The sequence below is a fragment of the Miniopterus natalensis genome, chromosome 5 (genome assembly GCF_054644295.1).
Source record: "Miniopterus natalensis isolate mMinNat1 chromosome 5, mMinNat1.hap1, whole genome shotgun sequence".
Classification (NCBI taxonomy): domain Eukaryota; kingdom Metazoa; phylum Chordata; class Mammalia; order Chiroptera; family Miniopteridae; genus Miniopterus; species Miniopterus natalensis.
Window position 1 is genome coordinate 50,595,999 of NC_142085.1, and position 144,179 is coordinate 50,740,177.

At 38.9% G+C, this 144,179-nt stretch overlaps 1 protein-coding gene across 2 annotated transcripts; it reads right to left on the reverse strand.

The window, feature by feature from the left end:
- Positions 1 to 18,711: 18,711 nt before the first annotated feature.
- FBXL4 (F-box and leucine rich repeat protein 4) lies at positions 18,712 to 78,273 on the reverse strand. Of its 2 annotated transcripts, none has more exons than XM_087817525.1 (9): positions 78,208 to 78,273; positions 64,300 to 64,407; positions 63,068 to 63,617; positions 53,997 to 54,342; positions 45,354 to 45,598; positions 38,346 to 38,559; positions 28,633 to 28,704; positions 25,034 to 25,346; positions 18,712 to 23,117 (listed from the first exon to the last, which is right to left on the reverse strand). In XM_087817525.1, the coding sequence occupies exons 3-9, from the start codon at positions 63,577 to 63,579 to the stop codon at positions 22,954 to 22,956; spliced, it is 1,866 nt and encodes a 621-aa protein (XP_087673651.1). In that variant the 5' UTR covers positions 63,580 to 63,617; positions 64,300 to 64,407; positions 78,208 to 78,273; the 3' UTR covers positions 18,712 to 22,953. The 2 variants fall into 2 exon arrangements, with proteins under 2 accessions (XP_087673651.1, XP_087673650.1); XM_087817524.1 differs by having other exon boundaries at positions 53,997 to 54,345.
- Between the last annotated feature and the right edge of the window lie 65,906 nt (positions 78,274 to 144,179).

Genomic DNA, 144,179 nt, shown 5'->3' on the forward strand with positions numbered 1-144,179 from the left:
ATCCCCTTTAAATATATGCAGGTATCCCTGTATCTTCTTTCCAGGTTAGTTTTACATTATCCAATTTTACTTTTTTGGAAAATATCAATAGAACTAGGTGGACTTTAATCTTTACCCACATGTCCTCACATAATTTGGGATCTACAGAAAAACAAGGCTTAGTTAAGGAAATTATTCTTTTTAGTAATTTACAAATATCTTTCAAAGAACAACTCTGATGATATGCAATATGTGTGTTTACCAAGTGATAGAGGTAGGTCCTATATATTATTCCTGATAGGTTTACAGAAAAAGATGGGTTTTGCAATGGTTTATACAATAATATCTATTTCTCATCAGGCAAGCAAACAGCCTCTAAAACAAGAAAAGAACGTTTGGAGCACTCAAGACTGGGGTGCCAATAACAGATTGTTTCAGATAGTCGTGGATGAACATTACACTTACCCAAATCAGTTTTAAGGTTAGTGAGAAATCCAAGCAGCATTGGATTAGTTTACAAGTTTGCTGTTGTACTTCAAGTCCTCCTTGGAACATTGGTTTTAGTATAAATGTCCATTTTGAAAGGTAGTTTCTGGGCTTATTACATCTGATCATCTTTTCTAACTCCTAGTCAATATTACACAGGTCCCAAACAGATTCAGCCAAATGATCTTATCAATAGTCTGAAAACGAAGTGACAGAAAGAAGAAGTGTTTTGTGACCGCAGACATGCTGATGGGTAAAATGTTTAAGCTGGGTATAGATTTGAGTTCTGGGTCAATATCTTCCTCCATTGCAGGGAGAAAACAAGCAGCATCTGCCCTCTGCAGGGCATTTTAGTGGACCTTGAGAAGGCATTTTTTTGTTCTTAGCCACGGGGGCTACTGACTGGAAACCATCACGTGTTAAACAGATGGGCCATGGTTTTGACCCATGCTTGCCATTCAGATTCTAAAGCTATTCAGGCGGTTTCGATGCTGTTTGGGGGAATGTATTACATGCTAAGGTGAAAAACTCCATCACTGCCACTGGGAGAAATTTGTGGGGCAGTCACCCCTAAAATGTTGGCTAGACACAATGACAAACCCTTTCTTTTCCCTAAAGACAATAATGCAGAAGACAGCCATCCTGAAAGAGCTCCTGTGTTTCCTCAAAATATGCCACTTTCTAAATTTATGGTGTAAGATGAGGGAGAAAGGATCATGTGGGAGAGTTATGTGAAGGTCAGATGGAGAGAATGGCCACAAATAATATTATGCTTGGCACTTCTAAACATTCTCGGTTCCCACGAAGTCACCTCCTTTATATTTCAGATGCAGCAACAAAAGCACTCCTCTCCTTGCCCTCCTGCTCCTGCCAGTGGGAGCCACACACTGGTTGGCAAATTTTTCTGGTGAAATGGCTTTAACAAAGGCACTCGTCTTTCTACTTATTTCTCCAAAAAGAACTAATAAAGAGATGCAGCAGCAACAATGGGGGGAAATGGCATGTGAGTGAGCTGGTACCTGCACACGTAGGTCCCTACGTGGCACTCCTTTGCCTTTCATTTGCCTCACTATGGGAGCAGCTCGCGAGTGCTGGGCTGCTGGGGGAGAGAAATTATCTTTTTATCATCGGCCTCTCTGTGATTTGTCTTTGTTGGCTTTTCAATCAGTGTATAGGACTCTGTTCTAGAGTCTATTGAATCCCTAGACAAGTTAAAGAGCGAAGCGAAGGATGGAGCTTGTACCAAAAAAGATGGAAGGGCGGTGAAGTGAGGGTCAAAGGTAAAAGTGTTTCTTTGCATCTGCTTGTATATTTCAGTGAGGCAAAAGGGACAGTGTCCATTTAAAATCAAAGAAAGGGATGCATCTTTAAAAACTAGGGATAAATCTTGACAATAACAAGAAATGAGGTGTACAGCTACATTTTATACATTTTCTCTATTCAGTAAAGTTTACTTTTTTCAGTGATACATAATCTATTAACAGGGGGCAGTTGGTGGTAGGAGAGAACCAGGGCTCCTGGCTCCTAGTCCCACCACTCCCTATTCAGGATGGGTAATAGTTCAAAGTGGCAGGGGCTTGCCACTCAGCTAGCAAAACACGGAGTAAACTTGCCCACCTTCGTAGAACTTGGGCCAGAGTTATTTCAATACCCCCTTATCTAGATGTGGGTACAGGAGTGCCAGAAAATGGCTTCTTAATTTTGTTTAAGGCTTTGCTTAGTTACGGAGATAAAGAAACAATCAGAATATTTCCACATGGTTCTTGTATTTGGTGGGAAGCTAGGAAATTTGTTTCTTTTTTGTTTTTTAAGAAAAAAAGTTAATTAACTTTATCATGTAGTACTTTGCCTTTACCTTAATAACAACTCTGCTTGGCTTAGCTGTTAGAGGTTTTAGAAACAATATCATACCCCATCAAAACAACCCTGGCTTCTCTTATTGTTCCTACAATTCTGGTTGTTGATAACATTAAGATGTATTTCTTTTTTTAAAAAAAATGTCTGAAATGTTATTTAATACACCAGTAAAAGTGCATCTATATCTTAAAGTTTATTCCTTCCACGTCTTTCTGAGTTTTTATAGCTCTTTGTCTGGGATTTGGAGGGTGGGGGGACTTCCATATGCGGTTCCTGCGTGATGAGCTTGGGCTCTGGAGGGGTCTGTAGCTGCGGCAAACAGCTCTCTGCTCTCAGAATGGGGAGCTGTCATCTAGCAAAAAGAAGGAAATAAATGCCCCACAAAGATTCACTTGTCACTGACTTTAGAAAGACAGGGGGACATTAGGACCCCATCTCAGCAATATGGAGGGGATTTTGATTGTTATAAATTGTGTACGATTAACTCTCGGTGTGCAGAACGGCAGTGATAGAAACCTCGCTGTGGAGTAAATCTGAATCTGCACCCTTTTTTATTTGGGGCATATATTTTCCCTCCCACTAACATTTCCTCTGGGCTTGTTTAAAAAGAGGAAAAAAAAAAAAGCCACAGGGTGAGTTTGGCAGGAGCCTAGGCAAAGGGAAAAGTTTCTTGCGGTTTGTAACAAATTAGCCACTGCAAATGCCTGGGCTGTAAGGTTCAGGCAAATCCTTGTAGAAAGTGTTGGGAGTCCTTTCCCTCCTGCTATTAAGAAATCTCATTCCTTAATAAATCTCTATTTTTTATGTTCCACGGCACATGACTTTGAAGAGAATGGTTGAGCATTAATAACTTTTTGTTTGTTTGCTCCCCTAACAAAACAGTGCTTCAAAGTTGTTGCAGCCCCTCGCCCTGCGGGGGAGTGTGCTGCGGGCTGGGAGAGGAGCCCCCCCAGACGCGCCCCCCTGGGGGAGGCCCTGGCGGCTCCAGGGAAGGCCCAGGCCGCCCAGGCTGCCGGCGCGGGAGGGGAGAGACTCGGAGGAGCCGCGCTCCCAGGGTTCCAGCCCGGGCCTCGGCTCTGGGACGCCGAGCAGCCCCTGAGTGTTTGCCAAGAACCGGTTTCTCGGACGCCCAAACTCTTAGGGGGAAGCTGGACAGCCCCAAGGTCTTGGGCCAGTCGGTCCCTTCCCCTCTCCAGGGAGACCCTGGAGGTGGCGGGAGGGCTGGGTGGCTGGTGCAATTGCCCAACTGAGAGTGAGAGGCGACGTGGTGATTTGGAGGAGGGTAGATACCACGGGTGTGGCCAGGCCCCTGGGGAAGCCGGTTATAGTCGTGGTGAGGCGGTGGGGCCTCGCTGGAGCCCACCGTGGGACGCAACGGTGACTGAGAGTCGAGGGTCCAGGGGCGGCGGAATCTCCTAGCTTTCTGTCTGCGTGGCTTTTCCGTTTGACTGCAAAGTTGGGGCCTGGACATTGCTTTCTGCATAAGAGAGGCACCCGTGGGAGAAGGTGTCCCGGGAGGGCAGGGGAGGGGAGGCAACTGCAGGAGAACTGGGGAGGAAAAGGCTCGGCCGCCTGTGGAGTAATCTGGCCTTTTTCTGTTTGCTTGTTTGGGGGTAGCCGGGGTGAGAGGTTGCCGAGGGCCAAGGCGCGGAGGGCGGGAGCCGGCGCCGCGAGCCAGGTTCCGAAGCGCGGGCCCTTCAGCTCGCGCCCGTCGGACTTCGCGCCGCTCCTGACCTCAGCTCCCAGCCTCCCGGCGCTGAAACAGCCGGCCCAGAGACCCTCGCAGCCCATCGCTTCCTGCTGGGCCTGAAGTCGCTCTTAGGTCTACACGGGAAGAAAGTCAGTTCCCCAGGGGAGGGGACCTGGGAGCCCCTCTGGACACTGCACCCTCCCAAGTCAGTGTTGAGGGCAGCGAGCGGGGAGGGGCCGCCTCTCACCACCCGAGGGCCTGGGTTCTCCGAGGCCTGGGCACTAGCAGCACGGATGGCGCCCCCTCCCCTGGCCCCTAATCCTTCCAAGGCCCCTGGGAGGAGTCGCCTGGTGGTAGGAAATCAATTCTTAGAGCCTTCGCTGGGAGTTCTAAGGCAGCCTTTTGCCTCCGGAGGAGGTGAGGCCCGGCGGGGACGAGGGGGTCTTGGGTCCTGGGGTGTGCGGCGGGGCCACCGAGGCAGGAAGCTGGCTGGGGAGGGTGGCAGGCGGCCAGGGGTAGAGGCAGGGGTTCTGCTGGGGCGCGGGTCTGAGCTGGCGCGGGGCCCGCGTCCGCCCGGAGCGCCAGGCCTCCTGCCCGCTCCCGCCGCCCACGGCCACTCCCTGGGCCCCGCGGCCAGCCCGGGCCCGGACGCCCGCAAACAAGGATGCTTCTATTTACTCGCCTCTGCCTGTGGATTTCTAAGACATTCAGCAGGCACAATCATTAAACTAATTTGTATTTGATTGTTTGGGCGGACGGAGGGTAGTTTTATTGCGCTAAGCATTCAAGCAGGCACGCATCGCTGATTACCAGTATACATTAAATAAAGTTGTTTGTACACATTGTCTCACCACATATAGGCAGAGGCTTATTATTCTAATTACTCTAATTAGTGCATTGAAATGTTTTCTACTTGATTTGAGGAGACAGTGATTAGTTCTATTACTTCTTTTAACTCGTATTTTATGGAAAACTGTTGGTGCATGTTCAAATTACTTTATTTGCCCCCGGAATATAACGCTGACCCAAACGCAGTGAACTGCACGGCCCTTGTGGGGCCCCAACTTTGATGTGGGCCTGGGCTTGGAAGAGGCGCCTGTTACTTGCCTCCCAACTCCACGGCCCGGTCTCCCAGCTTCGGCCCCGCCGCCCCCGCCCCAGCCCGGGCCCCACGTGCGCGCCGGGCACTGGCCCGGCCGAGTCCGAGCGGACGCAGGTCCCAGCCCTGCCGGGAGGGCCTCGTCGCTGGCCAGCTGCCCCGCCAGCTTCCGGGAAAGACGCCCCTAAGCATATTTTCTGTGAACCTGTTTCTTGAGCTTTAATGTTACTATTAATTGATAAGATCAGCTCATCAAACATAGTATTTCGATAGGGAATTGTAATTAAAACCTTAATCCTGTTTGAGACTTTTTCCCTTTAAATTCCTTTTTCTTATGGAAGGGGTGCAAAGTTCACTATAAAAAGTATTATAACAGGGAGATTAATTCGTTATCTAAATAACAATCTTTGCTATTGATCCAACGTACTTTCCGCCACCTTTTGTGTTGGGGAGGCCCTTAAAAAGGAAAATATGACAAAGCAGAAGATTTGGACTGCACCCCGCAGGCTCCGATCGACTGGGCCAAGCGAGGGGGTCCTCGGCCTCCCCCCTTAACCACAACCCAGGAGGCTCCGGTGTGAGTCTTGGCCTGACCGCGGTGCCACCGGGAAGCGCCTCGCCAGGGCAGCGGGCTTGGGAGCCGGGCCTCCTCCGCGCTCCTCTCCCTTGGCAAAGGGAGATCTGCTCGGTTTCTAGGTAAATATTCCACCGGTTCTGCTTTTACTGTTAATATTTAAACTCGGATTATCCCGTCTCTAAATGCGCGTTCCTAACCTTTGCCGGTGGCTGGGATGTAATAAACCCTGGCGGGCCCGGGCTTTCAGCCTCGCGGGGTCTGGTCGGACGCCCCGTGCCCCCACCCGCCCCACCGGCCCCCGCGCCCTCGCCCTGCGCCCCGCAGTCCGCAGCGGAAAGCCGCACAGCAATGAAACCAGGGCCTCGCGGCAGCTGAGGTCTGAGCATCCAAGGCGCTGGCAGGCGGGGGGAGGCCGCCCTTCATCCCATCTGAGGAGTCCCCCGGGGCTGCAGATGGGATGGGCCACCCCGCGGCGCCCAGGAGGGGAAAGAGCTCAGCTTCCCTGAGGCCGCGGCCCCCAAAAGGGGGTGGGGGTGGGGAGGTTGGGCGAGGTAGCTTGTGGGGAGCAGATCCTCTCCAAATCTATCTCCCCTCCTCGCAGGTCCCCTTTAAAGGAGGTCACGCCCCAGTTTGAGAAGCCCAAGAATTTCTGAAGTGAAGAGGAGCGCCTGTGCTCCTTGGCCAGCCTAGTGGTCCCAGATTCTCTTCTAAGAGCTTTCCTCCACTCACACCCTCCTTTCCTTCTAACAAAGTCTCCTTCCTCCACGCACAGACTTGTTATGTAACAAAGTCTCCCAGGCGACTTTAACTGGAGAATAAAGAACACCCCAGCCCCACCCCTCCTCTCCTTTCCCTTCCCTCTTTCCTCGCCGCTCTCGGCCCCCAGCGCATCTGTTCCCCGGGACTGCTGTCCTGGCACCCAAGACGGCCGCAGGCCTAAGCCCAGTAGAACTTGGGCGCCCCACAGTGGCGTCGGCTCGGAATTACTTTTGATTTTACAGCCTAATCTGTTCAAATGTTTTCATATCCAATTCTCCGGCCCCCTCCTCTCCCTCTCTCCTCGCTCTAGGTTTTCCCCCTCAGCTCCTCCTAGACAAATACTTATGAAGGTGACTCCATGCACATGACTCATACAAAGGTTTCTAAACATCCAGGTCTAGGTGGTTCCTGAGTAGGGATCTGAAAATCTTCGACGGGAAAGACCATACATTCCATACCAGAAAAGTTCCCAAATAAAGGTTAAAAGGAAAGCATAGCTCCTCCAGTCCTTGGTTCCTACAAGTTCGAACTGTGATAGGTAAGTCTTCAGTCTCTCAGAGGAGCCCCAGCTTTTCAGGGAGCATCACAACCAGAATAGCAGGTTAGAAACAAAGTTTCAATAACAGGCAGAATCCTTCATCAGGAAAAAGGGAGCCCAGTGAGTGCTATTTTAATTCAGCCCAGGTTCCACCTGTGACTTCTTCCTGTAGAGTAGGTTTGTTCAGTTTTAGGGTTCAAAACTGAGTTTCCAGATATCACTTGAACAGAGACCTATCGTTGGAAAAACTTTCCAGAATAAGGACACCTCCCCTCCCCACCCCCCAAAAAAATCTGCCAAAAGTATCAATTCAGCATGTGGAGCTGAACTTTGCTTCCTTCAGAGCCTGGTTAATTAGCCCTGCCCCCACACTATAGGCATTCGCACCATGAATGGTTTCTCCCTCTACCTTTATCTCACCTCACATGACAAGGAGAGAGGCGAGAACAAGAACCACAGCGCCACCCTGCAGTAGTAATGCAACTGGAAATGGTTTTGCAATCAGAACACCTACATTTATTTGTATACCAGTCCTGCACTTATGTGTGAGCCCCCCGGGGTGGAGTCAGCTGACACCTCCAAATCTCAGTTTCTTCATGTGCAGAATGGGAATATACTGCTTCTTTCCTTCCAATAGGATTTAAGAAAAGTTCAAGTGAAATAATGCACATGAAAGCACATAAAGGGCAAGTCCAATGTGAAGTGCTGTTGTTGCCAACTCCAGTGGAGGCCTCTGCTGTGACTGTCCAGCAAGAAATGTTTTTAACTTAAAAATAATGATGCAGCCGTATGCCTACCAGCCTGGGGAAAGAGAAATGCTCGCAGGGCCATCTCAATCGCATTATCCAGGAAAGGCACCATGGATTCTGATTAGCTTTAAATCAGGGCTGCCACTGCACGGGATAGTTTGCATTTAGGATATTCAGGCCCTGGCTTGTAGCTAAAACTATCATTAGGGCTTCCTGCGCCTACAGTAGTAATTGCAGCGATGGCAGCGCCGCTGTGGCCAGAGGGCTAGCCCAGTACTCCTCGAACCACTCCATTCCTTCTAACATCTTACAGCCTCTGGACGTTTGTAGCGTCCCTCTCTGGGTGTCATTTACAGCAGGCTGCATTAGACCGGAAGCGAATAATGGGATCGTGCACTTAAAACCAATCACACACACATAAAGCAACAGCAGCGGCAACGCCACCACTAACCACCAGCGTCTCCTCGGGCATCCGTCCAGGCCTCCCACCTGTGGAGAGCTCCAGGGGTCTAAGAAGGCCACCTCCAGTCTCTGGGCTTGGGGATACAGTTGGGGTCCAATAGGCGCACGCGACAGCCTGGAGTGGCCCGGTGGGGCGCTGTGGCAGAAGCCGGTCCCCCCCTCTTGGGTACCCTCCGCCACTCAGGGGATCTTGTCCCACTCGGAGCGTCCTTCCAACGCCTTAAGGTCGAGTCCACCGGCCTGGGTGTCCCTGCGCCACTCCAGCGGAGGCGTGGCTCCGGCCAGTCGTTCCCTTTGCTGGAGACAAGAGGTCCCCTTGGGGCGCCTAGCCGGGGGCGGATAGGGGGTGGGGGAGACAGGTCCTGGGCGTTTTCCCGCAGTGCTGAAGCCAGCGGCCCCTGCGCGGGGGGGGGGGGGGGGCGCAGGCGACGGGGCAGCTACGCGGGAGTTCCTGCGCGGGCGCCCCGAAGGCTCCAAGGCTCGGGCGGGCCCGGGGCAGCAGAAACGCGGGCGGAGGAAGGGTTAGCCCCGGGCAGCACCAGGGCTGACGTCCCTTTTCTGGTTGGCAACCGGGCCCCTGGGGCTGTGCCAGTTTGTTTTACAAACACGCTGTCTCTCCAGGAGTTCTCCTTGGGGAAGCCAGAGGCGGTCGGAGGCTGGAGCCACCGCACCAGCGTAGGCGCAGGGCCCCAGCGTTGCGGCCCGCGGGCCCCGGCGGGACAGGGAGCCGGCCCGGCCCGGATTGCCTTGCAGCCTGCGGTCCGCTCCCCGGCGGCCCCAGCCCGCGCTGCACCTGGGCGGTTTCCCTCCGACCGCGTGGAGGCCCCAGGGGCTCCCTCCGCCCGCGGTCGGGGGAGAGGGCAGCTGGCCGGGAGCGCGGGTGAGGGAGCGGGACCGCGCCTGGACGGCCTCCGAGCTTGCCCGTCGGGCAAGAGCCAAGAACACACTCGATGCACCTTCACCTGCTTGTAGGAAAGGCCAAGCCACTAGCCAGAGGACAACAGGACTTCTGCCAAATGCGTGGAGCCCCTGAACCAGGAGGTGTGGGCACTGCTCCCCGTAACAAGGCGTTGATAATGCGGGTACATGAACCTGCACAGGCGTTTCCAAAAGGACAGGCCCACATTTAATCCATTAGGATTCCTAGTTGGGATAATCAAAGTTGGAAGGAAAAGGTAATTTAGCATTTCTTTTTTTTTTTTTTTTTTTTAAGAGAGAGTACTTTGGCAGAAAGAAGTGGAGCGGGCGCCCTGGGTGGGCGGCGCCCAGCACGCTGCCAGGCGGGACGCGCGGGTGCGGCCCGCGGGGCGGGGGCACAGCCCGCCGGGCGCGAGAGGGCAGCTAAGGCAGCCCGCGCACCGAGCGCGCCGGTAGAGGGTCTTGAAGTTTTAATTAGACTCAAACGGCAATTAAAGGCCATTGTAGTCCCGGCGTGATCCGCTGAAAATGCTGCTTCAGGACGCGCGCGGGGCAGTGCACCCGAGAGGTCGGGGGAGAGCTGGGAGGTCAGGCCGAGAGAGGGCGGGGGAGCAGTCCTGGCCCTCAGCGGGCAGGGAAGCGGGGAGACGCGCAGACGCTGGAGCTGGGCTGGCTGCAGGGCCACACAGGGGATGGGAAGGATGGTGAGCCCCTGGTTACGTTTGGACAGGGACAGAGGTGATAACAAAAAGAGGACTGTAGAAATTGTGCTGTTTCCCATGGGCCAGCTTCACTAGTTTCTCTGTTTCTCTGTTTCTCTGTTTCTCTGTTTCTCTGTTTCTCTCTCTCTCTCTCTCTCTCTCTCTCTCTCTCTCTCTCTCTCTCTCTCTCTCTCTCTCTCTCTCACACACACACACACACACACACACACACACACCCATAAAGCCATCAGGACAGCAGGTTGTCAAGCAACATTTATGTATCTATTGAACCTGCCTGTAAGGCTGACCCTGGTAAAAATCAACTCAATTTCAATTCAGGAAATTGTTATTAAGTACCCACCATGTGCTAGCCCTTTCCTCAATGGTGTTCCTTTAACAAAGACGGAGAAAATAGGAGGGGAGAGAAAAGGAACACAAATGAGGCGACCCATTTTTCATGCGAAGTCGGCACTATCCACAGTTCCCAGGAACCTTCAAGCAGGACGGGAGCCAGGCTGCTTGTCACTCCCCAAAGGAGGCCTGCTGGAGCCTTATCACTTATCTTTTCATGCATCTTCTGCCACATGTTGTTATCCACATCTTTATTTGCTTCTAAGGGACTTCAAAGGAAGTCTATTTTAAAGACGTTTAGACACATATTAAACTTTCCTTATTTAATATGTCAACTAAAACTATGAGGGGTTAGGTTTTGGGATAATATATGTGCTTATATAAATACTATTTCCCAATTAAAGTGCAAAAACCCCTCTTAAATATTTCCTAGCCTTCAAAAGATGAGAATGGTCTTTTGAGTTAGGAAAAAAGGAAGGCAATGTGAATAGAGGCCAGTAGAACACAAGTACGTCAATATTCTCTTGAATATGGTGTAAAGTAACTGAGACTGCCTGCTTAAAAGATGGAGCATGAACTGACTTTCGTATAATTTCTCTTTTGTACATCAGATAGTCACCTTACATTGGTTTTAATTTCCACTTCCCATTTTAAATCAAGCTAACCAGGGGACTTTGGGGTTTTTGTTTTTGTTTGTTTGTTTTAAAGCTTCCTAAGTAGTATTCAGAAAAGAACTTTTCACCGGAAAATGTTTGTTAGAAATTAATATTTTGGGGATCCTGGGGGAAAATGAGAAACTATTTTCTGCAATATTTGTCAGAATAAGATTTAACCCTAATTAGTTAAGGGAATTAAAGTTTTCTGGATTCCTTTTGCAAGCATTTTTCTTTTCACATGTAGACGTACTACCACCAGCCCACCCCACGCCCTGCCATATTTTACAAAATGTACCACATAAAAATCCTTTTAGGTGCAACTAAGTGGACTGCAGAGGCTACTGGCTCTGACTTAGAAGATGTATGTGAATAGTGGAGGAGCTGCCGGATGCTACCTATCTCTGTGCTTGTCATTATCGTAATTAATTTGGAAAGAAGAGAAAAAGGTATTATGAAATGGTCCTGCACGGGGGCCGAATTATCAGAATTATCTGTATAGTTAGACAACATTTTAGAAACTAATGAAAAATTATTTATGAGAGAGTCTCAGGTACCATAGATTATAATGGTATCTTAATCAGATAATAAATATGAAGTATAAAATTCTCTTTATAATTTGGCAATATTTCATCTAAAGGAAAATATAACAAATACCTGCTTTCCTACACCATTTGAGAAATAAAACATTGCAATATGTTATTCGCGTCTCCATTATGGCTCCTGAATGGCTTCTCTCTCCCCTACCACAGGTAAGCACCATCGAATGCAAAGGACAGGTGTCTTGGATACACTGCAACACTTTTCAGAATTATACGATGCAACCTATAGGTTCCGAGGCCTGTATGGCTCTTCTAAACCAGTTATGTTTTCAAAAACTGAAGCTCTGTAGAGGAGAGTAAAAGGAAGAATAGATAGTAATTATAACATTTATGTTTTGCTTTTTTCAATATGAGCAAACCTGTATAATTATCAGCTTAGTTGTGTATATAAGCCAAAGAAAATAGCCTGGCATACGTGTATATGTATAAATAACTGTGTGTCCTATTACCTGCCATTTCAGAAATATTCACTTACGATGAAAAGCATTTCTTTTTCATTGCTAGTACTTTAAGAAGTATTAAATGGTTCAGGAAGGATTCTACTGTATGCATCAAGAGGATACAGAAATAAAAGGCATACTAGTTTTACCCTCCAATAATAAATAAAAACAACAGTGAGGTAGATTGTTTCCAAAGATGGTCACGATAGCCCCTGTTCTGCGATGAGATTTTGTTACTCATGGAGTGGTAGAGTTACTCCCCCTCCCCCACCAGTTCTATACAGGGGTGGGCAAAAGGAGGTTAATAATAATAAATAATACAACAATTCAAGAATAGACTCTGTTTTGTGTACTCACAACTGTAAACCTACTTATGCTCATCCCTGTATAAGCTGGGTTGGTCCTCACTTTGATCAAGAAAATGCAGCCGTAGAAATGACTACATGGCTTTCAAGGCTAAACTTGAAGAGACCTTGAAACTCTATTTTTGCACTAATGGAATCCCTGAGGGAAAGAGAGAGACGTGCCACAACCAACAACCTAGCTGAACCTCCGCCCAGCCAGCCAGCTCGCTGAACGCAGCCAGGTGTGAGCTCCGGCAGGAACAGCGGTGCCCAAACAATCCACAGAAGCACGGGACAGAGAAATCACTGTTGTTTTAAGCCATGCATTTTGAAGTTGTTACAATGCAATAAATAACTGGGGGAAAAAGAATAATATGAAATAGTTTTTGCTATAGGTCTGGCATATTTGCACTGTAAGGTGAAATCGTAAGAAACTGCTCACAAAAGGAAGTCTTACTAGTTCTGCATCGTAATAAAATTTAGTATTTAAATAAAGGTTCTTGGGGTGCCATTCCTGCCCAACTCACAGTCCTCCGAGGTATGTCAAATGTCAATGAGGTACTTTACACTAAATGAAAAATTTCACACGGTCAATCCAAATGACACTGTACTTGTTGCTAAGTGTGTGGGGAACCCTGAGCTACTCTGATATCAGTATAATTTACAATTGTCACAGTTTATAATCCAAGTATACAAATACATACCAATTTCCAACACAACAGAAGCGTATGAATATTATGTGTAAGCCAACTCAATTAGAATTCTTAGGTGGAGAATTCAAAGCTGGAAAGGGTACATAAGAAAGTGCTCCGGCAGTGCTGAATAAAGCGGGAAGGTGTGCTCTGGCAGGAGGACGAGGGACGGGGCCCCTGACAGCAGACACTGGAAAGGACAAGGGGACCTGCCCTTTGTAGGAAGTGGGTGAGAAAATGACTTGCTTGTAAGAATATTTTTAAAAATAGTTATGTATGACTAGGGCTCCTTCATTTGCAAGTAACTGAAACTAAATCTAACAGGCTTCACAAACAAAAACAAAAATAGAATTCATTGGATCATGAACCATAAAACTCCTGAAATGACTTGACGCCGGGGACAAATGGCCTCATCAGGACTGAGCCAGGTCATCTTGATCTTGGTCATGTTAGGTTTGTTCTCTGTACTACAAGGTGCCCCAGCTTAAGAGTTCCACTAAGGCCCAGAATTAAGTTTTATTGCCCATCTCTTTAAACAGTCAGGGTGTGTGTGTGTGTGTGTGTGTGTACCTGCGTGTAAGGGTTGCAATGCTCTGACTGATCAGTCCTGAGTTCACATGCCAGCTTTCAAAACCAAGGAATCAGCTCCATCCAAACCATGTGTCCTGAGAGTTTGAGGGGCGTATTTCCCCAAAGAAAGTCGGGGCGGCAGTTCAAGAAAGGTTAAAAGGTGGCTTAAAAAATAAAAATAAATTTAAATAGAAAAATATGTCTACTACAATTAATGTACTTTTAATATAGTAATGCTTATATTTTACACGCCTTTAGTCTAAGAACTAAAAGTAAAGGTACTTGGAAAACCTTTTCTATCTTGACTTAGCAACTGAAAGAAATAGGTTTTATCAATATTTAAATGAGTTACAAAAGTGAAGATTGTTGGTCTCAACCTACAGTTCCCTTATATTTTATTGTAGAGGTAATAGACCTTTATAGAAAACTACTCCTAGAAGATTAAAGATTTCATCTAAAAAATGTACTTATTTGAAATTCCACAACATTCTTAATGAAAAAAATATTATCTGCATAATTACATTAAATGGCTTCTGGAATACATTACCACTAATGATGCTAATAGAGTTAGTCCAGATGCAAACTATAAAAACATCCATTATCTTTTGTCCTTGAAGGAACTTCAAAAATTGCTTTTTTTCCCCTTGTAGGAAGACTACTAATGCTATACACTAATTCTTGTATGTTGTTTTGTAAACTGTTCTACAGAGCCTCAATATCTCACAGCAGTTTCTGAAATGATTCAGAAAGTGTATCATATAATTTTGTACTTTTTTCTGTGGCCTAATTTCATATGTAATTGATTGAATCTAGTAGCCAACATATTTAAATATTTTAATTTTTCTTCTTAGCTTGTAGTCAGCCTACAGAGATTAGGTAGCATCATGAACAACGAAAACATTTTGTACTATTTTATAAGAAATAAATGAAGTTACCATTATTGGTAATATATAAAGTTGAAAATAGGTTTCATTGTACATCAGTGTTGTTGACTAATAGAATTTACAAAAATTGTCTGCAGTGATAAAGTATTTAATTGAAATATTCTGAGTCTCAGGGTCACAAAAAAGCAAAAGCCCTATAAAAGTGATGTAAAAAAACAAAGCAAATGCTTGAAAGGTGGGTAACAAGATGTTGATAGAAAAGTCTCACTTAGAGCTCAATAAATGACTAGATCTCTCCAATAACATATATGTAATACAAATTTCTGCTAGCGTTTATAAAATGTTTTTAATCCAGTTAATAACATTTCTTTATTTCCTTTATAGTAGGTTACAAGCGTTTTTGACCTTGTTGGGAAGTGTATTAGGGTTCTCCAGGGAAACAGAACCTATAGGATGTGTATGTACGCATGTATACATACAGATTTATAAAATATTATAAGGAATTGGCTCATGGGATTATGGAGGTTGGTAAATCCAAAATCTGCAAGGTAGGCTGATAGATTGAAGACCCAGAAGAGCTCAATGTTCCTTTGAGTCCAGAGGCAGTCTGATAGTACCAGGAAGAACCAATGTTTCAGACGATATCTTAACAGGGTCTGCTGGAAAATTCTCTCTGCTGGAGGGAGGCCAAGCATTTTGTTCTATTCTGGCCATCAACTGATTGGGTAAGGCCCACCTACACTGGGGGTTGGCATTCTCTTTTACTTGAAGTCCACCAATTTAAATGTTAATCTCATCCAAGCACCGAATACACCCAGAATAATGTTTGATCAAATATCTGGGCACTCTGTGGAACCAAGTTGACTCATAAAGTTAACCATCTCAAGTACACCCTTGTCAACTGGGCATCCATACACATCTCCTGAATCCCATATGCTATTAACCCCCAAATAATCTCCATTATCTCCAAATAAAATAAGAGGGTCATAATTTCACCTAAGATACAACTATTCTGCATACAACCAAAAATGCACTAACCTTTTCGAAACCCAGAAGAGGGTGCAAAAAACTCTTAGATGATGTTTACTCTTTTTTTTTTAAAGTCTTTTTTTATTGATACTTTTAGAGAGAGAGGAAGGGAGAGGAAGAGAACACCCATGTAAGAGTGAAACTTCGATCAGCTGCCTCCTGCATGCCCCCTACTGGGGATCGAGCCCTCAAAGGGGGCATGTGCCCCAACTGGGACGGTGCCCAAACCATTGAGCCACACCGGCCAGGGCTGTTTACTCTTCTTGATGTTTACTCTCCTTAGTGTGATGGAAAGTTAACAATACTTAAACACTAAATGTCACTGTATGTCATTACATTTGATTTACATGACAAGGAGATAAAAGGGGGAAGATGACTAAGATATTTGCTAAACAAACACATTCCTAACAGAATAAGGGGTCCATACCCATGAGAATCACAGCCCGGTTCTGTAACTGGTCACATGACCGTAGCTGGTGCTTGTGACTACCTTCTTCCACTGCCTCGTCCACATTCCCCCTGCCTTTAGCAAACGCCTCTGCTGGGCCCAGTTCCTACCTGGTGAGATGACCCAGATCTTCCCTCCTGACAGTCCACTGGCACAAAGGGCTTTTCTAGGCACCAGGCCAGGCAGTAAGTAACAAGCAGGGAAGTCGAGGCCAGGGAAGAGAAAATGCTCAAATAAGTGCAGTTTTAATGTGGTTTAATCTTATTGTACTAAAGAAGTTGTGAACATTGCAACAGCTACTTTTTCCCTTTAGTTTTCAAAGTGCTTTGGGCCTATTGTCTAAATAACCTCAGTTCTGATCCAGTCAGGCATGTTTTTATGGCATAAAAGCCTCTGCCAGTACACAAGTTGGTGTTAGAGGGCATGTATCAGAGGATGCTGAGGAATAAATTATCCTTTAGCTTTTTCAATCAAGAAGATTTCTAGTTTTCAGAGGAAATCTCAAATGCTATTCCTTACTCAAACACCTGCCTCATACATGTATCACAAAAGGTAAGTGCTCTGTTTCATGGGGATGTAAATCTGGTTCCTTCCACCAACACTGAATTCATAGTTGGAGTTTCATATCTCAGTTAAGTAATTAAAACTTGTTGAAATAAAATATTAACTTTAAATCACCATAATTTGAAAAAAAGTATCACACATAATTTAAAAATAGACTAGAAAAAGATGGAAAGAAAAGAGTTTGCAAAAGGCATGATAAATCTGAAAGTAATAAATTGACTTTCAAAGTAGATAAAAAATTAAAAGGAAATAAAACTGCCTTTAAAAACAGTGATATTTGGGAAAATCTCTTTATTTTCCAAAAAGTGAAATACAAAGAGTGAAGATCCTTCTAAAGTTTCTGAACCAACCTATTAAGTAGGTTTATATTCTGAAGCCTATTATTTATTATTAAACTAGGTTTATATATTTTTTTTAAAAATTAAGATATTTCCTTTCAAATTATTTTGACATACTTTGGCTACTCAGAGTAAGTTCAAATATTTGTGGTACCTGGGTTATTATTGTTTAGAATTATCTTTTCCCAACACCTTTGGCTATGACTTATCATGGCTCCCTGTATGAAGAGTGGTTTTCTTGTTGCTCAGTGGCTAGGCGTGGCCACATGACTTGCTTTGGCCGTCAGAATGTGAACAGGCCAGGTGAGGAGTATATTCGCTTAAACACCGTTAGGTCCATATCACATTGCTATCTGTTCTCTTTCATCTGCCCCTGCCACTGGAAGGGCAAAACCTAGGAAGGACCTTCTCTTTCAGCCTGGGCACTGGATGGAGCAGACCTGAACCTGACCCAGAGCCTGGAGGACAGCCACAGCCACCAACCTACAACAGCCAACATGCCCCATGAGTGAGAAATACATGTTATTGAAAGTCACTGAAATTTTGGAGGTTATTCATTGCAACCTGGTAAAAGCTAATTCATAAATGCTCTCAAATCTGGACCAAAAATCTGGTACCTGAGCCAGAGAGATACCAAAATTTAAAATCCTGAGGTCCCCAAGCCAAGAATCTTTGTTATAAAGATGTGTAAGTATCTTATCAATGTGTCTGTATAAACATTAGTGACAGAATGTTTTTAATGTGGTTTAGAGTTTGGTATACGACAGGTACGTATTTGAGTTATGGTCATTGCATTTGGAAAATAGATGTAATGAATCTACATGACAATTTTGTAATGTAAAATTGTACCAGTGTGCAGAAAGGAAATGTTACAATTTATCTGGGGATGTAATTTTGAAGTCCATGGAAATATATGGAACTGTGTTTTAAAATTAGAATCCCACAAACACACAATGCTTTATCAATTTATATGACCAATGTCAGAATTACATCAAAAATAATTTGCTTCTCATTAGGTTTTTCAAAGTTTTCCTTCTTATTATTCTTAAATGTTCTACTAATGATTATTGGCTATTTGTTTAGGGAAATCTATTTTAATTTTATTCTTTTAATGTATTCAGTGGCAAGGAAGAATTTCATATGATTCTGAAGGACAACTTGACTATAGATAACACCAACTCTAGGGGAAATCTGGCTATAGATTATTATGCCTATTTTTCAGGAATTAGAAGATCAGCGTTTAATAATTTCATCTGGTAGTGGTGAGCTAGAGCCAGTTCCTATCAACTCAAAAGAGCAAAGTGTGTGCATTTCATTCCAACTCAGCACTGGCTGACTTCACTTTGGAAGCCTGGAAACCTGAAAGCAATCGTGGTGGGAAAATTTACACGACAGTAATTGGAAGGTGCTACAAATCAGGGCTTTTACCTCTACCAGAGAGTTGGCAGTTAAACATTTCTCCATGTACTAGGCTTAAAAATTCACCTTCTTTAACATTTGGTACTTTAATATTCAAAGTATAAAAAAATAGATGGCCTAGTTTGATTTATGAGGGAGCATTTAAGGCTACAGACTTAAAGCTGAGGCTAGTGGCTTCTTGCAGAGGCTGAGGACTGAAGGCACTGAGAAATGAGGCCTGACGCCACTCCAGGAACACTGCTCTGCTCAGAGTCTAGGCACTGGTTAAGCTGATGTGCCTACAGCAGGAAATGAGACCTTGACTCTGCCAGGAGTGTTCATAGATGGGAAATCAGAAGACATTTTGAACAACAGAAGCAAAACAGTAGTCATAGTTGAATACTGTCTCTCTTCTCTGGGTAGTTACACATGCGTGACACAATGCTGACAAACTGTAAGGATACATATGATAGGTACACACATTTTAAGGTCTTTCAGTTTTTCTCATTATAAGGACTTATAAACAGTTTAGGTTTTACTGGGTAGATTTATTTTTAGGACTTTTAAACAAAATAAACAGGGCTTCAACACTATCAGTTCTTTATTTGGCATATCTATCAGCAAAAACATCTCAAGTAAGAAAAATGGCGAGCCAGTCTTTGTTTGTATTAATAATTTTCTAGCTTTTGTTGTAATCTTAGCAGCAATATCTATTCTATAGAACATATTGCAGAAATAGAATTTCCCCCTAAAAAAAGTTTAACTAAATTAAACACATATTTATTTGAGAGACTGAAATAAATATGTATATGTATATATGTGACTACACATAGAACAGGATTCACATAAAAGTATTCATTGGGAAGAAATGATTCTTGTAATAAATTACTACCTTCCTTCATTCATACACTTAAGGAAAATGAATGCTAGTAGTAAATTGTGTTACTATACCCATTTTTAAAAATTACATATTAAACAAATTTAAAATAGTCACTGATAAGAAATTAATTTAACATTTCTACTTTTAAAAATTAACACACAATTAATTTATTAGAATAGTTTATGGACTAGCACAGCATATAAATATTAAATAAAGCAACTTGAGAGTAGAATCCTATATACAGATATTAAAAATCATCAGATGGTACAGCAGTTCCTTTAGGCATTCCCAATAACTAGACATGGTTCACATTTCACAGAAAAGTAAACACAAAGTCTAAAAGTCTAATATAAGAATAAAATTTGAGTTAGAAATTATGAACCCAAAAGAGTAATCATGCTCAGAAATATTTTTTTAAATTACATCACCAAAGTACTAGTCAACTTCCTAATCTTCATCTTAATAAATTAAAAATCTTTGTTAGAAACAAATTACAATGCATACTCTTTAGCAAGTATATTAAAAGTCACTGTAGTGAATACCTTCCATAATATACCATATAATGCTTCTTAGCAGCATTTTCCAAACTATGCTCTGAGGAAGTGAAGTTTTCAAAAACCGGTGACAGGCATTCCACCAAAAGCTGGGAACCACTATGGACCTTGGCTCATCCCACAGTCAGTGGCCACTAGATATTAGCAGTTCTGAAGTGCAGCAGTAAAGAAGCCTGCCTGATGTTGCTGAGGCCATTGTATCCCATGCTTATTTCACCATAGAATTTTTTCTTGGCACATAACAGTTTTTGAAATTTGCTCTGTGGTTACTGATAAGCATTCTGTAAACCCCCACCCCCACCCCAATCTGTGCCTAGCACACAGATGCCAATACTTATTTGTTGTCAATACATATATTGGACTAAATGGATGGATGGCTGTCTCTCATCTGCTGTCATTTATTCCATTCTAGTTCACCAAAAGTCATCTGGGCATGACTAAGAACTGTGGGACAACTTAGGAGCTAATTAGCAATGAAGGAACTGGCTTCTACAAAAAGCAAATAAATAACAGTACATGATACCTCACAAGTAAAAGGAAAACACTGTATCAAACTTTGGTTTTATGTGACAAACCAAACTTTAAGTCAATAAAACCCATTTGGCGGAACTACAGAGAAAAATAGAAGTAACAGTGTGAACTCAGCTTATGGTTTCATTGCAGACTGGTGTGATTTTAGAGTTTAAAATGCACCTGAGCTGATGTCCTTTCATAGCATGAGGATGGACTGTTAGTGTTAGTGTTAGATGACGCCTCATCTTCCAGGCTTATCCCGCATTTCACAGAGGCCGCGACACAAACCTCTCTACCCGAACCTTCCATCGTATACAGCAGTGTACTGACATGGTCAGTTTTGAAAGTGAGCTAACGAGATACTCAAGCTTATCTTATTACCCTAAAGTACAGAATAATACAAACAATAAAACCATTAGATACCAAACAGCATTTTTATACAAATAAAATTTAAAACATCTCAGTTGTCTGTTTAGCTTCTCATTTGTAACAGAAAGAACTACCTACTCAATTTACTGATCATAGGACTGGTTTGCTTTTAAATTTTTCTTTAAAAATTGTATAGCTAAGACTTCACTAATTTACTAAATACATTGATAATCATCTTCCTCTTAAAATGTTATAATTACCTTTTTCCTTCCTTTTTTAAAAATGTTTTTATTAATTTTAGAGAGAGAGGAAGGGAAAGGGAGAGTGAGAAGAAGAGAGAGAGAAAGAGAGACAGACATCGATGTGAGAGAAACAAGGGGAGGGCCGGGAATCGAACCGCTGACCCTTCAGTACCTGGAAGGATGTTCAACCAACTGAACCACACTGGCCAGGGCACCTTTTTCCTTCCAAACTAGTAACAGTATTCACATGTATTAAAATTTAAGCCAGTAATTCATTTATAGGCAAAAACCTTAAGCATTATTTCCACTGTGCCAAAAGAAAAATCTTGGCCTCTAGCTGTATTTATAAAAAATATATAATAAATCATTATCTCTGATTAAAGTAATTTATCTCTTTTACCTTTTGACTTCTAGCTATTGCAGCCAATCATCACCCCGTTTGTTTATTGACATTAATGTACTGCTAGAGAACTAGGCTCTACGAATAAAATGAGAGAGGCTAAACAGTGTTTTGGCAACAGCTAATATTCTGTTAAGGGTCACTGACGAAATTTTCATAGTGGTTAAAAAAAAGCGCTCTCCTGAAGTACCAATATTAAATGTGCTAAACTGGGGGCAACTGGATGCAACACTGATAAATGTGTGATAAATGGCTTTTAAAATTAAAATTACCCTATCGATAATAGCAACCTTTTAATACCTTAAAGTAAAAAATGAAAAGCCAAACATTCATTATGTAATTTTTATTGACTCCTGGTCACTATTATTACACTTGCAAATATGAGTTTTTGGTCTTAATTCCTAGAAAACCCAAAAAAGTAAAAATACTTCCACAAAGAAATCAGTTTTCTTTCTTACATATTGGTTCAAAGCTAATCAATACAAAGAAAGGGAAAAATGTTAACTGTCTAAATGTTTTCTGCTACAGATTGTATATTTTTTTAGGGTCTTATTTCAAGCAATTTAAATGGAAAGGATACAATAATTATGCTCACAGAGTCGGGGACATGTCTTTATTACTAGCCACTGGGAAGATGATTTATCTTACCAAAATGCTAAGATAAATAATTATAAAAAAAATTAAGTCAGTTGACAATGCTAATAACAATGGGTCACTTGGCTTCAAATTTTAATGGATAGTTTGTATGTTCTCTCTTGTTAAGGAAACCCTGGTTGGTGCATTGTTGGTGGGAATGTAAATTGGTTCAGCCATTATGAAAAACATTATGGAGGTTCCTCAAAAAATTAAAACTAAAAATACCATATGATCCAGCAATCCCACTTCTGGGTATACATATATAAAAATTTTTTAAATCAGGACCTCAAAGAGATATCTGCACTCCCACATTCATTTCAGTATTATTTACAATAGCCAAGATCTGTAAATAACCTAAATGTCTGTCAACAGATGAGTGGATCAAGAAAATGTATGTGGGGTGTGGCTGTGTGGAGCTAAACAGTGTTTATATGTGAAACATATGTAATTTTGATGGCAACTAATATTGTTTGAATTATGAAGTAACACAGAACGGCTTCATATGCTTCCTGTGCTACCAACAGGCTAAGACAATAAGCGAGATCTCCATTCTCACATAAACTTGCAACAGATGTTCTGAGCTCTGAGCTCAAACTATAGGTCTAAAGGATTTTTTGGACCCTGATACAAATATAAAGGAAATTTCCATTTTCCAAAATCCATTCAGTTGTGTAGTCAAGGAGCCTCCATCTAACCTTCAGTTGGAAGTGATTAGGCTGTAATGTAATACATGCTAAAAGGAAATGATCGAGAGAAGAAGGGATCTACTGGAATTCTTTCTATCACTGCCTTCCAGTGATAAACATGCCCAGTGAGAATCATATTGTCATGGATCAACATATGCACATGGTGATGCCTATCTGTACTTCAGAATAGTTCATATATATATTTTTTAAATATATCTTTATTGATTTCAGAGAGAGGAAGGGAGAGGGAGAGAGAGAGATAGAAACATCAATGATAGAGTCATTGATCGGCTGCAGCCCACAACCCGGGTGTGTGCCCTGACCGGGAATCGAACCCCGATCGCCTGGATCCTAGGTCAATGCTCAACCGTTGAGCCACGCCTGGCTGGGCAGAATAGTTCATATTTTTCTTTAAAATCTACAAATGTTTTAATGGGTTAAGACATTCCCACCATTATAAAAACCACACAAAACAAGAAACAAAACCATTCCTAAAATACAACCCTACAAAAGCACATTAATTTTATTATAGAATATATATAAAGTCACTGAGTAAAGCTCTTTTTTATGAACACTTTTGGAAAGCTCCCATTGAACTCTAGCACGGCTCTATTATCTATCTGAGAGCAGAAGGACACATCAAGTAAGGAGAGATCTTTGCATGATTCCAGGAGTTTTCTTAAGGATGCTGGACTTACCATTCTTGTTCCTGTTCAAAAAAACAAAACCACATAAAACACTTTAAATATAATATTTATATAATGTTCTGATAGAGTCCTTTTATTATGGCTTAAAATACACTTAAATTGCCTTTTAAAAATTAAAAACATTTCTTAGAACATTGCATATGGGAACAATCCTGAAAACAAATGCAAACTGAATTTTCCCAGCCCATTTGACATCGAATGTCAATACTCTACCCTCTCTCTTCACCCCTACATCCTGTCCCTTCAGTCAGCTTCTCCAGACTTTCCTGTTCCTATCACCCCAGTTTAAAAGTGTTTGAATCTCTTTCTCCTCAATCCATGGGTCAAATCGGTCAGCGATGCTTACGCTGATTCAACCTCCAGTTCCACGCCGTGCAGTTACTGAGCAACTTCCCTGTAGAAACTTGTTTCAAGCACTAGAGATGCAAGGAACTCAGTGACCAGAGTTGAAAGCTATTAGCTACAACACAACTTGATAAGTTTTACTGTAAGTGGTGAGTATAAAATGGCAGTACTGGAAGGCAGGTCATGGGTGATGAGTACTATTTAGTCCATTTTAAATCTGAAGTGATTATGGGATGTTCAGATGGAAGCTAAATTATCACTAGGCTCTAAGATGTCATCTGTTAGAACAATACCTTTCTTGCTTAACTATAGCTTTACGGTGGGGACGGGGTTCACAACTGTATAACATAATATATCTACTGGGATAGGGATTGAAGTTTCTGAAATGTTAATCTATGCTTTTTCTCTGAGAACTCCTTTCTACTGCCCTCCCTGATATGGGCTGCGGAAGCTGTAACTATACTGCCACAACTCCCTGAACTAGGAAAGTTAAGAAAAACGTAACCTAGATGAAGGATCTGGCCCAAAGTGTGCATATAATAGGCAAGAATTTCTGCCTGGAAGTAGCTTGAATAAATAACATGGAACTATGTAAGAAACATCTATGAATGTATCATAAACCTGAGCTGTGAAGAGATTTTAACTAAAACCACAAAAACAGGTGTTGAAAATCTCCAGGTTTTCCTTTTGTTGAATGTTTAATAAAGAGGAAAAAATATAATTAAACTTCATGGACTGATCTCTTAGTACAGATTACCAGATAACACAGTGCCAGCCCTATGTGGGACAACTGTGGCACTGCTAGTACTTCTGTCTAAAGGAAGTAAGAAGTAACAAAAACTCACAGGGTTCGCGGCTAAGAAATTGAAATAAGGACACAAAAAATCCCAGAACTTGCACAGCTGGGCGTGGCTCAGCGGTTGAGCGTCAACCTGGGATCCAGGCGAACGGGGTTCAATTCCCGGTCAGGGCACATGCCCGGGTTGCGGGCTCGATCCCCAGTTGGGGGCGTGCAGGAGGCAGCCGATCAATGACTCTCTCATCACTGATGTTTCTCTCTCTCTCCCTCTCCTTTCCTCTCTCTGAAATGAATAAAGATATATTTTTAAAAAAAATCCCAGAGCTAAAGGATTTTCATTAGGGATAGAGGTTTTATAATATTTCTTAATCAAGAATTCAACATCAAGAAGATCACATATATATATATATATATAGATAGATATTTGAATTCATTAGACAAATGGATTAATTTCTTAAATGTCCTTAATAAAAATGGAGAATACAGCTCATATAAATTCTCACTCCTCTTGCTAGACCAAGAATTAATGGTTATTTAGAGCTTTCTGATGGGTTCAACGATAAAATTCTGTTATTGTCCTCACTCTTTTACTCAAGTACAGATATAATTCCTCTCCATATCACTTAACCTATCTTGCACTTCCTCTCAAGTCAAGCAGTCTTATCCGGACAAAATTTTTATTGTATCCAATAAGTTGTTTTTTTTCTTTGTAAAAAGTCTGACATTAGTTCTTATGTCAGGGCTTTAAAACAAATTTATATATTGTATCCTTACCTAGTATGTCCAGTTGCCGCAACCTGGTACAATTGCATGCCAGTTCTTCAATGTCTGTGTCACACACAGACCTGTTGGCTGTAAGAAAGAGTTTTTGCAAGTTTGGGAGCTGGCGTGCCAGCCTGGCGAAGCAGCCAGTGCTGCTCTGCAGAGTAGGGCACCAGCCGAGGTCCAGTTCCTCCAGAAGCGGACACCCGGCCGCCAGCTCTGCTATCCCATTCTCAGTGATGTTCTTACACCTCCACAGATCCAGGGTACGCAGCTTCTTACACTTGGCTCCTATCATGCTGGCGATCACATCATAGTCTTCAATCTGGAAATCAAATCATAACAGTCTTTCATACATTATGCTCAGAAATACGAACATTCTTAATGTTCGTTAAAACATTGTAAATCATCTCCTATTGTTTGCTTCCATGTAAAACATACCCACATTCTCATTGGTACAGATCTGCCCACTCATCTCACAGACCTGCAACTGCCTCATAAGACAGCAAGAGTAATCACTTACTTAAAAACCTATTTAACAGGACTCCAGACAGAGGACGTTAATGAATGAAATCCCAGAGCAGTCTGAAACCCTCAGTCTCTCACGAAAATTTGAGGATTCCATGTTGTTCCCGTATGCCTCGCATTTTGACCTTGATGCTGCTACTCCCTGACAAGACCTAGCTTCTTCTATTTTAAATATACTTAATCAACTTTGGTACATATATAAGAGCTCTCTTTACTAGGCTCTAAAACAGTATGTGAATATGCTGACAGTAATAATAAGGATATTGGTTTGGGTAAAATGAGGCATTTGGGGATTGCATATACAATACAAAAATAATTTAGATTACAATATGTTAATCATTCTCAGTTACAGGAGGTGCCCAATGATTTAGCTCAAGATCCCAGGATAAGCCTTTACTAACCAAGGATTAAACATTTAAGCTCATGGGCTTTACATGTTTTAATAATGTTTCTTTAAACAGGTTCTTAAATGTTAAGAGGCTCATTTGATTTTGTTATAATCGGGTATCAAAATTATCACCAGAAGTCAAAAGGAATCAAAATAGCAAACACTTCCAGATTGTTTCCTTTTGTTTCGCTGTTCAATCACATTCTCCACTACTATGGGCCAGCACCACTCCAGACACTAGGAACAACAGTGAACCGACAGACAGACTGTTCACATTTCTGGGGAAGACATACAGACAAATAAATGAGCAAAATAAATTCAGAGAGTGGCGGTGTGAAGATAATAAGACAGGGTGATGTGATGTGAGAGTAGTCAGAGTGTCAGGAGCTGAGGAGGGCCGAGGTGTTTGCCGGGAGCTCCAGGGTGAGTCCAGTGAACAGACAGAACTGAGATCAGTGTAGGCCTGGGTAGTGAGGGACAGGACAGGACAGGCTGTAAGCACAGAGAGTTATGCTGGGGCTAGGCCATTAGGCCATGACGGCGTTTCATTTCTATTTTAAGTGCTAAGAAAATCAATGGAGGGTTAGAAACAAATACGATTTATATTAAAACAAACAAAACCCCCTCTTAATTCTATCTGAAAGATGGTCTATGGTGGGTAAGAGTGGGGGAGGAAGCCCAGTGAAAAAGTCTGCACTGGCTTAGAGAAGAGAGGACAGGGGGCTGGGTTAAGTAAGTAGCAGTGGAACTGGAGAAATGGACAGATTTGGGGCTATGCTTTGAGTCAGAACCTAAAGCTGATGGACTAGATATAGTGGTGATGATTTCTGGTCTTTAGCAACTATATGGTAGAATCATGCAGAAGCCATGAGAAGCAGATTGGGAAGGATACACCTACTCACTTCAGTGAGCATACCTGAACAGCACAGAACTGTAGCTTTGATAATTAGTGCAGCCAATTTGCTTCTTTAGAAAGAAACATTTAACAACGTTCAGAAACCCATGACTCTGATCACTATTATTTTGATAGTCAAAAATAAAATAGCAAACTGTCCTTTTGGTCAATTGATAGAAAAGAAACTGAGATACACATAGTATTAAGGTATCAATTAGAAGCTGTCTCTGTTACTGTCCTGGTAAACTCTGGGCCTGCTGTGAAGTAAGAACAGAATTTCTATGACAAGCAGAAAATGTTCTGATCATGACGGTAATGGTAGTATCAGCAATATTAGCATTATTTCTGAACTTTAATGTCAAGTTCTTAATATTTCATTTCCTGACAACAAATATCAATGGTAACAATATTTTACTAGTAACCACATACTTTAATTTAAATATTGCTTATTTTTCTAAAGCAGCATTTACCATAGTGTATTACATATTAATAGATATAATATGGAAAAATGGGTTCAGTAGTCAGGTAAAATTGAAAAACACTGGTTTAAGCACAGGAAAAATATGTATTGTCACAGAAACTGCCAATCGAATGTCATAGGGCCCATCTAGAAGGGCCACTGGAGGACCCAACAGAAGCTCATGAAATGACTAAATGACTTACTAAAGTAAGAATCTGGCCAGATGAAAGGAAAATCTAATTAGTGGGCTCCCAACACTGTTTCCAGAAACCAGGATGGGCCTGAGCCCATAGTTGATGTTTAGTCAGTCCTAACCACTAGAATTTAAAACTGCAGGGACATGGAGACAAATATGGCATTATTATTGGCCTCTCCAGCCTGCATTGCCGAACCTAGGGGCATCTCTGAAGCCATTGCTGAGCTCTAAAAGATGTTCAAGTGGGATCTATTTTAGGTCAGTGATTGTCGCTGTTGAATCCAAGTCTAGGACACCCGGAGAACCTCTCTGGAATCTCACAACCATTCTGCTTATTCTGGCCTTCCTAGTAAGTGGCTGCAAAGCTGGGATGGTTGGGGAATCTCCAAAATCTACCTTGAAGAGGAATGGATTGCTCACAATTATACTGGGAGATGCATTTCCTCTGAGCGTGCACGCATGCACGTGTGCAAACACACGCACACACAACGAAGAGTTCTACAGTCCCTTGAGTGTCAGTATTATTTATAAGTCATGTAATTTAGATGAAAAAGATTAAACTCATCCCACGAGCTCTTTTAATGGTACATAAAGTCATAATTTGAAATCTGAAAGGACTTTAGAGACTATCTAGTTGAATAGTTCCTACGCTTTTGGATCTCATGGACCAGTAAAATTCAAGAAAACTTGAGTTCCAACACAGAATATCTATCTTTTTATCTTATCCAGTAAGGCCAGTAAAACAAAAAACAAACAAAATAAGCCTATTTACTATCATCAACATTTCCAGAAGTAATCTTAGGACTTAAAAATTCACTGAACTACTGGCATATGGGTATGACTGATCACTTATAAAGAAATCAGAGAGGCAGAGATCTTGTCTGAGATAACACCTGACTTGAGGCAGAACCAAACTCTTTCTACAGCACTACACTGCTCTCCTTGCTCTCACGGCTAAATAATGTCAGTGTTTCACAGACACACTCTCCAATTTAAGAAGAACATTTGCAAGTCAGGTCCAATAGTTCATCGTAAATCACAAAAGCTGTGGGTGGGTGTGGGGTGGGATGAGCTAGGACAGAATTCACCGGTGAGAAGGAAAAGGGAACGAGCAACTGAGTATAAAGAATTCTCAAATACTCACCATCATACAACTCCCCAAACTGAGGTGCTGAAGCTCTGAGCAGAAGTTTAAAATGCTGAGCAGTGCTGTTTGCTGCCACCAGGGACCACATCAGAGGCAAACGTGAAAAGTGAAAGAAAGTGAAACAAAGAGAAGAGGTCAATTAGACATTAAAGGCTGTCACTACTTCTCCGGAAACAGAGCTCAAAACCTAGGTTACAGACACCACAAATGCCACTTAATGAGTCCCCAGGTGCTCCCACCATTGATTGGCTGGGAGTCACGGTAATCATTGCTAGTCTCCACATAAGTCATCACTCTGTATATGGTTTTGCACGCCCTAAAGATACCTATATCCCCCATGACCTCTCATTTCATTTCCCAAACGTAAGCAATTTGAAAGTCTGGTTAAGACTGAACAACAAGACAAACTAAACAACCTCTCCCTCCAAAAACAAATAAACAAGTAAAAAACCCACAGTGGGCTGGTGACACTGTGAGGAACAGCGGCAGCTCTGACATTCACCGATCAGCTGCAGCCTGATGGAACTGCCAATAGAGTCACCTGAAATCAGGATTGAGCTGGTGACGTTAATGTCAAAGGATTCTCTTCGCTGACAAGGATCCCAACAACCATTGAACACCTGTCACTAGCAACATGCTGACTGAAACATATACAACGTGCACTTTCTAGTCATGTCCCTGCCATTTCGGCCCATCTATCCTGGGTAGCGCAATGAAAACCGTCTCATCACTCAAGAAACCCAAAGAAATGCTAGACTGAGACATAATCCTAGGACCTAAAATATCTCTACAGTCATAACTTCATTTACTGAAATGTCTGCCATGAAAACTTGTGGGAAACAAACAATGCAAAACATTCAAATTTATAATTTTTATTTTATAAAGAAAGAAAAAAACTACTCCAATTTCTGTGGCAAAATTTCTTTTTAAACATTTGAACTAAATCATATCTTAAAAAGATGATGCAACCAAGGTAGATGCCCGAGGCCAGAATTGAACCCCGGACCCTTCAGTTTGCAGGCTGAAGCTCTAACCACTGAGCAAACTGGCGAAGACAATGCTTAAGTTTTAACACAACTTATAACATGGACAAGGCAATCCCGTGTAGCACTCAGAATGCTGATATTAGAAGAGATACAGAAGATAAGTTAATTTTCAGATTTTCCATAATACTTAACTATTTTAACTTACTAACAGATGGGGAAATGACATGAGGTTTGCTTTTATTAAAGTACCAGATCCTTACAACAAGGTTGTTTTGTAAGTACAGAGTCCAGTATAACAAACATCCATTTTGCCTTCTTTGCGATTTATCTTTCTTGATTTGTGAATCCCTCCATCCATTCACATACTTCCTCAGAGGTGACCTTTATCATGACTTAGTGTTTAAAAACATGCCTGAAGATTATATAATTTTATTATATGTGTCCATAAATAGCATATAGTATTGTTCTCCATGGTTTTTATATAAATAGTATTTTATCATGCATATACTTCTGCATCTTCCTTAGTGAAGGATTTGTCCATGTTGATACTCACAGCTTTAGTTCACTGACTTTTTAACTGCTGTATACTATTCCATTATGCAAATATACTTCAGCATATGCTTTCATTAGATGAATATTTAGTTTGCTTACAAGTTTTTCCACAACAAAGAATGTTAGAATAAACATTCTTATAGTGCTTTCCATGAATTTATGGAAGAGCATTTTTCTAGAGCACTAGAGGTAGAATTTCAGGTGTTTATGTACATTCCAACTATTAGATTTTCCAAAATAGCACTCCTGAGTGATTGTGTTAATACCCTACTAGCTGTGTAAGAGTGTGGGGTCCCCACCTCTCTGCCAACATATAGTCTTCTCATCCTTTCTGTCATCGCCTGTCTGATGAGTATGGAATGGTATAGTTTGCATTACTGTAATTCCTAGTGAGGATGAAAATCTTTTCATGCTTATGGGCCACACATACAGTATTTCCTATTCTGTAAACTGATTAATTATATTCTTTGCTGATTTTTCCATTAGATTGTTTCTTCCTTCTTGACTTGTAGGAATTCTTTTTTTATGCTGAATACCAATCTTTGTCAGTTACATGCATTACAAATATCTCCCCTAAATATAAGACTTGTGATTTTGCTTTGTTTCTAGAATCTTCTGGGACATGAAATTTAAAATGTTAATAGTAACATCAATCTTTATGTGTGTATTCTGTTGTCTTTTCTAAAAAGTCCCTCTTTACCCAAGGAAAGATACTCTTCTATTATATATTTTTTAAATGACAACTTTAAAGTTTTGCTTTTTTGCACTTAGGTTTTATTCCAACTGAAACTGATTTTTATACAGGATACAATATCCCATTTCATGATTTTCTCCTCAGGAATAACCACCTGTCCCAGTTCAATTTACGGAAGATTCTACCTTATCCACTGATCTGTGATGCTTTCTGTCATATCAAGTTCCCTTATATGTGTGAGTCTACTGCTGGGTCATTTTGTTTCACTGGTCTATTTGCCTTTTCCTGCGCTAACACTTGTCTTAATTATTATAGTTTGTAATAAATCTATAAATCTGGTAAGGAAAATATCCTTTTTTCATTCTTCAAAACACTAACGTTTTTGGCCTTTTGCTCTTTCATATTTTAGATTCACCTTAAAGATTTTAGTTTACCGTTTAAAAAATAATACAAAGATTAGTTTTTCTTTCTTCCCCCATGATCATTATTTAATTTACTGGCACTTTATCAATTTCTGTGTCATAATTATTTATTATATCTGATACCCTCATCCTGAATTTTTTCTTCTTGTTGAAAATTATTTTTAATAGTTCTCTTAGTGAGCATCTATGAGTGGTAAAATCTTAACAACAAACATTTATTGAGTAGTTAAATTTTTTATTTACATAAATCTTTATAACACCCTATACACTCATTCAATAAATATTTATCAAATGCCTACTATGTTAGGCACTGTTTAGGCACTTGGGATATATCAGTAAACATGGCAGAAAATAACCTATAAGATAGATATCATTATTCCCATTTGTAGATAAGGAATCTGAGTCACAGAAAGTTAAATAACATATTGAACCTTTAATATCTCCTCAATCTTGAATGAAAGTTTAGCCAGGCTTAACATTTTAGGATTACATTTGTCTTCTTTCATCATTTTTAAAGTATTACTCCAATACCTATCAGCCCCTATTATTTTGATAAGAAGTCTACTGTCAGTCTAATTATCTTCCTCTGTAAATAATGTCTTTTCTCTCTAATAGTTCTTGTCCCTTTATCATTTATATTCTGCAATTTCATCACAATATGTCTACATAAAAATTTATTTTCATTCACTCAGTTTCGTATCCTGAATGAACATTTATTTGAAGACTTACATCTTTTTTCATGAACAATCAAGATTCTTAACAATTCTCTCTTCAGATATGGCTTCTCCATCATTTCTTCCTTTTTTTTTTTTCTTCTGGAACTCCTATTAAATGAATATTGGAGTCTCCCAAGTACCAGTGCCTACAGTAGTTTAAAATATATCACAAATTATTCTATATTCCTTCCCTCCAGAGGTGGAACTTAATTCCTCCCCTCTGAGTGTGGGCTGGACTTAGTGACTTACTTCTAACAAACAGAACATAGAAGTGATGGTATGTTAGGTTATTGTGAGGGTTAATACTACGTATCAACCTGACTAGGCCATAGGGGGCCCAGATATTATTCTGGGTGTTTCTGTTTTGGGGTGAGATTAATATTTAATCAGTATACTAAGGAAAGCAGATTATTCTCTAATGTGGGTGGGCTTCCCCCAATCAAAGATCTGAATAGAGCCGTAGTTAGTTTTGCTCAGTGGTTAGAGCATCGGCCTGCGGGCTGAGGGGTCTTGGGTTTGATTCCAGCCAAGAGCACATACCCTGGTTGCAGGCTCGATCCCTGGCCCCAGTCAGGGTGCATGTGGGAGGCAGCCAATTGATGTGTCTCTCTCACATCGATGTTTCTCTCTCTCTGTCTCTCCCTCTCCCTTCCACTCTCTCTAAAAAATCAATGGAAAAAATATCCTCGGGCGAGGATTAAAAAAAAAAAAGATCTGAATAGAACAGAAAGCTGACTCTCCCCGAAGTAAGGGAGAATTCTTCCTACCTGAGGACTTTGAACGGAGATATCTGCTTATTCCTGATTTCAGACTAAAACTGAAACATCAGTGCTTCCTGGGTCTCAGTCTGCAGGCCTTTAGGCTGGAACTCCATCACCGGCTCTCGGAGTCTCCAGCTTTCCGACTCACTCTGTAGGACTTAGGACTTGCCAGCCTCCCAAATCACATGAGCCAATTTCTTATAATAAAACTACACACACATATACTCTCCCTCTTATTTCTATTTTCCTGGAAAACTCTAACTAATACAGTTATAAAAGGGCTGTGGCTCCTCTTGGGTTCCTCCCTCCCCCATTGCTCATTTGGAAAAAGCCATCATGTCATGAGAACACGCAGGCCCATGAAGAGAGAAACAGGGGCCTCTGGCCAACAGCTCAAGAGGAACTCTGCCAATCGCCACGTGTGTGAGCTTAGAAGCTGGTCCTCCAGGTGCAGTCAAGCCCTGGGATGACTGCAGCCTCAGCAACAACTTGGCTGCAACCTTGTTGGAATCTCTGAGCCAAAGCTACCTGGCCAAACCACTCCCACATGCCTGACCTACAGAAACTGTGTGAGATCATGAACATAGGTTTTTTTTTAAGCCACTAAGTTCAGGGTGATTGATAGATAGCAATAGATAAATACGCAATATATAAACTACTGATAGCAGTGTCCAACATTCAAGGCATTTACACATTTAGGCACATCTTCAGACTTCTCTTCCAATTTAGTTCATTTTGTCTAATTTAGCATTTATCAACTTACTTTTTTATTACAATGACTACCATTTATTTTCTAGATTTCTAATCAGTTCTTTTTCACAACCACTTATTCTTGCTGTTGTAGTCTATTTAAGGTCCATAATTTCTTGTTTGTTATTTTTAAAAATATTCTTTCCTTGTTGTTTAAAAATCTTTTGTTTACTTCTTTGAACTCCAACCCCCCTCCCTCAGTCTTTATTCTTCTCTGTCTTAGGGTCTTGCACATTGCCCCCATCCAGAACCAGAGCTTCTATTGAAAGTGCAGTGGTCCTGCTCTGCAGTGCTGTGGGGGATATCGCAAAACCAGGAGGAAGCTAGGCTACTTCTGAACTTGAGGCGGGGCCAATGCCAGGTAACTGTACATAGGATGTTCCAAAAAAATGTATATACACTTAAAAGTTGATAGCTCAATTTTGAAAATGAAATGTATTTTAATAAACACTGCCTTTATAATTATTCAAAGTATGTGCATATATTTTTTGGGACGCCCTATAGTTTTTGGTATATCTGCCCAGGCCCAAATACTCTCCTTTCTCTAAGATTTCCACCCAATTCCTGCAGTGGGGCTGGACAGCAGTCTAAACAGTCACCTACTCTGACTACTCCTGTGCTGGGACAAGTTTCTTTTGATATAGTTTGAAATACATTTCCTGCTGAATTGGTTCTTCTAATTAAAAATAAGAGTAAGACAAAAAAACCTTATTGTCAAGACTACCATTTTGACCTACCTGGACTGTTCCTTACAGAAGCTGTAACTATTGCTTATTGTCTTTCTTAAAGATTATAACTTTAAGGCACAAACAACTCATTGTTGAATTAAGATTTAATAATTATGTATTTAGAAAACATCTTGTGTAAGGGTAGATGTATTCTGGAGGAATTTCAAATCATAGAAGAGGAATTCATGGCATACTAAACTTATTCAGGCAAATATTTTACAATAATTTAAACAGTCTGTACATTAAATTGGAAATTTTAAAAATTCATTTAATAGCAGAGAGGACTATCATTTTTCATTTCCACCTTAAAAAAGAACTAACACAGAACAAAAGAGATTTATGTTGAGTGACATCTCACATCTTTGCTAAATAAGAGATGTGAGATCAAATGCTGAGACCAAAATATAAGGGGACAGAGGTGATAGCCAAAGAAAAAAGCAAGGCTGACCTTGGAAGAGATGCTGTGAGGTATGTAACAAGGAGTCAAGTAGAGATAAATCAAAGGGCTGACAGGTAGCACTGAGGCGAGCAAGCACAAGCTAACGGTTTCATGACTTTGTCCAGCAGAGCTCATGATAAGCCAGAGACTGCGAAGACCCAGGTTCTAAAAACACATCGATAGATCAATTTGCAATCTCTCTAAATCCAGTTAACCAGTTTCCTCCTAGAATATCTTTAGAATATTCTTTCACCATGCTCTTAGTATTCAGAGTTAAAGTACTGCCACTGATGCTAAGGCAAAAAGGAGAAGCTAATTCTTCATTTCCAGATAGTAAAGGGCTTGATTTTGAACCAGACTCAGTGGTTTAGAGCAGGAGTTGGCAAACCCAGCCACTAGCTGTTTTGTGACATGCCAACAGTGAGAGAATGTTGTTATCAGCTATCTTGGTCCTTTCCAAATAGATTTCTCATACCTGGTCTACTGGTCACTGTCATAAATGTGGTTGCTGGTGAGTCTGACCCCCAAGTGCTGTCCCCTGCCTCCACTACACTGACAAGTCAGACTTCTTGTCCCTGATGGAACCACAGCCCATTCCCTAGATCACACTCACCCAAACCCATCAAAAGCCTCATATTCCCATTGCAACTTCTACAAAGACAATCAGGATAGAGAGACATATAGACACATTCTTGCATGGAGACATATATCAAAGACTTTTTGGAAATTTTGTTAGTTTTAGTATAAGATAGTTAATAAGTTAAATACAAGCTCTTAAAATCTTAACTCTTGATTCTGTTTAAGAAATAATAATATCCTTTTGTTTTATATGTCATCTAGCTAAATCAATCAGTTTGAAATATACTGCATTTTAGGTGACAGTTAATGACAGCCAGAATTAGTCAATTTAGGTGGCCAAAGTAGGTTCTTCCTATTTCGATTTCTCCTCCTGGTCTTGGTTAGTTAACAGCACTGGCTCTGCTACATGAAAAACCATCCCTTTCATTCGCCATACAGTTTGATTGACAGTCTGAGTTTGCTACCTGCACTGGTTCTATTAAAAGAAAGGCTATCTCTGCTTCTACTTACCAACATACAGTAATGTGTCTTTTAAATCTAATAAGAATACGGTTAAGAAGACTGCCATATCTATGTGCCAGAAAGCAAATTCATGGCACTAAATCAAACCTTACTTTTTAAGAAGGCAGTTCATGTATGTTTCGTAGGAAAACTCAGGTGCCTTTCATCAACAGGGTGGTATGCATTTTTACTTATATATCCATTCTGCCAAATGAACTGGCACAGAAAGAAGAAAATAGGAGGAGAGCATTGATATCCAACAGAAGTAAAGATCAACTACTTTTGTTGTCTTCTGGTTTATGAAGATGAAGGCAGCAGGGTCCTCGAAACTGCTGTCCCAGCCCAGTAGGCCAGGTAAACAGCTGCTGATCCACACTTACAGATTACTGTCATATACTAGACCCCCACAATACTTGTAATCAGTTTTTTCACTTCTTCAGATTCTTTCAATTTATGCTCTATCATTCTTGAAGTGAGGCAATCAAAACTGGATGCAGGTGTTCCATTTATAACTCCGATTTTTAAAAAACACTCTTGGTTTTCTTGTCTGCTGCTAAGCAACAGAATTACATTCTTACTGAGCTACCTGTCATGCCCCATCACACCCCTACTCCAAGATATTATTTTTTTTCCAAACAAAGAAAAGGTAAACAGGCTCAAACTTCTAACACTAATCCAGATTGTTTTAGTAAAACACAGGGCTTTGCTTAAAGACATTCTTTATGCAATATGTTAAAAAGTTATTCTTATGGCATCCTTTACAAGTTGTATTAGCTTGCTAGGTAGTGGAAACAACAGAAATTAATTTTTTCATAATTCTGGAGGCTAGAAGTCTGAGATCAAGGTGTCAGCAGGGTTACTTTCTTCTAAGGCTTCACTTTTTGGCTTGAAACTGACCATCTTCTTCCAGTGGTCTTCCCTCTGCGTGTGTCTGTGTCCTAATCTCCTCTTCTTATAAAGACGCCAGTCATCCTGGATGAGAGCCTACACCAATGACCTCACTTAACCTTAATTACCTCCTTAGAGACCCTATCTCCAATACATTATGAGGTACTAGGAGTTAAAACTTCAATGTATGCATTTTAGGGTAATACAATCCCACAACACAAGTATTTAAGAGTAGGTTGCACCCATATGCCCCTATAGGGGTAAAGGAGAATTGTATTTTCTACTTATTTTCAAATGGTTCAGGAAAAAATATGCATATATTTTCTTCTAGGATTTTTATGGTTTCCCAACTTACATTTAATAAATAAATGAAAAAATATGCATACAGTAGGGGAATCTAATTTTTATGCAACTTCTTGCATAAAGCTTTTTTTACTTCTTAAGTCAAAATTATTTCAAAATAAAAGTTTTTCCTTTTAAGTATTTAAAAGTCTATTTAATGAGTTAAATTTTTATAGTACTCCTCTTTTGAAAATACATCATCACGTATGGTTAAAGAAGTGCCTGCAATCAATGTTTATCATACATCATAAGAATCTTGTGAATAGAGATAAAAAGGACCAAAGGAATGGAAACAAAGTCCTTGATCCAATAATTACATCTCTAACTCTACTATAATTACTTCCTTGTCATGGAAAGAAGAAACTAAGTACAACTACAGTTTCTTTCTCCTCTAAGTCCCATCTTTTGCCTAAAGTCTTGCCTATGCAACCTTAAAAGATCCCCAAATTCAGTAAAAAGGAAACTATCCTATTTTCCAACCCATTTCACTAATTACTGTGGGATCTTGCAGTAAACAGGGCCTAAATCTCAGCTCTAGGGTCATTACTTCTAAAAAGGTTTCCCAACATGAACCATTCTCCAACCAAGTACAAACCTGTGATACTGTTAGCATGCACTGGGCTTCTTATAAAGACAGTCCACTCATCTCTCGCTAACGTATTAGTGCCTTGTTCTGTACTAGGTGTATATTTACTGTTCCAAGTCTACTGAAATTCCACAAATGTACATCACTAACTGTAAATAGCTTATTTAGTGATTATATTTTGTTTTGGTTGATGTTATAAGAAGACATTTGTTATTTCTCTGATAAAGAGATTTTTCACTACACAGTTAATGAAAACAGTCAGGTGGTATATGCAATGACTTGGAAAGATGTCACAGAGATAGTATGTGGAAAAAGCCAGTAGCTCAATATATATGACATAATTTCATTTTTCTTTAATGAGACTCACAAGCTATGGTATCAGGAATTTTAACTATTCAACTTTGTTTCCTCCTGCTCCAAGCAAATGTCCTCACACATACCATGCTCCCACTCCTTTCTCTAATTCGTTCCTTGCCAGCATTTCAGCTCACCTCAGCCTGTTGCTTATTTCTTTACCTGGAAGCATGAACAGCACTGCAAAAATTTTAAGAGCACGGAAAAGAATATTTTCTTATAACTAAAAAAAACAACACAAAAAACTCTAAATCATTTTAAAATGAATCAGTTCTAATTATTTTTGAATAGCCAGGTGGCATCCTAAAATTCATATCCATATCTATTCAAAAACCAGAAATCACATCATTACAAGCAACTTAATATTCAGTTGGCTATTACACTAACAAAGATATAAATGAGTTATTCTTACCTCTACTTTTGTTCGATAGAGAACAAGTCGTTTCAGGCCACATAATTTGGCAATGTGGTTGAAAGCTTGAGGTGGTAGTTTATCACAGGATGAGAGATTTAATTCCTGTAGATTTGGACACATCTCAGAAATAATCTCCAAGCAAGTTTCATTTAGGAAGTGGCTGCAAGATAATTCAAGACGCACTAATTCGGATCCACAAACCTTCAGAAACCTGCAAAAACAATGTTCTGTGTGATTTTCATAAAACTAAAAGTATTTCTGCAAGTACTCTGGAATTATATCAACTCTAAGGAGATACTTCAGAAGAATGGATTTCTATGAAGGAAAATGTAAGACTTGTTTCATTTAAATTCTTGTTTACTACATACTAAAATAGGCATGGTTAGGCTAACATAATCAACCTGAGAAGATAAAATGGACTTAAATTACAAAACAACGTCAACTCATGCTAAGTGGAAAATTAAGAAAGCAGAGAGTGTGTTTTACCAACATACATGAAATTCACATCTAAGTTGTTAGAGGCCCAAAACAAAACATAACAAAACTCTAAACTCTTGGAAGGTATTTCCCCCTACACGGTACCCATTCAACACTGGATAGTTTATTTTGCACGTAGGATGCACAGTGACAGGTTTAATTAAATGACCTCAAAACAAATCAGATTAGCCTCCTCTCAATTCAGTGCATTTCTGGGTTGGCTTAGCTGTACTGTTGTGATATGTTCCTTGTAACTGTTACTATTTAGCAATTACACTGATGTTGAAATGACTATAAGATATTCAATTGCAGCTTCACATAAAATACACAGAAATAATTCAATGCAGAGGACACAAAATTCCCTCTCAGAATAAAAAACCACAATCTTTATCTTAGTTATATTACAGATGGGGGAAAATGATCCTGTCCATAATCATCATCTGAAAATAATCTAAAAGTAAATGTGAGTCTAAGAATATCTGAATCCATGAAACTATCAGCTGAGCAAACTGAATCCTTAAATAGTACACCAATCATCCCTGTCCAGGTCTCTTGACATTCTCATGTCTACCTCAGTGTCACATCAGCAACATACTATTAGTTTATTTATGTCACATCTTTTTCCTAAGTGATTTAATTAGCTTACAAATACACACACAAAATAAAACTGACTAAATCAATCACTTAAGTAAAGGAAGTAACACTGCACTTCTAAGTTAAAAGTTGGATTTTTGGCCCTGTTCTACTACCTCCCAGCATGTAACCTTGGAAAAGGCACACACCCAAGTCTCAGCATTTTCTCTGCATAAAAGGCAGACTAGAATTATATAACAGTACTCACCACACACTCTCACGGTTTTGAACATCAAACAAGTGAAAGCAGTTTGCAAAGGTCAAAGAACCCCACAAACACTAAAAATTTTTAAAGTTAAATTTTGGCCAACTCACATTCAAATGAAAATAAAAAAATACAGTTGCTACAAATTTATTTTAAATATTGTAAATAACTCTGAAGCCCACACATCTTATTTACACTTGAACACCCATTTATTCTTAATCCATGGCACAATGTGTCTGCTCTCCCTAAATTCAGCCTTTCCTTTTAAATGGCAAATCCAATGGTCTTTCTTTTCAGTGTTTGTATTACATTGACTTCCTGTGGCATTTCACACAACTGCCCACCCTTCCTTAAAATTCTCTGACACCTCTCAAGCTACTTCCTCCCTTGGATTTCCTCCCACCCACCTCACTACTGTTACCTCTGCTAACCCTATAAACTAAGTTGCAGTTTGCATCAAGCACATTCGTCCATTCATTCAACAAATATTTATTGAGCTCCTACTGTGACCCAGGCATTACTCTAGGCACTGGGGAGGAGTGGATAAAACACAGTCTCTGTTCTCATGGAACTTATTTACATTTGGTAGGAGTGGTAGACTATAGACAAGTAAATGAGTAAAATAAATAGTATATTAGAGAGTGAAAAGTGCCAAGGAGAAAATAAAAGCGCGGAAGGGCAATAGGAAGAAGTCGTGCCAAGGGTGGGTAGGATGGTCAGAGAGGCCTCACTGAGGTGAGTCAAGACCCAAAGGAAGTGAGGGGGTGAGTGAGGCAGATATCAGGCAAAGTTGTGTGTGTGTGGCGGGGGCGGGGGGGGGGATGCAGGAGGCACAAAGTGAGGGGGAGATGAGGAACAGATCAGAGAGGTAAGGGACAGTTCGTACAGCATGTGTCCTATAAAGACTTTGGCTTTTATTTTGAGGGAGATGGGATTCTTAGTCATAGGAAGGATTTGAGCAGACACAACCTGCTTGTGTTTTAACACTATCACTCTGGTTTCTGTGGGGCTAAAACTCTGAAGGAAATAGGAGTAAAATAGGGGGACCACCAGGATACCACAACAATATTCAGGGAAGAGAGGATGGTGCACTGGGTCCAGGTGGTAGCGCTGAATGTGGTGCTTGGTACTGAGATTCTGGATCTATTTCAAAGGTAGGCAATGTATAACAAATTAGGATATTCCTTCCGTATACTGAATTGAACTCTGTCTCTTCTATTTCTCAACCACTATTTATTCTTCTCTTAACCATAATTTCCTTACTGACTAATCTGGCAATTGAAACAGATCCTTGCTGTACCCAGTACTGAACACAGTATCAGGTATGTAAAAAACATTTGATGGGAGCTTGTTGAATGAATTTTGCAATTATGAAAATTCACTTGAAGAATTAAAGTTCCCTCTATTCTGGAACAAAGTTCTACGACTCAGGTATTTTTCCCTTAAGGGTCAAACTATTCCCAAGGAATATGACAAAATTAACATTTTTATCTTACTTTGAGTGTACACAGCAGTTATGGGTAGTTCTTTATTATTTATAAGCTAGCAACCTAGAAATAAATGGACACTTATTTCAGAGAACTAATGAAATCCTACTTTGATTTGATACGTCTGAAATTAACTGCAGATGACATTAGTTAAGTGAGTATATTAACTCTTTTAAAATTAAAATGCTTAAGCATCTTATCTCTCGAAAGTCTCCATTATTTGACAAAGCCCTTTGTTCTAAAATTCTTTTTCATATTGGACTTGGGATACTTTAACATACCTTTTCTCCTCACTCTCAGTATGGAACTCCCTCTAAAGAATTTACAGAGTAATATCAAGCCAATCGCCAGAAAGCCAACTGTTAACAGACTAGAAAACTTGCCACGCTGACTTAAGGAATGGCCGAATTTGAAAGCACAGTAATGACCATGCCTATACTGCCTTTCTGTCTCTCGTTTCCTATAGTGCATCTTTTCACTCAGAGCAATTATTTGGACAATATCCCTATAGTCTCTCTTCCTCATCTTACAAGATCTACATCACCTCCTTTTTCATAACATGTCCATTCCAAGAAGGCAGAAGTGTCAGCAGACCCAGTCCATCAGCGGAATACAACTCTTATTTCCTTCATTAATGCTGCTCATGTACAAATGCATAATTACATAATGTTCTTGTCTTGAAAGTATATTTATTCATCTCAATTGTGATACTGGTCACTATAGCTTCTTTATTTCCTATAGCTTCTTTATTTCCTACAGCCTGTTCATTGCATGAGTTCTCATAAAGTACTTCTTGATATTGAAGGTATTATGAGAAGACCTAAGTTCAGATAAACAATCCCAAACTAGGTCTCCTGCTATGAGAAAAGGAGTCTCTGGAGAGAGAAATAAATTGCTTATCCTTATGAGGTGAATTAATTTGTCCAGAGTAATGTAAGCACATAAGAAGTAATTTACTAAATGGCAACTTGCACCCTAAAATAATTAACATCACATGAATGAATGATTTAATCTGAGTTTACTCATCACAGAATAAAAGACACTAATCCTCACAATCCACCTGATGTAGAAAGGTAAGGGGAGAATTAGATATAAATAGCCATCACTTCTGATCCCTAATCTTATGTTTTGTTAGCTGACCCTCACTGAGCTTAATAAAACAGCACATTTAAGATAATTTTTAATCCCAAATAACTTGGAACATTATTTATTACATCTGGTCCAAAATAAAGCCATTAAAAACAAAACTTCCTGCTTAACTGTGTATGGTTCTATCTGGCAATAATAGAAGGAAGTGGGAAAACTGTCTCCAATCTCTACATACTGATGATCGAAAAGAGACACTGTATGAAGTACAGGCAAGTGATTGAATAAACTAATGTATGAATAGGCAATAAGCTCTTTATCTCATAAAACTGTAGCTCTGTGTCAAAACATCTAATAACGTTCTTGAATCTGGGAAGCATCCAAGAATGTTTCTGAGGGAAAGACGTGGAGGGTTTAGGGGTAAAAATCTCTGCATAACTAAGGTGGAGGTGAAGGTGATCAGTTTGAGCAACGATCTGAAGAAAATAGTAGTGGGAAATGAACCTAAGGCTTTTGAACATCAGAATGATATGACTAAGGAATAGCCAAGACTTTAGGGAACTATATTATAAAAGAAAAGTAGAATTATAATAGCTGTGATTTTAATGAGTAATAATATACATAAGCAGTTCTTCAAGTTGCAAATCAATAATCTGTAGATAGAATTTAATAACCGATTAAAAGTTTTAAATTATTGTTATTCCAGTTTAACCTATTTCCATGATATTTTGAATAATATAAAATTCCTTAAAAAATTCTTTAAAATCCAATTAAACAGTTACAACTTGTGAGGATTAGGTTTTTAGGCAACAAAAATAAACTGTATCAAACTTTTCCCAAAGACATGCCCAAGAAGCAGCTTATCATCACTGGTCTCTAGTTTAAAAATGTACTTTTTTCTTTAAAGTATTATAAATAAGTCCTCTTCACAGTAATGAGCACAAATAGACCATACTTATTCATAGATTATTCATTAATAATCAAGCCATGAATATTTATTGTTTATTCTGGGAATGCTGCCTGCCAGCCATAATGACTATCAATTCAGCAGTCAAGTCGTGGGGGCCAACAGCAATCAGGAGGCAAAACTCCAGCATCTCCCATCCGAGAAAGATTCTCTCCCGTTACTTAAACTTTTTCTTTTCTTACTGGGAACAGTGACTATGCTTAAAGGACTGCCATCAAAATTTATGGTTTTACTGGCTGAAAACTACAGTAAAATACGGAAAACTTAAATTAATGTATACCTTTGTGATTATTCAAACAGCGTCACAGCAACTACCATGGCTGAATTAAAAATGAAACAGAAATTGCTGATGAGAAAGTAGACTGGAGCTTTAATCTTGCAAAAGAAGATCTTTAGTCATTATGAGTCTAAAATTTAAAAAATAGCATTGCTAAGTTTTCTTCTCACAACTTATGTTTCTGCTCATGCATCAGAATGAGTTACATAAAGAGAGTTTTAAAAAATTGATTTAATATTACCTTTACATTTAACTCATTATATCATTATTAGAGACAACCTTTTGCCAAAGACGCTGGAGTTCAGCCATTCACTGCCAATGTTTCCTTTAACATCTATTTAAAATACTGGAAAGGAAAGGTCTTTGTAATGTAAAGCAGTGCTTACTGACAACAATTGTTCTATCTGCTCTCAGGCTGTCTTGGATTATAATCCATAGTGTATGCTCTAAATACCCACAATGGTCATCATTAGCTTCAGTTTTAGCAGGGAGAAACACTTTCGAATAAAGTGTGTTTGGGTAAGGGGTAGTAGGAAGGGCTGAACTGTATTCCACTAGAAAGTTGTCAAATGTCCAGCAATTTTAAAAAATTCACCAAAATCACACTGCTGAAAGAAATGCCTTATTTTTCTACCATAGATATCCCCTCTTACGTAAATTTACACAATGAAAAAGAATTTGGTGTACACAGCATGCTATAAAATCTTTAGACTCTCTGACCCATAATACTGTAATGTTTTATTGAAGACCCCGTTCCCCTGGCTCTACTTCTGGCAGAAAAGACAGACAGTCACTGCATCAAGGTTTCAACATGTGCTAAAAAATATACCTGCTTGTGTATATTTTTTACTTTACTGCATACACTATCAGTATTAGCATTTTGCACACATTTTTACTATTTCAAACATTATTATTTTATCCGAATCTAATAGTATTAAATATTTGTTTTCTTTTCTGGAACTGCATATTTATTTTTATAATGTAAGTAAAAGAGAAACAAAGCTCAATATATAAATTTCTAATTTATAAACCACTGTTCAAGAATGTGGCTACTAGGGATGTGCTGAAGTTCATTTTTAACTTCTAAAAACAGGACAGATTATTCATTAATCAAAAATAATAGGTAATTTTCCTAAAGTTTCTACTCTTTCATTATTTAACTTAATGAAATGATGGGGTTAGACTGTACCATACACTGAGAATAACTATCATCAAGGTTAAGAGAAAAACACCTGGTTGTATCGTAAGAAAAATGACTACAGCATTACTAAATGAACATGCACTGTGCAAGCTTTCGCATGTTTACCAGGTGACATTTACTAGTAAGGAAACTAAATGCTTAAATAGAAAGGAGCAGAAACACCTGGGCAGGTCTGCAAGTGTGGCCGCCTGTTTAGCATGCAATTGCATTTTCATCATAATTAGTTTAAATGTGCTTCTAAATTTGGGTGATGTATTGCACATGTAATTAAGATTTAATTAAAAATGTTCTATAATAAATTGTTTTCCATTTCTGACAAATCACATTAGAGAGGTAGATTTTGATTTGGAAATAGTTTTTTTAAATGTGTTAATCATCTGTGCTGGAAATATAAGAAAAAAAAGGAGCTCTCCTGAAAGTTACTTGGGATTTAAAAACTATGAAGTAAAGGGCATAGTTTCCCTTCATGTTACCATGGAGTTTAGCTAAAGAGGATGGTGAAACTCATTTGCTTTTATAAGCAGAAGCAGTCTGAACAGGGTGATGCACAAAATGTATTTCTTTTTTATTTCTGTAAAGTATATGGTATATCATTTCAAACTTTATTGTGGAAATTACTACATAATAAGTACAGCCTGCTGATGAAATATCCTCAGTGAGCTTGGCACTGACCTGCTAAATCCTGCCACAGAGATGAAGCCCCTATTGCCAGTCCAAGATAAATTAAGCCACTGGACAAGAGTGCATCGAGCCTGCAGAAACTCCAGAGAGGTGTCATTTAGCTTTGCCCAGTATGGCTGCAGATTGAGGTGGATGTACTGGAGAGGATCGTAGCAGTGCTGGTTCAGCAGTTTGCAAGTCTGTGCTAATCTGCACAGGTCTGGTAGTGTCAGATGATTCAGAATCAGTTGAATGAGCTACATAAAACAGAGACCAAAATGAACAAGACTGAAAAACAGAACAACAGTATCACATATTTTATAACACTATTTTCACATACTAAGAAATCAAAATTCAACCAAATTATCCAAAACAGAAGAAATCATACCTTCTTAAGACTCTATTACATTTCAAAATTGTTCAAAGTATACTCAGCTCAGGCTGTAATTTTTTACAGTGCAAAGATGTATTTTGCTAATCTGCTGAAAAATACAATTTTTCATAGATTCAGTATTTACTAAACATCTGCTACACATTAAACACTGGTGACGAAGAGAAAAGAGTTCCCGCTTTCAAAGTTTTCAGAGTCCAGTGGGGGCTGGTAAATACAGCGACATGTTTTAATAGCTTTGATAGAAGCACAGGCTGCCACTAGAGTCTAACACAAGACCTGGGCCTAACTGCAACGTGAAAGAGAACTTGTACCAGGAAGGCTCAGCTTTAAAGGGCAAGTGGCAAACTAGGTGAAAAGACAGACAGTTGGGTCACAGAGCAGCTGGGATTTATTCTGAAAGCGATGAGGAGTCCTTGAAGGGATTTAAACTGCAGAGTGACATGGTCAGATTTGTGTTTTAGAAAGATTATTGCAGGGGGTCCTGCTAGAGGCAGGGAGGCAGGAAGGGAAGGCAGCCAGGGGGCTGCTGCACAATTCCAGAAAAGAGAAAACAGGAGCAGGCTTCAGGCACCAGCACAGATGATGGAGGGGTGGACAGACACAGAAAAGGTATTAAAGAGGAGAAATAAAAAAGATTCTTACCTCTAATTAAAATAGTTTCCTTGAGCTAGCCCCCAATTTTTTTTTCTTAATGGTGAACAGTTGGGGGCTTCCAAACTAATATTCAAAGAACTAATGTTGAACCAAGTAACATAAAGGAAAAAAAAGATCAAATATTTGCTAAATGGTAAAAATCATTAATGACAGAGAAGGTTAAGGTTTTTTTATTTTATTTAATGCAGTGTATTTCTCTAGCTACTTTCTTTTTTGCAAATATGCCCTTTAACATAAATACCCTTCTTCAATTTATTTGGCTATGTAGGCCCCGTATTAACGTCAGGCTAGAATTTCACTGTTGTAGACCAAAATATTACAAAATAGTGACAACATGATATTTAAAATAAGTTTAAGAGTATATATAAAAAGTGAAGAGTGCTGACGAATTATTTATTGAGTATGGTAAGGCTTAGGGTGCTTTTGCTATTTATTTTTTAACACTTGAACTGGGCTTTTAAAAAATAGCATTAAGGTGTGTGTGTGTGTCTGGTGTATGTTAGTTATAAAAACAGGGAAATATAGGAAATTAAATTAATCTAAAATCTCATCATCCAGATAACATATAAACTGTTGACATATAAAATATTACACAAAACAACCAAAGAAAATTCAGATAAAACATTAGAAAACCCAAACATTAAGAAAGGCAGAAAATGAGAAGTTTCTAACAATCTCTCTCCCCATTGGTGAACACTGTTAATAGTGTTTGTGATCTCTTCCAGATAAATAGGTATGAAATTCTATTATTGGATTTGCACTAAAAGAATGATACTATATATGTTGTTCTGCACATTGCTTTTCTCAATGACATATCCTGTAGATACTTCTACATCTGCACATAAAAATCCACCCCATTCCATTTTCTATATGTAACATACTAATTTAACTCATTGCTCATTGATGTACATCCTGTTTTTCCCCTATTGCAAATAATACTGCAATATCATTGTGTGTATGTATATATCTTGGCAAATTTTACAAATATACCTTAGGGTAAATTTCATGCATTTAAAAGTTTGATACAAACACAAAACTGTCCTTCAGAATGTTCGTATCAATTTACCACAGATAGTGTATAAAAGGAACGATTCACATTTTCTAGACAGTGGTGGTATCAATACTTTAACTTTTGTCATAAAAGGGAAAAAAAGTATGGCACTGTTTTGGTTTTTTGTTTTTTTAATGTACAGGTTTCTTTTTTAGAAACACAAACATCTAACCCTTTGATAATGTTTCCTTCTTTCCTATTGGTCCATTTCTGGACTCTCTTCTGTTCCATTTATTCATTCATTCATTATTTCTCCCATATCAATAGCTCTCTGGGTCAAATAAGTTTTGTTCTAAATTTTTTAAAGTTGGAATATATTGGATTGTTTGGTTGCAAAAGAGAATTTATCTTCATTGTTGACCCACAAATATCAGTACTATAGCTTCATAATATGCTTTATTATCTGGTGGGACTAGTGCCGCCCCCCCCCCCCAATCACTCTTCCAGCATTTTCCCGAGTATTTTCATGGTTTTTTAGGTGAACTTTTCAATTAAAAACAAATTTTTTTAAAGTCTGTATTTTAATTGGGATGTCATTGAATACACAGGTTACTTTACAGAAAATTGACACCTTTATTATGTCTTCCTACTCAAAAGCATGGGGGGGGCCTAGAGTTCTTAAAGTCTGTTAACTTATTAACCTGCCAATTTACTTATTTTTCCTAATAGTGTTTGGTTTAGTCTCCTGAGTATTCTGATATATATTGTCTGCAAATGATGATGATTTTACAGCTTCCTTTCAAAAAATTATGAGTTTTATTTCTCACACCTTCTAGCACTGGGTAGTACTTTAAGAACAATAATAAGTAACACTGTTGTCTTGTTCCTGGATTTAATTTGAATATGACCACACATATGAGGCACATATGTAATCATAAACTTTTAGTAACTACATTTTTTTAAAGTTAATACTATAGTTAATATAGTACTGTGTACTTGAAAGTTGCTGAGAGTAGATCTTAAGCATTCTCACCACACACACACACACACACACACACACGAGTTAAGATGCGAGGTGATGTAATTATATCAATCTTGATAGTCATTCCACAATGTGCGTGTGTATATATATATATATATATATATATATATATATATATATATATTGAATCATCATGTACATTTTAAATATATACAATTATATCTGTCAATTATTCCTCAAAGAAGTTATAGAATAAAGTAAAAAAGAAACAGGTTATATTGATTTTAATATTTAATGAGCTATTAAAATTATTTCAACATGTAATCAATATAAAATTACTGAGATATTTTATTATTTTCTTATTAAGTCTTTAAAATCCTGCATGTATTTTGCCCTTTCAGTACATCTCAACTCAGACTAGCCACGTTTCAAGTGCTCAACTGTACATGTGGCTAGTGGCTACTATATTTGATAATGTATTTCTAGTGTTTGATTAATTTAAAATGGTGCTAGCTTTTGGTTAATAATATTTGGTAGTAGACAATTAGTAGATAGCTTAATAAGGTACATACTTTTTAAAATACACGGATAAAAATGTGGATATCTATCTAGCTGTCAGTTCTCAACCAATTTTGCACATCCACTGAGATGATATGATTGTCTAGACACTATGTGGTATACCTGAGCTAATACAAAATAATACTGAATATAAACTCTAATTGAAAAATAAAATTTTTTAAAATGTCAGGAGGATAAGTAATCTAGAGATAATTTAAAGTATATGGGAGGAAATGCTTAGGTTATATGCAAATATTAGGTTATATGCAAATACTATGCCATTTTATACAAGAGACTTGAGCATTTGAGGACTTTGGTGTAGAGGAGGTGGGTGGGCTAGGGGCTGGAACCAATCCCCAGAGGATACTGAGGGATGACAGTAGTCTGTAGTTTTCTTCTTATATGCCATAGTGTTAAATTGGCTTCAGTAAAAACATTGACAACTTTTCTTTTTCTTCATACCATAAAAAAGTTGAAATAGTATAGATTCATCTGTTTCTTAAGTGTTTGAAATAACCTATGAGCTACCTGAGCTCAGCAACAGTAGGACCTTAAACATTTGTAAAATGAATTAAAAGTTTGTTGTCTTAACTACAGTATTAAAAGTTATTTCAGGCCTGGCCAGGTGTGGCTCAGTGGCTGAGCATGGACCTAAGATCCAGGAGATCAAGGTTTGATTCCCGGTCAGGGCACATGCCCAGGTTGCGGGCTCGACCCCCAGTAGGGGGCATGCAGGAGGCAGCCGATCAATGATGACTCTCTCATCATTGATGTTTCTCTCTCTCTCTCTCTCTCTGAAATCAATAAAGATATATATTTTTTAAAAAAGTTATTTCAGTATAATTTTTAAGCAGTTAGAGAAAAGAGACATTAAAAGTTAAATATATCCCTGCATCAGAGGATAAATAATTTACTTTTTACAGATGATTTGTAATTTAAATAACTCCCAGCAATTTCTGGCATTGTTCCAAACAAAAGTCGCCAATATGAAAAGATGTATACTATGTGAAAACACTCTGTGATAATTAATATTACATTTTAAGCAAATATCAGAAGAGAAAAAGAATAATGAAAAGTCACTGAGACCAGGACATTGACATGTGACATGTGAAAAAACACTTTTGGATTTTGATTAAATAAAAGATAACAGGTTCCAGGACTACAAGACAACATCCATTAATCATTACTCATCTAGTATCTAGTGTCTGTCAAAATGTGCTTTTATGTTGGAGTATGCTAGCATAAAGTACCATCTGATACCACAGTGAATGTAGGGCATGATGTGTTGGGAAGGGCTCCCAAAACACAATTTATCTGCCCTCAAATCCACTCTACTCATAATACAATTATTTTCAACTATGAAAACACTGTATCACTTGACATATTTAAATGTGTTTTTCCCCTTGAACTAATTTGCATTACCTTTGAATAATTTGGGTTATTTTTTTAAAAAAGGAGTTTCTCTTTTTAGTCACTGTGAGATCATTCGCCCTTTATGTGTGGTACTCTGCTTTCATTGTGGCTAATTCATGTCCTACAGGACTACTGATTCTATCTCCGGGTTTCTTCTACATGACTTTGTTGTATTGATTAAACCCCTTGCATGTTTTGGAAGCTTCCCTCTCTACTGGCTCCTTCCCTTCGGCAGATAAACTTGCTGAAATCTCTCCCAACCTGCATCACAAACAACCTGCTCTGCTGCATCTTCCACCACACCACTCACCCGTCCTTTCTCCCTTGAGAAGGTAAGTGAGAAGAGATATACCCATAACAATTACATACACTCCCTCATTTTGATATGCTCTTTCTGAGTGTGGCCCAAAGGGGAGGAGTATTAGTCGGGATGCCAGTATTATTCATTATTGGTGGACAGTCTTTACCCATGTTACAGCCCATAATTAGGGTATATTAACAGAATTTTTTTTTTTCTGCTTATACTTACAGAGTAAGCACTTTATGTCTTTGCTTCTTCCCCCCTCTTTGATGCCTTAACGAAATATGGCAAGGCTTTCTCAGTCTCACCCTATGGCCATGGCTGCACTGAACTGATCATAGTAAAGGATTACCAAAGTCCCAAAGGCCTCTCAAAAACCAGTGGGCACTTGTGACTTACTCTCTGCAGCAATGTGGCTGACTACATCCTTTTGATGTTTTCTATACTTTAGCTTCCTATCACTTTGCTTTTAAGATATCTCCTATGGGTCCTAAGTGCCTTTTCTGACTTGTCTTCCTCTATGGGATTCTTAGATGTCAGTATTCCCAGAATTCTGTTCTTGGTCCTTTATTCACACTTCACAGAGTTTCATTGGTCAATTTCATCTACTATGGTGCCCCTTCCTTCTCTCGAGTAGACTCACTCAAATGTAAAATCAGACCTTTCTCCTGAGTTTCAAACTCAGAGAGCAACTGCCTACTGTCCCCAACCAGGCAAGTCTGCTTTGATGAATCACAGGCACCTCAAAGTCAGTATGTCCTTCCCACTTTCACCCACTGTTTTATGATTAATGGCATGTCCACCTACTAAGTCATTTCAACCAGAAACTTAAAGTCCCTCTGATGTTCTGTTTCATCTCCACATTCACTAGTTACCTTTGATTTCTACCTTCTGCATATCTGGAGTCCCTCTCCCACTCATATCCTTTCCAAAACTCCCAATACCCAGAGCTTCATCTTTCTTGCCCAAATAACTGCAGCAGTTTCCTAACTGGAGTCCCTGCCTCTCACCCTGATCTCCTTTTGGTCTGTTTTTCATTTACCAACAGAGTAATCTAAGACAGAAATCTTATTTTGTTATTCCCCCTTTTTAAATAAATAAAATAAGACCTTTAATGTTTCCTAATGACCTCAGAAAAGGTTCACAATCTTTGTTATACCATGACACATACAAAATACAAAGTTTACATGGTAACAAACACCTGGGCAATTATTCTAATTTGTGGGCCAAAGCATGTGCAAAATGCCTACATATTACTTACAGATAATTCCTGGAATGTTAGCTATTATTCCACACTTTCTTTCCCACTGAAAAAAAAAGCCAATGAAGGCTACAAAAGAACACAAGAAAGTGAGTGTGAAATTATTACAGATATAATCTTGGATCAAATTTTTTTTATCAAAAGTGAATTATTTTTAAAGTCTAAAGTATATATGACTCCCCCAACTGATTTTGCTGTGTACTGGAGTAACACGGCACCCTAAGGACCACTGTCTGAAGGGATAAAATGTAAACCTCTTGGTAAAACCCACAGAGCCCTCCACGATACAGCAGAGTAGGCTGTGCAATGCCAAGGCTAGGATGTCCCAATCACTGTCTTCTATGTGAATGGTGTCCTGTGGAGTTTGGCAGGGAGGCAACCCTGAGCCTGTATCCAATTTCATCTCTTACAGCTTCTGCTATCAAATCCTGTTCCAGCCATCCTGAAATGCTAGAGTTCCCAAAAAGGTCACACAGTTTCACTTCTCACCTTTGTACATTCTCTCCCCTCTCCATGAACTTCCTCTCACTCATTAAAGTGCTGTGTGTCAAGTATTTTGTCAGGTCTGGATAAAACTCAATAAACTGTTTAAAATATATTTGCTAAATTTAAATTTCTATTTTGTAGTTTTAGGAAATGGGTAGGAATCAAAGAAGTGATTTAGTTTCCTCCAGATGGACTGCTCCCACTGCTGCTAGGACAGACCCTCCTGGGAGCCCTGGGGAACAAGGCTGTCCCTCTCCCACGCTCCTCTCCTTCCCCAACTCAGCTCTTCCTTCATCTTCCCTCCTCCTTCCCACTAAAGGCCAGAGGGTCTTGACCAATCTGTGACACTTCTTTTCCATAACACAAAACTTGACCTAGAAGGCCTGGGCTGAATCCTGGTCCCATGGCTTACTGACTGAATTATTTTGGAACCTTGAATTCATCTTTCTGTGGCAACTTTAGCTACTTCACAGGATGTACCATACCATTTTAACTATAAAATGTTGTACAGGCATTATAGTTACTGATAGGCATTCAAGAGGCTATCTTATTGTTCCATGCAAGTTAAGCTACTTGTGTTATTATAATGAAACCTGAAATACCCACCAATTTGGAAGGGAGATAGTCTGAATTGGTTAATTTTTTTTTTTAATTTTAAATATGTCTTTATTTATTTCAGAGAGAGGAAGGGAGAGGGGGAGAGAGAGATAGAAACATCAATGATGAGAGTCATTGATTGGCTGCCTCCTACATGCCCCCTATTGGGGATCTGAGCCCGCAACCTGGGCATGTGCCCTGACCAGGAACTGAACCTTGATTTCCTGGATCATAGGTCAATGCTCAACCGCTATGCCACTCCAGCTGGGCATGAATTGGTTAAAATTTGAGGTTATAAATTTTTCTTTAAAATTTTTGATTATACTATTTTTGACCAAACACAGCAGTTCTTAGCAGGGAACACAATTGCCAGGCCCTACTCCTACCCCCAGAGGGTGTGCTACTGGCATTTGATGCCTGGGAGCCAGGGATGCTAAATATGCTGCAGAAACGCCCTATAGAGACACACTGGAAACAAGACTTTAGGTAAAGGCACTCTATACCTGCCTAGGCCAAAAATTATAGCTAGTTGGAAGAATACAGAATACAGAATTGGCATAGAAAAATAAATTACACTTGGACAAAAAGTGGACTATTAAAGAGAATAAGCATTCCTCTCTCAATCTTATTAATCTACTTACTTTTAAGAGCAAATCATCTTTAACTTAACTGGTATAAAGTTAAACACATATTGCCCATATTTATATTGTGTAATTATGAATTAAAGTGGAGTATGATTTATTATTGGTTTATGTATTTCAGTTATTATTAATTAGTGATATAACATATATTTAATAGCTTATCAAAAATTATTAAAGTCAATCCAAAGCCAAAGTGGTGAAATTACTCAATATAATTTTGTCCAGTTTTTCCAAAATCAAAATATACAAGACATCAGGTTATGTGCACCTTACCAAGGCTTCCATTTCTCTGATATCAACAAAATAAATATTAATACCTAAACTTTTAAAAATTAAAGTGTCATATCCAATAATGCTACTGAATATATTTGGCTTACCTCATAAGGTAGTTTGTCAAAATATCCATTATTTGGCCCTTCCCTGAGGGCAGTGCTGCTAAGCTTTTTGTTAAGATTGTCCATTCCACAACCATCCTGTTCTTCAGAGTCATCTTCTTCTAAATCGTTCATGTCAATAAGTGAAGTCTTGAGAGAAAGCACTGGCTTGTCCTTCATACCATGTAATACAACTGCATCTAATTCAGTGTAATAATCCAGAAGAGAACTATTTACTTCCAGCCGTATAAGATTTGTGGGAAAATTTATCTGCTTAATACAAGGTTTAAACTGGCGAGCCTGGGAAGCATTCACCTTCGTAGGTCTCTCTGACCAAAGAATCTCCCATCTGCTAAAGAAAGAAACTTCCCTATAATACGGTTTAGAATGAGATGTACTGTTACCTTAAGGTTATGGTCCCATGTCTAATACATTATAGTGTGAAGCAAAGGCATTAAATAAGAGAATCAAACACAAGTATTATTTCCAAGATATGAAAAAAATTTAAGAACTAAATGCCATAGACGTTATTACTTAAATATTTTTACTACTTAAATCACTTTTACAACTCCTCAGAAAGCCTTTTTTGGCAGATTTCATCTTAAAAGCTGAAATAGAGTTATATGAAGAACAACAATCAGTTTTATAGAAAAAGAAAACCCAAAGTAAGACTAAAGCACACAGGATAAATAAAACTCTCCTGCGTGCCTGTCTTCAACCAGCTGTGAAAGCTAAACTGACCACCTTGCCTCACAGAGGTCTCCTTTTCCAGCTTTTTCATTTCTGTTACTAATGTCATACCAAATCAAAACTTTCATTATCTTTGATTTTTTTATCCACTCATTATTTCTTCAAAATGTTCATGAAATTGTCTCTTATACATGCCCTTCTTCTAAATTTCCATTATTGCCATCTTTCAGTCATCCTGTGCCCTCAGTGCCTAGCAAGTATCTAACACATAGCGGGTAAGTAGCATTCTCTCCTATTCCTCCAAAATGAACTCTTCCTTTGCAGCCAGATTAATCATTACTGTCCAGAACATAAATTTATGTCTACCTTTGTGTCTTTACTCATGTTGTCGGTCCCCAATGAAATGCCCAACCTACAGATTATCCTGTCCTTCAAAGCAAAAACTCATATTCCATCTCTTCATATAAGTCTTCTTATAAAACCATTTTCCAAAATTACTTAAAGATTCCTCATAGCACAGCATCATTAAATATATTTTCATGTTAATCTCACATGTAACCATTTCTCCAGTATTGTTTCCTAACATATCAGAGAAAATAAGAAATATAGAACAAAATACTTCAATAAACACCTTTCCTCTATTTCTAATTTACTTTAGGTTGCAGAATTTTTTAACAAAGATTCTATGTCAAAGACTAAGAAAATTTTTAAGTCTCTCAATACATACAACAAACTGCTTTCAAAGCATATGCCAATAGTATATAAAAATGACCAATGAAACCATTATTTATTTTTAAAAATCATCTCTAATTTCATAGAGAGCCATATCTCTGTATGGCTTAATTTATAATTCACTGATTACTAATAACACTTAAAATGTTTTATACACTTATTAATCATATGAAGATTTCCCCCTCCAATATACTTAGCCAGTTCATATCCTTGGCCCAATGACCTATTGAGATCTAAGTAAAAAATGATTATGGCAAGGTGCTTAGGAAACTGAATTAGGCAAAAGAATGTGAAACTCAGGGGAGAAATCTGAGCCCAAACTATAGAAGTCATCAATATACAGGTATCCTGATAGTCTTTAGGCCAAGATGGGAGAGATAAGGGCATATAGCATCAATCTTGGGAAAATGAAGAAGGGAAATATGGTAATTTCTACCTTTAAGAATAAAAGTATAAGGCAGAAACTCAATGGGATTTTGAGTTTCAAAAATCTTTACATATCATTAATCATAACAGTAGGACTTTTGCAGTTTCTAGCACCTTTATAATCACCCCATATTTGCTAGTTTTGTTGATTCTCTACTGAAAATTAGGAATTAAACCCATCAAACATAAAGAGCCTGTTAATATTTGTATTTGGAGACAACATTAGAGTAGGAATAGAGATTGGTTCCACTCTGTAACCAATGCTGGGAAGCAGGGGAAGAATTCTAAGGAACAGAGCTGGTTGTGGCAGGTTTGAAGAGAAAAGGAAAGCAGGCTGGGCATCTTCTACTTCCTGTGACAAAGTAGAAAAGCGAACTTGGAATGCCAGCCTGGACCTAAGAAATGCACCTAGAGCTTACCTGCAAAAAAATTTTTGGGTTCTTAACAATGGAACTGATTTGAACACTCTAATGTAAATCTATGCAGTTAAACAGAGCTAGCCATATAGGTACAAGGGAACAGAAGTATTAAACATTTAAAACCATGTTGGTGGGAAAATGCATTCCTAATTCTGGACAGTATATTTCCAAGAATCATGAAGTAAATGGTGGAATGCATGAGAAAATTCAAACTCTGGTTTTACTCATCTTTTTGTTGCTACTGCAAAATGATATCAAATGATGCTGGAGGAACAACTCATGTCCAAGAAATAAAGACCACTCAGTACTCTGTGAAATAACTGCCTGCACTGGTTTACAGTACATGTGGACTAAACCAGCCTAGTTTTTAGCTTCAATGAGTTTTTATGAGTCTTAACAGAAACACTGAAAATGTAATACAGAAATCACCTCTGCTAGGTCCTTTGCAATAAATAAATACACAAACATGTTCTTCAAGTATAGCTTGATTTGCAGTATAATGTAAATTACATTATAAAATCACAAATATAACCTTAAAGAAAAGCACTGATTAGAGCAGAAATATTCTATTTTAATAATGCATTAATCAAAATAGTCATGGGGATGTAAAGTACAGCATAGGGAATATAGTCAATAATATTGTAATAACTATGTATGGTGCTAGGCGGGTATTAGAAATATCGGGGGAACACTTTGTAAAGTATATGATTACCTAACCACTATGTTGTACACCTGAAACTAATACAAAATAATACTGAATGTAAACTATAATTGAAAAATACAATTTAAATTAAAAATTAATGTATTAGTCCTCTATCTACCTTGCAGAATAGACAAGGTGAAATGATGCTTTATTTTTTTTTCTTTTAACATTTAAAAATAATTTTTAAAATTTTTACTTTTCAATTACAGTTTACTTTCATTATTATTTTGTATTAGTTTCAGGTGCACAGCAAAGCATTAGACAATCATATACTTTACACAGTGTTCTCCCTGGTATTTCCAGTACCCAACTGGCACCATACATAGTTATTACAATATTATTTTCTATTTTCCCTATACTGTATGGAAGATAGAGGTGAAGGGATTAAGCAGTACAGATTGGTAGTTACAAAATAGTCATGGGGATGTAAAGATGATGCTTTAAATTGACTTAACATTTCTAGTATGTCAGGGTTAATGCTATTTTAGCACCATTCTTACTTCTGACTTCTAGATCGCATGAACATTATATACAGATGGGCAAAAGTAGATTTACTGTTGTGAGTATGCAAAACACAGTTTATTACTGTATTATTATATATTAATTATTGGATTATTTCCCATACGAACTGTAGACCTACTTTTGCCCCACCCTATATTTCATTAGTATACATATAAAGTTATAAATATGATAGCATACTTAAAGTAGAACAATATAAATATCTTATTGGTTTTTAGAAATATTTAAAATTATAGCTAAACAAAAAACTTTACATTTTGATTTTTCTTGATAATCTACAAAGTAAAGAAAAATGATTAAAATATGGAAAAATTATTTCATAGGTTTGTGGCCATTTGAATTAAATTAACATTAACTATGAGACCAATATAAATTGATTTGGGGGTATCTGAATTAAACTGAATTTTTGTTTAAAATTCACTGATAGAACTAGAATATATTATTTCAAAGTTAGAAAGAGAAAGGTATCTATTTTAGCAAACAAGAATATGACAGTAACTATTTATTCTGGAAAACACAAGCCAGGATCTTAAAGACTAGTTAGTGAGAACAAGCAAGCGTATGTAAACAAATGTGCATATGTGCACACGGATACACACATACACTTTGCTATGAGGAAGCACCAACGTCTTTAATCCTCTAGACTCAGGGCAGTGCTGATGTGATTAAACTGCTTTAAGTCATGGCCTTTGTAGTCTATACATTTACGTGTTCACTGTATGTGCTCACACTCTGTATTTATCTACTAGACAAACTGTCCAGACTCTAATGTTCTATTGTATTTTAAATTTATAGTATCATACATGCAAAATTCAGCTCGGAATCCCTTTCAGCCTCTGCTTCAGTCTACATTCGTAGCCCTTCTGGGATGGTCACCAACAGCACTCTCTTCACCAGCATACTTATGTCTCCTTCTGTGGATTGTGCTAAATGCCTACTATGTGTCCAGTGGTTGGAAACAAACCACTCTGTGCAGCTGCTGATCTGTTGTTACGCCACCAAGAAAGTCTCTCTAGGGCTAAGGAAGCAGCAGGTAGGTAAGAGAGGGAGAGAGTTATTGATCAATAGAAACCCAAGAAAGCAAGTTTTCTAACATATTCAGGTTGGAAACTAGGCATATAAATGCAAAAAGGTTCCCGATAACCAAAACTTCTCCTGGTTAGTAAGTATACCTAGTAGCCAGCACAAAGAAAGTTCTCTTGCCAACACCTTTCTCTTTCACCAGGTGAAAGTGAAGGCATAGGACAGGAAAGTGACAAGAATAAAGGAAAAGTTTTCTGATGGTTGTGCCCCCTCACTCCCTGCCTCCCAGCCCATCTCTGATGGGAACTTACAAACTGGCATCTACTTTAAAAAGAATCAACCAGTAAAGGGTATGGTCAGTTCTGACTTAAATGGCAAAATCATGCTGTTGGCCCACAAAGTAAAGGAGACCAGACCATGACCAATTCGTGAAATCACTGCTTAATTAAGCAACTCCTTTTGCAGCGAATTCTCTCTACAACAGCCACTTTCTTTCTCCTTCCTTTCTTAGCTTCACTATTATATAGTTAAATGCTCTTAACATTCAATAAGTAAATAAATAATCCAGAAGAGATCCATACCACTAAATTTTATCCCCAAATAATTTTATTCCAGTCAGATTGTTTAATATGACCTCAATTAGTCATTTTCTTCCTCCTCTTCCAGTGTGTAACCGTGCTAACCTATTCCCTGTCTCTTACTGCAACACCTGTTAAGATCTTATCCTCAGGACCAGGACACTCGACACTACCTGTTTTTCTTTCCCCTTAATAGGGTGCTAGAAAAGAAATCAGAAGACTATGAGGTCTTATACTGCAACTTTCTTACTGTACTCTTTGAACAAAGAAATGAAACCAAACTAAATGGGGAAAAGTTATTTTTAAATTCTGAATGTTTGGGACTATAAGTCCATTTTCTGCAAATTCCCGAGCTACTTCAATACACACTCTCATTTGCTAACTCCTAAAGTGGGCATAAAACTGTGTGCTCAATTATTAATAAGCAGTATAGCCCAGTGGTTCCCAAACAATAGTGTGTGATGGAGGTTTCCATGGCTAAATGTAAAATATAAGAAATATATATATATACATACATATATATATTTATATGCATGCACATATATACACATAAAATTGCCAACTGTTCTTTTTTTGAGATTCTGATTGTGCTCATTTCTCAGTATAAACTGAAGTTTTTAATATGATATGATAGTAATAATAAATGATGTTGGTATTTCATTTGTTTGCCTTTTTAATGTGTGTTTATTTACCAAAGTAAATAATCTGACTAAGTAAATAATCTGTATCAGTTCTCTAGTTTTTATCATCATTACTATTAAATTCACTAGTGTATCATAGCTGACTTTCCCTACCTGTGCTCTGCTTTGATCTACCACTCAGTTCTTTGGACGCATCCTTCAGATCTGCTTGCTTCACTAAGGGCTTTCACCTGTAGCCATCTTCAGAGAACTACCTGGGACAGCCTCTGCATCCAGAGTGTCGCATGAGCCTGAAAGATTTCCATTCCCATAGCCCATAGCGGAAGACAGACATCTGCAGGAGTGCAAGAGCCCATGTTTCCAGTAACTTTGCCTCCAGGCAGACTGGGACTGCATACAAGAAATTGCATCCTTGTCTGACTTCTTCCCTTCCCCAATGCACTTTCCCATACTGGTCTCTCCAGGAGCACTTTTATAACAAATCATTTGCATAGGAATAGTCTTCTCAAGGTCTGCTTCTGGGAACTGATCCAAGAGCTCTAGGAAATCCCAAAGTCTGGAAACCACTACTCTAGATCTTAAGAATGGCACTCCCATGCCTGTGGTCCTTCAACAGTTTGTTTTCTACACTCTTGGACTTTCATGTCTTCAAATACCAGGATCTTGGCCCATAATTTCACCTTTGAATGTGCTGTTCTCTCTCTACCTTTCCTAGCCAAACTAAAGCTTCCCTCAATCATCAGCTCTTAAAGTCACTGCCTCAGGGAAAACTCCGAGCTCCATAAATTAGGCTCTTCCCTCCACCAATTTACGTTCCCTCCAATCCCACAGTCTTCTTCCAGGCTAGCCTGTAAACTCAAAGAACACAGCCATGCTTGTTTGGCTCCCTTTTTCATTCCCAGTGTGAACTGGCAGATCAATCAATGTTTCTAACTGTCCAAAGAAATTCACCAAAATGTTAAGAGTTACTGAATCTGGGCAGAATAATTGTGAAGTTTTTCCCCTGTATATTTTCTTTTTTTGGTATTTCCTAACAAGCTTTTAAAAAAATGAAACATCTATTAATTTCATAATCAGTAAAATTAAAAAGGCCCTTTTTTATTCTGTAATAATAAATGTTGGTTAGATTCTTTCTCTCCTAAAATTTAATGGTATTTTCTGTAGAATAAAGCTAATAATCAGTTAAGCACATTAGAGATCACTGCAAATAAAGTTGTCACTTTAGTCACAATCACTCACTAGAGCTCTCAGCTAGGAACCAAGAGCATAATTTATACTCAAAATCAATTATGCAGACATTAAGTTTTAGATTAGAAGAAAGACATTACATGTTTCATAGATTTCATTCCCAAATTTGGTCAGCATTTTAAGAAAAAAAGTGGATAACTTTGTAGGAAAGAGCCAAAGAATGACAGAGTCCAATAAATCCATTCTCATATAAGAAAGCACCCTGCCCAAAGTACTTTTTTTTCCTCTCAGAAAAAAACAAATCTGTATATTAAAAGATGCTGGTTTTCTGTGAAGATAAATTAAAATAATAAATAAATAAATAAATAAATAAATAAATAAATAAATAAATAAATAAATAAATAAAATCATTTGATTCATTAATAATATCGTTCACAATGAATTATCACAGCTGTTCTGAAAAGAACAAAAAAGGATCATACCAGCAATCTCCAGCCTGAGTTGAGCTGTGCTCTGTGTATTTCCTAGTAGGCTGGGAGGTGCTCCTCAGAGTTGAGGGGACACAGACTTCAAAGAAGCAGTATGTCAGGTGGCAGCTGATCCCTGCCCCCACTACTCCTCCACTGGCAGCTGGGGTCCTACCGTTTAACAGATGCCAGCAAACTGCTCTGGGGCTAGAATAAACTCATAAGGGCAGGGATTTTTGTCTATTTTTTTTGTTCACTGTATCCCTAATACCTAGAATTATGCTTAGCACATGGTAGACACACAAATATTTAAAGAATAAATTAATAAAGTGATAGTGATAATATCAACCAGTAATAGAAAAATAGGCAAATAATATGATCAGATTGCTCAATGAAAAGGAAATATCAGTGGCTCTTAAACATGAAAAGATATTCAATTTCAGAGATAATAATTTTAACTTAAACTTAACATGAAGTGATATTTTTTACTTACCAAATTGACAAAAATATTAAAATGTATTAACACACTCAGTAGGTGGGGCTTTGGCAAAACTTGCGTGCACATGCATTGCTATTGGAAATATAAATAGGTAGAGCCTCTTTGGAGGGAGAGTTGACACTACATATTAAAATTACAAATACAGGGACCCTTGGCCCAGCAATCCTGAGAATTTATTGCATATGTGAAGTGACTCATGATAAGGCTATACACTGTTTTAATGTTTATAACAGCAGAAGTATGGAAACCACTGAGTGTTCATAACTAGGAGGGTGGTTAATAAGTGGGCACATATACACTGTGCTTTACTTGCAACTTAGAAAAGAATGAGTAAGCACTCTTTGCACTTATGAAAAGATCCAATATCTAACACTAAATGAAACAAATAGGGTACAAAACAATATGAATAGTGTGCTTAGTTTTGTGTATGAAGAAAATAAGAATATATTTCTATTTGCTTATATTTTATAAATAACGTGGAAAAATCCAAAGGAGTAGATAAGTGTTTTTTTTTCAAGGAGGGAGGGGTGAGTCCTAGGCACATGCAGAACAGGGTACATACAAGACTGCACTATGCACTTTTTAGATTAGTGAAACACATGAATATACTAGTAAAATAATTATATTTTTAAAAATCAGCAGGCTAACTACAAAAACGAGGGGGGGGGCACTGCTATGTAAATTAAGGATGTAAATAAACAGGCTTTTAGGGAGAATGCATGAATTACTTAAAGCAACATTTATTTTTAAAGAAATATACTTGTTACAAGAGCATTCACCTAACATTAAAGCTAATCCCCTAAGGATCTCCTCAAAGTATTTAAAAGCAGTAACAGGATGCCTGTTTGAAAATATCTTAGAAGCCATATTTGCTCCTAACTTCTCAGATTTTTCCATGTCCCACTTAGTCCAAATCACACTTTTCATTTACAGTAAATTCTGTGACACACAAATTTCACAGTCTATGAATATTACAGTGTGAGGTGTTATAGGTATGAAGAATGTATTAAATCTTCATAGTTGTGATCCTCCTTTTCCTATCAGAAAACTAAGGAAAAATTTTAAAATCAAATTTGTTTAAATTACATACGAGAATGCTTTCCAATAAAAAAAAAAAAAGAGCCCTGCCATATTAAAACAACCAAAACCTTTCAGCTATGTGACGTGGTCATTAACAAATGAGTCTTACCTTACTTCAGCTGGTGGACTTGGGGAATAGGGGTTTGCAGAGCAAGCTAGAATTCTAATGACTGCTCCAGGATGATAGGTTTCCAGAACATGAACAGCTGTAGGATACACCTGTTGTTCAAAAGTAAGTTCCACATAGTCTTGGCTCTGAAAATTAGGAGGCGTCCTCTTGAACGGCAAGGAAGCACTAGGACACTGATCCCACCATGTTCCATAAGTTCGAAACACAGCTGTCTGCGTGAAGTCACCAGAACTGGGGAATACATTTGGTACACCTGCCAAATTCCACATGGTGTAGGACATGCTATTCTCACTTCCATAATGGGAACTAAAATCCACCACTTCTTTGGCATACTGGACCACCTCTGCATTCAGAGGGGAAGTCCGGCTGTTTGATTCTATGGCTCTGTGGCTGTTCATCATTTCTCCTCTCGCAGCTGTTCTGGCTCGGCGCCGCAGGCATAGATAATAAAACATGGTCAGAACTGTTAACATGGGGAAGACCGGTGACATCTAGATGTGAATTATGAAGCTTCAAAAGGTCAGGTGTCCTGCGAAAGACGCATAAACTCTTTGAAGGATGTTCTAAAAAACTGAATGGCTTGATAAAGTAAAATAATTTAAATAAGCAGAAAAATGCATGAAAATGAGGTAATAAACAAGCTTTTTAACCAATGTAATTTCCCAGAATGAAACTGAAAAAATAAAATTCACTATCAATGTGAACCTCTGGTATAATCTTTCTAATGTATTTTTAAGAAATCTAAATCTTGAAATGTATACAATTTTATGCTATATGAGAAGCAAAACTAATATTATAAAGCAATGGAAGATGTATGACCCCAAAACCCCTATTTTTTACAAAATTATAACTATCCCTCAAGAAATACTAAGTCTTTAAACTCTTAAAATTAAAATTATTTAAAATATATGGTGAACCACTAAAATACTGTTGTAAATCCAAAAGAATCTTAGACATTTTATAATTTCACTTTTTAACAAATAATTCCCTATTGTTATTATTCTTGTACAAACATGCTAAGTACAGATTTCACATTATGGGAATATAGTTTTCTGGAGTTGACAGTTAATCCAGACCAACTAAATTAGCTGCCTTACACATCAAAGATCACTAGACAGTGTTTAATTTATAACTCTTAGCATTATTTGTTAGGGCAGTCCACGGCAGGCTGGCATCTGGTTTGTTGCCAGCCACTCTTAGAAACCACTCACCCCCAGACAGAAAGGTCACAGGATATGCAAGAGTTGGCACTCATCCATGTGGCCTGAAAATTTCATGTTGACTTCATGTACAAATGTTGATATGTGACATCCTTTTACCTGTAAGATAAGAATTTTAGAAAATATTTTAATTTCTAACTTAGGAAGTCAACTATCCCAAAAGATTTATCATAGATTAACAGCTACTTATTACACAGAACTTTCAAACTGAGTAGGTCACACTTTTCTGAATTTGTGGGCTATTATAAACAACTAATATATTTTGTTAATTTTATGAAAGAATGTATAAAAACATAATAATGAATCCTTTCTATACTGAGGTTGTAAATCCAGAGCTTATGCGTCAAACTATGCCAACAGACATTTTATTAGGAGCAAATAGTGTTTTTTAAAACTTGGATGAGTTTGCAACATTTAACCATCAAGAGGACCCCAGTTAGAAGAGGTCTGTGATCTTCGGGTGGCTGCCATTGTTCCTGGCCAGCTCTACCAGTTCACTACCCAGGCCTGACCCATCTACACCAAGTAGCTGACCTCTTGTCTACACAAACAAGAAATCAAGCATGCTTATTTTTGTATCTGTAAAGTTTTGAGCTTAACTTCACCTAAATCAAAGAAGGGGAATGTACCAACTTTTCTTTAGTAGAGCAATGTGCTAGCCTTTCTAAACTTTAGTACTAAGGCTATAAGACATTATAATTTATAAAACACATGAGTAGGCTTATTCTCTGGAATCTGCTGTACCACCTCTGTATCAGATATATACCCTACCTCCACAAGGGTCTACATAGAACTAAGTTTCTTGAAGGAGAGAACTAAGCCAAAGATCTTCATTTCTCAGAGTACTCAGCACAAAGTAAGCACACAATATCTGACATGTTGACAAAAAGGCAATAAGCAAACAAAACATTTACATAAGCTTAAAATAATTTAAAATGACCTAGCCGCATCCTTCTCTCTCTCCATCCCAGCCAGACCCAAACAGTGAAACGCTTGACAAAATGTAACAAGTAAAATAAACAAACAGCTGAGCTTGAAACAAGTGAGGAAAATCCAGTTATGAGAAACAAAGAAAAAGTCAAAGAGCAGAGAGCAGGAGCTGAAGCGAATATGATTCCATGGAACCAGTTACAGGCCTTAAGGGTTATAAGGAGACTTTCTAATACCCTTGCACAAATGCTATTTCAAGGCACAGGTCCCATTTGGAAGTACCTTCATAAAGCCAAAACTCAGAAAAGATCACCCTATCCATGAAGCCAGGAATATGAAAACTTAGTTCACTGGCCAGGAAGCCAAAGGAGGTTGTGACATCAACTTAGACAATGGGGGCAAGTCACCAGAGTGAAATCAGAACCCTCTTAGGCATGTACCATGCACAGAGTGTGCACCTAAATTCATACTGCCTTCATGGTTTAGAATCCATACTCCATCCCCAAGTCAAAAAATACAAAAAGAAGTAGTCCTGAACCGGTAATACTTTAGGACCTGTTGGGGGCAGATGGGAAAACCTCTTTGCAGGGATGCTTCACAACACAGGAAAGAGATTAAACCCTTTCTAAAGATGCATCACAAAAAAACTTATAGACCACAAGAGAAAATAAACCACGATGAGGGACAGTCAGTAGGTAGACTCACTAAATGGAAGAACTTGTACTCCAAGAACAAGAAATAATAGAATAATCTGAACAAGACTTTTTCTGGAGTAGCAAAGCATTTATTAAAATAAATAAGGTGTTTCTACAGCACATGTTCCTAGTGCTGATGTATCATGAATCAACAAATCAGGTTCGACTCAGGACATATAACACCAAGTGCTGAAGTATATAGGTCATGTTATAAATGTGGGAAATAGTAATCATCTAGTATTTCACTTGTTTATGCAAACATCTCACCTACCACAAGTATAGATCTGTCAAGTAAAAAAGTTTTACAACTGCACAAATCTCAAATCTTTTACACCAAAAATTGAAATGATACAGGTCTTTCTTTCACCATATATATTTTATTTCAAAATAAGCCCCCAGGTAAATTAAGAGGGATGATTTTTCAAAGAAGCTACTTGGTTGCTCTCTCTTTTTAAAAGAATAAAAATAATGAAATAAATTTAAATTATAAAAATGAAATTTAGGAAATAAACAACGATGTGTAAGTATCCAACTCAATTGACTGATCAGCTAATTTGGATGTTTGGTTCCTGGAAACCTTCAGGAGAAGGGCAGAATACCATCTGCCACAGTGCCACGGTGGATGGATAAATCTGACTGTATAATCTTTGGACATTACTTGTCACTCCACAAGTCTATAAATTGTTTCAACCAACCTCCTTTCACTCTCTTTATAAAACTGCATTTATCAGAAAGCAAAAGTTTTATAAAACCAAAGAAACATCTGCAAAATAAGATATCATCATTCACGTGAATGTTCATATTCTTGGCAAAAAGATTGAGACAAATTGTGAAAGTCAAATTCTATTTGACATACAAACCACACAAAGTTTATAACCATTTCCCTGCTAGCTTTTGACACTGCAGATTATGGGATAACAGCAAAAGCAGCAAGAGTGTCATATGGGTAATATCATTTTTAGGTTGTTAAAGTTAAATAAACTTTTGCATTGAGACAACATATATAAAAGTGAGTTATAAACTGTAAATATACTAATTATATGTTCAAATATCTTCAGTGTGCAAGAGAAATGTAAATGGATACTTTATTTTTTCCGAGTAATAATCCTTAGAGTTAATTTTTTGTGAGATAGAATTAAAAATGACCAAAAAATTTTTTTGAAAAAGCAAATATATTTATTCTTTTAAAAGCAAAAGTATTCCCAAAAAATCTAAGAAAATTAAAAATCTATTTTTGTAAATAAACTAGGCATAGAAATAAAGAAAATGTTCAAACCTATTGTTATAAACATACTTCACTGATTCTAAACTCCTTTCTATCATCAAAGATGACACATAAAAGTGTTTTGGGGGTGGGGAAGAACATACGGAGGAGAAAGGATAGCTCATCCTACTTTTCCTTGGGAAGTGAAGCTGAAAAGGGGAATAGAGTCATAGCCTCAGGACTCATATGGACAGCGACGGCCAGTGCAGGATTCCAAACTGTCCACGTACTGTTTGGGCCTTTGCCAAGGCGTGAAGGGGATCTGTGATAACCACTGAATATCCGAGTGGGCAATAAACCAACGCACAAAATGCAATAACTCTATTTTGTGAGGAGAATGGGATTGAAAAACAAAATTATTTTTCCTACCTGGTGCAAATAAGTATTAGTCTGGTACACTAAATTTTTCCAAAAGGATGATTATAAAAATATACCTTTTGGGAGACATTTTCTTTTCCAGTTCATTCAAAATGCTTCTTTAAAGACTCTTGCAAAAATATCCTTTTCCATTTAACAAAAAGTCAGAATTAGAAATAGGGTGACCTTTGTTTTATTAGTTGTTTAATTCAATCACTTATCTGCCGAGATTATGAAGTAGGAAATTCTTGGAACACAATGAGCTTTGATACCAGTACAATCAAGGGATGCAAAGCAACAGCCACTTTAACTCGCATCACAAGGCCTTCATACTCCTTGGGAAACGACGTGCATTGTAGGACATGGTTTTATTATAATGCTTTATTTTCACTACGTCTTTCATATTATAAAATGCTTAACAAAGTTAAATAGTAAGATTACAGAGAAAGCAGTAACAGTGGAAAAGAGAAATTAAGAGGTACAGACAAGGGAGAACATATGTTTACTACTGAGACTTGAAGTGAGACGGGGAGTCGATGAGGCGGAGAGAAGCAGGATGGCAGGAGCTGCAGAGAAGACGGCTTGTGCTTCAGTAGAGGAAAAGGGAGGAAGGAAAGGACTTTTCATGAAATAAACAAAAGGAGGCAATGGGAATGAACTCGAGCGAGGGCCACGCAAAGGCTAGGTTCATAGTGTGATCAAGGAACCTGGAAAACAAGTTTAAAACTCAAGAGGATGCTCGCCTTAAAGTGAAAAGACAGAAAAATAAGGCCAGGCAATACGGCAGTGTCCTATAGTGAAGGCAGTCACAACACAATACTTACTTGCAAAATATCCCGCAGAGACATGTCAATGAAGTGAGAGAAAAAGAGAGCATTTAGGCAGCTTCGCAGCACAGTACCAAAAGGTAAGAGTGCATAATGTGGTAATGTGCAAATGTCTCCCAAAAGGTATTAACTGCAGAAAAAGTGGACGAACTTTAAATGCTATTTCTGTATCCTGCTGAAACTGATCAAGAGACACTATTTTGAGGAAAGGACTTTTCTGGTTGAGTCTAGAAATCAAGACATGGGAAAATGGAAGAAATGATTAATCAAGAAGCGTGGAGTTATAGTTAAATTTGGTACAGAGCTGACACTCATCAACAGCCCTCTTTCCAGGCCTTCCCCAGGCACCATATGCTTATATCTCCTTCCATCTCTCAAATAACTGCTTCTCAGTTTCCTCTTGGGTCATCTTCTTCCTCTCTCAAGTGTACTGAGGTACCACTGAAGGAAGGCTGTCTTTCTGATACAGTGATATTCCAGAACATTCCACCTACCCTGCCACCAGTCTTCACCCACCACACTTGCTTTCTCCCACCAGATGCACCTGTGCTTGCCCCTGAGGCCGGGTCCCCTGCAACGGCCTTGCTCTTCCTCAGCCTGCACCCTCATCCAGCCTTCAGTCAGGTCCAGACCTCATCCTTCTCTTTGCTCTCACACGCTGTGTATCATTTCCTGTATGCTGAGATCATTTTATACCCTAACAGACAATAAATTCCTCAAGTTCAGAGAATGTGTCTTAATTGCATTGCAGCCTTAGGGCCTAGTACCTGACAGTATATGTTCGAAGAACACGTGTTCTGTTTTTTGAAGATTGGCAGAGTAGACAGCAGAAGATAATGAAAATAAACACAGAAATAAAAGCAGTGGATCTTCACGATGAGGCACATGTAGACCAAAACTGAAGCAAAAAGAGTTCCTTGATACAGAGAAAAAGGGAAAGATAGATAATAAAAAGCAAAGCACAAATAGGAAGCCATCCAATGAGAAATGACATACATATTAAAATTTTACTGCTCAAAGAGAAGGTAAAAAAAGTAGTAACCTCTCTTAGTATAAAAGGAGCCCCTAAATATGTACAAGACTTGACCTTGGCCACAAAGACACTACAATTGATATTAAAGAAAGATTCATGAAAGAGATGATTGGAGAGGTAAAAGAAACTATTTTCTCAAATACAATGATTTTTTTTAGTACTCCAAATCTTTGTCAAGACCATAGGGTGATAACGGGGAACTAGAAAAACTACAGGTGAAAAAGAAATTAAGATGGGATAACCTAAGAACAAGAGAGAAGAGACAGTTCAAGAAAGTCAGTAATATAAGAACAAGGGTAAAAGCACAGGTTGATATTGTTATTAACAAAGGCATCTTTTTCCTTCATCATAATTATTCACATTCCAATGTACTATACTGAAAAATGTAAATATGTCAATAAGGAGATGTCTGTGATGGAATATTATGACTTTATGTGCCTCTCTTCCTCTAAGCAAATTCTCCAGTTAAAACATTTTAATTATGATTATAGTTTTCAACCAACAAGCCCCCAATATAGAATAAATAGGTAGAGTTCTTAACTGAACCAGGCAGATGAACAGGGAGAATACAGCCTCCAGTCCAGCTTTAAAGCTTCCTGAAACTCCAGGCAAGTAAAGCAGAAGGCAGGGGCACAGGAAGGAAAACAAAAACAAAAACGTAAAGGCCGAGGGAAAAGCTTGAAAACCAAAGAGACAAACAGTACCTCCTGCTCTTCCAGGAAAATACAAAAAGTAGTATTGGGACACAGTGGGCACTTCAAAACTTCTGCTGAGTTAATGAACAAATGGCGAGGACTTATCAAGAAGTGCTACAAAGTCAAACTAGGAATAGACTTGTCAGAAACAAGAGATAAGATTTAGAATTAATTTAAACTAGAAAATAATAATGGTTAGTTCTGCAGAATGTTTTCTCTCTACTCTTTCTTTCCTGGACTTTCTTCAACAAGCTTATCTAAATTTATGAAATATTGCAGGGGCATTTTCAGAGCTGGCAGGGACATTTATAAACTTCAGTAGCAAGAAAAAAGAATTAAAGAGTCAATTAAAAAAAACAACAAGAAAAGAAAAAGCAGAGCTGTAAAAAAGTGAATTGTGATTTTCTGATACAGTGGATCTGGAAATCCTCTTCTTGCCCAAGGCACTATATCACAAAGTGACAGGAAAAACATGCTTCTAATTTATTTCACAGTTATGATAATATAAAATACCTTATATACAAATGTCACTATGCCATAGTATCTATGTATTTACCTTTTCTTCACTGTTTAATGATGGGCACAAATAAACCATCTGAATGGGAAGAACTACGCACTTAAAATACCCCCAAATCTTTGGCAGATACACAACTTATATTTAACTAAAACCTGGAATATTAAAAATTAGGAATATTTGGTTAAGGATAATTTTAGTAGACTCACTAAAGAGAGAAAAAAATCTATTAAAATTATAAAGTAAACATAAACTTACGTTAGCCAAATACTAGTTATACATTTTTGTACATTAAAATAAAGAACATTTTACATAATAAAAATATGCTGAATTTAGTTAGCTTCCCTAACAAAGCACAAGCACAAGATCATAGGTATGCCACTGCTAGTCATTCAAACTAAAAGAGCAATTAACTAAAATAGTGTAATACTGTTAACTTTGGGGTATATTTACATTCCAGAAAATGTACTCCATTTTAAGTGTACAATTCAATGAGTTTTGACAAAGGCATATACCAATGTAACCAGCACCAGAACCAAGATATAGAATATTTCTATCAGCCCAAAAGGTTTCCCGGTGTCCCCTCCCAGCCACCCAACCACTCTCTGCACCTAGTAAAACTGATCTTTCTGTCACTATAAATCAGATTGTCCTTTATTCTAGAGTGAGATATTAGTGAACTGTATACGTATTCTTTTGTGCCTAGTTTTTCCCCCTCTGTACATCTTTGAGATTTCTCTGTATCAGCCATTTGTTCCTTTTTATTGCTGAATCATATGCTTTATGTGGATATATCCATTCACCTGTTAACAGACATTTCAGTTGTTACTAGTGCCAAAATGGTTCCAAATGGTAGCATTTCACATTTCTACCAGCATTATATGAGAGTTCTAGCTACTCCACAGCCTCACCGATAGTCAATATTGGCAGTCTTTAGCCATTCCAGTGGGTGGGTGATAGCTTGTGGTTTCAATTTGCAGTTATCAATTGACTAGTAATGATATGGAGCATTTTTTCATCTCCTTAATTAAATACTCAGAAACCTAAGCATATACGTTCTTTTTCACAGGCAAAAGGAAAGAAACCATTATTTGTACAGTTGATCCTGGAAAATATATGGAGTTTGTATGATGCTGTCTTTTAAATGCAGTCTTTTAAAGGTTAACCATTTATATCTTCTTTAGTGAAGTGTCTTAGTCCATTTTTTTAATCATTTTTTTTCTCATTTTTGACTTGTAAGAGTTCTCTATACATTTTTTCTTTTAAAATTTATCTTATTGTTGATAGTAGTACAGATGTACCCCTTTCCCCCCCATTGACCAATCTTTATATGTTTCACAAGTATTTTCTTCCAGTCTGTGCTTGCCTTTTCATCTATTTGATAATATTTTTAAAGAGAAAAGTTTATTAACTTAAAAATTGTTTAAGTTCAACTTATCTTTTCTTTTCCTTTTATGGCATATTTTTGTATGTCCTAGCAAACATTTTACTTGAGTAGGTAGTATCAAGCATAGTTCCAAAAGGGCAAACCCTGGGACAGATAGTATTTAATATCTTATATCTGGGAACAGTTAATTACAGATTAATAAAATTTTAAGATGATATCAAATTGGATGCTGCAAACACTTCCAGTGGAATGCAAAATGATAAAGCCATTTTGGAAAAGTTTGACAGTCTATTACCAAACCATACACTTACCAAACCATCCAGCAATTCCACTTCTAGGTATTTACCTGATTGTATCGAAACCTATACTCAAACAAAAATCTGTACACAAATGTTTATAGCAGATTTATTCATAATCACTTCAACCTGGAGACATCCAAGATGTACTTCAACAGGCAAATGGATAAACAGTGGTACATCCATACAATGAAATACTACTCAATAATAATAAGGAATGAACATTGATTCAGGCAACAGCATAGACAAATGTTAAAATGTATTTTGTAAATGGAAAGAGCCAAACCCAAAGGGTACATATTGTTCAATTTCATTTATATGATACTCTGGAAAAGGGAAAGCTATAGGGAAGGCAAACAGAATAGTGGTTGCCAGGAAGTCACTGGAAAAGACCAGATTGACTATGGTAACTAAAAAGGGGCCACACAGGAATTCTTAGGGCAATGGAACTGTTTGGTATGCTTTTGTCTTCCATCTTTGTTTTGGGCAAGACAAGTCAAGTTGAAGATTTGATACCCCAGTACTGGCTTGTTTGTGGGCATCCTAGCTTATTAGTCTGTTCTGGGCCAGCACACCCTAAAAGATACCTACTAGTTTCCATGTCCTGCCCATTCACTATGCCCAGGGCAAAGTCTGATCACCGAGCCCCAACTATGCACTCAGCCTTAGGGAACTACCTCCTGGAAAAGAGAACAGTGACTTTTATGACTTCAGAAATATTCCCAACCAGGACCAAATCAGTCAATATAAATCTGCATTGATAAATATGAGTAGAATTAGCCATCTTAAAGATGGGAGGAACAAGTTGGGCAATTAGTGCAAATGGTCTCTAATGTAAGTTAAAGCAAAAAATAGGAAAATAGTTTTTAAATAGTTAATTCACTTTAGTGCGAATTAACAGGGTATAGGATTCATAAATAAGAACAAGCTAATTTAAAATAACAATTAAGAAATTAAAGACATGATGGCCAAATAAATTGAAAATTAAAATGGAAAAAAACCGATAAGTGACCTGGAATACAAAAGAAAAAAACCAAGTATCTACCAAAAATAAATTCAAGAAGAGATTGAACCTGACAAAAATTCAAGAAAATGCTATATGATCATGTAATACTTTAGAAATTCTAAAGGATAAAAACTGACTAAAACTCTTATTCACATAGAAACAAACAACAAAATAAAAATATCTCTGGATATGCAGGTATACTTTCCATAACTCTTCTTAAAAACATTACTCAAGCCTTGGCCAGGTGACTAAGTTGGTTGAAGTGTCATCCATACACCAAAAAGGCTGTGGGTTTGATCCCCAGTTGGGGCGGGTATGGGAGGCAACTGACCCATGTTTCCCTCTCACATCAATATGCCTCTCTCTCTCCCCATTCTTCTCTCTCTAAAATCAATTTTAAAAAATATATCCTTGGGTGAGGATAAAAAAACAACATTACTCAAAAAAGTATTTTAGTCAAAAAAGAAATGTAATGTAAAAGGAAATAAAATCGATAGAACCAAGAATGGGGGAAGGGCAAGGAGTCAAAGTGTCACCTTATTAAATGGAGGTGTGAGGGTAATAGAAAGTCAGTTATACATGGTTCTAGAATTTGCAAACCTGCAGGGGAGAAGAAAAAAGTAAATATGAATAAGTTAAATTTTCCTACTAAAAGATAAACCCTTTCGCACAAGGAATCCTTGTGATAAAATGGTATTTTGGCTATGTGTGGTGGTCGTAAGATCTACATAAAACTGTAGAGAACTAAACACATACATATAAAACTGATAAAATCTGAGTATGGTCTGTAGATTGTTTCAATGTCAATTTCCTAGGTGTAATATGCTATAGTTAGTTATACAAGATGTTACCACAGGAGGAAACTGGATTTGCATGTAAATGTATAATCATCTTTTTACACCATGGAATACTACGCAGCTGTAAAGAAGAAGAGTCTCATACCATTTGGGACAGTATGCATGGACCTGGAGAATATTATGCTAAGCGAAATAAGCCAGAAAGACAAATCATTATCTCACTTATATGTGGAATCTAAAGAACTTAATAAACTGATGAACAGAAATGATTCAATGACATGGAAGCATAGATCAAACTGACAAATCTCAGAGGGATGGAGGAGGGTGGGTAGGTGGAGGGGGAGAGATTAACCAAAGAACTTATATGCATATATGCACAACTCAAGGACACGGACAATGGTGTGGAGAGGGGCTGGGGAGGGAGATGGGGCAGGATGGAACAGGTCATTGGGGAGAAAAAGGGACGTCTGTGATGTTCTGAACAAAAATTAAAAAAATAAAAAAAGATCTTTTTTTAAAAAAAGATTTTTTACAATGCAAATAAATAAATAAAGATATACTTTCAAATTGGGAGGAGCGAAGACTGAAAGGAGAATGAAAGTCCAGCTGTATGATGTTTGATGTGTAGAGAGGCAAGTAAAGCAAAATGCTGAAAATCAACATATGGGCAATAAAGACCTATCTGGTATACACAAAACTGACACAGATGGCTATAGTAATATCAGACAATGTAGACTCCAAGGCAAAAATCATTAAACAGGGCAAAAAATATATTTTATATTTTGTAAGATTAAAAATCCACTGAAGAAAACAACTACATATAGTAATCTATAAGGATAAATTCAATCAAATTCATAGTTACTGTAGGAGACAAACATATTTTGCTTACTGATTTGTCAGTTTTGAGAAAATAATAAATAAGGAGATAGTATGTTATAATGGGTGTGTCAAATCAAAACAACAGGGAAAGGACAGTTTATCAAAAATGTTTTAGGAAAATGCACTGACATTTAGAAAAGTAAATTTAGACTATTATCATAGTCACCATTTTTTTAAACCTAAATATATAATATAAAATATCCAATAAGAGAATATGTGCAAAGAATATTTTAATAATAATGGGGTGGAAATTCAGAGGCCACAAAGAAAGAGAATAGCACAACTGACAATATACATAGTAAAGATTTCCATCTAGCAAAAGCTCCCAGAAACAGCATTAAAAGAACAAACTATAAAAAATACTAGTAAATGGCATACCAAGTCATTAATAGGCACTATATGTAAAGTGCCATTACAAATCAGTAAGTAAAAGAGGAACACTTTGACAGAAAACTAAGCAAAGAATATAAACAGATAAGTAACAAAAGAATACAAATGACTAATAAACATTTACAGATACTCAATTCCATCAATAAGCAAAGAAATACACAATTAAAGCAGTAATAAAGTAGTATTTTTCATCCATAAAATTACAAAAATGTAAAAAATGACTGTATCATCTTAGCAGCAATGATTTTGAGACAAGTCTTCACAGGTCTCTCACATTTCTGCATGTCTTATAAGCAGGGGCACTGGGGGCCTTTGTTCCAGACTATCTTTTCAAGGGTGTTTCTACAGCAAAAATCCTTGATAAAGAGAAGCCTCCTTCTTTCTGGAGGAGAGGGCAGGTTGGTTCACTTATCCAGCATAATACAAATAATGTTTTTATCTAGGGCAAAGGTTAGGCAGCTTTACTTGCAGCCTATTATGAAAGATTCAGGTTCCCTAAGCTCAGGGTTCTTCTCCAGTAATGCACTCTACTGCGTGTGCTAGAATCATATGGCCCTCATCACATCACCCAGTGCAAATTAGGGTTCAAGGAAGCAGCACGAGAAAATGATGATCCTCTGGCTACTTTTATTGCCATGCTTTGTCTCTAACCCAGGAGTCTCATGTCTTCTCTGCCAGCATCCATGAGATTGCTAGCTTGCAAGCAGGGTAAAATCTCAGCCTTGACAATTCTTGGCAATGACATAGCAGCAGCATTCTCATAAATTGTATAAATTTGCTCTTACAACAACCTTTTGAAGAGCAATATGGAACAATCTATCAAAATTTAAAACATAGCTAGCCTTTGACCCAGCAATCCCACATCTAAACATTTACACCAAGGAAATAAACAAATGCACAAATATACACATACAAAAATGATCCCTGTAGTTCTGTTTGTAATAGAAGTAAATTTGGAATTGGCTAAATATCAACAGGGGGTTGGTTATATATTAAAATTTGGGGGTTATTCCTACAACGAAATACCAAAAAGAATTTTAAAAGATAATGTTATATACAGTGACATAAGACACTTCAAAAGGAGGGAAGGTTAAAAAAAGAAATCAACTTACCCCACTAAATGTGCTCATTCCAAAAATATTTAGTGATGTTTACAGTAAGGCATTGTTTGAATCCCTAGACATTAAAACACATTATAAAGCTAGAGTAATAAGAGCAGCATGGTATCAGCAAAGGAAGTCAGAGAACACTGAACAACAGTTCAGAAATTCCAAGATAAAGAAGAATTACAGCCTAAGATAAATATAGTATTTGTTCTAAAGCTGGGAAAAGTAGAAATCAACAAATAATGATGGGGTCACTGGCTACAAATTTTGCGGGAGGAGTTAGAGCCTTACTTCCTTTCTTACCCTAAATATTGTTAAGGTAGGTTAAGGATTTAAAAATGAAGGATAAAACCATTAAAAAATGCTGTAAGAAAACGGAGGCAGATATACACAATTTATGTAACAGTCTAAGATACCAGAGTTAGAACCATGCGGTTAAAATGGATTCTGTAAGAGGCTGAGGCAATGAGACTAACTCAATAAAGAAGGGGCAGTTTTTGTTAAACTGTTAAGCAGTTAGCAACATTTTAAGGTGCCATTATACAGGAGGCTATAATTGCACTACTGGATCATGGTATTAGTAAAAAGAAATTAACCATCTTACATTGAGCTGACCTGATTTTCAAGCCCATAATAAAAAGGAAGAGCATGAAAATACAGGGTTCAGAAAAGTCAAAATTTGGGACAGTCGTAAAAATTTCTAAAAGCTGGTACTCAGAAAAGAGATGTGGAAAGAAAAATCCAATTCAATGAACAATTACAGAGTGCCTACTATAGGGTGATGCACATTGCCACTGGAAATAAGTAATGTCCCTTTCCCCCAAGAACTTAAGGTCTAATAAAGGACTATAGGAGTATCGATGTATCGGAAAATCTCCCTCTACTCGGCCAAGAGGTACAATATGTAATACGGACAACAGGAGCATAAAGTGAGCTTTAAGGGGAAAAAAATGTGCCTATAATCTGAATTTAAGAAACCGAGGAGTGCAGGCCAGGAAGCAGTAAAGGCAACTTGTGTCCTTGAACAGACCAGAGCAAACAAGATCCCACACCTGGCGTTAGTGAGCTGGACTTTCTAATTACGCGTATATTTCAATTAGTGAATGCACCCGACGCTGGGGCAGAGCACCTGGGAAGCCGTCAAGGAAATCCCAGACCACTCCCCTTGCTAACATGTTGACAGGGAGGCAAAGCGGCCGTTCATCATCACAGTGCACTCTAAGGACACCCCTAAACATAGAAACAAGGCTGCTGCCGGGCATCTCGTGCCAGTCAGTCCTCAATAAAGACATGGGCCTGCTCCGGCAGCAGTCATGGGACCCAGAGGAAGATGAAGGAAGCACACACAGGAGCAACAAGCACAGGCGTGCAGGGGGCCCACGCGGGGCTGTAGGGCCACCAGGGGCTGCGGAGGCACCAGAGCCCGCAGAAACCGCGGTGTAAACAACCCTGCCCGCTGGCACGCCCAGGCAACCTCACGCCCCGCGGGCAGGCCGGTGCCAGAGAAGCGCCCGAGGGCGGGAAGCTGTTTCCAGGGTCCCCACCAAGCTCCGCGAGCGCGGCGTGGGCGGCGGGGGAGGGGAGGCGAGCGGGACCTCCGCCGCGCGCCCAGGCTCCCCGGGCGCGGCGCCGCGCTCCGCCCGGGCCAGGCCCAGCCCCAGCGCCAGCGCCGAAGGAAGAGAACGGAGACCCGCAGTAGGGAGAAGTAAAGAAAGGGCCGTACCCTGCAGGGTCCGGGAGAGCGCGCGCCGAGGGCTTCACCAGCGGCCAGACGGCGCGGGAAGGCCCGGGCGCGAGGGCGGGCCCCAAACTCCCGCGCTCCTGCGTGACCGCGGCGCGCCCAGCCCAGCGCGACCCGGAAGGAAGACGCGAGGGCCCCGAGGAGGGGCGGGGCGGGGCGGGGCGGGGCGGGGCCAGAGGGAGGCGGGGCGCTGCTCAGGCGGGAGGCCCGCGGTGGCGGCCGCACCGCGCTCTGCTGCGCGGAGGGTTCCCAGCCCCCGGCGTACTGTATAAACTGTCTAGTGACTCCCGCCGGCAGTGGTTCCAAGTCCACTGGGGCAATAATCTCTCTCGTACCACCCTGCGGCCTGTAGCGTCGTCCTGCTAGGGCGTCTTCAGTCCAGCGCTGGGGGATCAGGCGATGCCTAGGGATTGGCCCTCAGGAAACGTGGAACAAAGTTATGCATTGGAAAGGTATAATTCACCCTGCAAAGTCTGCAAATTCCTGCTGCTGCAGATTCAGATCCTTCCTGCAGGCTCACTTCCCTCCCAGCGTTCAGAAGCCGGTGATCATTGCCTCTGACGGAGGCGCTCTCACGGTCTCCTTTACTCAGTCGCTTCACCTTTTTAAAAGTTTGCATCACATTTATCTTATTACAAGGTTTCCATTAAGATAGAAAAACATTGAGTAATGACAAGATGCTGAACTACACAAACTTGCTATCTGATTGCTCCTAAAGAGGCAAGTAAGGATGTTTATTTTTAAATTATATATATGAACTGAGCTGATATATGATGTGCACTTTAGATTGTATACGAAATGGGAAATTAACAAAAGGAATTGGCCCTGACCAGGTAGCTCAGTTGGTTAGGGCAGCACCCCCATATGCCAAGGTTGCGGGTTCCACCGAGGTCAGGGCACATACAAGAATCAGCCAGTAAATGCATAAATAAGTGGAACAACAAATCGATGTTTTTTTTTGTGTGTGTGTGTCTTTCTCTCTCCCTTTCTCTCTCTAAAATCAATCAATAAAAAAAGTTTTTTGAAGGAATTGAAGGTTAATCCTCAACCTCCTTTGAGCGTGGGCAGCATGAGTGACTTGCTTCCAAAGAGTATGGAGGAGTGGAAAGTAGCTTTATTGTGGAGAAACCTGGCAACACTACACTGGCCAGATGAAAGTTAACACCGTTAGCGATAAACCAGGTTGATAGCATGCACCCTGATACGTGTGAGGAGATGGGCACTTCCTCCCTGGGATATTCTTCCCGGTGAGCAAGTCTAACCTTGAGATAACATCAGAATACCCAGATATCCTACAAAATGCCTGAACAAACTGTCAAGTTAATGAAAAAATGAAAAAACAGAAACTGTCGGACCAGATGGGAACTTAGGAGACAGGACCAATAAACGTAATATGGTATTTTTAATAGGACCCTGGACCATGAAAAGGACATTAATGGGAAAACTAGTGAAAGTGGAATAAAGAATGAAATTTAGCTGATAGCAATGTATGTACCAATGTTGGTTTCTTAGTTGTAACAGATGTACTATTGTAATTTAAGAATAAGGGGGAAGTGGACAAGTAGTGCACATCAACCCTCTGTAGTATCCTCATTGCAACTTTTCTGTAATCTCAGTCCATTCTAAAAATCAAAATAATAAGTGAATTTATTAATAAGGAAATAAAACTGACCCTTTCATGGTTGCAGATGAGACTTAATTGAGTTGATGCCTTCAGGGCACTCAGACCCAATCTAACTAAAGCAGTTTCTCATTTCTGACATAATTCCAAATAAACTTTTCATTGAAGTATAAAATATATTCAGAAAATGACCAAAATATGGGTATAGAGCTTGGTGTAGTCACCACTCAGATAAAAAAAAAAAAAAAAAAGATAACTACTAGTACTCAAGCCCCCTCCGTGCTCTCCTAAATATCTACCCTTTACTCCACCCCAAAGGTAGCCATTGTCCTGACTTTTAATACCAGAGATTAATTTTGCTAAGTTTTTGCTTTTAAATAGATGGACTCATACATTATATGCTCTTTTGATTCTGGCTTCTCTCTCTCAACATTAGGTTTGTGAGAGTTATTTATGTCATTGAGTGTAGCGGTAGCTTCTTGAATTTCTATTGTATAAATATACCATAATTTATTTATCTATTCTACTCCTGATGGGCACTGAGCTGTTTAATAATTTTGATTATTACAAACAATGCTGCTATGATCATTCTTATGCGTATCCTTTGGTGCATGACCCTCCATACATTTTCAACTTCCTAGTGTTTAAGAGATGTAGTAGTTGGTGCAGTTATTTTATTTAGTGTTTTTGTTTGGTTTGTTTAGTTTTGTTTTTAAAGGCACTTAAAGTGCTGCTTAGAAAGTATGCAAGTTTATATTTAAGGAAAGGAAAAGACTAGGGCAAAGTTCTATTTCTGTGACTAGGTGAAATTTTGGTCATCATTGCTCAATCTACCCTCCCCCCAATATTCTTGTCTCAAGGTCAATGCCATTGCCACGCTTTGTTTGCTGGGCAGAAGAGCCAAGTGAGGCCAAGGAAAAGGGCAATACTTATCAGTTAGTGATGGCACTGATTTAATGGGTGAACTAATGCCTAGTTATTAAGTGGAATGTGGTTTGCAGCTGAATAGCATCCCACGCCGTAACAGTACGATTACAAATAAAGGAAGTCTCAACAAAGCTTAATTGTGCATAAAGTCACCAGCTCAGCAAGCTGGTTATGCCCCATTCTATGTTAGCTTCAAAAGTTACAATGTTCTACTCAGACAGAGAGGCGGGCAAAGAAGGGGCAGGTTCAAAACTCTTCTTTGTCTCTAATCTTGAAACACTCATCATCATAACCCTTCACTATTTTCAAGTTTGTTATTTTTATTTTAAAATGAAATGTCTACCAATTATAAACTTTTGAGGTGAGGACTATGCATGACAATAAGAAACTATATCAGAGAAGTAGAGATATCATTCAGCACACTGCAGAAAGGGCCAAAAATGTCTTCGCAATGAGCTCCCTTAGGTTTTCTATCACTGGTTCCCAAGTAAGTTTTTCTATCAAGCCAGGACCTCTCAGAAAATACAACTCCAGGCATTTTTTACAAAACGCAGCAAAAATGATTTACCTCTGTGAAATCTTAACTAGTTTGTTGGAGGGTGGTGTTCAGTCAGTGATATTAGTTCAACGTTTTTAATATGCCAGTAGCCAAAGAGCATGAATAACAGTCGGTAGGAATGATCTCTTAGCGCACTTTTTTAAACCTCTTATAGTCAATAAAAACGTTTCATTTTAATATTAATCTATCATAATATTAATCTAGAAACAGTTACAGTGATGAAGAAGAAAATAAAAGTTTTAAGCAAGAAATAAACTCAAAAGTTATGTAGTCCAAACCCTTTTTTTACAGATGAGGAAAATGAGGCTTAGAGAGGTTAAGTGACTTCCTCAAATCATAGTGTCAGAACTGTCAATGGAACCTAATTCTCTGACTTTAAATCCAGTGGGTTTTTAAAAATGATACCACATTACTTTATGATTTAACAAAAACTTAACTAATCATGCTCCCATATTACCATATCCTTGAAGCAACTGAATACAGTAGAAAGAAAACTGAACTTGGGAGTAGGCAGACCTGTCTACCCATCTCTGCCCTGTACGTAACTCTGTGATCTTGGATTAGTTACAACTTGTCTGAGCTTGTTCTCACTTCTGTGAACTGCGCCCAACTTGCAGGCACTGGAAAGATTTAAAAGGCTTCATATATGTGAAAGCACTTTGTGAGCTATAAAGTAGTATGCAAATGTATGAATATTATTAATATTTATTAAAACGTGTTGAAGATCAGAAATTGAGTCTTTCCAGCACAAATTGTCAGAATAGAACTTTCAAATTTATTCTAGTCTAATCCTTTCAATTGTTACCAGGTGAGAGAAAAGCCTAGAAAGACTGGATAATTTACCCCCAAATTTATGGCAGGTTGTTGGCAAAGCCAAGACTCAAGTGAAAGTCTCTTAACTTTCAGCTTCCAGTGAACAACTTCTAATATCTTTGAGAAGTGATTACTAACTAGAAACCAGTAATATGGTTTAAAATAATCTCATAAAAGTTTAGACTGAATTTGAACAGGCCTAGAAGGGAGACCTTGAAATATTTTTTAAAAATTATTTTAAAAATAAAAACTATCTAACTTATACTGTTTGTACTGTTTTGACTTGTACTGTTCCTTTTTATGTAGCTTGGATCATTTACTTTAAAACTTAGCATTAATGAAAGATTGTCAGTGGTCAAGAATAATGTAGGAGAAATAACACCTGGAGACAGTAGATAGAATAGATCTCTTCCTGAAGTAACCTCAAGCCTATGGTTCTTTGATGGATGGAACACTCAGCTGTGAAAATGAAGCTTGTGACCATTGCCCCAGGTAGTCCCTCTTCTTCCTACTTTTTCCTTTTTTAAGTGAACTTTTAAAAGAGTTCCTGTGTGTCTGTATTAAGCAGATCCCTGTAGTCTGGTCACAAAGTGACATGATAATCAGTAGAAAAAAAGCAAAGATTTTCTGTCCATACAAGTAAAGCAAAAGTGATATGTGATTATCTGAGAATTTCAATATTAATGTTCCATGTAATTCAGTCTTCAATCTCTCATAATTATTGTGTCCTCGGTGGAAGATTTTAGGGGACTAGATTATCCAGATCAGCAAACAGTGTTCATCCATTTATTTGTGTCCTTGCACAACTATGAATGTCCCTTTCCCATTGTAACATTTAGAACAAAATGTATTCCCATTGTATTTAGAACAAAAAAATGATGATAATAGAATTTTCTGAGTTACCCACGTCTTTTGAAACATAAAGAAGTGTATCCAAACAAGACCCTTACATATGCTGTCTTCAAGAGATTCACTTCAGATCGAAAGACACACATAGACAGAATGGAAAAAGATATTTCATGAAAATGGAGACAAATAAACAATAAAAAGCTTTGGTAGCAATACTTACGCTAGACAAAACAGACTTTAAAACAAAGACTACATATAATAAGAGACAAAGAAGGACGCAGCAATTCCACTTCTGGATATTTATTCAAAGAAACTCAAGTCACTAAACTGAAAAGACATACTCCACATGTTCATTGCAACATTATTTACAGTAGCCAAGACATGGAAGCAACCTAAGTGTCCATCAGTATATGAGTGGATAAAGAAGTGGTGCACATACACGATGGAATATGGCCCAGCCGTAAAAAAGAATGAAATCTTGTCATCTGCAACAACATGGGTTGACTGAGAGGGCATTATGATAAGTGAAATAAGTTGATAGAAAAAGGCAAATGCCTTATGATTTCACTCATATGTAGAATCTAAAAAACAAAATAAACAAGCAGAGCAGAAACAGACTCATAGATAAAGAAAACATTTAGATGGTTGCCAGATGATAGGAGGGTTGGGGACTGGGTAAAAAAGATGAAGGGATTAAGAAGTACAATTAGTAGTTACAGAAGTACAATTAGTAGTTACTTTACATGGGGACGTAAAGTACAGTATAGGGAACACAATCAATAATATTACAATAACTATGTATGGTGTAAGATGGGTACTAGATTTATTTGGGTGATCACTTAGTAAGTCATATGATGTCTAGTCACTGGGTCGTATACCTGAAACTAACATAATATTGTATGTCAACTATAATTGAAAAATAAAAAAATTATTAAAGTTAAAAAAGAAGTATATCTTATTTTTTGAGCCATAAATAAATATTTTCCCATCTAGTTAATATAAGCAATAAAACATATGTAGTAAATAAAAATGACTCAAGAGTAAGTTACTAAGTATCATTTAAAATGAAATCTTTGCAATGATTGATGAACCTTTACTATAAAGCTTCCCCCCAAACCAGTACCCTTTGACGATGCATTTCCTTCGCCCAGCAGTTCTGTGTCTCTAATGGATAGCATGTGAAAGGACAAACATAATCTGACAGAAGCTCCCTAAAAGTGCATCTTAAAATGTCATCCTTTATAAGTTATACTGTTTGGGTGTTTTGGTTAAAGTCCTCAGTATCCTGTTGGGAGAAATTCCTCTACTTCAAAGTCATCATGGGGGGGAGGGGGAAGGGGCACAACAATATACATTTAAAAAGAAAAAAAGAAATATAGAAAACAGATTTTAAAACAAGGCTTGCTTTTTTTTCTGTTACAAAGTGATAGGTTCTCCAAATTTTGAGGAGAAATTAATTTTCCTCTCTAATGGTCTCTCAAAATGTTACCAAAGATAAAGCTCCCTACTATATACTATTCTCTAGTTATTTTTTCTTGCTTATTTCAGCCTTTAATGTTGAGATATTTGATTGCTTTAGAGGAGGGGTCTTTTCCTCCAGATCAAATGACTCACAAAGAAAGTCACCAAGAGAAGAGGGTGAGAAGCCAGGATGGGCTTCTGGCAGCGTTCCCTCTTCCTCCCGCCTCCTGGCCTCCTGCCCCCAGAGAATGCCTGCGGCTGCCAGGACGGCGCAAACAACTTGGAGGTGGGCCAGACAAGATTTAACAGTGGTCAGTTGGGATCTATCTGTTATGGAACTGGGCACTTTATTTACTATTTACTAAATAGATTGCTATTCATATGGTGTTGGACTATTTTATAGAATGAGAGGTCTTGAGCCAATTTTAGATTTGTGCGTCCTATTTCCCTAATAATGAATATTTTTCCATAGCCTTTAGAACAGCTAGAAAGCAAGCTTAATGCAATCACTCAGAAGTATCTCTTTAGGGAACCAACACAAACAAGTATTTGAAATTCAGAAGAGTGGGTGTTTGAGCTACTTTCTTTGAAGGTCATATTTTGAGAATGGGAGGGGCCATTTTTTGTAAGGACAATATCAGTATTTTATTCTCTCCTAATAAGAATTTATGTTCATTTAGAGCAAGAGTTGAACCTCACATACAAATTTTGTTTGGTGTCTTTTTCTATTCCAATTTCGTCTGTGCCTCCAAATACAGATGGGAATCTAAGCAGGAATTCTTTTATGTGGAATGCCTGACAAATAGTATTTACAGTAAAAAATAGTAGAAGTCCTATAAGCCAATACTTTTCAAACTTTAATGTGCAATAGAATATTTTTCAGGTACCAAAAAGGAAGAAATCTTCCCATTTGTGAGACCATGATGAACCTGGAGCACATTACACTAAGTGAGATAAGCCAGATAGTGACAAGTACTATATATCACTTATATGTGGAATCTAAAAAAGTTAAATCTTTAAAAAATAGAGAGTAAAATGGTAGTTACCAGGGGGTGGGGTAAAGGTTAAAGTGACAGTGTTTAAGGGTACAAACATGTAACAAGTAGTAAATAAGCCATAGAGACTTAATGCACAGTGAAATGAATATAGACAATAACATTGTACTATAATCATGTAATGCAATAAGTACCACTAATGTAGTTCAATCATTTTATAATATATAAATGTGTCAAAGTAATATGTTGTATACTTAAACTTACACAGTGATACATGTTAAATTTATTCAATTAAAAAAATAACTTTAATGTGCATATGCATCTCCTGACTAGTATGTTAAAATACAATTTCTGATTCTGGGTTGGAGCCTGAGTTCTGAACTTATGACAAGGCCCCAGATGATCTGTATGCCACTGAACCCTGAACTACACTTTGAGTAGAAATATTTAGGCCATTTCATTTGCAGAATATCGTATCTGAACTCTGCAGATTTACCATGAACAGCTGCTAATATTACAAAGCAAAACCTCAACTTTCACTGGAGACTTGAACAAAGTAAATGGATAGAATCTTATTAAACATTTGTGTTGACTCCTTTAGATAATTTTAGATTTCCTTGGGAATAGAGGGAGGTAATCCATATTCTATTTTGGCTTTACTGAAAAGGCACGTGCAGGAGAAAAATCTATGTGGCGATGGCACAAGTGGGCATACCTTTAGTCTCAGAAGACTATGCTGGCCCATCTTTCAAGAGAAGCCAGCAGTCAATATTAGAAGAGTTTGGGGGGTAGAATTCTAAGCATGTACCAAGACTACATGACCAATTTAACTTTCTACATGTCAAAGTTCTCAACCAATGTGTCACGCCTCCAGCTGCTATTCTGCTCCAGCCTGCCTTTGTTTGCACCAAGTGCAAGTGCAGCGCAGGAATGAGGGCAAAGGAAAAACATCAGATTTGTTATTCACAGCAACAGCTCCAAGCCCAGACAGCTCCAAAGTAAATCCAAGCAAGGTCTTGCTGTGACTTTGTGACCAAAGACTTAATGTTCTCATACCATTAGTGGGCTCTGGCACTTTATCAAACCTGTGATATTGACTAACTACCAGTAATTGCTGATTTATGGGCAGAATTTCCTCAGCTTTGTTTTCTTCAAGACTCTAATACAACTTCATCTTCTGAAAATGTGTTGAATCAGTCTGTTCACATGCTTTGCTGTTGACATATCTAAACAGAGGACATCTTGCTCTTTTACCTGTTGCTGTTAAGATGACCTTATAGTACTTTACTTACCTTAAGTTATCTCTTTAAAAACACACACACACATTTCTCTGTTTTCAGGGAAGGAAATTAACAAAATATAGCATGTGGAATATGTTTTATTGTTCTATAATTTTGAAATCCCTTTCCTTAAGCAAGATAAGATAATGCTATAACTAGAAGGATTTCTAAAGAGCATCTACTCCAGGATGACAAGTGGGTGTTGCTTCCATTGCCCTCCAACAGAGGGATGAGGGCAGATGTGCTTTTGATTTTCCAACCCAGATCCAGTATCAACCCTAATTCCTACTCCATGTTTTTCTTTTTTTCTATACTTTTTTCTTTCTTTCTTTTTAAAAAATTTTTTTATCTGGCACCATCCACATAGATACAAGTACCAACCAGGCCTCAAAATAATATCCAAGGAAGGATTAAAGTCATATTAAGAGCCTAGGACAAGTTACTAATTTCACCTTGCTTTCAAAATTCCAGTACCCCTATTTCATAATTAACCAGCACCTGGAATGCCCAGAACCACATACATGCCAGCCTTTGAACCTCAAGCATTTCCAAAGTGGCCAGTGTTACTACTGGGTGCTTTGTGCCTGATTTCATGGTCACGAAAGATCATGTTATAGCAACCCTCGAAGCCATACTACAGAAGGCACAGTTCATACCAAGCCACAGTTCATAATAGTTGGACACATAGATGTCCAACTAGTTTCCACTTATATCATTTTCCAGAATCAAAGCCTGCAAACTCCTGTCTGATGCCTCCTCCATCTCTCCTAACCTTCCTTGCTCTTTGCATACAGCATTGGGAGGGAGGCAGAGGCTGATGACAGCACCATTTGAGACCATATAATATTTTGGAAGTGTCCAAGAATAGAAATTTATTTTGTCCTGTTTATTTCTGGATTCAGGAGAGCACTAATTGCAGCTAAAATGTCTGGAGCTGATTTAGATTTCTCTTTGGCAGTATGACCTTGACTGAGCTACTTCACCTTCTTGGTATTTTGCGGATAAGGGCATCTTCTCTCAAATGTGGTTAATCAAAGAAAAAAAGCAAAAGAACTTTTCTCTCTCAACAAGAAAGGTCCTAGTCTATACAAACACAAGGAATTATTAAGATACTGATCTTTTAGGGCTGAATTAGGTGTGATTGAATTTTATGCTATTAAACATGCATGTTCAGTGATTTTGTTATTGGTGGGTTGATTCTTGGTATGTTAATGAAGACCTATGTATAGTTTTCTTGATTAACTCATGGCTCAGGACCCGCTACTTCAAGCACCAAACTAGATTCAGTTTTTTGAGGCATTGCATCCAATATCTCAATTATTCATCTTAGGAATTAGTGTAAAATTAACACAGATCCATGTTCATATGGAAATAGATGGGTATGTTAATTGGAATGCTGTGGCTGGAAAAAATCTTGCATAATGAAAGGATTGATATTAATATTTTTGAATAGATGTACATTATATTGTTAATAAGGAATAATTCATTCATATGTGCTTGTTCTAAACAATTATTTTATGCAGTTTATCTCAATTCCAAAGTAGAAACTATTCAATATACCTAGCAAGTATTTTGAAATAGAAATGTGCTAACACACTTTTTAACTTAAAGTTATGTTAAAATATTGAAATTTCTTTCTTATCATATTTTCTATCACTTTTGATGTTCAAATTTGCACACTTAGTCCCTGTAAGAGTTTATTAATTATCATCAGAACTGAATAATTTGGGTACACTTCCACTAACCATCCAGATTAAACACAGGGTATGTAATAACTTGCCATCCCTAAAATCCCCTGCTTCTCCCAGGTAGGTCCTTAAAGACTTTTCTGAGTTTCATCCAAAGTTACACCTAACTAGTGGAACAATGACTTATTGAAATGCCTAAGGAAATGAGATACCACATTACACATAAATATATATGTGTATATATGTATACACCCATACACACACCCCGAACACAGGTTGAGTCCTCTAATCAGTTTTAAATTTTTGAAGCTTATTGTAACATAATATAACATAAATTATAGAAACCTTTTTATACTATTATATCCTTTTTATAATGTTTCACCATTCATTTTCATTTAGAAATTTAATTCAGAAATTTAAAAAAACAAACGTGTATTGAGGGTCTGTTATGGGAAAGGCTTTCTGCTAAGTGTTGTGAAGGACATGAAAACTAATGAGGGCCTCCCTGTGCACGTACACGTGCACATATCTGTGTGTATAAATATCTTATTCCAAAGGAGATTTAAAAGCATCGTGAAGAAAATTCCGTGTGAGCATAAAGCTGGACAAGATTGCCACTAAGCATGGCTCCTTAAGGAGTCGGCACGTTTAACTGAGCAAGAAAATAGGTACAATTCCAGGGATTTTCAGGCAGAGACAAGGGCATGAAGAAAAACCTGCGGGGAAAGGGGGCAGGAAATGCATTGGCATCGGGAGGAGAGAGTTGCAAAGAGTATAGCAAAGGATCTCCTACCCCTTTTCTACCTGCAGCACTTTATGATGATTTTCCCTTCTTCTCCTCAATGCTGTGGAAAATATTGGTCTTGAGTACAGATTGATATATGAAGAAATTCTAAAGTGGAAAGAAATTTTCCATGGAGAACATGTACAATAATTTCACTGCTTCAGATTGCCCAAGATGACTGAGAATGGCATTGCTAGCGTTTAAACATTCACCAGGGGCCTAAGGAGTACCCCAAAGGAAAAAGGAATCACCTGGTAGACGATGTTGGCACCCATCTGATAAACCCGGTGTGCAGTGAACCCGGCCTGACAAGCCGTAAGGGCCACTGGGTGACAGTTGTCAGCTGAGACTGCAAGTCAGGCCCCAAGTGTCACTTCACACTCGCCCTAAAGAAGGGGATTGGGAGTTTGGGCTAAATCATTGAGCAAGTAATCCTAAAATGGAGGGGCTTCTCCAACCATTTCTAACTTAAAATGATGGGAGGAGGACCCCTAAACATACAATTTATCTACTTTTCTGCCCAAAAGCCTGATCCACTTAAATGACTGCATAATAAATTACTGCAAAACTTAGTGGAGAAAAACAACAGTTGATTACGCTCAGATTCCGTGGGCTGTGCTTCTGCCAGCACGGTGGGCGCCCTTGCCCCTGCTCGGGTCTGCCTGCGCCCCGGCCGCAAGGCCCGAAGCAGAGGGCTGGAGTCACTGGAGGCCCATTCGCTCACGCGCCTGGCCACTAACACGGGCGCGGGCAGCTGGCGGCCCGAGTTCCTCTCCAGCTGCACTTCTGTACGTGGGCTCTCTGCAAAAAGCCTTGGTTGACTCCATCCCAACGTGGTGGCAATGTTTAAAGGGCAAGCGTCCTAAGGGAGAGAGCCAAAGGCAGGCCAGCAATACCCTTCCTCGGCCCTCGCTTTGGAAGCCGTATAGCATCACTTCTGTCATATTTTACCTGTGGAAGTGGTTATAAGCTCCTGCTCAAATTCAAGCGAGAAAACAGAGCCCTCACTTCTTGGGAGGAGGAATGGCAAGGTTCTAAAGAGCATGTCAAACCTGAAATGCTGCCGTAGCCGTTGGAAAATACAACCTGTCACAGGGTCCTAGAGAGCTCACAGAACAAATACTGTGCCGCAATCTGTTCTGCCCCTCTCCTCCCCTTTCCTGCGCCCTCTGTAGCTGTCACAGTTTCTTGAATAAAGAGAGAGGCAGAGGACTTAACAAGAAGACTGGACTCCGCTTAGGGGAATCATTAAAAAAGTTTATTATGGATTTTCAATATTCAACCTCAATACAGATTAATATATTTCCGGAGCTTGGAAAAGATGAATGTACCTGGAGAGGTGGTTTGGTATAAGTCCTTGAGGACTTTAAATGCCGTGCTGAGAATTTAGGTTTTACACTGGACACACGACTTTGTTCTGTGGTAATGAAGAAATGGCTGCATGTTTTTGATCAGGTGAGTGACATAATCATTTAGGAAAATGACTCACTTGGAAAGCCCTAGGCAGGATAGCAAGAGATTAAAAACAAAGAGAGAGCAGAAATTCTCTGAACTGACCTCCTCTTAACCAAAATGCCTCGTTAATTTCTGGTCTCAGTGTTGTCTCTAAAATCCATTGGCTGATTTGCACCCTGGAGGCTGAGACCAGCAAGACACTGTCCAAGTCTTCCTTATATCCCTACTCCTTCCACATGAGTTGCTTGCTTACCAATGGTGAGGATGTTGGCTCCCAAATCTGTTTATGAACTTCAGTTACATCATTTAATTATATATATTTTAACACAATTAATTATGAGGGCAAAAGGAATAAGGGCAATTTTTTCTGTAAAACCAAACTACCTGCTTTGGAAAGACAAAATAAGTGTTTAGTAAGTGCTGCAAGAATAAGGATGGCTGAGGCAAGGGTAAAAGATTGGGAACAAATGAAAATCTAGAGGGACTCTATTGGCAGGTTACTTGTAAGAGTCTTGGACTTTTAGAGTAGATATTACAGTGTAGCACAGTGATTAAGAGCCAAAGAGCTAAACTTAGTGAAGCCTATTCCAATTCTACCATTTGCTATTATATGACGTTGGGTAATTTACTTAGCTTTTATGTGCCTCAATTTCCTTATATGTAATAGAGTTACTAACAGTATCAACCTCATGGCTAATAGTGAGGATTAATAGATTTAAATTTTTAAAGTGCATAAAAGGGTATCTGCTACATACAAAGGGTTAAACAAAGGCTAACTACTATTATTGTTATGCACCACAATATGGCTTTTAAAAGAAGGACAGTGCAGAACACCAATAAATAAATAGTCAGGAAAATGCTAAGGTCACATCAAGAGATGATGAATGATTGCATGCTTTTATTTTCATAAGGTATGTGTGTCATAATTTTCTAATTCCTTGCTTACAGAACTTAAAAATAACATTGACAAGCTATTGGTCCCAATGATCTCAGATAAGAGAACCTTTTATGTCTGGGGGCGGTTCTTGCCAAATGGGTGATGCTAGGGGTCTAGGGTAGAGACAGGGAGAATGGAAAGTAAGGGGCAGAGACCAGACACCTGATGAGAGGAGACTCAACAGGATCTGAAAATTGTTTGTCCATAAAAGGAGAGCCAGGAATATAACCCCAAGCCTTGAGCCTAAGTACTTGAGAAGATATTTATCAGAAGAGAAGGCCCAGTTTGGGAAAGGAATGATGAAAACACTTTATTTAAATGTAATTGTTTTCAAACCTTTATATTTCCCAGAATTTGATCCTGAACCCTCTTTATTTCTTCCTCCAAACACTCCCTGTAGGCAAATGCATCTCATGGTTTTGGCTAGCATATTCTAACCATGCCAAAATTCATAACCAAGCTCAAACCTCTTCACTGAACTTTAGACTAGTATAGACAACTGGCTCCCAAACACAGCTCTTCTTGAATGTTCCATAGAATATTCATTGAACGTTCAGTATGTGCAAAGTAATTTATCAATTTCCGGCTAACACCTGTTCCTTCTCCAAATTACCTTAACTAATGATGCCATCATTTACCCAATTATGCAGGCCATGGGTGATCTGAAACCAATCTAAATGTCTCCCCTTACCTTACCCCTCACACTTAATTGTTCTGTAAGACTTGCCATTTCACCTTTAAATAACATTTGAATCTGTCCCTTCTACCTCCCAACTCACTTTCCTGCCTTCATAACTGGTACCCCTGCCTTCATGCTTTCTCCCTTCTAATCCCTGTTTTACATTGCTACCAGAGATATATTTATAAAATGCAATATGACCATACTACATAAATGGTTAAAACTTCAATAGTGCCCCATTGTTTATAGGATTGGGCCCAAAATTCTACACCTGGTACGAAACATAATGATACATTGTCATCTGCTTCTGCCTTTCTCTTCAGACTCATCTCTACTCCTTGTACTCTATAATCAGCCACATGGAATTATCATGAACATAACCCCACCTCCAAGAATTTGCTATTCAAAAACTACACAGCAAAATTGTCAAGGAGAAAATCTTACTTGGATCAATGAAGAGCATCTCTATTTACTTCAAGGAATCTTTCAAGAAACAGAAAAAAACAAACTCAATCCTAACTTTCTGAATTTATTTTAAGAAAGCCTACTTAGTATAACTCCACAGAGAAAAATCCTCAAAAAGGGGTTGTAATCTATATTTTATTCTAAATATTTGTTTTATGAATCTATAAATATGAGTTTCTAGTTAACAGCTGTATTTTGTATTTTCCTTGCATTTGCTTCTATGATTAACATTAGTATTTTTATAGTATGAATAGGATCAGAACTCTGATTTGTAACATTGTATCTATAGGACAAAAATAATTTGTTTAATAATGACTTAACTTCTAACAATCATGCAAGAACCAATTATGCTGTAAGAAGTGCCCTATACACAAAGTTAGAAATGAAAAAGAGAACAGAGAGGATATTAAAAGAACTCCAAGAAAATACTTTGCATAGCTCTATAGTATAAAATCTACAAGAAGTGAACAGTAGTCTAAGTAAATATAAATTACCAAAGTTGGCCCTTGAAGAGATAGAAAATCTAAATAAGCAAATTTTTATGGAAAAAAATAAAGTTGTTATAGAACTGCTCCTCAAAAATGTGTAAGACCCAGATGGTTTTACAGATGAATTACTTCAAACTTTCCAGGAACAACTTGTTTCTGTGTTATATAAACTGGTCCAGAACACGGATAAAGAAAGAAACTGCCTCTCTTCCTTATATGAAGCTAGCATCCATCTAACAAGGAGAACACAAACTTCAGACCAATAGCCCTTAAAAGCACCAACACATCTCCTAAGTAAAAGATAAGCCCATTTACTTTAAATAATTTCTAATGTTTTAAAACAACTTAGCAAAGTTAATTTCAAAAATGCAAAAATAGCTCAATAGTAGAAAATGTATTAATAGGTCCCAAGAGGAAAAACCGTATTATTCTGTATTGCAAAAGGGGGAGTTTATTTTGATATATTGAAAGTGTGAAAATGATAGATACTCCATGCTTGGATGACTATCACCTACTCTTACCCTGGATATGAAATAGTTAAACATAACACCCTGAGGTGCCACAAGGTATCATAAACTCCATACATTCTGTGCAATGGAGGAGCTTGTTTCAGTCCAATTCTATCTACTTCCTCCTCCCAGAAATGAAGAGTGAGAGGCAAGGTGCCTTCCATAGCACCACCCTAGAGCAGTGGGTGTGGACAGAGCGTCGGGGGACAAGGCAGGGAGCGCCGAGCCCACACAGGAGTGAAAGCCCTGCCCCTGGGAAAGCAGGCAGCCACAGCGACACTTGATGTAGCAAGCTCTCAGGGAGGAACACAACTGATGAAGCTCATGCTCATGCAAAGGCTACTCATGCTCTGGAACTGACATTAACATTTCTGGTGTGAAGAGGTGATCACTGAACGCAGATCAGAGGATCTGAACAGTGGGGAATACAAAGAAAGTCATTAATCCAGCTCAATATAAAAAGAGCACCCAAACTGGGCAGAACAGAAACAGTAGCCCTGGCCGCACCTGGAACCACACTGGGTATTCACTATAATTGTGGATATTCCTTTATAGTTAAATTCATCATACAACCTGTAGGGTAAAGAAAGGGGAATGTGTTGGTCCTGTTACACAAGTCCCTGAAGACCTGAGGGCCTGCAGGGTACACTGCCCCTTTCTGAGGGAGCCTCCTGAATTGCTTTGTTTCTACTCCCTTCAAAAGCTGGGATGAGATGCATTGCCTCTCCAGCTCTGAGCGAAAACAACCTGCCCCTTTAGCCTCTGCTGACTGGGGAAGACATTGGCGTATGAAGCAAAGGCACCCTTATCGTGGAGCCTAAAAGCATTAAACTAATAGTAGATGATGAATATGATGTGTAATGCAACAAATTTAAATTTAACTGAAAAGACAATGTTTGAAATCCAAGTATGTGATTAGCTTTTGGAAACATATTTTGGTGGTTTGTGTGCATACGCAGCTAAGTCAAAAGTCCCAAGGTCACTGTCAGTCTGGATGGTTCTCTGAAAGGACTCAGGACTTGAGAAAGTGGTTGTGGTTTATTACAGTGAGAAGACACATATGAATATCAGCAACAGGTAAAGATATACAGAGTGAAGTCCAAAAAACACGAGGCACAAGTGTCCAGGTGACCCCTTCCAGTGGAATTGCACAGAGACACACTTAATTTTCCTGGCAATGTTATTTGACAACACATACAAGGTGTTGCCAAAGCAACTCACCTGAGTCCTGGTGTCCAGGGTTTTTACTGGAGGTCTGTCATGTAGGCTTATAAGGTTGCATGAATGATCACAGCTACTCAGAGCTCACCACCTGCCAGGCATTCTCCATAAATCATATTTTATTTATTATTACTATTTTTCAATTGTTGACAGTATTACAGATGTCCCTTATTTCCCCATACCTTTACCCACCTTCACCCAGCCCCTGCCCCCCTCCCTCTGATCATATTTTATTCTTTTTAAATAGACTTTTTTTTTTTAGAGCTTTTTAGGTTTATAGCAATATTAAGCAGAAAGTACCGAAATGTCCCATGTATCTCCTGGCCCAACACATGCACAGATAGCCTCCCTCATTATCAACATCTTCCACCAGAGTGGTACATTTATTACAACTGATGAATCTACACTGAAAAATTAAGATCCTTGGTGTATATTCTAGAGGTTTGGACAAATTTGTAGTAACATATATCTACCATTATAGTATCAGAGTAGTTTCACTGTCCTAAATAATATCAGTACCCAGCCTATTCATTCCTCCTTTGTCCCAACCCCTAGAAACCATTGATATGTATATTGTTTCTATAGCTATGCCTTTTTCTGAATGTGATATAGTTGGAATGATACAGTATGTAATCTTTTCAGATTGGCTTCTTTCACTTAGCAATATTCATTTTTGTTTCCTCCATGTCTTTTCATGGCTGATAGCTCATTTCTATTTATCCATTTACCTACTGAAGGACATCTTAGTTGCTTCCAAATTTGGGCAACTCGCATGCAGGTTTTTGTGTGGACATATGTTTTCAACTCCTTTGGCTAAATTAAATATCATGGAGCATGATTGTTGGATCCCATGGTAAGAGTATGTTTAGTTTTGTAAGAAACCAGCAAACTATCTACCAAAGTGGCTGCATCATTTTGCATTCCCACCAACAGGGAATGAGAGTTCCTGTTACTCCACATATAAATTACATTTTTAGGGTAAATGCATCTAGCAAACAGATGTAGCATGATCCAAGGCCTCAGGCACATGAAACCATTTTTATCAGACTGAATATCCCAAGATCTCAGAGGTTATCTCCCAGGAGTTGGCCAAGGGCCGGCCCTGAAGGTAGGCCTTGAATTTGAACAAGAAGGCCTGCTGAGTTAACCCTTTCCTGCCCCCACAGTCCTGGTCCTGAGAGCCCAGCTGCTCTCAGTAAAAAGCTGGTCTACACCCAATGAGCGTCATAAGAGGAAGTACTCTGTGACTTTCTAGCAAGCAGCCTAAACAGGAAACACCAGCTTGCTGAAGTGCTGATCCTTCTCTGCTCAGACAGGGTGTTTTCATCATTCCTGGTGTGATATGACTCCATGTCACATCACCCAGTTCTCACCTTTAATCCTAGCCAGTCCTGTACCCTTCCTAGAGAGCTGAGAAATGAAGCCCTCTATCTTCCTCAGGACTAGAAATGCAACCTCTCCTCATTCACATGGTCCAAGAAAGGCTGGAAGGAAGCGTTAAAGCTTGCCTCAGCTTGATTTCAAATTGGCGAGTCAGAGTTTTTGGGAAAGGAACCATTTGATTAGAGGAAAAGAACCTGCTCTCACTTCCTTCTTTGGAACTAAGCAAAATAGTAACCTTCAGTAGACTACTTTAGAAATAGTCCTTGCAAGGCTGGGATGTGACCCTACAGAATGAAGCATGTGCTCTGGATTGGCAATGCTCCGTCTCTCTCATAGCCAAATGTTTAGGTCTGAGACACAAAGGGTAGAGGTGAGAATGATACCTCTTGTAATGACACCAAGGCACCAACTCTTAACATCTCAGGTCAGACAAGGCCAGACCCCCAAAAAAGTGCATTCCATGTTAAGAAAGTTGGATTTACCCTGGAGGTAATAGGAAACTATTGAAAGAATTTACAGGGTCCAGCAGACTAAGATTTATATCTAAAAATATTGCTCTGAACATAATGAGGATTGAGGGGAACAAGAATGGATGCTAATATAGTAAGCGATTACTGCATTAATTTAGGCAAAAACCGACTGAACTAAGACTGTACTCATGGAATAGAGAAGAATTTGAATAAGAGCTACTCAGAGAGTAACGCTGACATGCCAGAAAGAATCTAGCATGATGCCCATGCTCTGGGTCGGATGAGAGGACAGAGAATCCATGAGTCCAGGACCTCCAGCAGGGAATACAGAGGAGGGAGGACCACCTAACGTGGTGGACCACACCCGGGGGCGGTTAATACATCTTTGTTAAGCCAAGTGTTGGAGGAGGTACCTTAGGAAGATTATGCTGTAAGTAATAAGTCACAGGCTCTGAATAAGAAAGAAACAAAAGCCAGAGAGACCTCAATTTGGGAGTGAGAGTAAGAATGGAAAAGGCATAAGCATTTGTGAACTTTCAAAAGAAAAATCCATAGGCTTTGATGATGGATTGATAGAATACAATGTATGAAGGAGAAATTAATGAGTTAAAGATGACTCCTGTCTTCCAACTTTTAATTCCTGGTTAAAGTACCAAAGTCACATGACTGGAGTCTCATGAATAAATAATTTTATTAATTCTAATAAGAAACTTCAATTTGAATTTTTATTGTATGGCTAAATTATTTTTCTCCAGTTGGCACAAAAGTCTCATTATACTTAACAACCATTATTCCATCGGGAAAAGAAGTTTTCTTGCCCAGAATTGAACTGATTGCCAAATTACCATTTGTGCTGACGCTGTTGAAGTGCCATAGCTTTTGTTTCTACCTTGCTCTTGCTCCCTGATGAATGGCGATTTAGTTTGTGTAACTGTTTAACACACCGAGTTTTAAAGGCTGATTGTAACTTTTAGTTTGAGATGTTTGACCTTTTGTCCACATTTAAATATCTGAAAAAACATTTGGAAACCTCAGCTAGAAGATCAAACAAAATTCTGTCACAAAAGTTCCTGACCTTTCTACATTTCTGAGTAAAGGAATTAAGACTTCAGGCTTTCTTAATACACATTTGAAACCGAGTTCATTGATTGAGAGCTTTCCGCTCGGCATTTGTCTCCTTGGCTTCACCTAACGTCAGTGTGAAATCTGTGGAGCTCCGTCCACCACTTTCTCTTTTTTCCTCCAACCTCTATAACGTGCAAGCGACCTCCAGTTGAGTGAGTACGAGCGCAGATTCCATTCAGGCTTGAGCACATATTACCAAGGCGGTCAGAGTCACACACTGGAAGCTAAAATAATACTTCTAATACTGGCTGGCAGAGGATTTACTTAAATTTGGAAACTCAGTCTTGTTTTCATTTTACTAAAACTGAATGTTTTCTAGTCTTCATTTATTCATTCAGGGATGCTTATTGGGGTGTCCTGTGTGCCACAGCAGTGAATTAAGAACTTCCATTCATAAAGTTTATACTTGAGTGTGGATATAAAACGATAAACATAATAAATAAGTAAACCTGTGAATGTGAGGAGGTGCTTAGTGCTCTGAGAAAAAGAAAATGTAGGACAAGTAGAAGAGTGGATGGAGTGGAGGAGCTGCTGTATTAAATATAGAGATCAAGGGCCTCGTGGAGGTGACATAGGAGCATAAACCTGAGGCATGTGAGCAGAAAGATAGGTGATGAAAGAGCATTCCAGGCAGAGGAAACAGCAAAAGCAAAGACCCTAAGGCAAGATAGTGCCTAGAATGTTCCAGAAAGAGCAAGGAGGTGGGGCTTAGGGGGCTAGTAGACGACGTAGGCTGTTGCAAGCATAGGCATGTATAAGTACTCAGAAATACCTGCTGACAAACTCAAGGCACCTTTTGATCTAGTCATAAATGTGCAATCTTTTTTTAAATCCCCCACAATGAATTTTCCACTTGTTAAGCTCATATTTTCACCGCCCCTCCAAGCCTTTCATGTCTATTTCTACCTCTATGCTTTTGTACATTTCTCTGGCACCACATTTTGTACTTTACTCCTGGTGGCAAAATCCTCTCCTTTGCTAAGGTCTACCTCATCTTTCATCCATCCTTGATGATGTTTTTTCTAACTTCATTTACACATTATTTTTAATTTACTCAGTGTCACACATTTCATCTCCTATGTTCCTGTCTTGTGTCATTCCTTTATTACATCATGCATGTTACTCTTTTCTTATAGAATATGTGCTTCCTGAAGTCTGAGATCACGTCAGACTTCATCTATATTTAGCCTTTGCAGGGTGTTTATGTCATATCAGTCACTGGTTATACAGAGATGAGTAAGACCCCATCCTTATCGTGGGGGAACTCAGTCTGGAGAGAAGAGCATGGTCAAGTCAATAACAGTGATACGATAGGATCAATGTACAGCTATGATCCCGAGAGTGACAGCACTCTGAACAGAGGAAACAAGGAACCAGTATGTATTTGCTGCCACACATCATCTAATTTAATTCCTATAATAGTCTGGCAGACAGAGGTTATAAACTTCATTTTAGAAGATGAGGAAACAGGTCGAAAGAGGTGAAGTTTCTTGACCATGGTTACTCAGGTACTAGGCCTTTGATTTTCATTTAACTACACAATTCTTCCACTTGCCTGTTACCTTTTACCAGTCCAAATAACACAGCAACTAAGAAGAATTTTTTATACCAGTCAAATAAAATAGCAATTTCTTTCACTTGTCCTATGGTTCCCTTTCAAATATCAGAGGATGCCCATGGTACACAAACTTTCAGGAACTTCAATCTTGTCTTTCCATAGACCTTGATTTTTAAAAAAATGAAATTTAGTTCTAGCTATATTTTTCTCTTACAATTCCTACTACGTTTGTTTAAAGATCAGTTGTGAAATGAAAATGTCATGTTAGAATTCTAACTCTGTCTTTCATACAGTATAGGTTACTCACTTTAGCAGTTTTTGGTCACTCCATTTGTAAAATGGAGATAGCAATATGAGGACCTTGGTAGAATTAATTAATATTTTAAAAATGATACTATGCAACTGAAAAATACTAATTAAGTGAACAAAATTACAGTTTTCTTTGCGTGTATAGAAAAGACTGTGGGACACATGCATTAGACAATTTGGTGACTTTTCAAGTAACTGTTATAAAAAAATAAAAAGAGACCATCCAAGTGAAAACAAATAGAGTATTTTTATTCAGAGATTGCTGTAGCAAGGGAGTCAGCCACCATCAATTGCACTTTGGCAGAGACTTGAAGGCAGGCAAATGAAAGGGAAAGCTTTGTAGTAGACAAAAGAAAACCTTCAGGTATGTCCTGATTGGAAGCTGTTGGCATGGTGAAGCTGTAGAGAAGTTAACTAGAAGGGCAATATCCTAAGTGATGGTTAAGAGTGCATGTTTGGCTTCCTCTGGTTGATCCTTAGTTGAGAGTAGGGATAAATATTAGGGAAGCTGTGAGTTATTAACCAAGTCCTGGTGATTTTGTTGCAGAGGTTATTTTTTGGCTTCTTGGGTCAGTTGCTAGAGATTGTGATCTAACTTTCTGCAAGTGTGACTTAGCAGATTGCCTTCCTGGTTGGTTATTGTAGATAATGAGTTGGTTTCCTGATCTGGTTGCTGTAGATTATGGATCAAAGTTCAAGCAAAATAGAGACAGACTCATAGTTAGAATGCAGGCTAGCAGCTATTGGGGTTGGGGTGCTGATGGAGGAGTAGGGGGATTGAGCAAAAAAGGAAAAAAGAGAGAGAAAAAACTCATGGTCATGGACAACAGATTGTTAGGTAGAGGAGGGTATGGGGGGATAAATGATGATGGACGAAGACTTGGGGTGAACACACAATATAGTGTACAGGTTGTGTGCTGTAGAATTGTGCACCTGAAACTCATATAATTTTGTTAACCAGTGTCACCCCAATGCATTCAATAAAAAGGAAAAAAACAACAACAAAGTTCTATTTTTATACATGACCTGGCAATTGTATGTTTGTATATTCAGTCTCTCACTGTAGATCTGTCAATAATGAATTTAGCAGGCCTCTATGATTTATAGGACTTTATATGTGCTTTAATCAATTGCTATTTTTTAAAAATTTAGTTCCAGAATCATCTAGAGTACATGTACCATTTTTCTAAGTATTAACTTCAAAACATTTGACATATGTTAATAATTTGAGCGGTTCCTTCTCCTGTCAAAATTTTTAGCTAAATATTCCAAACATGACCTAAAATTTCTATCATGATTCATTAGACCATATATATAGGCTAGAAAAGTCACTGTTGGATTCTAAAGAGTTTATTACCATTGTTAATAAACGTTGCTAATTAGCCCTCCAAAAATAGTTAGGCTGACCATATATGTGTACATATTCTTCAAAGCTTACAGGAAATTTAAAAAAATAAATAAAAATGAAAAAACTATAACAGGGACTCAAGGTACTCTACACTAAACAATATAAAATTTCTAGAAAATGAAATCATTTTTATAACCCTCCATGACAAAAATCATATTAGCCAGCACAGAAAAGGTAATTTGGGTATATGACGAGAGACTCATAAGACTGCCATCACCATTGTGGCTATTCTCTTGGTCACTTCACTTGAAGGTGGCCAGAAAGACAGTGAACATTTGTTGTTTGACTGCTTGCATACTTTTTGATTAGCAATGCACCCCTCCTCCTCTCTTGGTTCTCATTGTTGGGGTGAGATGAGACTCCTCTTACCCCTAGGGGGTAGAACCAGGCCTAAGCCAATCAATAAGTCAAATTTCATCACTGTAGTCATTGATGGACTCAAAGATTGGTTCAAAGATTGGACCAAAACTGGTCCAATCAGAGTAAATGTCAGCACTTCTAATGAGAATGCTGGAACAAATACTCTCATAAGTTCCTGTTGGGCATGGGCCAGGAAGACTATATCCCAAGGGCAGTTGACAGTCATCTTGCAACCGCAGGAAGAGTGCAAGTCTGAGAATGAGGGCAACAGAGATAGAGCACAGTCCAGCAGTGTAATAATAATAACAATAATAATAATAATAATAATAAAACATTTCAATTTTTCTTCTTCCTATGTATGGAAACACCCAGTTTTTCCTTATTATGAGTTTCTTCCCTGTGAGCCTCCTTTATTACTCCACACAACACTTGACTTCTGACACTTCTGGTCACCAAATGTGGAAGTATTTCCACACAATAAGCAATTCTTTCACACAAGCTGGGTGTCCTACAATTTAACTCAATTCTGACACTATGTAGCTGGGGACTGTGTTGGATCCCACAGGTTAAAGGTTCAGTCTCATGACTGTTGTGCCTCTCCCCCTTTAATCATACACACACTTCAGATGTCAGTCGAGAGCCCAGGTTGTCACCTGTGCTTCTGACCAACTGGCCATAGATCAAGGGTTCCAGTGACCCACTCCTTGGGTTCAATTAACTTTCCAGAGCAGCTCACAGAATTCAGGGAAATATTTTTACCAGCTTATTAAAAGATATGATAAAAGATACAGATGAACAGGAAGATGAAGAGGTACAAAGAGAGCACAGAAGCTTCTGGACTTGGGGTGTGTCACCCTCCCAATGTGACTCTGTTCCAGTCTGGAAGCTCTCCAAAGCCCCTACAATTGGGATATTTATGGAAGCTTTCTCGTGTAGGGATAATCAATTATTACTTACACTTTTAGCCTCTCTCCCCTCTCTGGAGAACAGGGGGTGGGGTTGAAAGATGCCAAGCTTCTAATCATGGTTTGGTATTTTTAAATGAAAACTTCCTAGTTTTTTTCCAATTGTACAATAAATATGGCAAAGCATTAAGAATAACATAAACTAGGTTAAGGAAGCAAATAATCTCACTACCCATATTCTTCATATATATTGATTTCAGGGAGAGGAAGGAAGAGGAAGAGAGAGATAGAAACATCAATGATGAGAGAGCCATTGATTGGGTGCCTCCTGCACGCCCCCAACTGGGGATCGAGCCCGCAACCTGGGCACGTGCCCTGACCAGGAATCGAACCGAGATCTCCTGGATCATAAGTTGATGTTCAACCACTGAGCCCAGCCGGTGTGGCTTAGTACCCATATTCTTATCTAGAGATGACCATGCTAACACCTCAGAGGGCTGAATCTCAATAGTCAGAGTCAAATGGGTGAAGACAAGCTTGTAGCTAGAAAATGAGCAAAGCAGACCAGCAATACATATAATATTTCCATCAATAGCAGTAGATTATAATTGCATGCAAGACTAAACAACTCCTTCAGCCAAAGTCCTGTGGCTAGGATGGTTATTTCTAAGAAGCAGCTATGGCCACAAATCCAAAAGCAAGGTTTGACTACAGAAAGCATAAGAAACATGGCTGGTGTAGCCCAGGTTTGATTAGACAAATTCACACACGTAATCTTAGTGTCAAAGCAAAACTGCCAAATCGCTAGCTGTAGCCAAGGCAAAAGTCCTTGCTCTGAAGGCCTGTTTAATGGCCCCTAAGGAATCCCTGACTTCAGGAAGCTTTCTATCAAGAAATGTGCTTCTCAGCCCCTTTGGGGAGTGAAATAGGCAGCCATGTGCTTGGTGTGACTTCAGGACAAGTCTTCATTAGATCAGAAAAGTGCCTACACTTTGGGCTTCTGTATGCTGTACTACTTTAGTGAAAAGCTCCCACTTCCTGAGGCATTTCTGCGCATTAAGAGAACAAAGCCTTAAAAGGAGAGAGAGAGAGAACAAAGCCTAGGGCATTTGTAGTAAAGAGATTTTTTTTTTTTTACCTCTAAAACAAACAAAATTTGAGTGAGCTGGATTTATATAAATGAGCCAGAGACAGCCCCTGTGTGTCAGCCTAAAATGGCCCCAGTGCTATTTATTTTTTCACAGAAGGTAATACCATGAGTTCAAAGCCTGCCACTCTCAAATTCAAGTTCTCACACATCCAACTGCTTTAAATAAAATCAAAATAAATATATTTTTAGTCACTTGGAGCATGTGTACTTTACATACCCCATAAACTGCATCCAATATCTGTCAATCATGGATAAGACAAAGCCTGTAGCTATAAACGACACCAAACCACTATTGTCCTTCAGAGTTCTCTAACCCAGACACTCTCCACCCTGCTGCTGAGCAACGTCACCTGGACACAAAGCTCCTGCTCAGATTTCCACATCTGCCCTGGGAGATTCCTTGCCTGATTCCTCTTTTGGGTGGTGGCCTTGTGTTTTGGTGTCTGGAGGGTCTCTTGCTGGAAGGGGCTTCCCATCCTGCCACCTCATCCAAGCACTCCCCAATAAAGCCTGCTGTGTGTTACCGCCTCTCGTGATCCTGTAGTTTCTTGTTCAGCCCTGGCATCTCTGAACTACCAGTGCCATCTGAGTGTAGGCTCTTGTAATGCATTTGCACCATTTTGTTAAGAAGAAATGTGTTCCCCAAATCTTACCAATGAAGCAAATTTCATTGTATGTTAATATTAACATATTTCTCCTGCTCACCAAAGTTCTGAACCACATGAGAGATAAAGGAGTCAGGGGGAAGGTGACCAGAGTTAGGAAGATTTACTCACTTGGCCTCGGGAGGGACGGGAGACCCAACCTTCTCACTCCACGGGCAGATCAGAGCTCATACCCCCTCCAGGCAGCCAGGCAGAGGCACCCCTGGCAGGCAGAGAAAGAGGCTCAGGTTTTCCCAAGTGCACCAGCCAGAGAATCCACTGATTGATGGGTAAGACACCAGCCAAGAGTGTCCTGCTGGAGGGCCCTCCGTGTAGAAGGAAGCAGCACCGTTGGAGATAAGTGCTCTCCCCTAATAACCATATTCCCCTTCATAACTGCAACTTCTAAAAGGGGAAATATTTCTGTGGAGAAAGTTTATATTCAAGATGATATGATATTAGTTGAGAACCACCACTTTTACAACCATATATTTAAAGGAAGACTTATATTTCTTTTGATAAAATGTTCAAATTATATCTCTAAAAATGACTGAATTTATTTTTATATTTAGGGTCATAACATACATGCCTAGAAATATTCAGCTTAACTGAATGAAACACAGTAGACTAGCTGTAGCCAAGGCAAAACTAACTCTCAGTGTAGACGATGGAAATTTCACATTGGAGTCTATGCTAGGAAAACATGCCACAGTTATGGGTTTGTTTAGAACTTCTAGTGATTGCAGTTACTTTCTGGCTTTTCAAAATGAACAGTTCCGTCTTGGTTCTAAGAAGAAAAAGGCACTCAACTCCAGCAGCTGTGACAGCCTAAAATAAAGCAACAAAGGAAGGAAAGCCTGTGTGGGAAGACATCACCTAAGAGTCTCCAAGGCAGGTTGTCGCATGATGTGTATCAAGTCACAGCCTTGCTTACAAGCTCTGTAAGCTCCCGCATCTGCCTGGCACGCTTCTATAGTTTCAGGTATACTTACAAATATCAAGTGGGCAGAAATGAAGCATGCAGAACTCAAGTCGCAGGAAACCAGAAGGGAAGAGTTTTGAGCACAGGAGAACCAGAGATTATAGGAGGGTACTGGGGCTTTAACTGCAAGCCCTGAAACCCTGAGTGTGTTGTGACACTGTTGTGACATTTAAGAAGAGTTACACCAGACAATTTAGATTTCACTGTGACATATGCTGTATAAATTCTTTAATGTTTAGCTTATCTTGCACTAAACAGCAGAAGAATACTTAGTAAGTGCAAGTAGGTCAACATCACTTTAATTTGCATTATCAGTTCAGAAGAACATTTTACACTATATGTGTTGTGATAAAACACTGTGTCATTTCTGTCACCCAATGCAGAGTATTTTTAGGTCTCTGCACATTGTGTGTGGAGATATTTGGTATTGCCTTTAATGCAACTTGCCATCTGTGTTCTAGTTTCTAAGCATTGGCAGAAGTGAGCGAAAAGCATTGGCCAAACTTCAAGGGGTTAAGGTTTTTTGCTAACAAATATGGACTATTTGATATGAAAACCATCATTGTTTGATATGTCAAATAAAACATTTGTCAATCAAAAGTCTTTAAGCACCGGGCTATGTGACATTTACTCTTTTATAAACCAACAAAGTCCCTGGTGGCATGCCTTTTTTCCTCTCATTTAAATAGTGGTAGGAGAACAAATCATACTTCAGGGCAAGTTGATAACTGCCAGTCACGATTCCTGCCTTGTTTACTATAATGAGGAGGGTAATAAATGCATCTGACCATTTCGGCTGGCATTTGCATAGATGAATGATTTGTCCAGTCAGTCGCTCTCCAGTGATTTGGGTCTTTTTGTCAGCACAAAGAGCATTCAGTCTCTCTGGAATTTACAGCAGCCAAGCTCTCATTAGCAAACATCCTTTACCATGAATCATTCAAATAATTACCACTGAAATAATAAACTGTTTCACAAAAACATTTTATTTGATGGCTCCAAACATCAACTTTTCTGAATTGTTGACATTCAAATAAGCCAGAGAGCTGCATTGTTAAGGAACAATGGCCCTCTTGTTAAAGGGTGGGCATTGTTTTACCTCCAATAGACCTTTAAACTTGGCCAGCTATCAAATGCGTCCCTCAGACTGCCAGCCAACATTCTGGGTAATCAGAGGGCATGTACCAGATGGAGCTGTAAAAACTTTACATATTCAAACGCCAGGAAATATTCTTTCGATTTTCTTTTGAGGTTGCAAACCTAGAACTCCAGGTTAATTAGCAGCTGCTATTTGTATCTCTTTTGCACCTATTGGAGCCAAATAATATTAAATGTCCTCGCTTATGCTGAGCTATTCAAGTGCGAGTTTTCACTGTAATGGTATTCTATGTGTATAATTAAGTGGTATTTGATATAGTTTTGGGGTTCTAACAAATGAGCAAGCAACAATTATACCTTATTATGATCTTCTCTAGTGCATAGCCATAGGGTTGCTCTCAGTGCATTACCAAATTCATAGCACTAAGCAAGCAGCAGTTCCTGTTATCAACTTTTTTCACCCTCTGCACCATGCATAATTTAGAGAGTTTTATTAATTTTGAGATGGTTTAATGTATGCGCATGTTCTAAAGATCTAGGTAGATTGTATGACTAAGTTTAGCTTACATAGTGCAATTGTTTATGCATGTAAATGTCTGAAAAATATTTCCCCTCAAAGCTTAAAAGGCTATGGTTTCATTTAAATAGATTAACTTGCACATTGCACCTTCTTAGTTACCTGCAAGGGAAAATTCAGGAAGGAAACGAATGCAATATATTTCTGTGCTTTGCAAATTTCCTCATTACTTAGCTTTCACTTTCAAACTTAGACATGTTATGTATAGCAAAAATGGAAAACCTCAACAATACTGAAATACCTTGATGTTCATACCAAATTACAACATGATACAGGAAAATCGTGATCACTGGTAAGCAAAGTTTTTAAATGTTAACTTTGAGGAATAGCTTAAGGATATTAATAATACCAAGTAGATTTTATAGACCCTGTAGCCACTCCCCCATAGAAGTTTCCTTCAAGATAGCCTGATATAAGTGGCCACTTACAATGGCATATGATTCCTTAAGCTTCCGTTTCTATCCCACAAGGATAGATGCAAATTAGAAACATAATTTGTTGCACTTAAAATATTTTGCTTGATTGGGACTTTGTATCTGAATGCTTGAGTTTCTCTTTTGCCACTAGCTCAGAACCTTGGAACTGTGTGGCTTTTTGTTTCCCGGTGCTCTTGCTGCCTGCCCTGGTAGGCAATCATGGTCAAGACTACAGGACCCATTTTTCATTTTGTTATTTGGCTTGTCAAATCAAAGGTCAAGAGATGATGAAGAAACCCCAAAATAGCCCAGGATTGGCAGATTTTCCCCCAAGTTTTCTAACAGAATTTGGTGCTTATGAAAGTGAGGGAATAAAGAACTGGCTCCAGCCATAAATCATGCAGGCAAAAGCTTTCCAAGTTCTGCACAGTTTCACTGCCTAGTGCCCAGAGGCCCAGAAAAAAGAAAAGCAGGTGTCCTACCATTAATAGTGCCATCCTCATGATCTCAGGGCTGGGGGCAGGTGAGGACAGCTTTCTGACATCCGCTCGTCCTTATGATTGGAGACGTGCACTTATTCTTTATAAGTGCAGCCTTAACTCTTTAGCTGCGATCCCTTTCAGACATGACTCTATATATGAGGGATGCAGAATCATAGAATGTTAGTGCCGAGGGCAACATCAGGATCACAGGAAGCTGCAGGACTTGTACTTGAATCCAGGCCTCTTGACAGCGTAGACAGGGGTCATTCTCTTAGAGTTAGACACAGTGATATGCCCCTAAGGCCTGATCTTTCTCATTACAGTTTACACAGGCACTTGCCCTACTCTTAAATAAACCTTCTCTCCTGTTAATAAAAATGATTCCACACAATGTTACTCTTGGTCATCGGGTCTTTTGGTGATGATGTCACTCTAAGTGCTAGGACAAGAACCATTTATAGTTGAGTTGTCAGTTCTTCCCCAGTAGCCCGAAGGAAAATTGCCTGATATTGTGCTAATGGAGTGAAGGGAATATGTTCTTTTTAAAAGGCAGGGATTTTTATTTGTTTGTTTAACAAAATATTCCAGGGACAGCTACTTTCAAGTTGTTGAGGTTTTTAGGCCCCAATCTTTGACTCATGTGGACAAAGTATTGTTTTCAGTTCCTTTGGAGGGGAGAAGAGAAAACCCTGTAGCTGCTTTTGAAACAATTAATGCAATCTCTTGAATTGTCCCCAAATACTGATGTGTTTGACATTGTGGTTTGGTTGTAGAATTTATGCAACCAAATTATTTCTCTTTAATCAGTGCTCTGATAATAATAATTTTTGTTTTAAACTCTGTTACGGGCTGAATTGCCCCCCCCCCCCACCTCAAGCTCCAATCCTCCAGCATCTCAGAATGTGATTGTATTTGGACATAGAGCCTTCAAAGAGGTAATTAGGTTAAAATGAGACTGTTAGGGTGGCCCTAATCCAATCTGACTTCTTATAAGGAAAGGGAATGTAGACACAAAGAGAGACACCAGGAATGCATGTGCACAGAGAAAAGACCACTCGAAGAGGCAGCAGGAGGGCAGCCATCTGCAAGCAAAGGGGAGGCCTCAGAGCAAACCAACCGTGGAAGCACCTTGATCTTGATTTTCAAGCTCCAGGACTGTGAGAAAATAAATTTCTGTTTAAGCTGTTGTAAATTTCTGTTGTCAGTGGCATTTAGTTGTGGCAGAAACACAAACTCTTTGAATGCACAACCTTCTCTAAACTCTAAAATAGTTCTCGCGGAGCCATCCTCTACCTGAAATGCACTCCCTCCCCATCTTTTGCCTGGCTAACTCCTACTCATCCTTCACCTCTCCGTTTAGACAACACCTCCTCCAGGAAGACTTTCTTCACTGCGCAGCCCTGGTCTGGTGCCCCTCTTTGGGTTCAGCATCACAACGCTTATCACATGGCACTAAGCGGTAAACCTTAAGGCTAACAGGTTTGACATTTGGCCCCAACTTGCCCAGTTTTAATGGAAAAATGCATTCTGTTATAGGTCTTGGTGACACCGTTGGCTTGTTCTTCTGTAAGGAAAGCAAGAAAGTTCCAAGTACATGTGCCCTGTACTAGGTATTGGTGAGACATTTCCTTAGGGTTTGTACAAAATAAAAATAAAATAGTATATACCAAAGAGTTAAAGTTAGGGTAGGCAAGAAAAGTTTCAACCAAAGGGTTTTATAAAGCAAGAAGACATGTGCTTACCCATAAGTGGGAACAGTATAAGTTTGAGAGAAATTTGAGGAAGTTCTGCTGTTAGAACACATATGAACTGGAAAATCACTAACTTGAGAAATAGAATAAATAGTCGTGCAAAAGCAGGATTGCTAAAGTCTTGGACTTAGGCCCTCGGACTTGCAACATCCCATGTCATGCTGACGGCTGGCCTACTAGAGCCAGACATGCCCACTTTTACACACCTGTACATACACATGCATTTGAGGAAGAACCAAAATGGACAGTTCCAGAAGGAACTGTCGCTCACTAACACTACCTAATAATGTGCATTTTCCCTGCTGAGAACTTTATTAGCTGCTCTGAGACTACTTTCCATATCCAATCAGATGTGGAAAGTCTTCTGACTGGGCAGCAGCACTTAACTAAAGGAAGAAGTTCATGTAATAGAACTACCTCCCTACCCCAAAGTTTCCTGAGACGGGAAACAGCTCCCACCAGCTCCTCAGTGCCCATGGGCGCAGGACCTGGGCCTCAGAAGGTCCCCAAGAAGCATCCTTGTTGAAGTGGAATGAACTGAGTGAGGGAGGAAAAGAAGTGTGACTTCGAGGGAGGGAAGAATACAGCAAGCTCTCTTATCTTTGTTCATTCCTCAACGACTTGCCTCCAACCCCATAGCCTTCAGTACTTGCATTTTGGACCTGAGCTTCTACCCACTGACCGCACTAATATTTCTTTTTCATTTTGAAAGGGACAAATTTGAATCCAAGTTTTCTGAGTCAGAATGACAAATTCTGCCTTTCCTAGCTTACTAGATAAATATACAACCACAACCCTTCGAACACTGTCTCCCGTTTGACTCTAAGTAGTTATCATAAAATAATTATAGATGCTTTCTCCTGCTATGTGGAATAATTGTCTCTTCCACCCCCGCCCCTGAACTTATTTGCTAAGCTTTAATCATCACAAAAAATTTATTTATGCAAGGAAATAGCAAGTTATTCACTCAGCTCATTTAATTCGCCATTGTCTTCTGATTTCTTCACACTACTTAATTTAGCACTTCAAGGTGAAACGATTAGCTTCTCTCACCTTGACGTGGCTATAGTCCACCGACAAAACATGCTTGTGACATTCTGGTTGGACCCTCTCTCTAGTAACAGCTATCTCCTGAATTACTTACCCTTGGTTGGTATTTCCAAGTCAGAATACTATGTGACCAGTAGATAGATCTGGTCAATAGTAATCAGAACAAATAAGGGCATCAAAGAAAATGCCATCTCTTTGGACCACTACGAATGATAAGTGGTTGTTTCAGACCAACATCTGCTTTTCCTCCTCTTGATGATAAGTAAAGCCCAATTAACACCCGTAGTTTAAAAAGATGCAACTTTTTATTTATCTAAGACTCCACTGCTAAAAACCTTGCCAGATTTACAATTCTAAAGACAACAGCTTTTTGGAAATGTGTTTTATTTGCAGTTATAATATCTATAGTTAAATCAGTTGATTAAAAATAGAGTTGTAAACTCTCTCCCAAAATGCCATATTTGAGTGTTTAAAACAAAATGATTAAATCATATGCTTACACTGCATTTGGTTAGAACTGTGAAGTTGTCTAGTATACAAAATCATGTCCTTAGACAGGAAATCCTTTTTTAATTAAGATAGAGGTTAGGGCCATGTAATTTTGTGTTATACCCCTAGTCACTCAACTCAGGGTTAAATAAGCATTGTCCCTAAGCACCTTACCATGGTAGCATTTGCTACACTTAACTTCTAAAAAACTGTTACCTGTCTAGGTCTCAGGGCAAATGAGCAACAGAATATAATCAGTGGAAAAGGTGACACCTTCTTAAGGCCAGAAATAAGTATGTAATACACTCTGGGTGTAAAGCCTTCAGTCTGCATGAGAGCAGGCTGTATTTTGCCTTTTGAATTATATTATTTCTTACAGCCGTACTTGACTTCATTCTTTTTACAAGAAAGCTAAGGGACTTTTTCTGTGAATAAGAGCTGAAAAGATGCTAGAGTTTCCACGATGCTCTACTGTGAAAAAAGCCCTGTGAATGGGGGTGCAAGGGCAGGAGACCCAGAGCACGAGATCTGGGTCCCAAGCACAGCCCTGCTCTGCTAATTGTGTGATTTGCGTTTGCCTCTTAATCACTCTCTCTACCTTTCTGTCTTCTTTGTTAAAACAGGAATACTAATAGCTGCCCTGCCTGCACAGTTGTTATGAGGATCAAATGAATTAATAAATGTGAGAGTGCTTTGGAAAAGTTAAAAGTGCCTCTCAAGCGTTCGTTATTCTTATTTGGCTTTCATATTCTCTGGACACCCCGTTTATAATAAGGCTCTCCTGGAGAAGTGGCTGTTTCTTGAAATCCCGTGAAAGCTTTGTCTTTGTATTTTCTCTTATGGGCTCCGTTGGAAGTTCAGCACGTCTCTCTGTTCCCTACTGTGCTGTGCATACATTGCCCAAAGCGATTCCAGGACTGGCCTCGCAATGGACAGCCCGCTCTGCGCGTGGTGGGCTCCTTGGGGGTTGGTGCTAAGGCAATGGGATTAGAAATACATATGCTCTTTATAGTGTTTTCTGGTTATAAAAGTAATACATTCTTTCTTTTTTTTTAAATCCTCACCTGAGAATATGTTTTTGTTGATTTTAGAGAGAGAGGAAAGGAGAGGGAGGTGGCGAGGAGAAATATCGATCAGTTGCCTCCTGTACTCGCCTCAACCAGGGATTGAACTTGAAACCTGGGTATGTGCCCTGACTAGAAACTGAACCCACAACCTTTTGGTATATGGAACGATGTTCCAGTCAACTGAGCCACCTGACCAGGGCAAGTAATACATTCTTAATTGAACATTTAGAAATGACAGAAACTCACAAAGAAAAAGAATCCAAACTACCTCCAATCCTACTACCTAAACATAAAAATTGTTGTATTGTTGATATTTTGATGTATGTCACATATATCCCTCAGGTCTGTTTCCATATATATATATATAATACATGTTGTACATTAAAAAATATACATGCTTCTATGAGCCTGATGTTTTTCCCCCATCCCCAACCAGTTTGTGTATTGAAGCTTTAAGTCCCAATGTGACTATATCTGGAAATAGGGCCTTTAGGAGGTAATTACAACTAGATGATGTCATAAGGGTGAGGCCTTGATTCCATAGGATTAGTACCCTTATAAAAAGAACCTCCAGAGAGTCTCTTTTCTCTCAGTCTCTCTCCCGCCCCCCCTCTTTCACTTCCCTCTTTCCACTGTGTGAGGACACAACTGTGGTAAGCAGTTAGATAGACATGAGCAGAGCAAGGGCAATAGCCCAGGCCACCAAGGCGGAAAGCCCCAGGTACCTAGCAACAAACAAAACTGGGAAAATATGGACCTTGCCCCCAGGTAACTTTTCCTCCTCTAGCATATCTATGGCCAAGTGATTCAGACCCTCCCTTGACCTTTCTGCCCCTAGCATGTCACTAGTCATGTGGTAGACCCCCTTGGAGAAGGAACAAGGGGCCCAAGAGTGGCCTCATGCAACTCCTATGTGAGCCCTTGCACGACCATTCCCTTAAGCATTAACTCCTAGGGGTAATATCTAGGCCTCAGTTGTGTTTAAGCTCCAGGCCCAGAGAAGTACCAAAACCAGACAAGGGACACCATGGCTGACATTAGGACCAGATGCAATGACAAATGACCCCCCTCCCCTACTGCCGACCAATCAGTGGAAACCACAACTCTGAGGGAACACCCCTGGGAAGCTGATGAATATTCCATTAAGATCCTCCCCTGGGATCTTCTATGAAATACCCACCTTTGGAGAGCAGATAAAAGCTTTCAAGACAAAGACCCCAATGTCTTGGAAATGCCAAGCCTTCCCCGAGGAGTGTCTTCCTTGACTCTCTTTTTCCTAAGCTCCAACAGCCCTTCTTTTGTCTCTGTAACTTGTTTCCTGAGCCCATTTCTTTTACAGCTCACTTCTACCTCTGTGACTTTCTAAATAAACTTTCTCTTATAGTTTGAGTCTTGGCTCTGAATTCTTTCGTAGCCAGAACTCAAGGTACTGTCTGACTCCACCAGTCTAACACCTGGAGTCCTTCTGCAAGCCAGGAGAAGAGTTCTCTCCAGAAACTGAACTGACTAGCACCATGAATCTTGGACTTCCTAGCTTCCAGAACCATAGGAAATAAATTTATGGTATTCTGTTATGGTAGCCTGAGCAGACTAGTACACGTGTACTGTACACTGCTATATCATTTCTGGGGGGTTTTCTTAACAGTATATGATGAACATTTCTCCATTATCTATTAAACAATGTGATTTTAATGACTTTTAAAAATGACAAAACATAAATGTGACCTAAATTTTTAACAATCCTTATTCTTGAACATTTTGATGATTTTTAATTTGGGGTTATTATGCATAATGCTGTAATGAATGTCCTTAGATTTATCTTTTTGTGTAGCTCTCATTGCTCAAAGTAGAACTGGTAGATTTTTGAAATATGCATTAAAATATCCTTTAGAAAGACTGTATCAATTTATACTCCTATTGGTGGTTATTTGACGTTGCCTGTTTTCAAGAACTCCTACCAGCAACAGGCATTATCATTGTAAAATGATATTTGTTGACTTAAAGGCAAAATACCATCTAGTTTCTATTTTAATTTATACTCTTAATTATTAAACTAATGAATTATGTTTCTTTTGGATTTATTCTTTAAGGATGAAAAGGAAATATGTCCCTCTTAACACATATTATTAATCATTAACAATTTTATTACTAAAATCTTAATTTTTCAATATGTTAAATACTTTCTTTTATGACATACATTTTACCACATGTAGAATACACTTAATGTAATCACCAGTCCTGCAGTTTCCAATTGCATTTGCACAACTTTAGTGCTTTGGCTTTCATAATTCTTAGAAAACCCCAGAAACATTGAAATTTTATAGATTTTATGAAAGCTAGAATTTAAGCCTGAATAAGGCTTAATTAAACTTCTAGAAATCTTTAATACAGAAGGATATGGAATGCTTTGAGGAAATTATATGCTGCTAATATAACAGAATCTTCAAAATAAGTAAGTTGAATTTTATTACCTGGGTATTTTTTTCTATGAGCCTTAGTTATCCACTTTTACTCTGCATTATGGCACACAGGAGCTGCAAAATAAATATTAGATGTTTGAGTGGGTTAGTGAGGGAATCATCTATTATGTTCTTGTTTCAAATAGAAGCAAATAAAATCTAATTCTATTCCAAACCATTTTAAATCATTGGCTATAATCTTATCTATTCCTATCCCCAATATAATCCTCCTCTACATTCTTCTCTGTTATAAATTTTACTTTTTTCTTTCAAGATCTGAAAGACCATCTTTCTAGAAATTATTGAGTGGCTAAAGGGTCAAGAAATTGTTCTAATGTTTTAACTCAATGATCAAGTCTTTAGCTGAGTTTCAAAGTAGCAAAGGAACAAAATTAGGGAAAATATGTTTCACAATTACTCAAAGACAGATGGAGAACAAATGACATGTAAAGCTCCCAATTTATTCTTTTGTTTTATCGGCAATTGTTATAGAAAATTTGCCCTAAATTGGATTTAGAAAATCCTTTTTTTCCCCTAGCTCATTACCCCAAAGATCAAAACAAAAATTTTGATCTTTGTTTTCTTTGACTGAGACTAACCTTGATCTACCCTCCACTTTTGTCCACTCCCAGTGAAAATATTTTTAAAAAAAATTAGTGTCTATTTTATGGTGATTTGTGAAGAAGCAATTGCTGAGAGATCTGTCATAACATTTTTGATACAGTTAAAAAAGAGTTAAAAGAAATTCTCTTCAAAAAGACCAGTACAAAAGTACTCCTACATGTACCAGGCTTTCGGATGCCTCAAATATTTTCATGAATGAAAGCCCTTTTGGTTATTTTCATTATAGAAGAAATTCTTTTATGGAAAATTCAAACCAACAAAGGGAGCTCAGATTGTAGTTCTAACATTTTTCAGTGGAGTTGACTAAACATGAGTCCTAAATTGACGTATTATGAACACAATAAATAAGGTTTCAGAGACTGGATAACACTGCAGAGCTTTTTGAAACAGACGTCTCCTTTATGTATCTATCTTTCTGGGAGTTCATGGATCATGAGAGGACATGGAATGTGAAGGCTTCTGGTTATTCTTACAATAGCCACAGCTAACCGACAGCTAGGCAGCAAGGGTCAGTCACTTCCTACAGAAGGATCTGTGATGAACTATCCCTGCTGCCAGCTTGAAAGTGGGGGAGCCCTTATATTTCCTGACCAGGCAGAGTTATTAAAATACTGCACCGGCATTGTGAAAGGTTAATTGCTAATGGATAAACAATTCAGCTCAAACTATTTCTGTTGAATTCCTACTTTGTACAGTCACAATGATGGTAGTGTTAGAAGCTTTGGCCTGGACAGTGGTGGTGATGTTGATAGAGGTGGGGCATGTGTGTGTGAGGGGGAGAGAGTCAGAAAGAGAATGACCTAGTCCCTGCCCTCAAATGTGGAAAATGTCATAATGAAGACTCAGTGAAGGGCTGTGGGATCAAAGAGGCAGGAGACCACGGTCCTAAAAGATGGGAAAGAGATATGGATTACCCAGGAGAAGCCCAGTAGTTCTAATTTCAGGGCACAAGAGACAAAAATTAAACTCATTTGTAGATTAGGTAAAGGGCAGAGGACAGTAAGAAGGGTTTTGTAGTGGCCAAATGAATATAGCTTGGACAGAATAAGGGTTAATCAATGAGAGAGAGAGAGAGAGGGAGAGGCAGAGAGAGAAAGAGACTCACATTGTAAAACAGCCAGAATCTGGCACAACTCAAGGCTTTCAGTGAGATCCAACTACTTTCAGGTTCTTATCTATAATAATCTACTGACATATAAAATGTTTGCTCCTTTACTAGAGTAGAAGATCAATGAAGGTAGTCAATTTGTTTTGTTCATTGCCCCCAAAGAGCACTTGGTACTGGTAAGTCCATAAAAATCTCAGCAAAAAGAATATATGAATGGATGTGATGGATGACTTACAGAACCACAGAGGAGGACTGTGTCCCAGAAGCTGTGGTGGAAGAAATGCCCATCCCCCTTAATATCAGGTGGTCGCATAAATCTGTGAAGAGCAAAGTGCAAGAAATGTATAGGATATAACAAGATATTGATTAGAAATTATTTTTATTTCCCTGGAATTGGCATGTAGGATGTAAGGCTGACACTAAAGAGGAACCAATTAGTCCATATTATAAAGACATCAAAAAACAATGAGAAGTAAACATCTTTAGAGCTTACTGAGAAACTGGGCACGAAAGATCTGCTACCACAGTGAGTCAGGGATTGCTGGAGTCAAAGTCATCAGCTCAGTGGGGCGTGCTGTCTGGATTTTCTTTTTTCTTCAGTCTTCCTAACAGATCTCAACTCTGCTGCCAAGTTAAGAGGAGGGCTTTAAGAGAATTACTTGTGGAGATTGAGATTGTCTGTAAGAAGAGACTGGCCTCATTCTCTGATTGAACATGTAGTATGCAGCATACTACTCTGGGTGACTTTTTGAGTAGAAAGAATGAGAAGGATGGCAGAGTGAGGAGAGAAGACTAAAGATAAGTGGCTTGACTGCCATCCTTTGGTGTGGCAAGGATGGGTCAAATGATGCAGCGGAAGGGAGCTAAACTGGAGGACACCAAAAACAAGAAGTAGTGGGGCCTATACCTAGAGATGAAAGTGGGGAAGGTTAGAAGTGACCGAGCTGAGTGGACTTCCCTGGTCAGGGCACTATGCAGCGGGGAGGTGTGATATCCTTGCAGGGCCTCCCTGAAGAGCTAGAACCCCGATGCAGAAGGCCTGGGACATCTTTGTCCTACGAGAGAGACAGCATATGGACACCTGCTATAAAGAAGACTTCGTGGCCAGCCACTCTTTGCTAGGAAGAAGAGACAGCCATGAGAGGACCAGGGCCACACCTAGGTAAATAAGAGATTCATATTCCTCTCTACTGTCCTCTTCTCTGTGCCAACCCATGGGAGGAGAGCGAGACCCAATGGAAGGAGCAGCCAAGCCCCTTTAGCAAAGCCAGGATGTTTCTGGACAGGAGGATGGAGGAACATTAAATTGGATATGAAACTAACGATCTCAATTAGAATGAACATTTTTTGTTTGTTTTTTTTAACCAAAAGACACTGTTGAAAATGTTGCTATGGAATAATGAAGAAGGAAGATTTGGCAGAATACAGTTAAACGCTGTGATCTGGGGCGAGGGGGGAAGTAGGTTAATATGTTTTTACTCTGTCAACACCAGTCTGTCCAACAATTGGTTATAGGAAAAATCATGGTCTTTCATCACTAGGAAATCAGTGAGATTTTCAGCTAGGAAGGGGTGGGTTAGTGCTGCTCTTCTAATGCTGTCAAGAAGCCTTAAATTTCATTATCCTGATTCCGCATCATCTGCTTAAGATGCCAATGACTCATTCAACAAGCACTTATTAAACCTATAGCACTATGAAGTAGGTCCTCTCTGGGCACTGGATATACAAAGGAACAAGTCTGGTGGTGGTGGTCTCAAAGCCACCGTCTCGGCTTTGAGTCACAGATCCACAGTAGAATATGCTGGACTGTTGTTTCCTTGGATAGAAGATTAGACACTAATTGCACTGAGTTTGCCCTCTCAGTGTCTGCAAAGGTTCAAAAGTCCAGGTTTTAAAATATAAAGGCTTTTTGCCTTATATACTATAAACAGTAGGGCATTTGTACTGTTTTTAAAATTCCTTTTTGCAGCTACATATTTTCCACCAATGGTGACAGGCTAGAGTAGAACTCAGCAAACTTTCCTGTAAAGGGCTAGTTAGTAAACACTTTCAGCCTGTGGGCCACACGTCCCTGTGTAGCATGACAGGAGCCAGAGACAATACATACGGGTATGGCTGTGTTCCACTAAAATTTTTCTTATGGACATTGACGTGTAAATTTCAGTTGATTTTCATGTGTCATGAAATATTGCCCCTCCTCTGAATTTATTTTCAACCATTAAAAAAATGTGCAAACCATTCTCTTAGCTTATGGATTGTAAAAGAACAGGAAAATGGGCATATCTGGCCCACAAACCATAATCTGCTGGTCCCTGGGCTACAGGACTGATCTTCATATGCAAATTCATTTGCTAATGCCTCCTACAAAATGTCTGCTTCTGACTAGAATTTATGAGTTTCTCTTGTCCATGAATGTCTGGAGTACCCGTGATGAGAGGGAATTTACAACTCTCTTGGCTTTACGTTTGTCATGTTTTTCTGAGTTGAACATGATTTGGATCACTCTTCTGCCTTTACTCAGTTCTTCATCGATGGACTACTCAGTACTATCTGGTTTTCTCTTGGGTAAAAAGTGTTCTGCTCTCTTGCCTTGATGTTCTCCTATTTCAGGCTAACATAACATTCTCTAGAATGAGCCGTGTTCCTTCTCACCTCAGGGCCCTTGCTCGTGCCATATTTTCTGGCCTGGAATGCTCTCCCAATGACTGTCACCTTTTCTTCATCAGGCTAACTTTGCTTGACTCTTCAATCAATTAACTTCCTCAGAGAAGCACCAGACCATAATTATTTTTGTAGTTGATATAAATATAAATTTTATATCACTGCAATGATATAAATATAAATTTTGCTGAATTTGCTTTGATTAATGGCTGTCTTCCCAAGGGCAAGGGACCCTGGCTCTACAGCTCACTGTTGCTTCCAAGTGCCTGGCTTGGAGCTGTAGCCTGGTGGTCAGAAAAATCAGCTCTGGGGTTAGACTGCTTGTTAGAACACTGGTGTCAGCACCTTCTACCTGTGTCACCTCTCTAAGCCCCAGGCTCTTCTTCTGTAAAATAGGGTAAAAAGCACATTGACTCTGTAGGGTTACTGTGAATATTAAATGAAATAATACATGCAAAATGTGTGGCTTAGTGCGCAACAAACAGTTATCCACAAAATGGTAAACTATTGCTGTTCTGACTGGCATTTAGTAAATATTTGTTGAATTGAATTAATAACAGGAGACAATAATATTGGGTGCTCACTATACACCAAGAACTGTTGAAACTTCTTTACATTCACTACTTCGTTTCATCCTTCAATCCCCCTAAGAAGAGGGTACTATTATAGCCCTATTTTACTGGCAAGGGAGCTAAAGTACAAAGAAGTTAAGTAACTTGCTCAGAGTCACACTGTGATTAAAGTGGTGAAAACAAGTTAAGGAGCTTCCCAGATCATGACATATATTATTGGTTCCCAGTACGTTTGTTGTAAATGCTCCTTATCTTTAACACCCTCTTTCCTGGCCAAAACCAGAATTGTTAGCAAACACCACCATCTTATATGAAAACACTTATTTTATATAGATAGGTACTAAAAATAGATAATTTTAAAAAGCACAATCAAATAATTGAAGGAACTTCCTTCTGTGGTCACATATATTATTTCCCATAATTTAATAAAGTATGTCATTTACATCAAGGTTATTTTGTTATTTGCTTTTATCACACACATGCTAGATTAGAAGATTCCTTAAAATCTACCAGCCTTGAACTACATAAACATCTCTGCATTGATATAAATATAAATCACTTAAAATATATCAAAATAGGAATTCTAGGAAATGTTTGAGGTAAAAAAAAATCATAGATGTCTATATTTGGCTATGTTCTCATCTACCTATGTAAATAAGTAATGGTCTACAAACACTCATAAATATTTAGTTCATCAATATTTTAAATTTGGATTCTCACCTCTGAATGAAGCTTACACATTGCTCACTAATTTAGCTTAAAAAAAATCTTGAGGCAAGTAATCCACTTAAAACATTTTACTCAGTGAATAATTTTTCCCACTTGTTTAAACAATGCACTGCGCCCTCTGGACAGTATTTTCCTCTCAGCCTCATCGCTATTAAATCCACAGATAGGTTCAGTAGGCAGAACAGTTAGGGGCTCAGGTTCCTGAGTTATTCTATTGATCTAGATTCAGATCCTGACATGACTTAGTCAAGATATTTAAGCTGCCTCTCTCTCAGTATCTCTACCTATAAAATGGGATAATAACAGTCTTTACTTCCTAGGGCTATTGTGATCATTAAATAAGATCGTACTTTGTGAAGTTCTCAGCAGGGTAATGACTATAACTATTAATTGACATTAAGAAAAAAAACTTTCATCCATGTTTATCGGTGGCTCCCAAAGAATAGCCAATAGATATTTAAACTATCATTGTTGAACTGAATCAAAATTCAGAAAGGAAACTAGAGTCAAACAACATAGTCTTAATATGAGTTGCTATTTAGTCTTTCCCCAACACATTTGCAGACTGGTTGCATGAGACTCACCCTGAAAGCTTTTGAAAATTTAGGACTCTAGTACTCTGAAAATTCAGAAGGTTCGGCAGTAGGCCATGAATTTGTATTTTTAAAAGCCTTCACAGGGATTCTGATAGACAGCCAGATTTGGGAACATGGCCCCAATGCACTTTCAATTCAGTAAAACATTACCCCAATGGTTCTATTGGCGAGGCGAGCCCCTAGTAGAGGGAACCCAGATCCCATGAGTTCCCTGGTTAAGAAAAAGGTCCATATCACAGCATTCCAGAAATAATCTTTCAAATCTCTAAGGCTTGGCCAATTTGAGGAGCAGCAGCTCCTCCTAACCAGAGCGTTGGAACCAGTGGCATGGAGTTAAAAGAAAACAAAACTCTCACATCCTCCCTGGATTTCTGTCCTTTATATCTCTCTGTGCCATCTAGTACAGAGGTAGTCAATAAATAGTCATTGACTAATTCTTGAACACTTAGAGTCAGCCTCTCATTATATCAGCCTTAATACATATCACCTATGGGATGTGAATTTAGCCATGAGGTTGATTTAATTAATATGCTCCTCACGGAATTCTATGAAGAACTGCATATACTTAATTTTCTCCCATTTTCATGTCTCCTCTGTTTCCAGCACAAGTTTTAATCCCCTCTCGCATGTGCTCCTCCTCTTCCTTCCTGCTCCCCAGCACCTTCGGGCACGCGTGGAGTCACATACTACAGGATATAAATAAGTGAAAAACATTAATCTCTGCGGTGGCAGAGAAGCTGCTGCCGCTTTTCCCCTGGAAACCTGCCTTTGGTGTGACAGCATGCTACAGCAGTTTGAAACATTTTCACAAAACATTTCTGAGTGAAGCAGGGAAAAGAGACAGGGACGTTAAGACACTGCTGTGGCCTTCGCACATCAGTTTACAGCTTGCCTAAATATTTATTGTCATCATGTCAACAGGGCTTACTCATGAGCCAATAATTCATTTCAATCCAGATCTGTAATTTCTGAAGTGCTCTTTTTGGGGAAAAGTTGCACTGTGCATCTAAACTTTTATTTCTTTATCACTGGGAAATTTAAGGTTTTCTCTAGAAAACTGCAGCAAAGATGTAAATTCCAAGAGCAGGCAGTGTGTCTGTTTTTACCCACCATTATATCCCCATACTTCACACAATGACTGGCAAGAGTAGGTCGTTAAAAATATACTTTATAAATCAGTGAAGACACAGTTTAGAAAAAAGAGTTGGAGGATTCAAGATAACAGAGAAGACTTTGGAAGACTATTTTGGAGAAAGAGAATCCCAATTATCCAGCTGGGAAATTCTTTTCTACCAGTGTGTGCACACACACAGAGACAGACACAGAGACAGAGACAGAGACAGAGACAGAGACAGAGACAGAGACAGAGGGAAGCACAGGGAGATGAAGAGGACAGCATATTTGTCAAGGAAAGGAAGTATGTCCCTCATCCCCTTGCCCATGAAAAACAAGAGGGAGTATAGGAAATATATAGGTCCCCATCTGGCACGGCTCAGTGGTTGAGCGTCAACCTATGAATCAGGAGGTCACGGTTTGATTCCCGGTCAGGGCACATGCCGGGTTGTGGGTCTGATCCCCAGTAGGGGACGTGCAGGAGGCAGCCGACCAATGACTCTTTCTCATCATTGATGATGTTTCTGTCTCTCTCTCCTCCCTTCTTCTCTCTAAAATCAATAATAAATAAATAGAAAAGACAAGATATATACGCTTTGAATAGAAGTTCCTGGAATGGCTCCCCATTGCTCTAAGGATGAAGCCTTAACTTAGCATGGTCTACAGGGCCCCACATCACCTAGCCCCTGCCTACCTCTCTAGCTGCAGTGTCATCACTACCACTCCCTCATGAGTGTCCTATATTCTAGCCATATTGATTTCCTTCACATCCCTTTGCATAGGGGCCTTGGCATATACTATTCCATCTGCCAGAAACATGTTTCACCTATTCACTGGCCAATTCCCTTACATCGGTTAGGTGTCTATTGTGTCATTTCCTCCAGGAAGTCTTCCCCAGGCCTTTGGGTTGGGCCCTCCTTCTATGTTTCTCCTTTATGGCATCTTCTGTTTTGCATTGTAATTGCTTGTGTAGTTGCTTCTGCCGAGACTATGGGTTCCAGGGGCTTGTGACCAAGCCTATATCGTCCATTGTTGTTTCTTCAGCATTGAGCACAGCCCAACACAAAGTCAACAAATATTTATTGAATGAATGAAGAAAGGAAGAAGGGAAGGCTGAGAAAACAGAAAAAGACCATGCCAGTGGAGAGATGGTGGGTACACTGGGTCAATGGTTGTCTTGGTTTTCCTGGCTCCTGTGAGATTCGTTCAGTGGAGTCACAAAAGATGTGGGAAGGTGAACACTGGAGCAACTTAGCCCCAAATTATGCAAAAAGAGTAAGCGATTGTTGATGAGGCTGATAGGTTTTTGAAAATCAAAGCCCATTTGTAATTAATACTCATTACTAGCTATATATGTTATGAAATTAGCCTTATTAAATGCCACTGTCCCTTATCATCAGACAGACTTGCCCCATTTTTTAGTTTTATCTGATTTATAAAGATTAAGGAATATGCCAACCAGCATAATTTAAGCAACTATTTCCTAGGAAATTAATAAAACAAATAATTTGACTTAGGTGTACAGAAACCAGCAAAAAGAGAGTTTTTCATTAATTTTAAGATTGTGTTTTGAGCGTGCTCATTTAAGCCAAGAACTATTGGCTTTTGGGCCCTGCCATTTATAAACACTCAGGATGATGTTCCAACAAAAACCATTTGTTATTTGGGTTAAAAAAGAGGAGGGGAAAAATCAAGTCACAGTTATGAAGGTGACCCAAATCACCAAGTATTTACTGACTGGCTTAATTCTCTCACTCAGTGCATTGTGGTGTTGAGGAGTGGCTCTCCTACAAACAGGCTTTCAGTGAATGCAGGGGGCTAGTGGCCATAAAAGCTGCAGTGAGAGATGCCTCAAGCACACTCCCCTGCTACCTGCTAGTGTTATTGGTTTGAATTTTGGTTCCCTCATTTTCCCACCTATAATAGAAAATTGTAATTAATTTTATACAATTTTATATAATTTTCTTTCATTCAACCCATCTTATTTAAAACCAGAGGGAAGGTGAGGATGGGTGAGGGGATGGGGTGAGATTAACCACAGAATTTATATGCATATATGCATAATCCATGGACACAGACAATAGTGTGGTGAAGGCCTTGGGAGGGGGGTGGGTGTGACGTAGAAGGAGTAATGGGGAAAAAGGGAGACATCTGTAATATTTTTCAACAATAAAGTTTTTTAAAAACTCATGAAATACAACTATTTGATATTATAACCATTTTGTATTTTTCTATCATATAATTAATTGGTTAAGGGCTTTGCAAATAAAAACTGATTATTTAAGAGAATCAAGAAAAAGAAAAACCTGGCAAGAAGCAGTAATTTAATGAGGAAATCTATTTTTCAACAATTATCTATTTTATAACCTCAACTGCTTTATTAAAGAAAAAAAAAGATGTCCAATAATTCTTTTGAATACAACCAAGGTACTTAGCACGTAGATATCCAACTAATTGTCATTGATACATTATTTTAGAAATATTAGGCACTAATCAAATATCCTTTATCAGACTCTGATCATTTTTATCTGTGGGATGAGGTTGGTCTGGTCTATAAGGTTTAATTGATATAGAAATCACAAAGTTAAACCTCAAAAACGAATACTTTCAAAAATAAAGATAAATTTTTAAAAATTAAAATTTAATAAGATATTTTCAAATTAAAATATCATGATTACTACCTTTAAAATATATGGAGTTTCAAAAAATCAAAGGATGGAAAAAACATGCATTAAAAAAATGTTAGTAATTCATTAAATGTCATACCTTTGAAATTAACTTGTTTCTTAATTAGAATTCTTCAAGCATATAAATTGAACTTGTCCTCACTGAGAACCACACCCCAGGCAAATTCAAAGCATGGAAGGGAATTATTTTCTAGTTAATGGAGCATGTAAGTTTATTTTAATATTCAAGGTTATGATGGGTGAAATGTAAACCGAAAAGTTTTCCTTTTTATCATGGGTCATGGTATAATAGCAGTACTTACTTTATGAAATAAATGTCCAATTACCATAAAACAAATGGAAGGTCATTATATCTTACTTAGCTTTTGTCTGCAGTCTGTGAAATGCACTTCCTTACAAAGTGGCATGCTGTAATGCCTGGTATTTGCAACGAATCCAGGGAATCCAGCCTTATCTGTTTCTCATTACAAAGTGCATGGGCTCCATTCTAGCAATGATGAGTCAGTCTTTCTCATCTCTAAACCTTTGCATAAACCATTCTCTCTGCTCAAAATGACTCTTCCTTTTCTCCACCAAACCATGAAAGTTTTCTCCTTCAAGAGATTTCAGAAACTCATCTCTCCTACATATGCCTTCCCTATCACTTCTTTTCTTTTTTTTAACTTTTTTTTACTTTTCTCATTACTTCTTTTAATCATTAGTAATTATACATGTGTGAAGTTTGGGTTGGTTATCTTAATTGGCCAGATAACCCAAGTAACAAATGAGTGATTTATCTTGGCCTAAGCAAAGATTGCTAGCCTCAGCTCTCTACTGCATGTTTGTTTATTGGGAGAGAAGTGGTGGGGATGGAAAGGAAGGACCAGTTCCAGGATGTATGGCTCACTGCTAGCTCATTACCATTGGAACAGACTTTGCATTATATGCCAATATTACCCTTTTACTTTAGTTGTTATTTGTTATTGTATGCTTATTTCATTTGTATTTGCCTGTCTCCACCATTAAATTTTATATAGTTCTTCCATTTATGGTGAGTCTTTTGAAACCAACAATGTTAGAATTGTTATGTGGAGGACTGAGAATACATTGGTCAATGATGCCACAGCCACAATCTCGATTGCTTTCAGAGACTAGGCAAGGTACTTAAATATGCAAAGAGACAGAGTGCCAGGCAGGGAGCAGAGGCTATGTAAACTGGAGGGTGCCTGCCCAGCCTAGGGGCATTCAAATGCAAAAAATTCACAGCAACCCTGCCAGTCCAATTGGGCCTTCCAAACTGTAGTTTGCAACCCCTGATGCCATTTTCTTGCTCTAAGCCTGTGAGGTGTGTTGGTGGTGACAGGGTGATTACCTACATTCTATTGGTGCAGGAATTGAAATACAAAATAGTAACTACAAAAGTCACACAGGAAAATCAGCTTCATGCATGTGTCTTGTTCAAAGAAAATAGATTGCCAAAAGGTAAAATAAAAAGCATGACTGAAAACCAGGAAGTGAATGAGCAAGACTAATTTTCTTAAAGAAAAATATTTTCTAATATTTAGAAGCAGTTTTTCAGCACATTCAGGAAGTTTTAAAAGCATAATTAAATCAGTTTGTCCCTTTAGGGTGATTTGTATAGATACATACACACACACAAGTGCACACACATATTTTTATGATTAAATTATAACTTCCTTGGGAAACCTGGCATCTTGTCCTTCTTAAGGGATTTTGACTACCTTGTAAGCTACCTTGTAAACTATGTAAACTACCTTGATTTATAGAAAAGTTAATTTTAAGGGGAGAATTGTTCCTTTTCCTAGATATCCTACAGTTTTGTGTTTTCCACCCCTGAGATTATGCTTTATTTACTGTTTATCACTCTCAGCTTTGAGGAGGAAAGAGGGTTTGTTAACAGATCCTAGAATCCACTATTTAATGTGAATGCTTTGAAATTTTTATTCATTTCTACTATAAGCTGAGAAGCAGGCAAAGCATATTCTGCAAATCAAGCCCGTTAAAATTCCACTGCAAAGCGTGGACTTGACTGACTGCAAGTGGAGCTGTCAGCTGGTACAGGCGTCACTGTCAGAGGGCCATGTCATCTGTCAGTGTCGGTTCCAGCTCACTGTTCCACATAGAGGGAATGCACTGTTGCCTCCCAATTGATAACACGCTGCCAGAAGCATGTTACTTTCTCATCCGTCTTCTTGTAGCTGTCAAAAACAGAATCCATTAATTAGTTTGTTCTTGGGAATTTTAGTTGTTCTAAAGACATGTAAATTTCAAAGTAAGGCAAATAAAAATCCCAACCCAAACCATGATGCCACTAAGGGCTCAAAAATCCCAAAGTGGCAGCTGTTGCTGACAGTGGTGAGAACTGACCAGCTAAACTCTGCCTTAAGTGGCTGTAATGATGTGGCTAGTTTCCCATCCTTTTTAATGAGAGCGAGCTTCCCAAGGCAGCAGAGGGAATGGAGAGAGAGTGTTGGAGAAAAAGGCAGGAGACGCCCTGAACATGACTAACTAGTCAGGCAGTTTGACACAACTTAGGGAGTCTGGTTGCTGCTGCTACTGAATGATTACCTTTTTGTATTTTATTCCTCTCCAGTGGCTTTCAAAAAAAGTTTGATAGGCTTTATTTCCCTCATTTTGGGGGTCCCACAAAGCCTAGGCAATTCTGTAAACTCTATATACCTTAGACAGGGTGCCTCATGTGTAATTCACTTCAGCACTCCAATATACAGTATATCTATGAGTTGAAGGGATATGCTAACAAGAAACTTGAAACACATAGATTGAACAGTATTTATGTCTGATATAGCATATTGCAAAAATGAGTATGGTTCAGCTTAACCCAATTTGTCCCTCTCCATCTTTTCCAGTCAGTGATAAAGGATTGCCCTGAGGCTAAATTATTTTATTCTATTCAAGTCAATAAGCATTTGTTAAGTGACTATTCCGTGTAACTCACTGTGTTAGCTACTCAGGGAAATACAAAAATGATTAAAATACTGCCTTAGTCCTCTAGAAGCTCATGCTACAGAGGAAGAGACAGATGCTCACACAAAGAGCCCTAATTCAAGACAGACTATAGGAAGTACTGAATAAAGAGCCGTGGGAGAGAGGAGAGGCAGAGAGAGATGAGCTCCATCCCAGGGGCTCTGGAGCACGCAGTGTTTCAGCCAGGCTTGGAAGGAAGGGTGGCCTTCATATGGCTCCTAAAATTGAGGTACATCCTCAATTTTAAAGGATATACCATATATGGAGAAAAAAGGGTGCACCAAAGGAGTGAGCCTGCAAATGACCAGGAAGATGGCACCTGCACAAGGAGAGAGTGAGGGGAGGTGCTTCCCATACAGAAGTGCCGGCGCGAGGCCCGGTCCAGCCCAGTGCAGGGCAGGTGCAGGATAGAGACGCACTTCTAAGCCCCGTGCATTTAACCAAAGGCAACAGATAAGGTGCTCCTTTTGTGAAAAATGTACGAGAAAGCCTTTTTATTAGAATGACATCTAATGATCTGCAGCAGAAATAAGTGGCACATATAACCAGAAGTATCTTTCTGGGGTTTTCTTCTTCTTTTCAGGTTTATATTATATCTCATCTCCAGCAGGATATAATACAGAGTAGAAAAGCATGATCACTAGAATGAAAGAAAAATAAGATGAAAAATAACTTAGCAGTCTTTTTAAGATCCTCAAAATATTTGGGGAATTCGCGACTTTTCCTGTGAACAGCACAGTGGTAGTATAGGATTATTTTAAGGTCCAGGCGGAAAGGGACTTTGTTTTGCTAATTGCTGAATCCCTACAACTCAGAAGAGTATATGGCTCATAATAGGAACTCCATCCCATTTGTTGAATGCACTTTTAGCAAAGCCTGTCCACTGGAGCTCAGCCGAGTCTCAGAAGTGGAACAAGCACCATTCCGCTCAGCCCCATGCTGTCCCTGTTTGGGAGGGATAACTAGTGTGAGATGAAATGTTACCAGAAGGACAAGGGCTTTTCACTAGGGATGTAAAATATGAACATTTATCAACTAATTTGGTCACAGTTATTTTTTACAATTTGAGTAAAACTGATTTAGAAGGGAAGAAAATCTAAATTGATGGCTTAAAAAAATGAACTACAGTGGTACCTCGGTTTTCAAATGTAACCCGTTCAGGAAGACCGAGTTCTGAAACATTCGAAAACCGAGGGATCAACAGCCGACAGCTGAGCCTCAGGACCTTGCCCTCAGCGGGAGCCGTGGGGCACATTCGACTTCCGAGGCGTGTTCGAAAACCGAAGAATTTGCTGCCTGGTTTACGGCGTTCTAAACCGAAATGTTCCTCAACGGAGGCGTTTGAAAACCGAGGTGACACTGTCAACAAAGGAATTTTGCTCATGCAAAGAATGTTTGAAGTGCTAGTATTTCTTGCTATAAAATGCTAACAATAAGGTTATACCTAGAACAAAGTGAGACTGTCAACTGTAGGGTTAATTCGGTCCCCCTAACTAGCCAGTTTAAATAATTCAGTCAGCAAAGGGTATTTTATATGTAGAAAACTAGTTTGACTGTTTCAGATCTAAATAAGCCAGGTAACGGTACCGTCTAAGCCTCACTTGGGGTACATAAGCACAGTTTTGATGTACGCAGGCCAAAGTTGTTAACCAACTGCCTCACTGATAGTGGCAGGTAGTTCACTTACGTGCTTCCCAGTGAAAAGAAGTCAGCGAGGTGACCTCTCAAACTGAACCAAGGAGGTGGACCCACATAAGCACTGGTAACTGCTAAGAGCATAACACTAATGTAGCCAGGAACAATATCCAAACTGTGGTGCACCGACGCCTAAGAATGGGCCCTGGTCACAGCAGTGGCTCAGAGTCCTGGAAGTGCCCTCTGGGCCAGGTGTTTAGTTGCCGGATGGTGAGGGGATGCCAGGGGTACTGTGGCACTATCCATTTATCACTGGCACGAGAGCATTTTGATCCCCTAATAGCCAGTAGAGCCAAACAAGTGCACACCAACTGAACAGCATCCCTGGATACAGGCATAAACCTGGTCTGCCCGTGAGGAGCTTCTAATAAGTGCTCAGTCCCATTCAGAAGAACACCCCAGCTGGGCTGGACATTCGGCCAGAGAGGAGTGTCCAGGAATTTGACTGTACCCCGTATGTCTGTTAACAGATCCAGTGTTAAGAACGCAGATCCTGCCTACAGTGCTAACCCCTGCCTGGTTTCGGTAGGGTCAAATGGTGCTTTTGGGAGGCTGCTGACACATATCACAGAGGGGGATCAAAAGGTTGCCTTTAAACAGTCAGTGTGTCACACTTCTGTGAGGTCTTTTACACACCTCTTCACATCAAAATCCAGCTCTTCAAATCCAGTTCCAGAGCCCACGTTGTGCACATGTACAACAGAACTGAAACTGACTCGGTTATTGGTCACTCTCATCCCATATAGTCAGTAACAATATCTTGCTTCCTTCAGACCAACTTTCCTTCCTCCCTCTTTCCCTTCAGCTTCCCCCAACCCAACTTTCTCTCCATAAATGTTTATTAAAACCTACTATGTGCTAGGTAAGGGAAATAACTTTGAACAAGACATAATTTTAACACTTAATTGTATACCAGTAACTCATCCAAGGTCATCTTGGGTCTACCAAGATTCTCTCACCCACCCCCTCCCACCCATAGCAAAGTACTTTTACTTAGTGTGTAAGGGATTGACGGGCACAACAGTGGGGTAAGTTCCTGCAGGAAGAGTCAATCTAAGAGGAATGGTTTTTTTCAACAAGGAAAAATCATCCCTCATCCAGTGGGTGAAAAGCTTTGCAAGTGGCACTGAAACCTTCTCTTCGCACACATTTCAGTGGCTCTGATAAGAATGGGTGTCTGAGATCGTCTTGTCTGTGCAAGTGCCATCTGACAAGTTGCTCTCAGGAGTTCCCACAAGTCAGATGGTCAAGTTGTTAATTTGATCTTGATCCCATCAAAGTTAAGCATCAGTCAAAAGTAGACTGCATTGACCAAGAATACTTTTTTAAAATGGATGTTGGAAACCCATCTGTGCCCTTTCCATTAAAGGAATCCCTTAGAAATCCTTGATTGCTCCATTAACTTTCCTTTTTTTATAATGAACATATTTATCCTTGATTATGAACTCCTACCATAGAAATAAGACAGTAATTTGGTTAGTTGTCTATAAATAATATAGCAAGATCTATCAACCTAATTTCTATATCTAAGTTTTCCCCTTTTAATTGAATGCTTTTCTCTTTCTTTCATTAAAGTCAGCTTTCCATGACCTTTAAATTCAGTTAGAAAAGTTAATCCTCTGGTTAATCTGGACCAATTGGTTTCTGAAACACCACTGAGTGACAAACCATTATTTCTAGCTCAGCTTTTAATTGGTTAGAATGTTATTGCTGAGAGATCCAGTAGCTGTCAGATTTGCTTGCTAGCCAGTCTGAGCTTTCTGGACATATTCCAAGTCATTAGAGCAACATCTCCTGTGCAAGCTGGGGGTATTTATCCTGAACCCAAGCCCAGTACTCTCTCCTGCTCTTATTTAATTAGAGCTTAAGGAATGTTGGAGGGAGTACAGATTATGGAAAAGAACACTTTTGGGGGAAAAAAGGTCTGAGGTTCAGCTTTTTTATGTTAAATGCTATTTTTGAATTATTAGGTGAAATTGCCATACAATCACAACATAACACTGGTGCTAAACACATGTTTTCTCAGACATTTTACAACTTTTGCCTCTGCTTTGAGATTTCCCTTATACTAAAGAGTCCAAAGAAACCCAATTATGTCACGGAGTTAGAATAATATTAATCTAATGTCAAACATTCAGATAACTTTTCACAATTATTTCTCTCTTATAAAGAATAGAAGATCTTGTGTTTTCTTTTATTTGTCCGATTAGTATCTGGGGAACCATAACTAATAACAGATGATCATTTTGGTCATCCTTCTTTTAAACAATTACGGAATCAAAAGAGATCATCCACATACATTTGTCTAATTACATACCTAGAGAGATTGCTGCCTGCACCCCTATGTCTGAATCTTGGATTTAGGCCTAAATTTTCTTCTGACTCGCTGAGTGATCTTAGTTATGTTACTGAAGTTTTCTGGATTCCAATGGCTTTCTCTATATGACAGCAGTAAAATACTATTTATCTTATAGTTTTCAAAGTGGTGAGTATTCATCAAAAATTGTATAGATAACTCTTAAAAAATACTGAGAGTCATGCTGTCAAAATTTTACTAACATAAAATCATCACATTACAGCAGCTCTCGAAGTGACAGGAAGAGTCTGGTTTATTCTTAAATAGGAGACTCTGATTCCTCTTGAGACCCTTCTTCTCCTCATTCCACCCAACCCGCTCCCACTGCCCTCCCCTGGTCTCTGGGCCCGGAGTTCCTCCTCCAATTCCTTGTCCTCTCCACCCCCTCCGTGCCCTCGGTTTGCCTGATTTGGTTAAGGAGTGAGTGATAGGGAGGATGCTTCTTCTCCATCCCCGATGTTTCCTTCCATTGGAAATGTCCCCACAAGAGAAACACTCCTGGTCCCTTTCCCTCTTACTTACTAGACTCTGGTAGGTCAAGTCAGTTATTAAATTAGTAAAATTAGACAGAACGAACCAGGTATACACGGCCAGCACTTCCCTCATTGTCTCAGCACCATGTGTCCTTGCTCATGGTGAAGGCCCTGACCCAGTGGGGATGGTCCTTTGTAGTTTACCATCACTGGGTAGGTAATGCTGTCTAATTCTAGTGCTCAGTGTTACGAAATCTGCTTGTTTGATTCAGGACTCAGGTGAAGAAGGAGTATTACTTGTTATTTATTGGACCACATCAAACACTCCAAAGTTACAAACCTATATTTTAATCCTTTACTCCCCATTGAGTTCCAGATCCATATACCAATTCCCCTTTAAAGAATTATATTTGTATGCTCCATTACTACATAAAACATGCAAAAAATCTAAATTATTAAATTAAACTAATCTCTTTATCTTTCGCTTATCACATTAGATTACACTCATGTACTTACATGTCTCAGTATGAGTATCCTGAGGGCAGGGATCTGGCATAACTCCAACACTTGCATAACATGTGGAGTATGACTAGGATTCAAGAAGGTTTACTGAGTGAATAAATGAGTGAGAAGGGATGCGAGTGCAATGGGTCCGCCCCCTTTTGTGGTCTGGTCCCCTCAACTCTGCCAGCTCTAGACTGACCCAAAGATCCTGGATCAGGGCAATCAGCAGAGCTACACAAAGATTCTGAGCACACAGGAGATGTACCCGACAGTGCTGAGATGAAAGAGGCACTAACTTAGGATTGTTCTGTATAAAAACAAGTCATTTGACAGGAATAAACATTGTTATAGTTTGGAACTTCATTTAAAATAATTCATTCACACTGAACTACAGATGGAAAATAACATAGGAAATAAGGTAAAAGTTTGCCTTAAAATTTTACCTTAAAAGCATTTTCCATATTGGTTACTTCACCTGGAGGGGGAAAAAAAGACATCATCAAATACAGAAGGAAAAAAATTAGAGTGGAAATATCAATTATGTAGCAAGTCTATATAAGAATAGATTAAATTTAGGGATATTTGGGGATTAAGAGGTCTATAACTTTGTGTTATTTTTTCTGTGTCTTTCAAACTTTACTACTTATAGAATAAATTGCATTGGAATCAAGACAGAAAGGATGGATTCTTATTCATCCTTTGCCTAGAGAGGAAGAATTTCTGCACATGACCTATCTGCCAGTTAAAATCAATTAAGTACCAAGAGGGTCATAAACTGGCCCAGGACTGGAATCTATTGTAAAACTTCCAGGAAAATTGGAAGAAAGAAAAGATGCTAATTTCTCACAGTGGAGAAAAACCATTCTTTTAATTGGATCAGATTATTTTTTATCTCCTGGATTTTACAGACTGACCAGAACAATAAGCACTTCCAATAAATTTTAACCCAATCAATGTGACTCAAGGATTAGAGAACTCTGCCATTCTTTTACCTGGCAGGTAGCAAGGATCAGTGAACTAGCGGAACGCTGGTGTCAGCAGTACTGAATAATGTTCATGAAGCAGTACCTACTGGGAAAACTCACAAAGATTACAGAATTTCTCTGGGCCTCCATTTTCTCTGTTAGGGATTAATACTCTGTACAGAGGCAGAATTTTTATGGTGACCTTAACAAGGCTACAACACACACATAAACAAACATATACATATATGTATCTATATATGTATCCACTGCGTGTGTATGTGTATTTTTGCTCCTCACTTTGGGTTCTAATTGCATTCAAAGGTTGATAACAAATAACACAAAAGGACAAGTTTATTCTATCTAATGTCTCTTTCCTTTTTTCCAAGATGAATTGGCCAGTAAAGCTGATTGTCTGTCCTTACAATGTATCAATGAAGAGATAATGGCTGAATTTTATCATAACATGGTAACTTGGTATATTTTTGTGCCATTTTAAGAAATATTCCACTCTCTACTGATTATGAGCCCATTACAGAAAAACTGGAAAGAAAAAAAGATCATCCATAATTTTACCACCAAAGACATATAACATTTTGACAGATGTCTTCCAATACATTTCTACACATTTTTTTACCTACTTGAGATTTTACTGTAAAAGCAATTTTATATCTACCTTTTAAAAGTTAACTTTATAAAAATATTCCCCATTGAAAATTTTTGTAAACATGAACAGATTATGAGTAGTCTTGGGGGGTGGGACGCACATTAAAATTATCAGATTTTCTTTTTTGTAAGATTGTCCTAAGGAGACTGCATTGGTGGGAATGAAGTTGAAGAAATGAAAACAAATAAGAAGGCTGTTGCAATAATCCAAAAGGGAGATGATGATATTGCTATTGGGAGGAGAGGAAGGGACATATTAAGGGGATAGGATCTATTGTTTCAATTTCTCTGGTCCACATCAAGCCAGTTGGTGGTCTAACCGCACCTATTTTCCATGACACACAGTTCTGTTTTATCTTTCTCCCTTCCCCTTTCCCTTCTACTTATCACTTACCTATTCTCCATTCTTTTCCCCAGTGTCCCTTGCTCATGCTTAGGTCTACCAGTGGCACCTGAGGTATGGCTTAACTCTTTGGTCTTGTTTCAGAATTCAAGACCTGTAGGCCCAGTGGGAATAATGTATTATGACAGGTGAGGGTCTAACGTAAATGTCACAGCCACTGACTTAATAAAAAATAATAAACCACAAAACAATGTCAGGCACTAACATTAAAAGCTCTAATGAAAGAAAATCCCATTTTATTACTCTACCATTTAAGAAGACCATTCACGATAAATAAGTAATACATAGAAACCAAGACCAAAGGGATAGTACCGGGGAGCAGGGGGAGGGGGAATAGGTAAAAAGGCGAAAAGGCACATAGTCAATAATATTGTGATGTTTGCAAGGTGACATATGATCACTAGAATTAGTGGGGTGATCATACTGTAAGGTATAAAAATGTCAAGTCACTATATCGAGCACCTGAAACTAATATAAATAATATAATATTGTACCCAACTATACTTAAATTTTCTAAAAGTGATCTGAAAAAATAAATTAATAGATGAACCTGAGGGGAGAGGGAAGGATAAACAGTGATTACGATAATTACAATTCTTAACAATCTGATATGAATTGATGCATTGCACTAAATAAAGTGAGTCTTATTGTAAAGAATGTATATAGTAGAAAAGCTTTCAGTCATCTGAATGGGATTAATGGGTGTTGTGATAAACACCTAAGGTCAGGAATATTGGATTTTAAAATCCTCCAGTCCCTGTGTCTATCACATGGAGGTGTTCAATAGATATCTGCCAGAGGAATGGACTGTTCAGTCATGGGAAAGTTTCTGTTACTGGGAGGCAGTAGAAAGCAGTGACTAGAACAGATGGTGGTCAACTCAGCACCATCCTCAGTTCCTTCTACACTCTTCCGTGCATCACAGGAGAGAAGCCTGAGAACTATAATTTCCAGAATTCCTTGCTTGCTGGGTTCCAGATTAAGCTCTGTCAGCTAGGGGCATTCCATGAGATTTAGAAAGAGAAAGAGAAGGAAAAATGTTACTCTCTGCAGTGGCTAGTAGACCAGCATGAGCAGGCAGAACACATCAGCATGTGTTTTGCCAGCAGCTTCCAAACTCATCCTCCTAAGAATCAACCATTCCATGCTGCAGAAAGCCGAAATCATCAGCAGTGAACTTGCTGCAATTCCAGCCCATCTGGATTTTCTGGAAATCAGGAGTGGCCTTCCTGAGCCTTGCTCTCTAAGTCCTGCCCATAATTGTATAAGCCTCTAATTCCCTGTGGTAAATCGTTTCCTGCTCAGATGACCTAAAATAGTTTCTGCTTTTCTGAATGGACCATGACTGATAGGATGAGTAAAGGGCTTGGGTACAGAAAGTATGGGTTGAATTGGACCCACCACATACTATCTGAGGAAACTTGTGCAAGTTTCTTCAATACCTGAAAAATCATTTTCCTTGTTTATAAAAATAAGGATAAGAAGACATCTGCCCTTCATCAAAACTTTCATCAAGGATTAAATAATCTAGACATGTAATAAAAAATCATGTAGCACAGTGCCCCCCAAATGTTAGTTGTTAGTTTTATATATAATGACCTATAATAATACCAGTAATAACATGCTCAACAAATAGCTGTCTCTCTCCTGCCCTCGTGGCTTAGAATAGGGCAGAGCAGAAGCCACAACTGAGAACGTGTCCTTGGGCAGAGATCATAAAGGCAGGACTTCTGCAACCTCAATTTGAAAAGGACAATCAAGAACTCTAAACAATGACTGTCAATGATCTCTGGCATGACTGGGGCTGGATCTGATGATTTCCACTCTATCTGCTGCAACAAAAATCCTCAGGTTGTCTGATGAAATGGAAGCTCGAGTAGCCGCTGGTTAGACTAGAATGGGAAAACCCATTCCTCCACTCACTGCTCTGTGTCCTGGAATCTGCTTTGTTGGGGACTTCCTGTATCTCTAATTTTCTGTGAGTGGCAGTAAATATTCAAGAGGTAGATGGAGGTTGGGAGACCCACTGCATTTGAAGATGATTAATTCAAAGAGAATCAGCACCAGATTAATCCAGCTTTATCTTTCCTGAAGAAAAGACCATAACCATGAACTCATTAGAAGCTTCTTTGTGACATTAAAGGATTTACAAAACTGAGAAGGAGATGACTGTTTTGGCTTTATGATAGAAACCTTAAGTACTTAAGAGCATTGCGTATTACAGAGAAGCTTGGCAAAGCGGTCTTTAGAATGTATGCAGAGTGACTTCTTGGATGTCCCACTGGGGACCCCTAGGTGAGGCAGTGAAGACGGCTGCAGTCATGGTTCTGCTTAGAAGGGGCTGTTGGTGTTCCTTCAGGCTCCCTTGCTTCTGCTCACCCAGGATTTGAGCAAAGTCACATTTTGTAATTCTCTGCAAGCAACATCTCTGAGTCACTAGCTCCATAAGGAAGGGCAACGATGTGAATTACTCCCCAGAGTAAAGCTTATTATGGTTCAGGAAAAGGTGACAGGGTGGCTCTCTGGGATTGTGCTGGGATGATGCGCCGTCCTTCAGCTCTCAAGGGGGTTTCCTTGCAGGGTATAAATGCTTTTCCTTGAACCTATATCACTCAGAATTCCTGAAGTTTCACCTCTTTCTTCACTTTTTTTCTTTTTTCTTTTCATGGAAACTTCTATTTATTTTTCACTTTCCGTTTTCTTTTCCAGTGGAGTTAACCAATTTTAATTAGCCAACTTAGAGACAGCTGCTGTCTCCTATTTCTCCTTTTATTCACATTGGTTGATTGTAGAACATAGGTAGAATTCTCCCACTCTTCAGAAATGAGGCTCCAAAGATAATATTTGGCTAACTAGTGTAACCCCCCAATCCAGTGTCCTAGTCATCAAGATGCTATTGGGAATGCAGCCACACCAGGCATTTCTGGCTGATTGTCTTCATATACAAAGCCCTGTAGTGTGGGGGGAAGTTGTGCAGATTATTTACGCAGGTGGGTCACAGGCTGAGAACCCTACTGGTGAATGGGAGAGGTTTTGAGTCTCTCCTCCAGAAATCCTAGCCCTGGATAGAACAAAGGTGGCCCTTTGCTATAAAACCCACAATCAAGGCTATATTTGGTGTCTTCTTGAATGACACATAGAGTCCCTCTCCAGAAAAAGCTTCAACTCTGGCTTTCTCTCTGTTTGGCCTATAGAGGCCCTTGGGGCTCAGAAGGAGAGATGGTGTGGCCCAGCTAACATTCAAAGAAAATAAAATAGGAATCCATCACTAAGGTCAAAAGACAGAAAAACAGAAGCAGCAGGTTGTTATCATTACATGATCAAGTGTCAATCTAGCAGAAAGCCATGAGCTAACTTCATGCATTTTTAAAAAATCATCTTCTTATTTATTATTTTTATTTTTCTGTTAAAAAAGAGATGTAAAAATTTAGGATCCAATTGGTTTAAATACTAAATATTCAAATACAAGAAATAATAATACCTAGGGTTTTAAAACATGTAGTATTCATATCTGCTGTTATATCTAAGGGAAAAAGCCTATTTGAATGTGTTTGATTGGGGCATTGACAGTTCACTAGCTATATGCCAGCTGCTGGCCTAGGTCCTTTTAATGAATTATTGAAGTTAATCTTCACCAAAAATCTTTGAATTATTATCCCCATTTTACAGATGAGAAAACTAAATCTTAGAGGTACTTAATAACTTACACAAGGTTGCACCACTAAAACTTAATAGAATCTGGATAAGAATCTAAGCAATTTGATTCTAGAACATGCACTCTTAGCTGTTTTGCACACTGCTTCTAAGAATAAAGGATGTATTCTGTGGTACCAGCTTCTAGGCTCCTATAAAAATGATGGCCAATCCCTTTAGTTGTGAGACAGTGATTCCTCTTCCCCAACCAAATGAGACTTTGTTGCTGGCCAGACCCTTCCATTTCCCACCAGAAAGCATATGTTTTGTCTCATGGGCACAGGTCCTGCTCCTTCTTCACCACTCACCTTGATCGGTGTAAACATTGGGTCTCACCAACGGCTCTTGAAGTAAGACAGGTGGGGCCATATCATAACACCTGTCAGGGAGAAAACTGCAAGCCTTAGAGGGAAGCACATCTCCCCAAGTGTCTTTGAAATGCATGGATTACTCTGTAAATTATCATGTCATCAGACTCAGAAGTTACAATAATAAACTATTTATAATAATTTATTTTGTCTTCAGCATAAGTTAATGAGGATCATATCACCTTTCTACCCCCACCAGTGCTGTCAGACTATACTTGAAATAAGAGTATCTTCTATTTGTGAGGAGATTTCAAGGTTATAAAGTATTTCCATATCTATTTCTAACTTAATTTTCACTAAAACTGCAGGCTTATCCCCACTGCCACCCTGTTTTTATAGAAGAGTACATTGCAGTTCAGAGTTGCCTTGGCTCAAGGTCATACAGATAAGGCAAATTTGACACCTAAAACCCAAGTTTTCCACCTCAAAATCTAGTATGCATTGCTATTATGATGTTACTTGAGGTAGAATTTCACCTTCATTTATTTCCATTCCTGGAGGTAAATGTTCATGATGGTGTCTATCCTACAAACCATCTCACATTCTCTGTCTGGCTTTTAAGTAGGTAATAACCACCTAATCAACCCTTGATGACTTGAGCTCACATAATCCCTTCTGGCTACAGGAGTCCTCTCTCATCATCTAAATAACTTTGAGATTATTTTTGACATCTATAATCAGGATTCAGCAAATTTGTACTAACAGACAACTTTTAAGAAATTGAATAACACCTAGTTTAGTGTTATTATAGACATAGTACTGGATTAAGAGGGTGGAAAATGAATCCCCAAAAGTGTACATTGGGCAAGTCACTGCCCTTCTCTGAGCTCAGTTTTCACATTTGAAATTTGAGGGCATTGGATTAGCATTAGATCATCTCTAAACTCTCACATTTTATGTGTGCTCCAAGCTGAGATCTAAGGGAAATTTGCAAATGTGGAGGCAACGGGAGGCCAGCAAGAATAAAGCTTGCCCCTGTAATTCCTCTGAACCACCACCACTACGTTTCAGGTCACAAAAGGACAAAAGCTGGGAAAAACCTGGAAAGCTATTGTCAGAAGTATCCCCACAGGGTCTCACCCAAGCCCTGCAGGCAGAGCACCTCCCTCTGTAGAATTCCAGAGAAAGGGCTTTAATATCCTTCTTAGACATGCCTACCTACCACTAGTAAGTTCTTCCTTGTATATCTCCTCAGCCACCCACATCCCCTATGCCTTTTTTCTTTTCTTTTTTTCCAGTTTCTGTGGTTGAAAAATGGGAAGCTATTTGACCAAGAATAGGACTCAAACTTTAAAGATTGTTCAGGGAATTTTTTTAGGAAAGTGGAGAAGATTGTTGGGTCCCAGCACCCATCCTTTTTCCCAGCTGCACAACAGCACTGTGGTTTGAGGCTTAGCCTTATCAACAAGGTTAGGTTCTGAGACACATAAGCCAAGAGAGGAATTATGGCATTTTTCTGATCTCTCTTGCCTGTAACTGCTTGAGAAATCCAGGCATGGGCCAATTAGCACCAGGTCTTAGTCTGATGGCAGGGAGTGATTTATTCAGGACTGACTTTTCCATGTAATCTCTGAGACCCCTTATCTACTATATCCAGCTATCTCCCTTTCTCTAGTCCCCCCTCCCTTTCTCCAGCCCCCTTTCAGGCTACACGTGGTGAGAAGATAGGGCTTTGGTAGAGGCATGCAGTACCTGGGCAAGAGCTATGATGAAGCTTTTCCCTAAAGGGGGTAGAAATGGATCCCAGGTCTCCCACAGCATTTGGATTTTCAAGCTTTCAAAAATGCTACATCAGCATGGGCCAGAAACAACACAGAATATCTCTATTTTGTTTGAGCATAAAATAAATTTTTAAAAATTCTACTGCGGTAAAATTAAAATATGGAACCCAAGGGTGTTCTGAAGTGCTACCTGGAGGTTTGCTGTGGAAATTCTACGAGATGTTCTTGAGCTTTAGTATGATTATAAAAACAGTGGGTCCTTGCAAATGGGGCTGCTTTTCTGTCTCTGAAAGGGCTGGAGAAGGACATAGGTGGAATTTAGGTGCACAATTTGGAAAAAAAAATGAATTTTAGAGAAGTAGATGGATTTAGGGGTATACACAAAGTCCACAAAGATCTATTTATGGACCATCTACATTAACCTGAACTTGGGTGCCCATTGGGAAGACCATAACTGACCAAAAAAAGGCTGAGTGATAAGTGGCTGAGACCAGTCCTGAGGGTACAGACCTCTCGTGTGGTGGTCTCAGCCTTCTCCAGGCTGATTAAGTGAGGGAGATACCAAAGTGGCCACCAGGACTGGACCCTGAAGCACCTTTCCTGTCAAACTCCCACACAGGTACCCTCTTAGGCAAGTCTAAACCAATTTTAAGCAGGAAAAAAAAAAAAATGTGTTCTTTATGATAACACACTGTCCCCCACCCCAACCCTGAAGATCTAAAGTGATAATACTTGAAACAGTACACTAAGAGAAAGAATGAGGCAATTTTACAAAGAGGAAGAAACAATTTTAAAATATTAAAATTAAATTAGGAGCTAGTGTCTCTAATCTCCAGAGAAAAGGAATCCCTCTTACTCAGTGGACTCCAGAAACTTACTTTCAGTGTTTCTCAAAGAGCTGTCTTTTGAACAACTTTCTTGCTTTCTCAAGAATGAAGATCTGTCTTGAAAACTCAACTTACCAATTACTAGAACTGCCCTCTTTCCTAATGGAGCACACATTCAAAATAAAAATACTCTGATGTTGTTTTCGTCTCTTCCATTCTGTAACCTCAGACATTCAGCTTAATCACCTTCAGGGCTCATTTTGCAAAATTTCTTATGAAGAATTTTAATCTCTTTCACAAAATCTTATGATATTGATTAACTCTATAAGATACTTAAGCAAAACAACCCATGTTTTTTCAGGGCACTACTTTAAAGTGTGATCAGCTCCTCAACTGAGACACAAAATTGAACCCAATTTTGAATTCAAGCATTAGCCATCCACCCTTTGAAGAAGATATAGTCTCTCTTTTCTTATTCCTAGTCTGTGTCCATGGGCCAATTATTCTACCTCACCCTCCTTACTTTCCTCCGGGCTCTGATTAATCACAGTTGTCCATTATTTGCTGCCTGTCTCCCCTTCAGTTTCATTTCAATTCTAGAGTCAAAAATCACGGCTTGGATGTGTTACCTTGGAGAAAGATGCCTGCTCTAATTTGAAGGCTACAATGGTTCCCAGAAGCCAACAGATTCAAAGTCACAGATCGTAAGGACCATTTCTTTCTTGATATCTGAGGCTAGAAAACAATCACACCTAGGGCTCTTAATCTGAAGTCCCAAGGGTGGGCTTTAGAAGGATGGGATTCCCATAATTATACACGAAATTATATTTATGGTCTTACATTTGCATTTTTTCTGAGGAAAGAACACTTAAACTTCATCAAATTTTCAAGGTTGTCTTTGACACTCCAAAGTTAAGAACCCCAGAAGTAAAGAAGTTCCATGACTGAACTCTTATTTTATACTTGAGGAGATAGAGTGTGGATCAAAATCACAAGCGACCTCAGTGTTCCCCGATGAGGCCAGGTTTGCTGAAGAGATAGCAATTTAGGTAGTTTTTGAAAACAACAAAAGAAAAACTGTGCCTATTGAAAAAAAAAAAAGATGTCAAAGATGGATGTAGTCTAAATAAATCCTGGGTGACTTCCATATGCAGGGTCCTGAGATGAGTCTTAAACTGAGAACCCGTGGCTCTCAGTCTTGCGTGCACCCTTGCACAGTCTCTTTCCTTCCACCTTCCTTCCTTTACAAAAAAAAACACACAAAAAACTTTAGTTCTGATGTGCAGAACAAATAAATCCAAGTCTACATATATAAAATACCTCTCCTCTCCTAACTACAGACCATTTCCCTTCATGGGTTTTAGGTGTCATAGCATTCCATCCACAAGTCACAGACTACTAGTCTGACTTTTTTTACTAGTGATGTTATGACCATCCCAGCTGCAGCACCAATACTACAAACCAGCAGCAGTTAGTATTACTGAGTGCATGTCCCTGCGCTAAGCGCTATACATGCGTTATCTCATTTAATTACAAACAGACCTGCTAATGTGTATTACTATCAACTTCATTCCACAGATGGGAAAACTGATGTTAAGAAAGGTTAATTTATGTGTTCAGGGTCACACAGATGGTGTGAAAAAGCTGGGCTTCAGGCCCAGTTCTGCCTGACCCCAGGGCCCACTGTGTTCTAAACCACTGCTCTACAAAGCCTCCCTCAGACAACTTAACTAGAATGGAGTCTCCTCACGTCGCAAAGCAATTTCTCCAAAGTATAAATTTCACAGGTGTGCTGCAAAAGATGCTACCATGATCAATACTTGAAAATGCAAATGCAATCATTATATTATGTTCACCTCAGAACACAAAAGCTTGATTGCATAAAAATGCTGCTTTTATTAGTAAACAGGAGAAGGTTGAAATAGTCTTGCAATTTCTGTATTGCTTTATCACTCCTGGTTTAGAGTATGAAAATTTGATCAAAGCACCTTCTTAAGAATTCAGTTTCATTTATATTTTCAGTTCCCAAACATAAATATGGCGGGTGGTTCATATCAGGGACATTAAGGACACTTGTATAAAAATGGTATTGAATGTTGCATTGTAATTCTCTTTTGTTTCCTTTCTTTTTTTTATCCAGTAGAACTTGAAGGAAAAATATACTTAACTGACTCGGGAAGCCTTAGCTCAGCAAAATGTCACAAAACGAAATACCTCAATCTGATATCTGGTATCTAGTATTCAGGAATTACATTTTCAATAAAAGCATCTCTCCTGGGTTTATAATACCAAAACAGGAAGAGGTGCGAGATTATAATTTATGATGTGTGCCACTTAGAGGAAAAAGAGAAACTTTTTCTTCACTTGCTCTGAGGTTGTCCAACCTACTTGCTGGTCTTCTCACTCTCATGAGGTAGGAGATTTGATAGGAAAATAATTGTCTGCACCCAAGGAGGGTCCTCCAAATTTTACTGGCAATTAAAAGAAAAGATATGAGTTATAATAAACCTCCTCACCATTCTCTGAGTAGAACTGTGCCTAAATGCCTATTTTGAAGCATCTAGTGATTGCTCCAGGAATGGTTCCAAAATGAGGCTCCTGGGCTGTGCTGGGCCTGAGCTCAGCCTGGCTAAGGTGAGCCTCCGATCTCAACTCAGGCCAACAAACACCAAGAGTCAGGCAGGTACTCGGCACCTTAGCTTTTTGTAGAATTTGGAAGGATTTTTCTGAGAGTTGCTGTAACCCAGCATCATGGAACTCAGGTGCAGACACATCCATCAGGAAAACAGCTTTGAAA

Excerpts from the sequence above, each read along its gene's own strand:
- FBXL4 (XM_087817524.1), bottom strand. The coding sequence starts at position 63,579 with ATGTCACCGGTCTTCCCCATGTTAACAGTTCTGACCATGTTTTATTAT. Across the intron at positions 45,599-53,996 it reads TTGACAAACTACCTTATGAG|CTCATTCAACTGATTCTGAA; the intron begins GTAAGCCAAATA and ends TGTTTTATGTAG. Across the intron at positions 23,118-25,033 it reads GCGGCAACTGGACATACTAG|GAACAAGAATGGTAAGTCCA; the intron begins GTAAGGATACAA and ends TTTTTTGAACAG.